Genomic DNA, 128,727 nt, shown 5'->3' with positions numbered 1-128,727 from the left:
GAGCCCTGGACACCTGTAGAGGGTGTTAAAGCAGTGCAGGATCTGTATGCAATGCCAAGGGCACCAATTTCATCTCCGTGGGCCAATGAATTATGTGGCTCTTTGCAGCAGCAAGGTCATGAAGTGCCATGGGGTTTTAACACGAACTTGTGATCTTGAGCATCTTTAGTGCTTTGGCTTGTTCCTAATGACATGAGGGGATGTTGTGAGAGGTGAGTTTGAGCTCTTCTCCTGCTTGGCTGGGCAGGAAACTGATGCTACTCACCCGGAGCCTCTCTGTGCCTGTGTAGGGGCTTGAAGGAGAGGCTGCAAATTACTCCTGCAGGATAATCTGAGCTCTGGCAGATTTTGAGAGAGGAGAAGTGGTTCCTACCATAAATAAATAACTTTGAACAGAAGTCTGAGATCTGCAATAGACCTGTCAGGGATGGCAACTGCAATTCCCCCCTGGGCACCAAAGCCACTGGCCTGACAGCATGCGTGGTGCAGCCCTGGACACCCCTGGCTGCAGCGGGATGGCTGGAGAAGCATCAGAACAGCAACTGCTGTGGCCCAGCTCCCATCACTATCACCTCTTGGCTGATATGGACTCTGGAGCTGAAGCTGAGCTGCCGCAGGAGGAGCACTGGGCACACTGCCCTCCTGTCTGAGCTGCTTTGGGGCACAGGCAGGTGGAGGCAGCCAGAACCAACCTGGTTTTAGCCAGGCTATAAAAGGGCAAATTCTTCAGATCTGTGGGTCAGCAATGAGATTTTCCCCTTCCAGACGAACCACTAATGCAGCTCTGCCTGCCTTAATGCCCATGTCTCTGTACCCCACAAATGTCTTAATGTCTGGAAAATTCAGATTGAAAGGGGCATATTCCTGTACAAAGAGGAGGTCTGGCATGTCAGCCTGTGCCCAGCATATGGATTAAATATCTTTTCCTGCACAAAGCCAGACAGCCTTTTTGAGGAACATGAGTGCCTATGTGTGTGTGCCATTTTTGGCAGCTGCCCCTAACTTGATATATACAGTTATGGATTGATTTTAGGATTATACAACACAATTCTCCCAGTCCTAAAGGAATGACAAAAGGTCTTAGCTCCTGTGTTAACTGAAGTGCTGTGGCTTGAGACTAGGGTGGCCATTCCCCTGCTTCAGCTTCCTCTGGCGGCTGTTGGAGAACCAGTGATGCTCAGTGCTGCACTTGCTGGGCAGCAGGGATAATGTCAAGTTACTGATGGTTCCCTTCATCCTATTACTCTCCTGTTGGTGCAGTGTCTGGTTCCTGTCTCTGTGAGTTACCTTGCCAGTCTCATTAGTGCTGTGTACCACTCCACTTCATCCAGCTGCAGTTGTCAGAGAGAGCATTTAACATCGCAAGGGAAAATGGGAGCATGTGGTTATGGGGTCAGGTGGGTACACACACAGATATGCAGATCCCTGTGTGTATGCATTGAAACTTCTAAAGTTCTCAGTGAAAACATCTTTGTCATTTCTATGTTCATGTAATCTTTTCCAGGACTGCTGCCTTCCTCAGCCACCTCTGCTGAGGAAAAAAGGTTTGTGCAATCATCACTTAAAAAAAACCAAAACCAAAAACATTTGAAAAGAAAGAAGAGTCCATAGGATAATTCTTCTGTTGCATAGATTTAACTTTATATGTGTATGAAAGTGCCCTGGACAACAAGGAACTGTAGTGACAAATTTCTTTACTTGGGCCTCATTCTGCAGGGCTCTTATCCATGCACTCGACTACCCACACGGCCTTAAACACCTGGGTAATGGATTTACTGGATTCCTGCTGTGACCTTCCTGCTCCTAAAGCAAAGGCAGTGGAGCTCTTGAACTCCTGACCAGATCCAGGCCTGGCACTGCCAGGACTGTGTCCCCAGGAGCCCAGGGCACAGGGTTCAGTTTCGGTGCATGCTTTGGCTCTGGGCCAAGGGCTAAGCAGCAGTGAGGGGAACAGGGACGGGCAATCCCAGCTTAAACAGTTCAGGAGGGTGCCTCTCCAAAAATATTTTGATTGAAAAAGATACTGATGCTCTGTCTCACCAGGGAGGAAAGGATAAGTCAGGTCTGAGATGATCATCAAATTCATTTGCTGGGGCTTGATGGGGTGATCTCCAATATACCACCCACCACAGCTTAAACTCTGCACAGGAGAGCATGCCGCAACCCAGGCTGGCTGCCTCTCCTGGGATTGTTTTAAAATATCACATAGGATGTGCAGAGGTGAAGGGCCTCTTGGCTGGGCGTGTAGTGAATGAGAGCTGCTCCAGTGGCCCTTCCAAACCTCTGCCCACTCCTCTCTCCAGCCCAGCGTTTGGAAAACAACACCAGGGTATGACTTGCCACTGGCCATGGCTCACCTGGACCCTCCTTGTAGACAAGAGAAAAATCATTAGAAATGAGGCTGTGCAGTAAGTGACAAACTGCTCCTGGGCAGCCTGGACAAACTGGACAGCCAACAAGCAGGAGCGAGATTTGCTGTTGCATCACCTGCTCTGAAACACGCTCAGAGCCGCTGCAGCACACGAACAGGACCTACCCCCAAACCTGCCCGCTGATGGGGGCTCCCAACTACCCCACAGGGAAACATGCACCATGGATGTTGTGCAGCCCTTTATCATTACCAACACAGATATTTTGGTGCAGTGGACCTTTGGAGGAAGCCAGGAAGCATTCCGTGCCTGCCTGAAAAGGATAGGGCTCTGCACAGGTGGTAGAGCCACATTCTGGAGAACCCCCAATTCCACAGGCTGAGTACTCAGCCAGGTCTCTCCAGCAAGCCCATCCTGCTGTGCCTGTGGCTGAGAGACACAGACTCCTCTTCCATCTCTGGGTGGGTGGTACCCCATTGTTCACAGCCGTCTTCTCGAAGTTTATAAATAAACCCCATTTCCCTGCTGTCTTTGTACTTTTCCATTTTGACGCGCCCTTGATTTCCTCCTGTTCCAGAGACCTTCAAACAAACAGCCCCTTTTTCTGCTCTTTGTTTGCTTCCTCCCAGCTTGTGTCCAAGAAGGCGGCAGTGGTGGCGCCTGTGCCTGGGCACATGTCAGGTACCAGGTGCCAGGACGTCGGGCACTGGGACAGGGTTATCTGACAGTTCCTCATAAATTATCCCACACTGTACGTGTGGGCGTTAATGTGCAACTCGGTGACGAAGCAGCTGGTTCTATTGCGTGTGTGGCATGTGCATGCTGAGCAGTCCAGGGATGGGATGAGGGAGGCTGGTGCCATCCCAAACAAGACTATCCTCTGCAGGGTGAGGCAGGGCAGTTGGGCTCCTGCTAATCCAAGCACGAAGTGGGTGATCCACAGGAATACCTGCTGCCCAGGCAGGATCACACCCCCACTGTCCTAAAAATACTGGAGTGCCCCAAAAAAAGTGATTCCCCAAGTAATTTTAATGGGGATGTTTCATTTCCAAGCATTTTAAGGCTCACTGCTTGCTGGCAATTTGCAGTCCTCTAACAGCAACTCTGACTAACAGTTTATTTTGGGTAAATATTTAAGGAACACTAATATCCACCCATGATCTATATAACTGCCCTTCTCTCTATATCAATATTGGGGGTTGCTCATTTATCTTTTTTTCTAATACATGACTGTATTAGATGTGCTCATAAACACAGGTCTGTACCCTAGGCCAGCACAAGGAAGGGCATGTTTTGCTTTTTCAGCACTTGCATTGCAAGGACAGGCTAATTTTTAACTCTCTCCTTCTCATTTATTCATAGCATCTGGGTGAAATCTCTCTCTGCTGGGGTGCGAGGGGAGCTGGGAAGGGCAAGGATGCTCTGAGCATCGTGGTGCTTCAGAGCCAGGGTAAGATGTGGGTGAGGGGTGAAGCTTTCCCTTTTTTGTTCCTTTTTTACCTACTTCTGCTGAAACCAAAGTCCTGAGAAACACTGAGAGCCACCATAGGTGTTATGGCAGCTCTTCTCCCTCCTAAGTTAAAAATCTCTTGTGTTTTTAATATCCAGCTGGGTGATTCCCACACAGGAGTGAAGTTGTCATCTCCCATATATGTGCTCACACGGCTAAGGATAAAAAATAGCACAGAGAGAAGTCTTAAAATATCTTGACACCTGAAATTCAGGAAAAAGAAAAGGAAACCCAGGAAAAGGGATGTGCTGAGCTGCAACAACATGTTGGCAGCCCCTGCGCTGGCACATGGCAGCCCAACCCTGGTGACGTTGTGGGCACTCAGAGCTTCACCCCAGCTCACCACAGCGCAAGAGGGTGTCTCCTGTTATTTGACATTTTCCTTCCTCCTCCCGAAGGCCAAGACGTCTGTTGCTTCACATCCCGCCCATGTCTGGAGCCACCAGCTCCAAAGGGGAGCAGAATCAGACAGCGGAGTTTCCCTGCTCCGCTGCCTTTGTGTGCAAACCGGGTTTATCTGTATTGTTTGACCAGCGCCGGCAAATTACACCCTGCCTAATGCGTCGTTAGGGAGAGGCAATTAAATACCAACCCAACGAGTATTGTGGCCAGCGTGACTGGGGAGAAACAGCTGCAATCTGCATGGCAGCTGGGAGTGACGGGTGGAAAACATTAACCTTTTTATTTATGTCTTTGCTCTACCCTCTGCCGTGTCTGGCTGCCTGGCTGGGTGAAACCTGTGCAGGGCAGAATTTGGCAGGGACCAGGGAGGGTTGGTGCCTGGATCCAGGGAGTTTTCACTGGTTTGATTTGAGTCCAAGTGGCTGGCAATGCCCATCCTGTATGGTGCCGGGTCAGCTCACCAGCAGTCACAGATCTCTGCTGTTGCCCTGCACAGCCTTTCTCTGGCTGCTTTCCAGATGTTCTCTTTGGCAGCAGAGTTGGGTGGTCGCATCCTGTACATCCCTTGTAGGACTTAGTGCTTCAGCTAGGATGCCCATCAAATCAACCCCAGTTTTCTATGTCATCTTCTTCAGTGCCTTTGTGCCTGAGCTCCTGGCACTGAGCTTTTGTCAGTGCCACCCCACCAGCAGCCTCCTGCACTGTCCCCAGGTGAGATTTGCTGTCATTCTGCTTCACCTGCCATGATCCACAGCACATTCACATCTCCAGCCCCCAGGCTCCAATGCTGAATCATATCAAGTGTTTTGAAGACCATGAATCCTGTTGCTAGTCCTGGGCACCCCAATAAATCACTTTTTCCCCCAGATGCTGTTAGCACTCTAAGGGATGGGGCTATCTCGCTGCAGGCTGGAGTGTTTTCTCACTGTTATACAAAAAAAAGGGAGTAGGTTTGAACAAGAGTGTCTAGGATCAGCTTCCTGCAGGTGCTGAAAGCATTTCTTGGTAGATTTAGAGGGGTACGTTTGAAAAGAGTATCTTTAAGCATCATTGAAGTGATGCTCTCATAGTGAAGCAGCTGGAGCAGGCGATTCAAAAATCAGCATTGGAGTCTCATTGCAGCCAAGGATTTAAATCGACTGTGTGGACAGTCATCTGTCATTGAGTTCAGCCGTCTGAAATGCAGAGCAGATAATTTGTGCTCCTCTCTGGCACCAGCTTTCTGAGAGTCGACACTCAAAGGACCAGAAAGAGTTTTGTGAGCCCTGAACAAAGAGTGCCCGAAGGGTTCCCAGGAAGGTGAATACCCGTGGCAGGGCAGCACATCAGTAACATGGAGCGAACATGCTCACAAAGCCATTGCCCACAATCAGCTGCTGATTTAAGCAAGTGTTCTGCCAGGTTGGCCCTATCAGGAACCCACAGTCACTCTCTCCTGCTCTGCACATTGGTTTGGGGGCATTTTATTTGGCTTTATTCTGCAAGCTGTTTGCTATTTGGGGTATCCTACAGCAAGTGGAGTCCTGAAGAAAACAACAGTCACAGTCCTGGAGAGGAAGGACACAGGGTTAAAAATGCACATTTCTCTTTACAACCAGAGATTTTTCTAGGCCAGGCAATGCAACAGGATCAAATGCCTTTTTCAGACAGGTATCTGACCACACTGTGAGAGTCATCATCAGTGGAACCAGAGCAAGCAAGGATTAATAAATTAGCTGCAAACTGAGTAATGTGCTGGCCAAGGGGAGCAAAAGGCTTGGGGGGTGTAACCCCCACTCAGCAGAGCTGAGACCTGCACAAAAGGAGAGTCAGGACAAGCATCAGTGGGTTTTGCTGTGACATACATTGGCCTACGGTTGGCATAAGACATGAGGATCTCAGTCGATTGGAAAGGAATGAAAAGCCATCCACGTGGTGTGGCTGTGGGCAGCAAACCAGGGGCAGGATGGATGCTGAGACTTGCCCATGGTGCTGGTGCAACAATCATCCATGGCTGGGATGAAGGCAGAGGATGCCGGGCAGGATCAGCCTGGGAGGGTGCATGATCCTTCTCCTTAGTTAGAATACAGGAAACAGAGGAAGATGAGGAGGAAACTGTAGGGAAATACTGGGGACAGAAAATAGCTTTTAAACCACAGATAATGTTGGCACACGAACAAATGGGTATTAACTGGTGGGGGCTGCTGGGAGACTGGGAAATTTGTGGAGGGGATTATATGACGTGGCTGCTCAGAATAGTTGGACTAAATGACCCAGCAGATCCCCTCTGGTTTCGCCCTCCCCTTATGACACCACATGCTTGGAGTAGCAGTGGCGCCGATCTTCATATTTGAATATTAGGCTGTCAAGCAAGTAGAGATGAGCAAAACTGCACCCAAACACTGCTGTGTTTTTTCTGTTCTTGGGATGTACTAGGAAACCCTCCTGTATCAGCTTCTGCAGTCGAAACCTGCCTGCCAGCGGCCCACAGAGGCGATGCGAGCTGTGCTGCAGGACACAGAGGTGTTAGAGGGAGATGCTTGTGAGAAATGAAGGAAATCATTAGGCAACTGTAATTACACTGTGAGACTTGTGAGTTACCTCTCAATGCATTGCAACCACACTGAACCAGCAGAGCTGGTGGCTCGTGGCACTGGATGCTCCCAAGGTTCCTCCTGAAGCAGAGCTACTCCCAGGAAGCACTATCCCCTTCAAGCTATGCACTCCCTTGGCCAGCTGGTGTCCATCACTGCTGGCATCACAGCTGGGGGCCACTTTCTGCTTTCCCCTGCCCACTGTGGCATGGCATTAGGGCCAAGGGCAGAGTCCTTGTGCCCCACTGGCCTCCAAATCCACCCCAGCAGCCTGTGCCCATCAGGCTCCTGCAGTCTTTCCCTGGGCACTGACCCCTTCTACTGACTGCAGGTGAGCAGTAACTCCAGGTCTGGGCATAATCCCTTTAGCACATGATATTTTTTTCAAAATTTATCAAATTTTCAAAATAAACCTTTATCCATCTTTTTATTCAGAGTAACCAGCAAGCCCCTTTGAAGGGAAGAATGTAGATCTTCACTATTATTTTGTTGCTGCCATGCTAGAATCAAGTATCAGCTGTACTCTGATGGATTTCCCACCTTAACACCAGACCCAGCTGGCCCAAGTTAGCCATGAAATCCAAGGAAACTAAATTGATTCTGCAAACACCCAGATCTCCTCTGTAGAGACTGTGTGATGAGTTCAAGCTCCGAAAGCTTTGGAAAGCAGAAATAAGGTGTTGCTGAAGGGACAGTCTGGGGAGGCCAAAACTGAGCCCCCATCCCTCCAAACCCCTGAGCATCATTCCTGTGTGCTCCATCATCTTGTAGGAGAGTGACTGGAATCCTCCCAGGACACTCGTCCTCATAAAGCTGCTGCCTTTGTTTTCCTCTAGGCTTTATTTTCTGCAGCTGGCTTGCCAAGACATCAGGCTCAGGGGGGTGAAAGGGAAAAATGAGGCACCTGAGCAGGTCCAATTTGTGCATGGCCGCAGAGATGCCCGATTTCAGCTGTCAGCACCTCAGGAAGGCCATCCTGAACTAATGTATCAAAACACAGGGGGATCGGGAGGTTGTTTGCTGTGAAAACGGTTAAAAGGCCAGCTGGATGGAGGGACACAAGGTATTCAAAAGTGAGAAGAGGCTCAAACTACCATCCACTAGGAGGTGTGGGATTCTCTTTCCCTGCTCTTCCCCCAGTGCATCCTGCTGGGCTTGTCCTAATGGCCTCTTGGCCCTGGCCCAGAAAGCACAAATCCCAGCGATGTGTTGCATGTCACAGACACCGAGTTTAACACAAAAACCAAAAGCCAGAGCATGCAAAATTGCACACTGAGAATATTACAAGATCCTTCTGCCTGGAGCAATGTCAGATGACCTTCTCTTGATCTGCCAGCCCAGCCTCAAGGATCAATCAGTGTATTCCTAGGAGTGGTGTAAAGTTTTCAGCTGAACAGATGGAGAACTAGATCCTTCACTTGGCCCTTTCCACCAGGGATGTGCACTTGAGCCTTTCACCACTTACATCTTCCCACCCACCTCATCAGGTCCCATCCACCCCTTATGAAGCCACCTAGACCCACCAGGAATATTCAGCAGTGAATCCACCCACCCGGAGATGTGCTTTTTTGTGCTGGCACAAGGCAATTTCAGACCATATGTCTGCTTTCCCTTAAGAGTGGGCAAGAAAAATTCTTTATTATTTTTATATCAGTACTGCATGGCAACTACTGTAAAAGGCCAAGCATGAACAGTGAAGAACTAGTAGGAGCTGAGAAGAGCTTGTGCAAGCTCCCAGTCTCCAACATAGAAAACCTACAATTGCAAAGATAGAAAGTGGGGAGGGCAGTTAGGAGGCTGGAGGGGGAAATAAAAAATGGTCACTGTATATGCACAGGTCATAGCTCAGCTTTGCCTAATGAATGCCAGAGGAGATCAGGGGGCACCACAGAGGGAGCTTGCAAGGAGAGATTTCAAAGGAAATGTAGTAGAAGCTTCAGAGGTAGGATGAAACAGTAAATAACAGCAGCATAAATGGATCTGAGATAAGTGGGTATGGCTGGGCAAGGCAGGAGCAGGCAAGAGGGAACATCAACACTCTTTCTAGTTTAGTTATTTCTAGCACACACCAAAAAAGAGCATCAAACGACAGATCTCAGAGGTGATGTACCCGTGGGCAGCCAGAGACATCCAGTGAAATCACAGCACTTCCCTGAGCCCCAGCAAAGAGCCATCAGGTCTACTCAAGAGCCTGAGGATCCACCCCATGTGTTTGAGAGCTGGAGCAGACACCCAAAACACTGACAAGGGCTGTTCTCTAAGTTACTCTGATCTCTTTTTTAATTTGAGGACTAACTGGGGAAGTGAAAGATCTTCCTAATTATGGCTTCGTAACAGGGCTGGATGAATCTCCCCACTCTGGGTCTGGCCAAGTGAGAGTCAGGATCTGACAGCATTCCTAAGAAGACACGACCCTTGGCTGCAAACATCTACCTGCCCTACAGAAGGACGTGTGGCTCTGCTGCAAATCATGGTTCCATGTCCCACCTCAGGACCAGGAACAAGAGGCAGCAATAGCAGGTGACAGCTGATGGCCTGGCAGGAGAGCCTGTAGCCAGTGCTGGGGAGAGCTACATGTACTAGTTATTGACTAGTGAAAGATGAAATGCAAGATTTCACTGACCTTGGTGCATCTCTCTGTGCGGGCAGATTTCTATACCCCAATCAAATCGTGCCTGGGTGAGGAGCAGGGCAATACCTGTCCTCACCAGTGGGCTGGGCCACTTGGCTGATCACAAAGAGTGATGCCAGTAACACATCTCCTGATATGGAGCTCACCTGCTAAACAAGCCCCTGCTGCCTGAGACACCACGGAGTTCCAAGTCCAAGGACTGATTTTTTTTGCAAACCATGTTGCAATGAAAAAACAAGCACCTGGATACTTGGAAGTGAAAAGGCTGATATCAGAGCAGGAAAACAATTGCTGAAGAAGAAAATGCTCTTCCTTGTAGCCATGCTTCTTAGCAGGACTGGAGGCTTTCTGCTTCTCTGCTGCAACCTACAGCGTGTCCTAGTGAACACAGTGGCACAGGAAAATCCACACACAGCAGTTGTTGGGGCACTGCTGGGTGCCCACTTGGGCACCCAAAAGGGCTGCAAGGGCTAACAGTGCCTACTAGAACCATCCTGGTTGCAGCAGCAGCTTCTTGGCTGGGGCTTGAGCTCATAAACTTCCCGGGTCCAACAGCAAAATCAAGCCTTTAGGAGTCACCCAGGATCCATCATAGATCTGCTCCCCCTCCAGGGTACAGCTGCTCCAGACCAGCTCTAGCCCATCACTACCACAACAACTGTTTCCTTAAAAAAAAAAAAAATACGTGATAGCCCTCCAAACAATTTTTTAATATCTTGATGTCACTCTTGTGCAGTGAGAAATGCCTGCCCTTGGCAGAAAGGCAGTGCAACTATTGCTTGGAAAATGGGTTCATCTTTCCAAAAGGGCAGCAGTAGCATTTAAAGGCAGATTAAATTTTATAAAAGGATTAAAATGGGAGGGAGAGCAGAGAGAGCGCAGGTGCTTCCAGGAGCCTTTGCAGACCAAAACCCAGGGTTGTCCTGGCCTCGACTTCTGTGAACCCTGCCAGGTCTGTCCAGGAGGTGATTTACACTGGTGCTGCCACTGGAACAAGCTGAACAGACAACACCTGCAATGTGGGGAAACAGCTGGTGTGTGTGATACCACCAGACCAAGGTCAAAATACAACCAACAAAGGGGACTTACAATTTGTGCTCAGAGTAGTAGTTCCGTTTCCCAACAAGGGCACGACACACACACACACACATGAGATGATTTCCACCACAGAGGAGAAGGGATGCTCACTGTCTAACCCATGGGTTTTTCATGGCAACCAGTGGGCAGCTTTGCACCTTGCCGTGTTATGGAGCACTGCAAAATGAAAGCACTCCAGCAATTTTACCTCTGACCTGGCCCAATCCCCAAATGATAGCATGGATATTTTTCCCGCTTCCATGAGTGTGAATTTGTCCCACTTCCATGAGTGTGAATTTGTCAACCTCTGCTCCTCTGGGCCACGCTACCCTCACTGTGCCATGCTGTACCAAGGGCAGCACATGGCCACAGGCTGCTGATAAAAGTTCCAGGGATCTCCCACATGGTGAGTGATTCTTTGGCCTGGAAAGTAGAGGCCATGCTGAAGATGTGGGTGGTGGGGCTGTGCCAACAGCTCACCCCCTCCCACCCCATTTCCATGGACCCCTGGAATTACACTTGGTCCCTCCACTTTTGTCCAAGAAGCAGCGCCACCATCACCTTCCAGAGAAAAAACTGACAGTGAGACTTCAGGGTAAGCTCAAAGGTTGAATGAAGTAAAAGAGAAGGCAAATAAAGAGAGCATGCCCTTAATTGGCTTGTATTTAGAAGGCTGTGGTGAATGAGAGTGCTGGACCATGGCTGCTGCACGTGTGGAGCTGCAAAACCTCCTCCCTCATCACTCCTTCTGTGTTGCCTCTCCAATCTGTGTGCTTTCCCCTGCCCACCCCTCTTTTTTTGTACTCCACAGTCCATATATCCTAAAAAAACCATTTCTCTTGAGCCAGTTCCCTTGGAATTTCTGCCCTTGGACCATTCCCTTGGAAATGCTGGTATCTCCCTACCCCATTCCCTAACAAATGTCATAACCCTCTGCGATCCCAGGAGCAGACAGCACAGGCAAGTGTTCTTGCACCTCCTGGCATCACCAATGGGTGAGAGCTGAGCTGTGCCTTGCCCCGACGTATGTCTGAGTACAAACCACACTGGACAAAGACCATACCTGGAGGTACCCAGGTGCAGCCTCCAACACTTCCCCAAGGACCCAACTACATATGGACTCCAAGGATTCAGATGGGAAATATGACTTGGGGCTGCAAAGCACAAGGACAGCCAGGACAATTCAGTGCCCTGGAGGTGGTGGCCACGGATGGACATCCAGAGAAAAAAAGGTTAAAAGAAACAGAGCATCAAGGGGTCCAGGGCACAGGTCCCCCCAGACAGGGGCTCTAGGGCTGGTAACTGGGGCTCAGAGGTGGACCAGACCCATCAAGGTTCTTGAGGCATCTGGGACATCCTGCAGCCTGGCCAGCCATGGCAGAGCTGCTCAAACCTTTTCAGGGCAAGCTGTTTGGGGAGACTCATAATTCAGAGTGCTCTTCTCTGTGGAAGTACCTTTAAAGAGAAATTATCCTGGAACTAAGCTAGAAGCGAAGGGAATAAAAATTATAATTATTCTGGCTTCAAACCTGGGATGTCACACTGGGAAAAGCAGTACCTGCTACTAATGGCTGAATCACCACCAATTCATACAAAGCATTCAAAAAATCCCTCGAGAAGTGTTGTGCAGGTGCACAAGGAGGACCAAGAAATGCAGTAGGTAAGAGAGGATGCTGCCATTAGACATGGGATCTACAGTATGGACTCTGGATGGACATACACATCCTCATTTGGGAGAGGGGCTGAGATTTTTAAATCATCTGATTTTTAGGCAATCTGATGCTGTTTGCTTCTGCTGCCTTTGGTGTGCTTTTAGACCTCTCCTACTTTAAACGAAGGTCATGGAAAGCCTTTTCCCTGATGGTGAGCAGGTAGAGAGGTGCCCTCAGTGCTATGCTGAGCTGGACAACTGCTTGTGCCCAGGTTTCCAGTGGATGCAACCAGGACTGGTTAGAGCAGAATCTCACCCCTGTCTTGGTCCCTGCACAATTAGAAAGCCAAAGACTTTCTGACTGATGGTTTAATAGGAGTGCACGCTTGTAAAGCAGGAATCGTGTCTTATCTCAGCTTGTTAGTGAAGTTAATAAAAACCAAGTACTTTTTTAATCCTTCACTTGCCTGGATGTAGCTTATGGCTCAGCCTGGCTGTCACCTTCAGCCCTGCTCTGATCAGCCTTTGCTTTTCCAGGTTAAGTCCCTCTCTTCTGGATGGCCAGTCGCCTGTGCTGAGCACACCCCAGCCCAGCAGCAGAGTGCTGTCCTGCTCCACTCCTGGCACACCAGGCTCTGCCTTCTCTCCACTCTTCTCCAGGCCACAACTAAATCCAGCTGATGTTTCCTGCCCTTCCCCAGACCCATCAGCCCATTTCAGGCTGCCAAAAGCAGTGATGGGACTTTGGCATTGTTGATGTGGCAGCAGCCATGCGGTGCTGCTGGCATGGAGGCGCCATATGGCCATGAGAGAGGCTGGGTTGAGCTGCACGGAGAGTTGGCCCAGCCCCGGCACGTGCTGTGGGAAGGGCATGTGACTGATGAAATCCTGCAGCCATGCTTCCCAAAAATAGCCTGCTGACCCCCAGCAATTGAGAGCCAGAGGGACTTCATTGCACGCGCTGCAGTCTGGGGCATCGTTCCCTCTCAGATGATTCAGTTCCCCGTGACACTGCGGGCTCCAGGTACCAATTAACACTTAGCAATACGGCATTTTTAGACGCCACCATGACCTCTCTTCTCTGCTTCCCTCCAGTGTTGATCTCTGGGAAGCCGGCGAGCCCGGCGAGGCCCATGGAACCCCACAACAGCCAGGCTTGAGCAGGTCCCCACACCCCAGCACATCTCTGGGGCAATGCTTCACCCCGGCCACTCCCACAGGGCTCCTCAATGGATCCAGACCAACCTGACCGGCCAGGCAGGAGCGGGATTTCCTGCTGCCAACATAGCTCCGTGGCTCAGGTGATGGAAGGGGAGCCAGGAGGGTGGCTTGCTGATGGCCTGGTGACAGTGCGGTCCACTCCTACTCCCTCAAAATTCATAGACCTGAGACGGCAAATGACTTGTGGAAGTGCAAATCCTTGCCCTCCTCCTTGGCCTGTGTGAGGTCCTGTGCTCTCTCCCCAGGGTGCACATGCTCTTTCTCACCTGCCTGACTGCAAAACAAGGGGAAAACAAGGATATGCCCCAAACACAGTGTGCTCGGCCCTGACTCCAGGTCTGCAAGGAGGGACATGAGGGCAAGGGCTAGGCTGGTGCATTCGTTGCCTGCTCTCTGACTTTGATTTGCTTTGGAAAAAAAAAAAAATTAGTTGCTTTTGGAGTCTGAACCCAGACAGGGCTTTCTGGGGGGCACTGCTCAATAGAGGAGGAGTAGTTTGACATTAAACCGCTTGTGCTTCATGCCGAGGAGCCCCTTTGGAGTTCGGGGCTGTGCCTGCAGTGCTGGCCCCATCTCACCCAGGGCTGGGTTCAGCATAGGCTGTCACCCTGGGTTCCCCAGCAGGGACAGACCCTCAGGCAGTGGCGGGAGGTGAGACGGGGTGACAACAGGCCTGGCTGTGCTTCTGTGTCCCGGGTGCGGGCGCAGCCGGACCCTCCCACCTCCCCGGCTACACCGACACCGCCAGTGATACCCGGGGTCGCGGGGGCACCTCCGCCGGCGCCCCTTTGCAGGGGTCACTCCGGGCTGCGGGGCTGCAGGACATCCCGGGGCTGCTGCGGGGCGACTCTCCTCTCCCCCCGCGCCGGTCCCAGCCCGGCCCGGCCCCGCGGCCGCCCCCCCGCGCCGGGCGCGGCGCAGCCGGCGGCGCTCGCACTCCGCAGGCGCGGCCGGGCCGGGCCGCCCCGCCGGGGCGCGGGGGGGGCGGGACGGCGGCGGCCCGTGGGGCGGCACAGCGGCGGCAGCGCTGGGACCGCGGCGGCCGCCGGGCTCGCCGGCACACGGGCGGGCGGACGGACGGACGGACAGACGGACGGGGAGGCGACGGGGCGATGGGCAAGCGCGGCCGGCCGCGGAGGGAGCCGCGGGGCGAGGGGGCGGCCGGCGGGGCCCGGTGCCCCCTCGGGGACATCTGCAACACGAGCCCCGCGGCAGGCATGGACACCTTCCTGTACAACGTGCAGGTGCTGCTGGAGGCCGCCAGCTACCTGGAGCGGATCGAGAAGGAGAATAAAAGTAAGTGCGGGCTGGCGGCCGTGACCGCGGCGCGGGGTGGGGGGGAGGCAATCAAGGGGAAGGAAAAATAATAACCCAAACTTTGGGCTGGCTGCAGGGGCCGGGAGCGCAGTGACAAAGGGCCGGCCTGCACCCCCCGCGGCAGAGACGTGCGTGCGACCCCCCCGTCACTGGGGACACGGGGCCCGGGGGGAAAGTTTGGGATGGAGAGCGGAGCGGAACGGCGTGGGGAGGGGGAGGTGCATCGCCGCTTCTCGGGGTGAGCGGGCTCGGCGAGGGCCCCGAGAGGGACCGGGGGGGCGACGGCCCCCGCGCGGACACGGGGCCGGTGGCGGAGCCGGAGCGGCGGGGGAGGAGGCGATGACACGTCCCCGCTCCCCCCGCCGGGGCATGGGCAGAGTCACGTAGGCAAGTGGCAGCGCTCGCCAGGTAGCCGGCGGGGAGGGGAGGGCAGGGCACAGCAGTGCAGGGCAGGGCTAGCGCCCGCTGCGGGGTGCTGGCCAGCGGCGCCGCTAGCCTCCCGCTCCGCGGGCGCGGAGCGGGGGTGCGCGTAGCCTGCGGCTTTTCCCCCGCGGAGCGGGCTCCCCGAGCGGGGCCGCGGGCTGCTGGGAGCGGCGGCACCGCGGGCAACAAGGGCATTATAAACAAAGGGGCGGCCGTGTCCCGTGGCGGAGCGGGGCGCGGGCGCGGAGCCCGGCGGAGCGCTCAGTCCGCACTCCCCGCACACCCGCGGCGCCCGCCCCGCCCCCGCGGGTGGACACATGGCTCGCACATGGAGCCAGCGCGCCGCGCTCATTGGCCGTCACCGCCCCAGGGGCGGGGCCGCGCGGCCCCCTCGGCCAATGAGCGGCGCCGGGGTCCCCCGTGTGACGTCACGCGTTGCCGAGCGGAGCGGGGCCGTGCGGGGGGGGCGCGGGGCCGGTGCGGGGGGGGCTCGGCCCGAGGGCTCCGGGGATCTGCGGGCCAGGGGGTGCTACATGCGGAACCCGCCGGGAACTCTGGGCTCCGCTCCGCCACCGCCGGCCTGCCCTTGTTTTCATCGGGATTCTCTGTTATTCTTTGTTTTAGGCTTTATTTTGATATTTTTTTAATTTTCTACTTTTTTTTTAATTCAGTTTTTTTACTCTTTGATTTTTCCTCTGTCCTCCCCGGTTTTATGTTTTTAGGTTTCTTTGGCGTTTTCCCCCCCGCGTTTTTCCTCCTCTTCGTGGAGCGTGTGCTGCGTTTTCTTTTCCGTTTAAGTTTACAAAGGGATCAGCGAGTCCCTCACCGCGTGTCTCCATCGCTCCATCACCCTCCCCTCGCCGCTCATCCCCTATGGCAGCTATAGGTCCCGTGCAGGTGACGATATAGGGTGCCCTTGTTCTGCGGGAGCAGCTGCGTGCACGCAGGCTTCCAGGGAAAGGGATTCCACTGCGGAGAAGCTGCTCTGCCGCTAAAGCTGCAGCCGAAAGCCCTTATTCTTTGCTCGCCCGGAACAAATCCAGGCTGCTTTTCTGTTTTTGAAAGTTGAATTATTATCAGGGTAGGATTTTTTTTCTCATGTGCTCATTGTTGTTTCGTAATGAATCTGCAAAGCCAAGTGTCTGAGGAGCTGAGCTGCACCGTGGCCAGCAGCTGCGAGCAAGGAAATGACAGGAGACACCAGCCAGAATTGGGTTTGCCTGTGAAAACAGCAGCACCCCTGGTTTGGAAATCGAGTGTGAGACCACTGGTTTGGGTTTGTTGTTTTTCTCTTGTTGTGACAAAATCATGGGGGTTTTTTCAGGGGAGGGGAGGATAGAATTTTCCTTGCTGTTGAGATGGGTAGTATCTGATCTTTTATATGTTCCATTTAAAAAATGCATCGTATTATGCAGTTCCTTGTTTGGAACTGGAAAATGAGCAGGACAGAAGGATACAGCATTTTTTATTGCCAGATTTTGAAAAGAGGTGTTTGCATCCAAACAAATCCATTCCTGAGCACTTGTTTTCACCATTTCATTAGTAATCATCGTGGTCATAATACTGGAAATCATCATTTTTGTTAGGCAATTCTGCAAAACCTTTCAATATTTTAATTTGCAATTAGGACATTTTAGGTTGAAAAGTCCCATTTAACCGAAGGTTCAGCTATCGAACGTGCTGTTCAGAACGTGATCATCATAAACCAGGCGGCTTTTACGTGTTGCTCCCAAACAAAGAAAAATGCTGCTGGGATTGGAAAACAATCTCTGAGCGTTACTGGCCCTGTCTAAACTAAGGAACAGCTGCAGAAGCGGGAGGGTTGTATCCTAACGTATATACATTGCCTTGCTGGGAGGAGATTTGCATGCGGAGCTCAGGTTATTGCACCACGAGAATGCTGTGCCCTTTCATCTGCCAGCGCAGCAGTGATTGCTCAGTGCAGCCCGTTCTGGCAGCCTGGCAGAGACCTTGGCAATGGCTGGTCACTCCTCACTACAGCCTCTGACCTAGCAATTAGCAATAACAGGGGAGACTGGCTCAAAAAAGTTTGGTGATGGAGACTGCCAAATTCGGTTGCAGTCAGACTTGGTGCTCACCTGCTTCCTGCAGGATGCCCAGGTCATTTGACCACGGTGTTACGCAGGGCTGTAATGAGCTATTTTGGTGTTACTCCCATCAGGAAGGTGTCTGAGTCACAGCCCTGTTGTGCCAGGTGCTGTACACACAGGGGAGTGACAGTGCCCTGCCCCAAGGAAATGCAGTCTTTAAAAAATAGAGGTGACAGGTAGATGTTTGTCTCCTCCTGGCCAGGATGGGTGACAGGAACAGAGCTGGGTAAAGCAGCAGGATGCTGGTTGGGATCAGCATCACAGATGCATGGAAGCTGAAGGGCTTCAGCAGCCAAAGGAAGAAACTTAAGGAAGGGTTGTTATGACTGGTTGAGCTCAAGTGGTTTTCCATGTAGTTTTACGGTTTCTGATAAACCACACTCCATGTCCTCATTTGTTCTTCCAGGCCTTTGCTGGCTGTGCCAGGTTATTCACCTTTTCAAGACACTGTCCCCAGCAAGAGTGGATACTCTTTCGTAGAGGGGTCCCCTGAGAGAAGGACACAACCTCATCTCTTGTGGATCCAAACTCTTGTATATCCCAGAGTGTACATGTCACACCTTCTGGTGGTAGAGGAGCTTTTCAGCCCTTTTCAGCCCCCAAAGCCACACCAGTTTCCCACCCCTGCTTGCAGGTCAGTAGTGCAAGGCGGGCAGCGGAGATTTTCATGTCTAGGGCAAGACTTTCAGATAAGGCAGGAATTCCTGCCAGCTTGATGCCCAGGGAGAAATAAGGAGATGATTATGATTTTTTTTTTACATTTATAGGTTCCATGTCCCATCATCCTGGTGGTGAATAGTAGCATAGGGGCCATAGGTTGTTTGGATGATGTGGAAACAGAACCGCCAAGCAGAGAGCCATGGAGCAGGGTGGGATGTACTGTCAGGGCTATGGCAGGGAAGGCTGTGCTTCAGGAGTGGCCTTTCAGCACCAGCAGTGAAACCACCCTTGTGGTATTTGCTTACCTTTTTAAAAAATTGGAATAAAAATTACTTGTATTACAGTATGGTGACAGGGAAGATTTAGAGTATCAGACTCCTTGGAAAAAATGGAGTATTTTAGCTACTGAAATATAACTGAATTATTTTTCCACTTGAACCTCTGGAAATAAGTAACAGTGCTGCCTGCCTGCTTGCTGCAGTTCTCATGGTGAGACCACAAAACCCAATCCCAACACACCTTGCCAGCTGACATATATGGGTTTCCAAATGACCTGTTTCTAGAAATTTAAGCTTGGTATCTAAGGAATAGAAACGTCACATGAAAAAAATTCCAGTGGCTGTTTTCAGAAATGAAAGTTGTGCTCAGGGCAGCTCTGTTGGTGTATCTGTAACCTCTGCAAATGCTACTTCATGAATAAGCATGGCTGGAAATGTAGCAGCGGAAATGCTGGAGTTTGGAAGATGTTTTTAGAGGGATCTGGAGTAAACTCAGCTGAAGTTTAGTACGTGCCAAGCCACCCCTTTGTGTGTGTAGACTCACGTTTTTGTCAATAGTAGTTGCGTAAACATGTGATGAATCCTTGGGATGTGATGACTTATCTGTAATAGACATGGTGTGTAATACATACTGATCTCACTACAGATACAGACCTGTGTTGCCATATCCTCTTCCAAAAGCATGAAGGCAATCAACTCACTGTAACAGGGGTGACAAGTTCACAAATCTAATAGAGATGTGCATGCATGGGACGGTAGACTTGAGCCCCTCGCAGGAGACAGCTAGGTCTGCTTCAAGTGCTGGCTATGTTTATTGATCTTCTGACCAGGAATAACAAATGGGTGACCTTAGATTTGTCTTTTGCTCCTGAATAATTCTCTCTAAAGGAGAGGAAAACTGAACCTCGAGGGTGAGTCAACGGTATCTTCATCATGTGGCTTCTTCCATTGTTTATGTGCTGTTTAGGGTCATTTTTTGACAAGCCAAAGAAATATCAGAAACCTCTAATTAGTGGAGGGCAGAAGAAGCTGAGACTGCCTTTGGTCTATGTGCAGCGCTCCCATTGAATTAATGAGAGCTGAACACGTGGCTCAAGGTCAGTGTAGATGGTCTTGGATCTCACAGTGATGTGATATATGGAGCAGTACAGGGCCCCTTTATTTATATATTTTTCATCCAGCTCACAATAAACCCCTTTCATTCCTCCTGGTTCATGACCTGGCCACGGTGATTCATGTTTTAGCCACTTCCAGGTTGGGTTATTTTGACTCAGGCTGTTTGGACCTCAGCTTAAAATTCAGAAGGAAGCCACAGCAGGAGAAATGATAGGGCAGAGGTAAAACCATGGGACTGTGCCAGAAGTGCTGCTGAGAACTGATCATATCCCATGTCAGCAGAGCATCCTGAGAGCCAGCAGAGAAGCACCTTCTGCCACTGGCTGAAGAACCCTACCTTCTTATTTAGCTAAAAGACTCCATCCTGTGTATGATATATTTTTTTTCTTATGGAAAGCCCCCTTAATTTTGCAGCTGGATCAGTTAAGTGACTGAATCAAGTCACAGAGTGAGTCACTGACTCAGTATAAATTGGGGCACAACACAGGTCTGAAAAGAGCCGCACATCTCCTGGAGAGAAGGAGCAAGTAGCCCAAGAGCCAGTAGACCTGTGACTTTTACTTTTTTGATTGGCAGAGCTTAATCTTTGAATCTGAGTGAGAAATACAGCGTGCGCTTTATTCCTGTCCAAACTCTTGGATATCCAGGTGGTTTGGTTCTGAGCAATGTCTATCCTCACTGGTGGATGGGTTCCAGATAACAGTGGGAGTGCTGAAAGGGATTATCTGATGCCTTGTGAAAGAAGGAAGCTCCCAGATGAGAAATGAGGCCACATCCTATAGGCAGTGTGGGGCCATTAGTGAAGGTATTGCAACCCTTGGAAGGGTGTTGAGTAGGTGGGACTTGGGATGTCTCCAGTCCACTGCTGCAAGTCCTCTGATGCTGAGCCATTATAGTCATGAGTATAAGAATAGAGACCTGGTTGTTAACACTATGTGCTGATAGATGGGATATTCAGATGTTGTTCCCCTCACTTGAGAAGCAGGAATTTTATGGATCTGCTGTCCCCAGAAATTTGAGGAATCAGTGAATCTTTGCACTGCTTTGAGAGCACCAGAAAATGGATTCTACTGGTGATTTCTGTTCATGCCTTGACTGCAGGTTTCAAGGCTTTGAAAACAATATTAAGGGCTTGCAGGGTTTTTGTGAAGGTGGGTAAAGGAAGCTTTTGTGACTGTTGCCATCTTTATGTTCTTCTCAGAGGGTGCAAAGAGATGGGGATAGGAGGGTTTTAGGAAAAGCCAACGGAGGGATGGGAAACAAGGCAGTTCAGCCAAAGGGATTGCCCTTATTGAAAATAACTTCCAAAGCAAAGCATTGTGTTATTTCTAAGGTTTGTGTTCAAAGCAGAGGGTTGGGCATCTTGATTCATGAGACGTGTTCCTGTTCTACCTCTGGCTTAGGGTGTGTCTTCATATGAGCAATTATGCTGCTTATACCTCAGTTTCCCTTCCTGCAGAGTGGAAAGAAAATAGCTAAAATCATTTCAGTTTTGAGAAGCCTAAAACGTTACTTTCTGGAAAGCTCTTAGAAAATTTCCCTGATGGAAGATGTTAGTTTAATGCAAGTGATGACGATGTTGGTAAAAAACAGATCACATCTGTTGTACTTGATGAAAATAGTACAGCAGCATTTCAGATGTAAATATTAATTGATTTCTGCACTGCAGATTTCTTCTTGGATATTTAAATTATTGCTAAGGAGGAGGGAAAGGCTATCAGGGAGATTAACAAATCCATTATTAAGGCTGGAAATGGAGGGTTGCCGAAGTGCCATTTAATAAAATGTAAAAAGCCCCTTTCTAAAGGGCGAAGCAGCAGAACACACAATGAAAGTGAATCACAGCTGCCAGAAGGGATGCCAAGCAGCAAGCACTTATAATCAGAAAACTGTACTTACAGATCATTCGGAGCCACTAAATTAAATGATCTCATTCTCCCCTAAAATACTCTTCCCTTAGCTCCTCCCCCTTGTTGCCTGTGGATTGCTCCACCACATTTAAAATCTGACTTTGGGGGCTTTTTGGTCAGCAGTTGAATAGCATTGGGCCTCTTCGTGCTATTCACTTTCCACCCACTTTTGTTTCTGTCACATACAGCTCTGGCATTTTGCAGGCTGACCTGCCCACACGAGCACTTGGGATGGCAACTGAAAGATTTTGCAGATCTGCTGTGGCTGCACGGCTGCCTTGCCTCCTCTTTGGGGCTCCTTCTTTGGGAAGATGTCTCACAGTTTATTCTCAAATTTTTCTTTGTTTCATACATTTTTTTTTTCTAATTGGACATTGTTTACTTCAGAAACAAAGACTTGGAAGCTGAGCTGAAGTGTAAATGCAAGAGCTGATCCTACATCATTTCACGCAGAACTGATCCTACCGTTGCTTCATTTCAGAGCTGTTTTAATTCGCCGTTTGTATCAGGGTCCCCCTCCTTCACACTGTTATTTTGTATATAGAACTTCATGAGGCTGACACTTGGATATGCTACTAACCTACCCCTACGTTTTCCACCCATGGCTTTCCCTATGTAATCCCTAGAGTGGCACTACATATCTCCAAATGTGCCATCAGAAAAGCTAGTGGCAGTGGATGCTGACAACAGCCTGTTTTGCAGTGATTGTGGGGCTTCATCGTGAGTTTGGGGGTTGGAGTTGTGGGGTTTGTTTTTTTTTAATGTTTAGCATTGCTAATCCTGAGAGGCAAATGGTTCTGTGGTTTTGAAAGCAGGTTAGAGGCAGCACAGCTAGAGCCCAGAAATGCTCTTGTGTTAACTTCACTGTTGCAGAGAGGTCTGTGCACCTGTGTCCTTTTCGCATATAACTGGTCCCAAAGACTGCTAAAATTTGGAATTTTCCATGTGCTTTTAACAATCTGCTCTATGGGCAGTTTCCAGTGTAGAAACGAGATGGGGAGAGAGAGTACTTCCTTCCCTGAGTTCTTCCCCAGACAAAAGCCAGTCTTTACACGTGCTGTGGTCTGGCTGGGTGTAGGTACGTGAGTGGAGGCTGGGGCTGGGAGTCCAAGTGAAGGCTGGGGCTGGCTTTCCCACAGAGCAGAAGACAGAGGTATGTCCCTGGAGGTGTCCCAGCTTCCTTTATTCCTCAACTATCCCATCTGAAGAGAAACAAAACAAACCAACCCCTAGAGATTCAGAGATGAAAAGGTCTGTGTAAGAACTGAATAGTGGTATTATTTTTACCTCCATCAGCTGCAAGCCTGCAGTTTTCTGAGGAAACCTCAGAAATGGTGAATCAGCGAAATGTGTTTAAAGAAAAGTTAGCTACCCTGAATCCACTTTTTTCAGGCCTTCTCAAGTTGAATGCTGCCAACTCCTGCAACTTCATCATGAGTCTCCTGATAGTTTGTGCTCTGCCTAAAGCCCTTGCACACATCATTAATTGACAATCTCTGCTTTTCTGGTTTTTTTTTCAAGGTACTTCTCCATCTCCCATTCTGATGAGGAATGCTTGCAAATGTAATCAGTCATGGCCTAAAGGTTCAGACCCATGAAAATAATCCCAGTTAAAACTACAAAACAGTCTTTGGAGGGTTTCTAAGTCGGGATCAGTTTGAGACTCGGATTTTTACTATGAATGTTCTGATTCTAATTTTGAATGTTCTCTGATCATGTCCTTTTTGAGTCAGTCAAATATTTTAGAGACTGGTATCATACAATTAAATGTTAACAGCTTTTTAAGCTCCATTACAGCTAATGTTGAAGTTGGTAAAATTCAGTCCCAGAATTGATCTGAGGATTTGTACCTGTATGAAAATCAGGATGTAAATATGTTATTAAAATGCTGAAAAGAGTGATCATATTGGCAGGTGTGTGACAGAATTCATTAAAATGTTGAGATGGTCACTGTTGTTACTTGTTAATGTGCTGCTTCAAGTAGAGTGAGGTTGCTGCCTGTGGTATCGCTTGTCTGTGCTCTCAAAGGGCTGTGTTCACACTTAAAAATGGGTCTTGCTCCTCAGCCTCCCATCAGAAACACTGTTTCAGCCACTCCAGGTGGGAATTCCCTGAGCCTGGCACCTTGTCTTTAGTTACATCTCCACAGGTAAGATGTGGAAAGCTCCCACCCTGTGGAACATGCAGTTTTATCTTTTGTAGCCTCTCTGCTTCATCCTTGCCATAGGCAGTTCCACGTGTGGAAAGCCTGGGTGTTTGTAGGAGAGGGATGAAGTGGCTGCTGAAGTCGTGCACTCTAGGCAACTGCTGCCTTGCCCCCAGTTTGTTGGTGGAGTGTGAAGCTCTGGCCTGCAGGTTGCTGTGGTGTGCCAGCGGCTGCTGCCCACTGATGGCCTCTCCAGGTGGTGGTGGCCCAGGAGGAAGCCACCATTTACAGCTGGGCATACAGACTGTGAACCATGTGTGGCTCTGGTACACTGGGAACTGCAAGTTGGCAGGGAGGAAGGGAGGGAGGACAGGGCAAACCACCACCTCCTCAGCGCCTGAGTGGGCATGGAGCCATCACCTGGAGTGCTGTGTCCAGTTCTGGGCTCTTCAGTACAAGAGAGACATGGAACTCCTGGAGCAGCTTCAGCAAAGGGCTGCAAAGTTGATCAAGGGCCTGGAGCATCTCTCTTATGGGGCAAGGCTAAGGGAGCCGGGTCTGTTCAGCCTCGAGAAGAGGTGATTGAAATGGGACCTCATCCATGTATTTAAGGGAGAATGTGAAGAGAATGGAGCTGGACTCTTCTCAGTGGTGCTGAGCAATAGGACAAGAGGCAATGGGCAGAAACTGACGCACAGGAAGTTCACCTGAATATGGGGAAGAACTTCTTTACTGTGCGGGTGACTGTGCACCGGAACAGGTTGCCATAGAGGTGGTGGAGTCTCCCACACTGGAGATATTTCAGAACCATCTGGACACAATCCTGTGCCACGTGCTGTAGGATAACCCTGCTTGAGCAGGGAGGTTGGACCAGATGCCCCACCAGGTTGGCCTCTTCCAACCTGACCCGTTCTGTGACTCTCTGACCTCAGACCACCACCACCACACCTCGGGGTCTGGGTGGGCGCGGAGCTCTCACCTGAGGCGTGAGGGCACACAGCCATCACCCCGGGAGGTTCACGTGCGTGTCGATGCCCCCACACGCTCCGCCGGTCCCTGGGTGCTCTCGGGAACTGCATTTCCCAGCCCGCCCCGCTCCGCCCCGCCCGCCGTGAGCGCCGGGCAGAGGTAAACAAAGTGCTGCGCGGCGGCGGGCGGGGCGGCGGCCGGAGGGGCCGGTCCCGCCGCGGGGCTGCCTGGCCAGAGCGGCCCGGGGGGTGGGATCCCGGCGGGGCCGGCGCTGGGGGTAAATCTGGGCTGGCGGCGGGGGCAGAGCCCGGGGCGGGCGGTGGGCACGGGGCAGGGTCAGGGATAGCGCTCGCCGCGCTGCCGCCCCCGGCGGGAGCATCCCGGAGCGGGTCCTTCCTCCGGCATTTCCTCGCGTGTTCCCCTTGCCACCCCTCGCCCTCCCAGGAGAGCCGCCCCCCCGGGACGGTGTGACGAGGCCCGGGCACTGGGCAGAGACGGCGATCCCCGGCGCCTCCCCGCCGCAGCCGCCCCCGTCTCCGTCGGGGGAGCCGGGAGCGTGGGGGCGGAGGGCGGCCCGGGGCGGCGGAGCCCCCCGGCCATGGAGCAGGTCCAGATGATCAACATCCAGCGGCTGCTGGAGGCGGCCGAGTATCTGGAGCGAAGGGAGAGAGGTAATGGGGGGAGGATGGGTGCTGGGTGACAGCGCTCCGTGAGGGGAATAGGGTTGGGGTCGGATCCCCACGGAGGGGGGAGAGTGACCCCGGAATAGGGATCGGAGCGAGTGTTTTGCTGGCGGAATGGTGCTAAATCCCCAGCAGGGAAGGGTTGGATGAGGGATAAGACTGACGGGTCCTCTTGGAGGTGGTGGATGAGGTGGAATGTTTTTGCAGAGTGGGGGAGATTGAGGTGGATGGGATTTCTGGAAAGAAAAGGGGAGATTGGTGTGAAAGTTTTCCACTGGGCAGGAAGAATGGTGGTGGGCGGCTCTGGCTCAGCAGAGACATTGATGGCACAGTGAAATATACCTGGTTTGCTCGGTTCAGATAGCTTGGGCAGGAGGAGGGAGATAAGGCGCTCTCTGGACTGTCATGGGTTTTTTTTTGATGTTTTCAGTGCTTGAGTGGTGGTGTCTTTTCTCCAGGTTTGGCAGAGAAAAGACACCTTCCCCCTTTTCTCCACCTCCCAGTCCACTTCCCTGTGAATATATCATCAGTCATTTCCCTGAGCTTGTTGTGGTTAAGGTCCTCCCCAGTTAGGCCAACGGGTTAGTGCTGAGTCCTGCCTGCTGACTTTTTTTTTTTCTTTTTGTTTTCTTTTTTTCTTTTTTTTTTTTTTTAAATGCCCTGCCTGTTGATTTTCTTGCAGAGTGCGAACATGGCTATGCCTCGACCTTCCCCTCAGTTCCAAGCCCTGGACTACAAGACCCAAAGCCCACGCGGAGGCTGAGCCGGGCAAGGAAACACAGTGGCAGTGGCGGCATCGCAAGTCTTGCCAACAGGTATGAGGTGGGCAGGGCAGCATGGGGGGCAGGGCTGGCAGGGAGGGGGAAGCTGGAGAAGAAAGCTGGAGGCAGTGGAGAGAAACTTACTCTCTGGGGAAAATGAGAAGAATCTGAACACAGGGGAATTCAGAGCTGGGACACACAAGTACAGCATCCATTCTGGATCCACAGTGCTGAGAGCAGAGGGGACACAGGGGAGCTGTGTCTGAAGTGACACAGCCAGCTGACGCTGTGCCAAGGCTCAGGTGCTGCAGAGGGAAGGGGGGATAAGGGGATCTGTCCATAGGGTTTAGGGAGGAGGAATGCAATAGCTATTCCTATTATATACAGCTGATATCTTTCCAACAAAGTCACTGCTTTTAAGGGATAGCGTGCAGCCTGGGTGCTTTGGGATTGTAATGACAGGCATGATTCGAAGCTAGGAAATGTTTTGAAATGGATCCCCTACAACAAATGGGAGAGAGGGAGATGACTGGCTGCTATGTACAACATGTTAAAAATTCAGTTCAGGAAAATGAAGCTGTCTTTCACTCTGCCTTACAGGGCAGTGGGATTTCCCAGTTTTTGATAGCTTGGTAATTGTAGAACTCTGTGTTTTTTAAATCTAGAAGAGGCAACAGGATTAAGATTACCACTTGGTGCTTTGGTTGGATCTGCCTCTTCCCTCTCATTCTTGTTCTTATTTTTGTTTGCTCCCTTCTCTAGAATTGTTTAGACCTTGTTGAGACCTTCTGGGATAGAGAAACTTTAGAAATATAAAGTATGGTTTTGAAAAGGCATTTGCAAGCTTGCTTTTACTGCAGCGAGGCCCGTGCAATCCATAAAATGGTGGCAGGTGGCTCAGGTGATTAAAGCTTTCTTAAGGCCATTGGGAAGGACCCGTAAAGGCCTAAGGGAAAGGTGCCTTTGCTTGCAGAGATTCTGCTTCGACAGCATTTGATAATAAAGGTTGTTTGAAGTGATGTTAGGACACCTTGCTGTGGGAAAGTTTTCTTCATCAGGATCAGCATATCTTGAGCTCTTTGTATGCTGAATGTTTGTATTTGCTTCCCTACTTCATCCAGTCTCTCCTGGTTTCAAGGTAGTTGTAGCCCTTTACTGTTTATCATGAACCAAAGTCCCCAATCTTTTGACTTTGTGTTGGAAAATGATGGCAAATGCTGAATTGAGGTCTGTATTTTTCCCTCTAGGTTTCCCACATACTATTTTTCCATCCCACACCTCTTTGTCTCAAAGGCCTTTGTCATGGCAACCTGCCCTTCTCCAGAGGAGGACTGGAAGCACATCCCCCTCAGGAACTCCTTAGCACTGAATCCAGCAGCCTGTAGGCTGGAGAGGGATGCAGAGTACTCCCTGTCCCTGGGGCCGGGGTGCTCAGCGGGCCCTGCCAGCACAGAGCCCCAGGCACAGCTCTCCTGGGGCAGCTCTGTGCTGACACCAGCCCATGGGGCCCTCGAGCCTGACAGGCTGAATGTGTTGATGTGGGGGGAAAGGCAACAGAGAAGCAGAAAAGACACTTTCTAGCCTTATTTCACACCTTCTTTATACAAGCAATACTGAGACCAAATTGAATCTTTGGAGTGAGTGCGTTATCCAGAGTGTTGCCTCCTGTGCTGGTTTCAGCCTCAGGGAGTGACCAGCGTCAGGTCTGCTCGAGGCAGAGACCAGAATGGGTCTTTTGGGGAGCTCAGACCGTACATGCACAGTTGGAAATAGAAGTTTCTTATAGCACAAGTCGTAGCAGCTTGCATGTGCTGTAGGAGATGGCAGGCCTTCCAGATGGCTGAAGTGCTGGAAAGTGACAACTGTGAAGTTTAGGGTGCCTCCAAATTCACTGCAGTGTCTTTTGTGTGATGCTGAGTATAGCATCAGCCTTGTTTAAGGAAGGCTCTGTATCATCCCTTCCTGTTAAAATCAAAGGAGCAATTCAGTAAGTTCTGCCTGGTTGAGTTGAAATGGACTTTGAATTAAATATCAAGTCCTTGATGAGGAACAAAACTTACATTTCATGCGTGGACAAGAGATTTTCTTGGATTGCTTTTGTCTCAAAATGTTTAATTAGTGTAGAGAAATTATGCATTTAGATCTCATGCAGATCTTGTCATTTAACAGCCTCCTGTAAAAATGTTTCTCAAGCAAGCTTGGCAAAGCACTGTTGGTATCTTTTTTTTTCTTTATTTATACATTTTACAAATTGACATGTGTACACTGTTGCTGGTCTTTATTGAACCGAATAATCCATGATTTTGTGGTGCAGGCTATTTACAGAGCCTAGATGCTCTTTTGATTCATAGTTTAAATCCAAGTATTTCCCTTTATCATTTGCAGCCCAGACATGACAGCCATTTCCTCCCAACAGGCTCTGTGCTGTCATGGCACAAACACCCAGAAAGTTCTGAGGAAGGGGCAGTCCAACTCTGGATGGCAATGGTGGAGCAAATCTTATTCTTACAGAACTATGATGGTCTCCCAGTCCCAGCAAAATAGTTCTTTTCTACCCCAAACAAGGGTGTGCAGATAAGAGGGAAAACATTGCTTCACGATTTCTAATTCAGATGCTGCATTTTTAAACAAGGATGTTGTGGCTCAGGTTCTCTTTTCCTTTGCTTGTCTCAGTACAACCAACAGCATGGAGATTGCTGCAAAGGAGTTCCCCTCTGCAATCCTTGTTACCTACATGTATGTGTAGTGTTTTGCATGGGCATTTGAAAGCCCTAGTGTTGCATACTGTGACTTAAAACCTGAATATATTTAAAAATACAGTTTTGCTTTGGTCAGGGAAATTTAGGTATGGAAATTACACACCTTTGGAAAATATGTGGAGAATCAAAGTCATTGTGACTTGGCATTCATAATAACAAGGGAAAGTTTTCTTTAAAAAAACCCCTGCTTAACACATAGCTAAAAGCAAAAAACCAAGCCAATCAATTAGCCAACCTGTATTAAATTAGAATTTAATTTTGCCTCTATTTTAATTTGCTCTTGACAAAAGTATCTTCTGGTTTTTGGAATGGGATGAAAAATAAGCCGAGATTTGTTACAGCATGTAGTATCGCTTATTTAATGTCAGTTTCTTCTGAAGATGTTTCTGAGACTGAAGCTGAATTCTTAAAAGTTGCTGGAGAAGTTAAGTATGCTGGGAGTACCGTTCTGTGGGTACATTAACTTGAATTCAATGTCACTGGAAACTGCTCTAATAGACCCAATTATTTGAAAAGGTCATTATAGTTAGTTAGGAGTAGCCTGGTTTGATATTTATACATTTTGGAAAATAATTGAAAGGACTTTTTAATCAGTTTAAATCATTGTATCAGCAGGATATAAAATAAACAGCAGGGATGCTAAATGATTTTTTTTTCCCCCAAAATACCATCAGTTTAATGAAGTTAAGATTTATAATGAAATCTGAAATTACGTTACAATATTAAGTCGTCATTTGTGTTTTGTTTTTGTTTAGGCTCTCAGGCATGTAGAAAAGCCTGTTATTTTTTGGGCTGATCCTGGGGAAATGCCAAGCACCCTCCCAGCAGCACTAGGAGCCCTCAGCTCTCCCAGGAGGCCCAGGTTGTTAAGGGCACTCAAAGAATCTATTGCTCAGTTCCATGGAAGAGGGTTTGATCTCTGTCCAGTTTCTTTTTCCTTTCATTTTCCTCTCTTCCCATTGTCCTCCCTTGTGTCGGAGGCCACTTCCCAAGGGCCTTTCAGACATCTACAGTCTGGTAGCAGGTTGCCTGCAGAGCTTGGAGTCAGCAGCTGTAATGAGTATGGTGAGGCATTTTGGACATGGTGTCTTGAAAATCTGGGTGCCTGGGTTGCTTTGCCTTTCTGAGTATTCTGCTGATGCAGCTCCTCATGTTCTCTGTCGTTGCACTCTCCTCTGCCCCCTTTGAAACTTTTTCCGTATGCTTCTAAATCTCATCACTTGCTTTTGTGCTGAACCTTCTGTGTTGCCCTCTACTCTCACATCCTTTGAAACTGTCTTTTGAGGGCAGATATGGGGGCTGCACCATTGAAACCCTCAGGTATTCTTGACTTTAACCTTAATTTGCTCGGAGTGTCCCTGAGCAAGGAGTGGGGGGCAGGTGGGTGGGTGTGCATTAGGTACCTCGTGTGCCTTAGGCAGTGGCTTCATGCAGCACAGGTTCACAAACTGAAGCACAGGTTCACAGAAGCTGAAAGGATGTGGCATGTGTAACTGCAAGTCAACCTTGGCTGTCTGGTGCACTAGAAAGCCTGATTTACCACAACAGCAGTGCTGTGCAGCTGTACCTCGCTGTGCAGGGGAGGAGTAGGGGGGTTGGTGAACACTGCACAGTTTTAATATATTATATTTCTTCTGTCAAAGGAGGTTCCCTCCCTCCTCCCCCCGCCCCCTCATTGTGCTGCTGACTGAGTACCTGGCAATTTTCAGTCCTTCCTACAGCCTCTGGAGTTAGGACAGTGCTGTAATTATGATTTTATTGGGGGAGAGGGTGTGCAGGTGGCTGAGTGGTTTGCCTGTCTTGTGTAAGAAATTCCAGAAAGAGCAAAATGCAGTGTCAGCTTGTCTTGGTCTACTTTCCTGCACAAAGCCTCTACCCCTTCCTTCACGTCCCAGAGAACTGGTCTCTGAGACTTTTTGTTGACAGCTGTCCTGCTTCCTAGGCTCTATCAGTTGTTACTTGTTTCTGGATGATACTTTGTTTATTTGCTTGTGAGTTGTTTGGTTTTGGGGATTTTTTTTTTAATCATCTCGCACTGGATCACACCTTACTCCACAGCTAGTGGGAGCTAAGTTTGACTGGCTGTGTGTAGGTGGGTTAGAATCTGGCCCTTGTGTAATATGGTGGGGAGAGAGGCTGCTTTCTGCCTCAAGCCTTGTAGTGCCAGGGAGCTCTATTCATGGCTCAGGACTTGGCTTTGCTTCGTAGAGTACAAATCCACACGTGTAAAACAGAGAATGGATGAGATTTGCTGTACTGTGTTTTGAGTTACGCCTCACTTTGATAATGTACAAACAATGTAATTACTATCTGGAATCTTCATGCTGCTGTTGAAATTTTCTCTAGAAATACTTGGAAACAGGGTCTTGCTTCCCTTGTAGAGAGGATACATGAACATGCTAGTTAATTTTTTAAGAAAAGAAAACTGAACAAGGCTGAGCTCTTAAGGATTGTTTCTCTGTTAGAGGTGTTGAGGGAGACTGGCCAACAATATTGATTATAGTTAGGTATGTGCATGACTTCTTTTTGGGAAAGCATAATGACAGTTTAAGTGTTAGACTGGGAAACTGGATTGCTGGTATGTACACGAGAGGCAGATCACCCCATGTTCAAATCCTACCATCTTGGCAGGTTTGTACTGGCATACAGGTGGTCGGAGCAGGCTGGCAGGTATGATTGTTCTTGGATAACTCTGTTTGGCTTCAGCACATCCAATCTGCCCATTAGTTGTAATTTGCCCCAGTGCAATCTGCAGGTGTAGACAAGCAAGTCCTGGTGATGCTGGGGTTTCTGAACCTGCTGGCACTACATTGTGCCTCTCCTCGTCTCTACTGTTCTACATCAGAAGCCGAGGTCCTGCCACGATTTGGAAAATAAAAAAAATACCCCATGGAGGTGAGCTTTTGTGTGCAGTGTCTTCTCAGTGATGCTTGGCTTTGCAGTACAACTGGCAGGTTATCAGGGAAAACACAGAAAGTGAGGGTGAACCCAGCAAATGGCATGAGAAGCATAAACCCCACTCCCTGATGAGGAATGAGGCCTCCAAAAGTGCTAGAGCTGATGTAGCAGTTTCCATGGGGGAACCCACTGTGTTCCTCTTTGTCACTCTGTTTATTTTATAGCCCTCCAAGGGAGATGATCCTGCAGAGCTGCAGTTCCTGTTTTCCTTTGTGTATTAGTAATATAGCCATGCACTGGGAGATCTGTGTGACAGGGAGTCTATGCTAAACCCATGAGTCTGAGCTGAATTTATACTTTGATATCTTTAGTAGGTGTAGAATGTAATTTTTGATCTTTTTAGACTACTCAGGTTGTGCAAAGAGGCCTTTGTGTAAACTAGAAGTAGGCCCAGCTGTTGGTGTTACCTGCAGCTCAGCTGTAATACACTGCTGCAGCAGCTGTGTGCCGTGAAGTGCCGCTGTCTGTGGCTGAACAGTCATGGTCCCTTTGTCCTCCCAGATTTGGGGGAATCCTTACAGGAGTGTGCTATTTTGCAGCAGTGGGATTAGTCAGGGCTCATGCTGTTGATGTTGCAGCACTGTGCCCAGGTGGAGCTCTGCTGCAGCTGCCGTGGGCTGATTTGCATCACTGATCACAGTGCTCTTGAGATGGTAAGAAACTTCAGGTTTCAGCTCATAAGGTCTTTTGAAATGTGAAGGTTGTTAGCCCCAGCTCCTAGAGAAATTTGGTGTCCTGGCATGGTGGGGAGGTTATTTGGGCCAAACCTCATCATCTCTTCCTCTCATTTTCTCTTCTCATTATATTCAGTGTACCAGCAATTCTCTGGTTTAAGTAGTATTCCTGTCAGATGTTTTGGGGTTTTCCCCTCTTACCGCATTTATACCCTTTTTATATCTTCTCTGTGTAATGCCTCATCCATAACACACGCAGGAGTTTATCCTTCATGGTTTTGTTTAACCTGACCTGGTCCTTTGCTTGGTAGTGAATCGGTTGTCACCTGTAGTGTTGTTTCCATCTGCTCTCCCGTTTGTAGGTAAGACTGACTTTCCTTTCTCACTGCTGATTGAGCTTTCAAATCCATTTCTCTTTCTGACCCAAACAGATCAGTCAATGTCCTGCTGCTGAGTTAATTGTCTTGCTTGTAGGAGTTCCTGCTGTTCATCATCTCCTGATCCCCCCTGACAAACTTCTGCCCAAATTCAAAGACTGGCTTCTATTTGTTCTCCTCTCGAGTGTGTTGGCTTCTATTCCCTACCTCCTTTGAACCAACAAAGATAGGATTTGTTTTTGTTGACTTATTTTGGGCTCTCTTGATCAGAGGTTGTGGTTCTCTGGGGCTGTGCACTTGGCTGGCCTTTGCCTGGATCTCTTCTCTATGAGACACTGCCTTGTTGATCAGCTCAGAGGGAACAGGCCTGCTTTTTCCATCCTGCTGGATATATTCCCATCTCTCTTTTCTATGCTCCCTACTGTACTTTCATTCTTTTCATTCTGTGATATAGAAGTGATTTCACTTCAGTTCTGTTGCTTTATGAATCCAGTTTGAAGTAGCCTAGATGATTTCCAACATTGTCTTAATTACTTGTTTATGCTTTGCTGCTTGCTCTGTGACGAGCAGGCATGTGGACTGAGAGCAGTTCTTTTGCCTCAGTTTTGATTAAAGTTCCTCTGCATAAAATAGTTGATTGTTTTCTGAAGGCTTTTCATTTATCTCCTTCCATCTGTTACACCATCAATAAGGGAGAAGTTATGGGAAGGGACAAATGACATTAGGATTGCTGTTGAGACTATTACTCCAGTGGTCATTGTCCAGGTGCTTGGGCAGCTGTAAGGAATGTGTTGGCATGGTAAGGTAACGTGGCACCAGTTCTAGTTTACCTCTAACAGGCTACAAACTGCAGCAGTTCATGAACTGCTTCAGGAGTAGTTTGGCCATCTGGGAACTGTGGGAAGTAGCCACCTCACTGCCTTCATATTAGTTGCTGCTGCTTGTGAGCCAGAACTGTAAGAGCAGGAGAAATTGGAACTCTTCCATTTTCCTCAGCCTTCCTTTTTCACGGATCTCCCAGGTGCTGGATGAACATGTCTCTGTTAACAGGACATAATCCCAGACGACAGGACATTTGGGTTCTCTTCCTGCTTTTCTTACAGTCCGTAAGACTGTAAATCTTTGTGCCTCAGTTTCCCTAGTACAATGTGTAGCTAACAGTAATGTTAATGTATTTTCCTGTTTTCCAGTGTGTTTCCCCTGCCAGACACAGTGTTGCAGCAGTATAGCTGTAACATGAGAGATAACTAATAAGTCTAAATAGAAGTGAAGAAAGTCTGGCCTGGCCCACAGCCATACAAATGCCATCAGTTCCTTTTCAAACAAAGTGTGTTTCAGTCAGGTGGCGTTTACACAAAAAGCCTCATTTTCCCCAGTGCATCTGAAGGCAGTTTCTTTAGGGCAGAAGATGTGTGTTGCAGAGAAGTACATGCTCCCCAAACAGACTGCTGCACTGCAGAGGACATTGCTAAGGCTATTTCTGGAAATGACCATCTTCCTCAAAAGGGTAATGTTATGTGTGGGAAGAAGCGTGGTACAGGGCAAAGGGCTGGCATGCTGGGTCTTTGGATCGTTTCCTGAGTCTGCTGCTGTAAGGCTGCAAGATCTGGGCACGTCAGATGACCTACATGGGTCCTACCATCTGTACATTATATGGTTCCCACCATCTGTACATTGGGGTAATGTGCACACTTTTCTAATCCTGTTTTCAGGAAGCAGAATAGATGTTTTGGAGTTTGTGACTGTTTGAAAGAAGATGAGACTTAGGATCCTAAGTTTTCCAGGTAGAGTTGAAAATTGCATCCTGTGTCTTTATTCTCTTTCTGTGAACCACTGTGATCTCTCTGCCATGCAGGTGCCAGCAGCTTTGACACTGGTTCTGGTGTGCCCATGGCAGAGACCGAGTCCCTGACCATGCAGTGAGACTCATAGAGCCTGCTGGAAGTCAGCGGGACAGGGACCACATGGAGCTTTCTGCAGTGTTAGACCTTACCCTGCTTTTTAATACACTTGAATAATGGACAGCAAAAATTTTGTTAGCAGAGATATTAAGGTGTTGGCAGAGGATGGATGAAGCAAGTGCTTCATCCTATGTCAGGAACTCATTTTGCTTTGAATGATCTGTTTATGATGATTGTATAGGGAGATTGTCCTTCCCACTTGGGAGAGACCTGGGGGACAATGCATACCTGACATTAGTGTGAAGAAGTGTCTGTATTTTGCTGCCCTCATTCTGTGTCATGCTCTTCCTTGTTCATGGGGAAGCTTGGAGGTGCCATGGTGAAGCCTCCTGATATTTCTCCTCACCAGGTCATGAAACACATGGTTTTGTCAATGTATTAAAAAAAAAAGGTCAAGAATCTGTCTACAAGAAGCTCAAACTCCCTTGCATCATGAGTTACAAGACAGGACACATGCCTTGATTAAGGCAAAGAATATACTTTCTCCTGACCTGTGAGAATCTACCTGAATTTGTCCAAGTTCTAAATTGTTGTAGAGGATGTTGTCTGCTGCATGTCCAAGGGAGGAGGACTCCTGAAGTGGTTAAGATACCTCCCCAAGTGAACGCACATCAGGCTTTGTGTCTGATCTGTGTGCACAAGCCCCTTCTGATATGGCTAAGTGTGGGCTGGAAAGGGAAGGAAGTGGTTTCTGTAGGACATTTGCTCACTTGTGGCGAAGTTAGAAGGCAGAATGGAGCAGTGAATAGCACACTGGAGAACTCACTTCACTCTTGTCTGCTCTCAGCAGCCCAGTGTAGATTCAGCAAGTCCCTTTCAGCCCAGCTTGTTACAGGAGACAGTCTATTCCTCATACAGTGATTTTTATTCCAAGGTACGAAACTGGGATGTGAGCTGTGGAAGTGCTGATGATGCATAGCCACAAGAGGCACCAGCAGAAGTTGTGCTAAGAACATCTAAAGTGGCCCAGAAAACCAGGCCCTTGGGGGTCTTCATGGAGGTACTTGGAGGGACAGGAAGTTGCAACTCTGATTTCCCTGTTTCTTAGCCTCCAGTTTGGAAAGGGAGGATGTTTGACAATAAACGTGCTTGCGAACTGCCCAGCCACTGCTCTTGGTGAGCCTGTCAAAAAGCCTGTAAGGAAACCACCAGTTCTGTATTCAGAGCAGGGCTTGGCTTGAGGCCACATGTTGAACAATGAGGAGAAAACAAAATATTGAATAGCTGCTTGTTCAGCAAACCCAGTTCCTCTTGGCTGTGCAGGGCCCTGCATGAGGGCAGTTTTCCCTTAGCACTTGGGGCTGGGACCAGCCTCTGCATGTGGGGCCTCAGGTGGTACAGGAGAAGGCCCACACCAGAACAGTTGCTCCCAGCCTGCACAGTGGGGAGGGAAGCGAGCTGGGGACTTACTTACTTGCCCCAGACTGCAGCACTGAATGCAAACAACATTCTTGCTGTTATGTGTTATGTGGAAAACCCTTCTCCTGCAGAGTGCCACCTTATGCTGCTTTGTCGGGTGTTGGTCTGGTTTGGAGCAGCTCAGCTCTGGAACTGGGATAGGCTCTGGTGTTTAGCAAGGAGGAAATGTCTTCCTGCTCTTTTCTCCCTTGTACTGGAAAAGCAGAACATGCACCAGCAGAACAGCATGCTTCCCCAGCTGAGGATTTTTGCCTGATATGTCTCTTGGTTGAGTTCTATCAGTAAACCAATACTGCTTTGCTTTTGGCTCCCATTTTAGATTTTCTCTGGCACCTTGTACAGGGGTGTCTGAGAGTAGGGTTGGCCCACTTGGCTGACAGTGGGCAAGACATGAAGGCTGGTTGGGGTTTGGGTTGTTGTTGGTTGTAGGCTTTTTTCTCACTTTCCCACTTGTACTATACAATGATTATGTTACTTTTTGGGTTTTTGACCCAAGAATCAGATGGCACAAGTGTCTTTTTTAGCTGTCTCTGGGTTGCCTGAGAACAACCACCCACCAATGCTAGCCTTATCCTGGGCTTGAGGGAACCTGAGTTAAGTACCCTGCTCTGCCACAGGCTTCTTGCGTGACCTTGTGAAAATCGTTTAGGATTTTTGTGTGTTGATGTTGTCCCCCCTGCATAGAAACTGTTAAAGAAAAATTAATTTCTGAAATGTTGCAAGCAGAAATAATGATTATGAGGACCAGGTACTAAACTGAGAGGGGCTGTGTAAAGAAATTACTTTGAAGACATTTACTTTTTGAAGGGAAGTGTGCAGTGTACTTTTTAAAGTTGTTGTGACTGAGTGTTGCAGGAAACTTTCACAATACTGTGTAGAAATCCACAGGTAGGTGACTTTCTGCAGTTGTGAACCACGTGGAAGAGCTCTTCCTCCCTCTGAGCTGAAAACAGACTGTGGGGCCATTTCTCCTTTTCCAAAGATGAACAAACATGAACAGAAGCCAGTACGGCTGCATCCCCTTCTCTTTTGGAGACGGAGAATGTGAACTTTGGAAAGGGTCTGGCTTGATCCTGGAAAAATAGCTTTGATCAGATCCTTAGGAGGAATCTGATACCATGTCCATCCAAGAGCGACAGAAAAACTAGCCAGAGTTTGGGGCCAGGTTAATCTGGTGCATTGGCATTGACGTCAGTGAGAAGGGGAAACAGTCTGTTCCGTCTCCTCACTTCAGATCCTCATGGAGAGGAATTCATTCTGGACCTCAAGGTCAAACAGTGTAGGGGATCATGAGATAGTAATGGCTTAAGATAACTTTTGTCTCTGGTATTGCTTGGAAGGAAATGTTTTGTTAGATTTGATGAGGTGATGTTCTTGTTAGACTTGAGGCTGCTACTCACAAAGGGCGTAAGGAAGGCAGCAGAAGGACTCCTGCTCCGGCTGTGCCATCTTCAGCTGCATCCTGCTCCTCATGGCAGGATTGAGTACCGTAAGTTGCTGTGTTCTCAAGGCTTCCCTGCAGCTCTCTGAAGGCCAGACTCCTGGGCCTTTCAAAGGTGAGGTGGGTTCACAGTTCCCTTAGAAACTCAGCCCTTGAGCATCTCTATCTGGGCAGGAGGATTTAACTCTTGTGCAGCCATTGTTTGTCTTGCCATTAAGCTGGAAGCCTCACATGATGCTGGTGGAGCTTCTTTGTGGACTTCCCAGGCTGACTTCTGCATTTTTTTCATAGTCTCTTTATGGTGTTGGTCCACTTGAAACCATGGCAAAACACGGGTTCTTCAAGCCAGTAAGTTCTGTTTTGTGGACACAAGTGGATTTAAAGTTTAAAAAAGCTGTTGATCACCCTTCTTTTTCATTTGTTTTGTTTTGTCATTTGGCTGTTTCCAAAAGGAGCCATTTCTGAGGAAGAACTTGCATAAAAGAGAGCAGTAATACGGTTCACTGGTTCCAGAAGGGTTGGTTGTTCTTGCCTTGGGCAACGGAAGAAGGCATTTCCTGCAGGGGAATTTAGTGGCCCAGTGAATGGGTGTCAGCAGAGCCATGAGGCGGGAAAGGTCTGTAAAATGAAGAAGAATGAAGTTGTATGTGATGTGATGATGTACAAGCAGGAGAAGCAGCTGAACCTGAGTGAAGTAAGACAGAAAGCCTGGTCTGCAGGTGGATGTTCTTGTTGTTTTTCTAAACATGATTTGGGTAACTGTGCCTTAATTTACACAAGCTGGTGGAATATTGCTTTCCTGATTAAATTCTTGATAAAGCAGAGCGGGATGAGTGAATTTGGAGGAGAAGCACTGGCGCTGTGTTGGCATTAAGGACATTTATTGGAAGAGGCCCCTTGTGGCCAGCAGCACCTCCTGAGATACCAGTGTATCTGTTGTGATGGAGATGTAGGTCTTGGAGTCCTGGACTCCTCTGGAGCCAGGAGCTGGTGCCAGATCCAGGCCAGAAGGTGACCAGGTTCAAGAGGGATGACAGGATCATTGGATCTAAATGCCATCTGTGTACCACATAGGACAAGGGCTCTCGATTGCTGTGTAGTTACCTCACTGAGAAGACAAACCAAAATGCAGGTATTCTGCAAATGCATACATTGGGATATTTATCAATAATAAATAAGTAAACCAGAAAGGTCAGCTATGTTTAATGTCATGTGGCAGCTTTGTGATTTTAATTACAGTAAAAACCTCAGTGACAAATTAATTCAGTGCTCTTTAGAGCTTGTTCCTCCCTGATGCAGTTTGTTTTTTTGGCTTACCTGTGCTCGGGGAAAGTTTGGCCTCCCCTGCCATGGTAGGAGAGATTTTACTTAAATAAAGAAAATGAGATAAAGTGGGAAATTACTCGCAATGTCTCATTCACTGGGGGACTTCACTGTAGGTTAATGTTTCAGCAACACCTTGTTACTGTGTTGGATAGCAAGGTTGCAGGCAGAATCACTGTAACTGATGCAGAAAAGTTGCTGCATCTGACCTTAAATTAGAATGACTGACAATTGCTGCTTCCCGCTTTCTTCCTATTTTGTATGCCTTTTCAGGTATCTGAGGTAAATTGGAGTAAACTTGCGTTTGTCCCCTTTTAACTTTTTGTTGTTTAAAAAAAAAAAGGGGGACTGATTTGCTGTTTTTGTTGTTGTTTGCTTGGCTCCTTTATCTTAAGCTTCTAAAACTTTTTCTTGATCTTTTCCCAAGCTGTTTTCAAAATGCAGTGAACAGGATCCTTCTCCTTATACAACATTCCTTCAGTTTTTATGAGCAGTTATCAGTTTGGCTGTTTTAAATTTATTGACTGCTATAGAAACCTGAGTTCTAAATGAGAACCCCGCAGACGTTTTGTGCTTGAGCTACTTTTAAATTGCAGCTGACGTTTTAGCAGTGCCAGTACATGTGCTTGGGCTTTTGTTTCCCCCTCTGAACATGTCTGTGCCTGCATGACTCTGATTTCAACTTTGCAGGTGGGGGCAAGGTCCTGCTTGCCGTGTCTGCCTGACAGAGGAGATGTGAGTTCCTCTGGTTTGTGGTCCATGCTCGACAGTGGTGTCCTCATGTCACTGGGTGACACAGGCTGTGGCTGACTGTCAACAGCAGCAGCACACTGAACGCACAGGTTTCTCGCTGCTGTAAACCCAGAGCGTTAAAAGTAGCACTGAAATGTTCCCTGAGCTTTGGCAACAGTTCACAGCTGTGGTGTTCATCATGTACCCATCAAGAAGCTGGCGATGGCTTACAGGGATGAGGCTTTGATTTCAGTCTGGTGATACTCACCAGGTTCTCAGTTGATGATAAGACCAGCTCAGTTAAAGAGGTCCAGTTACGTTTGTTTCTGCACCTATTTAAAAGACTTTTTTTTTTTTTCTAAATGTAGTATCAGTAGAGGTTCCTGTACTTTTTTTCCATTTCACTGACAGCACTGTCCTTGTTTAATTCCAAATAAATCTTAGTAACACGTGCAGCTCAAAGACAAGGGGAGAAAACTAGTCTTTAGATCGGGACCTATAGAAAATGAAGTGAATTATGAACAGAAGAGAGAGGGGTTTTTTTCTTTATGTGTTGTACGAGCAAAGGGAAACTCACAAAAAATATAAATTAGTGAATGTTGGTAGTGGGAAGTGGTGCTGGGCTTTTTTCCTAAATCCAGATAAAACAAAAAATTACAACTTTTCCAAATGGTCCCCAGTTACACTAAGCAAAGCATAGGCAGGTAAGAGAATCCCTGTAGGATTCATTCAACATTGCTGAGATTCTTTTATTTGCATTCAGCTTCGGTGTGAAGGTGTTGGGGGGGGTGAGGTTTGTTTTTTTTCCATGCCACAGACATGGTTAAAAGTCCCAGCATACATTTCCTGACTTGGTGAAAAGCCTGTGACCTCTCTCAGTTGTCTTGTTCATCAGAAGGCAGATAGGTAATAAAGAGTCTCCTGTGTGAGAGGAGTAAGGAGAACCTGCTGTTTTAATTTTGTTCACAGCAGTGGGCCAAACTTTGTTCTTTCAGTGCTGGCCTTGATAATTGGCTCGATATAATATAGGAATTCAAGCCATTGCATATCTCTGGCCTTATAACTGCTAATATCATAGCTAGGAAGAGTGCAAAGTCTCCTGCAGGAACATACAGTAAATAAGAACAATAAGCATGTTCCAAAGTACATACAGGCAGTGACTTTAAAGGGCCTTAGCTCAGCCCTGGTGGGTTGATTTGGATCCAAGTTGCCTGGATAAATGGATTTTGCTGGTTTAGACTCTGGGGGCGGTGTGGCTTTAATTTGGGAGATTTTCTGGACTAAACACTGTGTTCATGTTTCTGATTCCTGGGAACCAGAATTAAGGCATCCACTGTTTTGGGGAGTTTCCTGAACATGAAGAGTTTGCCTATAGTGTGCCTTGCCTTTGGGGTGTCCCATATCCTGCTGCTCTGGGTAGCTTGCACAGACATACGGTAGCGTTTTGTTTTTCCTCTGGCCACCCGCAGCTCTCAGCCATGGTCAGCTAAAACTCATTTACCTTGTTTTTTGCAGACATCTACAGTTTATTTGTCATTTTCAATGAGGTTCTAACACCTGTTAGGCGCTCCTCCTTCCTTTTTTTGGAGAAGCATTTAATTATGACAGGGTTTCCCTTGGAGCACATCCTCCATTCAGTTCCCTAATTGTAGAATTCTCTGTGGGATTCTCCAGATGGGGGATAGAGGATAATCTTCTCAGAGCTCCGGAAGAAATGTGATGCCAAATTAGAGAAAATAGATCCTTTTTATTAAGCTCTTGGGCTCTTTTTACTCTTATTTTAAGGTGACCTTCTGTTAAAGAGAAATGTTGGATAAATGGCTATCCTTTTAAATAATCCTCAACAACCTTACCTGGCTTAGATTAGAAATCCTGAATGGATTTAAGCTTTTTTTGCCACTCATGCTGTCATCACAGAGCAAGGAGAATGAACTTGCCTGTTTCCCTTTTGTTTCTAGTTGGTTTTGTTTTCAAGCTGCAAGCTCTGAATCAGGGAGTGCTGGCAGCGTGCTTGGCTTGGTGGGCAGGTATAAAGACAAAGCCCCCTCCTTTGTCAAGTGGTCACAGTGCCACTTTATGGGTCACTTCACTACATACTAGGGCTGTGGCAGTGCTGTTTCCATCCCTGAGGGGTTTTCAGTCATCCTGAAAGTGCTACTCAGTGCTGCTGATATTTGCAAACATGGCCAGTGCTGGCCATCCCATTTCGTGCCCAATTCCTGGCCATATCTGGGTCTGCTAAGTTGGCTAAATCTGGCATGTGATGGCTGAAGGGATCCAGGGGCTGTCCTTACAGAGCCAGTTCTGCTGGAAGGTTCCCGTGTATTTGATGGGCACAAATTAATGCTCTGTGAGCTCCTGTGTTAGCAGATGGTACCGGTGTTTTTACAGGGTGAATGGAGAAACTAAAGCAGAAAGAAACGTAACTACAGTCCTGTAGTGAGTTGGTTGAAGAGCCAGAAGGATTCTAGAAGTGGCAGACTCTGGCCTTCTGTTCTAATCATTGCCTCTCTTTGGGATTTTTTGTGCGTTGAAGTCTCAAGGGAACATTTTCTGTAGCACCAGTAAGAGTACCAGCTTTTGCACTGGAGGGGAGGAATTTCTTGTCAGCAGGGAGGATGAGGTTATAGCTGTAGATTTTAATGTATGTAGTTGGCTGACTTTCTGCTGCAGTGTGCCACTGGAGATGTGTACAGCTTGCTGCAGTTGAACTTTGGTGCTCAGAGGTCAAAGGTGGCTAATCCAAATTTTTGTTTATCTTCCAGGTCTACGCACAACGAACTAGAAAAGAACCGGTAAGTAGCTAATGAGCCGAATTCTAAGAAATGCAAGCCTGGTGAGTGTAATGTGCTTTAACCTTATCCATGCAGGTGCCATTTGATCAGCTTTGGCAGCTGTGAATGACCACACTGCATCACGTAGTTTTAAAAGTTGGGGGGAAGACACAAAAAGATCTGAAAAAGAAGCTTTGGTTTTGGTTGTGGGTTTGTTTTTTTTTCCTCTCTCTGAAAAGGCAAGAAGTGACCCAGTTTTGTGACTAATCTGTATGCAGAGTAAATACTGTTCTTCTCCTGACACAGTGAAATCTGATTGGGGCACTTTCCATACATGAGGTTGCTACGGGATCAGGTTTCTTGGGCCCTGGGTAATACGTTTTACCATCAACCAAAGGGCAGAGCCCTGTGCTCTGCACCCTCTCCCCCCACACCCTCACTGGGCTGTGATAGTCTCTGCAACGCAGAAGAAAATGCCATTGTCCGGAGGCTCCGAGGTCTGGCTACCAGCGCTCCTGCAGAGACTCTTCTAACCTGTTTTAGAGTTGTGCCTGTTTATCCTTGAATCTGACGTTTTAGCAAACCCTGCAGTTTTGTTACTTGGCTGGCTCTGCTATATGACTCAACCCTTTTGTAACAGGAGTTAAAGTAAGATAAATACCATTGAGGCAAGGGGAGCTAGTTCACACACAGATCAGATTATCGCCTTCCATTCAGGATGCTCTAGTTAAAGTTATGTCAGGGTTTCCATTATAAACTTATCTTGGCTCTTCTGTGGGATTTTAGGGGGGCTGAGGGTGGGTGTCTGTTTTTTGTGGCTGCTGTAACAAAGGCAGTGCTCTGGCCAGCTGCTCCTATGAAGAAACCCCCAGGGTGGGAAGGAAAGCTGAGTCTAAATAGACTGATTGCCTCCTCTTCTCTCTTAGCAGCCATCATTTAACAAGGGATGGGAGGACTATGAGGATGGCCAAAGACACACAGAGGCTTTGAGCCAAGTGTGTAATTTCATTCAGACAAGATCTTCCCATGTGGCTTCAAGGGAATTGGAGCTGAATCCCTATGAATTGTGTTGCCCTCAGTTTCCCCCACATCTGCCTCCCCTGGCAGCAGCAATGCTGGGAAGCAGCCTGGCCTTTGCGTGGTGTGAGTGTTTTCTTCCAGCCTGTGCTTCTTCCTCCTGGTAGTTTTGAGTATCTACAGAGTTGCCATGGTCCTGTCTTTCTGGGTTGATGCAGGGAGGCTTTTTGTTTGGGTTATGTTGCTCCCTGTTGCTCCTATGAGTCTCAGCCTCTCCAGTCCCGGGTTGAGCTGTGTTGAGGAGTGTTGGCTCCTGTGTTTTCCAGTGCACTATCTGGTTATATTTACCACTGAGGGAAAGAAAATGCAGTCTTTGGGTCTGACCCAGAATTGAAGGTGCTTTTTTCTCCATGACAACAGTAAACCGTCACTAATCTTCAATGTGCTTATTTGCATATCTAATTGTTATTGCAAATGCTGCTTACACTCAGAACAGCTTTAGAGCAGAACTGTCTCCATCTTTCCCTGTGCCAGCCTGGTCCTTTTACACTGGCCAAGTTTGCATGGATATGTGATCATCCATTTGTAGCCTCAGGCCTGTGGGGCAGCCAGCGAAGCTTCAGACTCTCTGTGGGTGAGATCTTAGCAACCATACTTACTGTCCAGCTAAGGACTGGCATGTATTGATGGGGTTGGGATATGGCTGCTACCAGCTATCCATGTGAGTTTCTACCTTGTTTCCCTGTCTTTAACTGAGGACAGTAATGCTACCTGAGGTGGGGATATCATGAGGATTTACTGTTGACCAGCACATCATTACAAGTGTTACTAGTGAGAGGAGTGTTATTACCTGTGCTTCCCCTTATGCCACCTTTTTCTGAATGCTGACAAGATGCTTGCTGCAGAATTTGTTCTCCCATTCTTGGTTGGTGTAATAGCTCTTTCTTCTCTCTTTTTGTCTGATTTATGCTCCCTAGTCCCCACCTGCTCCCGGCTGAAGATTTCTAACCATCAGCCTTCTTAGCAAGGTCTTTTCTTCCAGTCCCTCCCATTCTGAGGCACTGTATTCCAGGTCTGTGTCTCAGACGTGGTTTTACAAGCCTTTGGTTTTCATCCTTCTGGGAAGGGCACACATTTGATCACGTTGGGTGGTCTGTACAGGCAGACTCCTGTATCTGGGAACTTTGTTCAGGAGTCCATTGTTCCTGGTTTGGGATTATCTGTCCCTTAATGCAGATGCTATGGCTTCATCAGCTACTCACATCTGCAAACCCAGCTAGACTCTGCAGTGCCTTTGCTGTGTTTGCAGTGTTCATTACCAATGATTTGGACAGCAAGTTTCATACTGGAAGCATTTATTTTCAAACTCCACAGCAGTGTTTTCTGAGTGAGGGGGATTACTTCCTGGTTAGATTTTCATCATGTTTGATTTGCTGTGTTGTTAAGTTTGTCAGTGTCTCCAGAATTAACTGTTGCAAATATAAAAGCCCTGATACTAATGGCTTTGTGGCTGACAGGTGCTCATTTTCCTTATTATTTGAGATTATTCCTTTTGAATCTCACTGTTATCTCCATTATTGACACACACTATAATTTTCAAAATTGTCCACTATTAGGTCTCTGACTCTGGTTTTTCCCTTCTTGTCTGTGAACAGCAGCCTTCTTATGTTCAGTTAAATTTTGGTTTAACCCATTCAATGATTACAGAGAATTTCTTTCGAGCAAGAGAATAGTAGAAAAACAAAATGCTCTCCTCCTCCCTTTTGAATATGTGATTTAACTTGGACTCAGTATTGCGGATCTGATGATGTTTTAATGTGTCAGGATTAAGAATCTTGAACTCCTTTAATGTCAAAAAATAACTAGAATTGTGTTTTTAAAAATTAAAGCAGTGTTTTAAGTGCCACTCCTTTTCTTAGTCTTGAAATATTTCATGAACACTCCAGTGGTTCTGCTAAGGAGCTGTTTGATTTGGTACCAAATATTAGCTGATAATATTTAAATGACTTTTCTTCTTGCTTTCATTCGTTGTTTTTATCTGAAAAGATTGCAGTGACATTTATATAAGGGGCTTTGTTTGTTATAAGAGATTAAAGTTAATTTATAGTTATTATCTGTCATTAATCCTCACATTGGAAAATTATTTGTGCTTTTTATTTAATGGGTATGTGTTTCAGTTTATCTGTGCCCAGGATGAGTCATAGCTTGCATTTAAATAAGAAACCAGTATTCTGCTTCTCATCTGCTGCAAGACGTAACTAAAATGATACTTTTTAGCCCTTTAACACGCCTACCAAAAAACTGATGCGTAAGCAACACCCCGTCATTTTCTAAAAGAAAACATGGTCAAGCATGTGACTGAAAGATGCACTTTGCTGGTGTAATATTTTGTCAAAAAGGATAACAAATAAAATTCAGGCTAAAGCTCAATGTTGCATGTTATACAGATAGCAGTATAGCTCTTGTCTGTGGACATTTTACACATGCCAGTGTTGGGAGGATGTGGTCAGTGTGGTAGTAAGGGAAGGCACACAGCACTGAGGTGACTTCCTGCTGCTCTGTGAAGTGGCAGTTCTGGTAAACCAACATGGTGGTGGTGTCTGTTAGAAAAGTTACATCTCCTGATAGAACAAGAAAGATGTTTGAAAAGCTATTGATCAGATTAAAAAAATAAACAAACAAAAAAAATATAAGTTTTTCTGTATATCCTACATTGCTCTATTTGGTTTTGCTGATGATTTTGTTGTAATACACCAGAAGGAAGGAAAACAAAGCTGAGTTAATTGGGTAAAGGATGAGTTATGAGGGCGTATTTTTCTTATGGTAAAAAGAATTCAATTCAGACGAAAGATAGATCCAAGGAGGGAAAGAGACTTTGGGAGGATCACTGAAATTAGAATTTTCTGAAGATCTTGCAGAATTTGTAGCTTTGCAAAAGTGCATTTAAAAAGAAAAAGGACAAGGTCTAAAGGAGACAAACTTCAAGTTGCTGAAAGTTGTTTGTAGCATAAAAGCAGAGTGAAATGGTGTAAGATCCTTTCTCTCTGATATCTTTCGAGATGGTCAGAAACAAAGTGAAGAACACAAACGCAGCAATGATTGTGTATACTGTATTTTTAACCTTTCTGACTCTTACTGGAATCCCCCATCTTCAGTGGTTCCCACCCATTCTTTCTGTAACGTGAGAGACTGTTTAGGGCACAGTGGTTCTCCAGAGCGGTTTCTCACTCAGAGCTGACTGTTATGCTGGGGATGTGTATTTAAGGTACTAGATAAGATAAAGGAAAAACCCTACTGATGTAGAGGAGAAAACCATGACGTGGGTCAGCTTGCACTGAAATGTGGGGCCTTCTGGGACTCTGCAGCATTTGCACAGTTTGGTTCTGTTTCTTCAGAACAAGGGCTTTGACTGTGTCTAGTAGCAAAATGCAAGAGAAGGAGGAGGGAAAAGCATTTTAGCATAGGGCTTTTAAATAGTGCAGACATGCTGTCTAGGCTGGGAAAGATAGAGGGAAGGGAAATGAAAGTACAGGGAATCCTTGCTACTCTGAATAGACAAGGGTGATTGTGCTTGTGTAGTGCTATATATACTTGCCAAGGCAATCTGATCAGTGTTTGTCTTGAACCAACTAATCAATGTGGTGTTGAGTTCAGTGCTATTTATCAGGAAAGCTGGAACAAGAGACTAATCCAGTAAATTTCATTTGTTCTCTGGAGTGGGCTTTGTTTTCACGCTAAGTTCATGTAGCAAACCTTGACAGTACATATTGTTTTCCTCATTAATAACACTTGGAACCTGTGATGTTCCCTGCAGCAGTCAAACCGTGTCCAACACAGCTGAGCATGCATCTATCTTTGACACATCCAAAGGTCACGGCATGCACTGATCCTACTTACTCCTTGTGGGAACTGTAGCTAAAGCCTCCTGTCTCCATGGCCAGTGTGGAACAAGAGCTGGAGGTAGCTGGCTGTCTTCAGCTCTGTTGTTTGGATGACAGATGCCTCTGTTTTCAGCTGGGACTAACAGTTTTCAGCAGACCTGCAGCATGTTCCTCTAGTTTGGGAGATCTGAATAACTTATTATACTGCTGTGCCTGTTTTTGCTTAACCTGGAGAGGGGGAAGCCAGTGGTTTTTGGAGTAAGGCTGCCAGAGAGCTGCTCTTTCTGGATACATTCAGGCTCAGCTGTTGTCATTTAGTGTCAATCTGCCTTTTGCTGCTGTTTCTTTTGCTTTGCTCTGTCAGGTGCTGTAACACTGGGATCAATCTCTGGCTGACCACCACACTTGCTCATGTGAAGTGCCTCCTTGGGCAGAAGCAGTGTTTTGATTTCACTTACAATTGAAAGCCTGCAAAAGCTTTGTTTCACATTGGCTGGACTGCTGAACATTTTGAACTCTGAGTTAAGCTGCTGAAAAGGGACAGTTAGTCTCCATGCTGAGATTTGAAGGAAACAAAGTGATCCACATTTTGTTGGAAGTCCTGTAGTACTGCTCATATAGGAATTTTTAGATTTTTATTCAAAGTGATGCAGTGAAGAGTGTATGTATGCCTGCCTTCCTTTCTGCTCCCAGGTCTCTGTACCTCCCTTAGGAATGCAATAGCTGTTGAAGACAGAAGAGGAAAAAGAACAATACTACTATTTTGGATAAACTGTCACAAAGAAAAATGTTTTTGTTTCAACAACGTTGCACAATAAAATCACTGTTATAAGCCAGTTTTCAGAAACAGATATTTGTCACAAAGCCCTTCTCAACTAAGATGTGTTTTAGGGACACTTTCTGATGTATTTTTCTCCCATGATGTGGAAAGAACTGCCGGTGCAATCTGCTTGGCCTTGTCATAGTGGTCTGATGCTGAGAATCCTTTCATCATCTTGCCTTCCTGAAGGGACACTTGAGAGGAAGCCCCCATATTAGAAAGAAACATGCTCTGCAGTCAGGTCTCTGCACCAAATCGGAGGTTACCACTCTGGTTTGGAGTGCATCATTGCCAGCCTTGCTTCCTGAATCTCTCCCCAAACTTGCATCCTCAAATTTCTACTTGGGTGCATTGCCACAGTTTTCTTTCAGGCTGAACCCTCTCCAGTTCTGTATGTTTATGGCTATCCTCAAAAAACTACAAAGACTGGGCAAATGCCCTCTGTAATCAGTGAGCTTGGACCCAGGAAGAATCTGGCCGCAGTAGGAAGTGAGGCATTCAGCTTTCCTGGCTCCATTTTCAGTCATGTCAGAGCTCTGTACTTACCATTTCTCTCCAAATGCATCTCTGGAGACTTGGCAGGCTTTTTTTTGGGTCTTTATATTTTTTTCATGGGGTGCTGTTTGAAGTGCTGAGGGCCAGAAATCTTGATGCAACAACTTTTCTTGTTCAAGTGACTAATGTTGCTCATGGGCCTGAAAGCATTTCTAGCTAAAAGCCATTTGGGGAAAATCTCTGCCCTAGAGAAGATGAGGTCAGAGGAATATAATTTTGAGACAGATTACCTGTAACCACAAGTTTCAGGACTTTGTACTCTTGGGGCAGAGTTGTGTGTTGGAGTTGTGTGTGCTGATGTACATCTTTACCTGGTACATGTACTGAGGGTACTATAGCAATATAGGCCATGCAGACTTGTGATAACCAAAGGAAGGGGAATAGAAAATGTAGGCAAGAAACTCTCTTTCTGCTTTCCGTAAGTGGTCTGTTTTTACCAAAATATCACAACTTTGAGAACCTCCAACCTTATGATATTCCAAAGAGGATGGGAAGAGTGAGACACCCCCATTTAACAGGTGAGGCACAGAAACACACATGGATCCAGTGCTTGGAGATGTGGATCAATGAAACAAAGGAGCAGGGACAAGTTTGCATCATTGATCCATATCTCCAGCCAGTTGCTTGCCTTTCTCTCCTTCACACAAGTTTTCCCTGTCCTTTAAAACTTCATGCTTACTCCTTGTGTCTCCCTCAGTGTCCTGCTGTCCTGTCAGTGTTGCCCAGGGCCAGGAGGTGCTGCATAACACCTTCTCCCATGAGGAAAGAGAAGAAGGACACAAAGTGAATGCACCTTTGCTGCTAATGGGTGGCACCAATATGGTCTAACTCCTTGCTTTGGGTGCTGTGGTGGTAAATGCAAGTGTCTTATCAGCTGTTCATACCCTTGTCTGGGAAAGGAGAGTGAGGATCATCTCGCAGTTGCTGTGGTTGTTGCCTGGCTGCAAGTGGTGCTGGTCACCCCGAGCAGTTTGCATAGCTGTGGGCAAACAGACCAGGCAGCTTTCCTCCCAGACAGTGCATGAGAAAAACCATATAACAATAAAATAGGCAATGTGCAACCAAGAGTCAGGAATTCTCCCATGAAACCATCCAATAACGTGGAATGGGCTAACTCAGGGCCATGGCAGAATATAGCAGTAGTTGGTGTCATCTACCCACCACCCTTCTGTGTGCCTTGGGAGTTCGAATTTATGTAGAAATACAGATCTTCTCTGCCTAGTTCTCTTTCTGGTTGCTTCTTATGATGCCTGTGCAAAATTGGAGTATCTCCTTTTTCAGAAGTGGCACTTGAGTCTGTCAGATGCAGGCAGAATCTCATAGAGAGGTTTTGGATTTGTCTGAGTCTGGAGAAACACAGAGGAATCCCCGGATTCCAGAGCAATGGAATGAGTCAGGTTTTCTGCCCGATGCTCCATTAAGAAAACCTTAGGGCTGTCTTTTGAAGGTATACTTTATGGGTACACTGCTGCCTGAGCATCACTTCCTATTAGCCATGTAATAAGATTTTCTGTCCCTCTTGCCTGTTAATTATTTACCTTTGAGAGTGCATTCATAAAGCAACATGACTTATTTAGGGAAAAATGAAAAGCTTTTGCAAAGGATGGATGCTTTTTGCTCTTTTTTTTTTGCCTGGGAGTTGAAGTTATAAGACTCAGGATGAAGAAGGGATTGGCGTGAATGGGAGATTTTGTAAATGAGCATGTTCAGCTCACAAAAGGTGAGTCAGGAAAGGGGATGTAGCAGTTACAGAGTGATCTTGTAACTGCCTGTTCAAGGGTTTCTGCGCAGGAGGAGGGGCTGAGGGAAAGAAGGAGGCATAACAGAAATTGGTGCAAAAAAGTTTATGCTCTGTAATCTTCCAGTGGAAACAGGACATGAGTTTGAAATGCAGCGTTACTTTCACAGAAATAGACTCTGAATGGTATCAGTGGGTTCATGCATGGTCCAGGCTGATAACAGTTCCTTTGGTAAGGGTGTGGTTTTTATCACAGTAGGTTGTAAACAGCTGCACAAAATTTAGTCATGCTTGCAAAGTCAAGTGCAGGCTGCTGTCTCTGAGTTGTCTGGTTGCTGAGCCAGTGTGGAATATCTAAAAGCATCTGAATCATTTAGAAGCACAGCTCTTAATGACTCTCAAATACTTGCTCCTTCACTTGGGCAATTGTTGCTCCTCTCTAGCTGTCGCTACAGCTCTGTATGCCTAGTCATCTGGGGAGCAGTGCCAAGGGTTCCTTACTGGCCAGGACATCAAATAATACAACAACAAAAGGAGGGCATTTGATAGACACTGCTCTTCTTGTGAGTAAGTGAGTGTATTTGTAGAAAAAGGGCAAGGACCCTTGAAGGTGAAGGCTGGCAAAGCCACACAACCATCAGAGGAGATATGTGGAAAGGAAAAGGAAGCTAATCCAGACCTGATTTTGCTGCTTATTTGTGTACGGTTAAATCTCCCTGTGACCAGTCTAGGAGAGAAAAGGAATAGAACAGGAAGGGTCAGAGGTGTGATCAGCCCTGAGGAGCTCACCATGGCTGTCCCTAGTCTTGAAGAAGAGCCTGGTCAGCTGAGAACAGGCAACTGCCAGCATTTCTGTGTATGACCACAGTGTGTTCCTCTGCTTTTCCCTCTCAGAACTGGACTGTGCAGGATAGATTGCTCCAGCTCTTCCTGGAAGTTCTGGAGGATGTGTCCTTTACATTTTTCTCTCAGGAGGGACTTCACAGTGCTGCTTAAAGACACAACCTGTTGAACATTTGGGGTAATTTATTGTAATTCTACATGGCCAAAGCCCAGCCCTTAGATGAGAATTGTTCTGCTCTTTCTGGAAACTCAGTGAAATTGTTCAAATGAGTTATTCTAAAAGAAGGAGCAGTGTAGCAGGTTTACTGTAGAAATCTGAGGCTAAAAAAGGCGATGCTTTGTATCTCCCATGTCTTTTATTTCCACCTATTTGGCCTTGTTCCCCAGGGTGGGTTAAGTTGTGGGTTGCCCAGTCAGATTTTGCCCAGCTGTATGGGAATCTTCCATACAGTTTGGAAAATACCATCCATCAGCTACACTCTGGTAACGTCAAGAGGCCAAATGTGGGGTGAGTACACGCATTTGCACAGATGCACAGTTACGTGCGAGCGCACACAAAGAGCTTGCAGTTGAAATCTACGTGCCCGTCTCTTTTTAACAGGGGAAGACAGCCCCAGCTGTGTATACAGCTTGGTGTTTCCCTTTGATCTCCGTTTCCAGTGTTTCTCATAAGAGTGGATCCTGGTGCTCCTCGGAGCTGCCTGCTCTTTTTTTCCAAGTTTGCAGCTGCATAGCTGCACACAGAGAGGCTTGCTGGGTTGTAACTGGTTTCAGCAGTTTGGGGTGGGGGTTCCTCTTCCCTGCAGCTCCTCGTGTTGTTTGCTTTGCTCCTGTCCTTTCCTTGCCAACAGGCACGGCAGGGAACTGCCTCACTCTGCTAATGGAAACAGTGCCTTGCAGATGCCTCAAGATCCTCCCTTTCCCTTTGCCCACCTGCTCTCACAGGCGTGGCATTACTGCCCTTTGCCAGCTGCAACTGCCACTCTGGAGCAGATCTGCTCTGTCACCCAGGTTGAAGCTCAGAGAAGCAAAATTCCCCTTCACTTTCCAGAGACTCGGCACACAGCCCCTGCAGCTGGCTTGGGCCCTGTGCCCAAAGGAGGGCAAGAAACTCTGTTCTTCAGACTTCTATGGTCTCTGAAGTTTTCTGAAGCTGTCAGAAATGGGGCTGGGAGGGGATGGCCGCACTCATTTGGTCTGTCCCCTCACCCCATGGCAGGATAAGCTCTAAAGCTTTCCTGGCAGATGCCGATCTCGCATGGCCTTAAAAGCATTTGACAGCAGGATTGCCCAGGGAAGCAGTGCAACCTGTTGCTCTAATTAACTGTATTTAAAGCTAAAAATTTTTTTCTAATGTCTGCCTAGGAAGAAAATTATTTCAGTATTGTTTTAGGGAACAACAAAAGCTGTCCAAAGTTGAGTACCTCTGTGAGTGTATAGGGAGGAGTCCCAAATGCTGAATATAGTAGTCAACTTTCATAGCAAGAATCACTCTGTTAGACCCTAGAAGTACTCTGAGGAATTCTGGCTGAGACAGGCAAAATGGGGGGAACAGAAAACATTCATCTTTCCTTTTCCCAATGCATGTGTTTGCCACTTCACCTAACCCGAAGAGCAACGTTGATGCCAAAAGAAGTGGGAAACCGGATGGGAACACTTTGTCTCTGGTGGATATTCTACGTAATATGACCCTCTTAGGAAATGCGCAGAGTCTGTTCTCTGTGGTGTGACCTCTTTTAAACTTTTCTTGGCTTGGAAAAGCAGCTTACAGGCTTGGTGTTCACTGGAAAAAGCACATATGGAGATGCATTTCAGGGAAGGGATTGCAAACGGGGAGAAGAAGAGGAATCTTATATCTAGTGTCAAATACTTGAGGAAAACGTGTGAAGGCCCTCTGGAGTCATAAGTGTCTCTTGGAGTTTCTTTGGGCTGTGTTTTTTTTCTTAGTGATGGCTGAGAAAAATGCATAAGGTGGGAAAGAGCAGAGTGGTAAGGGGGTTGTACTGTGGGTTGGGCACTTTGTAAGTGGTTAGCAGTAGACAGTGGTTAGCAGTAGTCAGAATGGAAAACTGTGGTATGTAGGGGACTTCCATAAGCCCTCCAGGTTGACTCTCAGGTCTGTGCAGACAGTGCTGCCTCCAGGGAAAGCAAATTGCTTGAGTTTCTTAAAGGCTTTTTTTATTTTTTTGTTTTAAAGGAGCTTTTTAAAAAAAATTGTTCTGTTATTTGAAGTGAAAAATATGATTAATCTTGCCAGCTCGTGGAGTCTCCCCTGCAATCCTGGTGATATTCTGTGACTCTTGAATCCCGGCACCTAGGGTTAAGTGTTTTTTATCCCCCATATAAGACCAGTGTATGAGCCAGTGTAACCTGTGTATTTAAAAAACAGAAAGAAAAGGAAGCACCCTATGTCGGTGTTTGTTTACTTTTGTAAATTATGTGATGCCTGAGCTACTGTGGTGCATTTTTTTTTATGGGGCCTAAACCATAATCTTTTGGCCACATGGGATTCACAGTAGGACATCAGAAACTAAAGGTTTTAAAGAAACAAAAAGTTTTACGACTGCTCGATTGCAGAGTCAAAAAGCCTTCCTCTTGTCTTCCTGATTCTGACTAAACTCCTTTGAAATTCCATCTTGAGAATTTCTTGGGACAGAGGTCAGAGAAGACCTCAGATAGCTTTTGCAGCATATATGGTGAGGGGGGTTCAGTGAGGAGTTATTGATCCCTTTTGAGTAATGTGGCCATCTTGTACTCTGGGCCTTATTAACTACCAGGGAAAGCTGAATGAGTTGGCCTCCCAAGGAGTCCTCCTCTCTCGGCACTTCACATACCAGTGTCACTGCTGAGCTCCATGAGCTCCTGAAAACAAAGAGTAGGTTTAGCTGTGCTGTACTCCATGAAGGAATTAGGATTAGCTCCATTTTGTGGATGAGTGGTATGTGCTTCAGTTCCTTGAGGGATTTACCTGGGGTCGTGCAAGCTGTCTGCGGACAAGTCTCCCGACTCTCACTTAAAGGTCTTGCCTGCTGCATAACCCTTTCCTGCCGGTGAAGGGAGTCAAAATGTCGTCTCCAGTTAGTTGCTGCTTCACCCTTCCTGAAAGTGCATGCAAACCTGCTAGCTCAGCACTAGGAAAGTCAGGAAGCCTGTGCTCTAGTTTGCTGTTTGGCTCTCCTGATGAGGAAACCCACCACATCTTCTCCCTAGGTGGATAATTTCTGGAGAAAATTACCTTTTTTGTTGTTTTTTTCTTTTTTTTTTTTATTTATTATTATTCCTAACACCAGTGATTTTTGAAACCAACAAGGAGCGCTCCCAGGATGGGATACTACACAGGAAGTACCTGACCGTGAAGCAGTAGTTAATCTTGCCTACATTCATGAGGCCCTGAGAATGACATAAGCACTACAAAAAAGCAAGGAAGGAGGATGTGATTATAAAGCAGTGCCTCTGCAGGTACTTCTGTAAGTACATGTGGTTATTTTCTTAATACTGTTCTGATAGCTGAGCAAATGGAAGGCAGTTTCTACCAAACCAGAGGCTAGGCATTCCAGTTTCTCTCTCTTTTTCATTTTCTTTGTCTTTTTAAATTATTTTTCTTTCCAAAGAAAGCCATAAACCTGTCAGTGTCTGGTTTGTTCTCAGGTGGGATCCCAGCCCTTTTTCTGCTGGGCGAATACATCAGGGTCAGCAGGGTAAGGCAGTTAATCCTCCCACAATTGTTAGTTTACTCAACTACAGCTGTTCTTGCTTTGGGAGAATTAAATTTGTATCCATTTGTGACATTGAAGACCCAGATAGGGGTCATAATGGTCTTCCCCAGTTGATCAAGAGTTCACTAGGTAGAATGTCCTGTGCTAATATATAAGGACTTTTTGAGCCCTACTGGAAGCACTGGGAGCCTTGTAGTGGAGCTGAAAAAAATTGAGCAGTTCTCATGTGTTACAGATACATTTTGTCTTGCTTGCTGCAGAAGGAAATTGTTTCCAAGTGGCCAGCTTCATGCTTTTTCCTTGCGTGAGGTTTGAGCAGTCTTGCGTTTCTTGGCCTTCACACATGCCCAGAGGAGAGAAAGAAAATGTGAGGAAGGTGTCAAGGGTTGTTCAAGGGAAAGGGCAAGGCAGGGGGTTCGTGTTGTTTTCTTCCCCTGATTTTGACACTGTTTTAATTTTCTAGGTGATAAACTCTGCTCCTCTTTGGAAGAACTGTATTGAGAGTGAGTTCGTTATTAGCACATCACAACAGCTAAGCAGAGGCAAGGTGTGTTTTCACACTCTCTAGTGCCTCCTTTCCAAAACTCTTCTTTCCTGGTACCTCTGTATGACTGAGATCAGGACATGACTCACCTGCTGTCAGTGTGCTGGGAGCTGTGCTTCTCTGTTCAGGTTCCCCTGCTGAGTAACATCGAGTTTTAACATTTGAGTTAAAACCATTTGTCATTTAATGCTAGCTAACTCCTAGACTTTTGAAATACAGTATTTGTGTGCAAAAATCCATATCCAGTAGGAAAAATAGTGCTAGTTTCTCTTTAAGTTCTCCTTCCTAGTGCTTTTTTTCTGATCATACATCTGATAGTGACCTTGGCTGGTAATTCATTTTCCCTGGAAAGTTTGAGGTTAAATTTGAAATAATTTTACAAGGTGAAATTACATGCACTGCTTCCTCTGTTCCAGATGCATGCCCTCTATACCTGAAAGGTACAGTAGGTATTTGATGACTCCTTAAATATTTCTGACAGTGTGAAGAGATATTAGATGAAGAGCACATGCTTTCCTTCTGCCATAAAAGATTTTGTGTAAACAAGTATGCCAAATGGTCACATTCTAAGAATATATTTTCATTAGGAATTTTCTTCGTTGAGGTGAGGCAACTGGAATATAGCTTCAAAAAATAGATGTATGGGACGGAAAAATTCTGTCTATCTTAATGAATAGTAAAAATACCTTTTAGTAGCAATAGCTTATATGTGTCATTTAAAAAATTAATTAATGACAAAATTAATGTTATTAATTACTCATTAATTAATTAATGACAAAGTTAATGACAAAAATAACTTTTAGTACCAGGTCAGAATCTGTTCTTAATATTGGCAAATTTCCCACTCATTATTTTGAAAACAGGAAATATGTTTTCACAAATAACAACAAGTTAGTAGCATCCTTTAGTCTTTCACTGATGTACAAATGTCTACCATATAAAGCAAATGCTTGCTTCTTTCAGCTGGTTAATGGAGGAACCAATTGAAAACCTGACTATATTCAGCAGGCACCAAAGTCCAAGGTCTCTTTCAGCAGTATTTTGAAGAGGCTTTGAGGTACTGTCAGTGCTTTTGTCACTGTGACACCCTGTGGGCCATGGGTAGCTTTTCTGCTGTAGGCAGGAGACCAGTCCATGGGTACTCTCCAGCTGCCTGTTGGGAAGCTGTGTGCTGCCTTAGGTTCTGCCAGTCTCAGTGCAGGCCTGTGGCCTTCAAGGGTCTCTGCAGATCCATGCTAATTTCTATTTCATGGTGTGCACCATCTTTGATTTCTTCTGGAGAGGCTGGAAAGACTTGATGGTAGTAGATCTGGAGAGCTCTTCCCATTGCCTGGCAGTTTTAGAGGCCATTATGGATTATCGAGTGAGAGCATCCCTGCTTCTCAGTGTCTGACTGCAGAAGCCTTGCAGGAGCCCGAAATACCTCCTCATTTCAAAGACATGGTGCTTAGCCAGGAAACCTCTGAACAGAATAATCAAAAGTAGCTGGCGAGTTTGGAAAATCTTGGCTATCTTTGCCGGTGACCTAATTCTAGCAGTAAAGCTGAAAATCCATGGGTCGCAGCAAAACAGGTTACTGCCTCCTCTGCAACCAGGCAGGTTTCTGATGAATGGCACAGCTGCTTTGCAGGCATGTTGGCAGCATGGAGGAGAACGCTGCACTGACTTGGAGGCTGCGAGCACATTGTGTATCCCTAGAAGGATAATTACAATGGTATTAGTGAGAACAAGGGCACAGGACACTGTTGGCTATTTAAAGAGCAGGTCTATTTTTAATCACCTTTTAACAAAGATGGAGTTTTTATTAGATAGGGCTTTATAATTAACCAGCCTGGGTTGCATGTTGATGTTTACATCTTACTTTGCATGCTCCCTGATAGTCAAATGCAGGATTGTAACCGTATCTTACTGCCAAGGGCAGGAAACTGCAATACCTCTGTGGTCAGCAGTGACTGCAATTGAAAAGTTGGTGGCAAATGATCTTGTGCAAGAGTTGCCTGGATGTAACCAGACCGGCAGCAGCTGGGCTGTGTTTTTAACTCAGAAGGAGAATGTGATGTAGAGCATTTGTGGCCTGTGATGCCTGTAAGTTTTAGCGTGTTGTTGTAAGCCCAGCTCAGCCTAAAAGGGGTCTAGGTGGTAACATCGCGTTTTGTGCTACAGTAAAGTACAGTTCATTATATTCACCAGGGATTGAAATACTTTGTTACTAGTGGCCAAGATCAATAATAGTAGATCCTCAATATATAAATTTAGGGGGGAATCTGCTCCAGAGCATCTGTTGTTATTTGACATCTCTTAACAACTGCCCAAATTGCTTTCAAAGAACAGCATAGAGGAGCTGGGAGGAGAGAGGAGAAACTGATGAACAGGCCCAGAGGTCGGTGCTAGATCTGTATGAAAATGAAGGGGTGAGAGAAAATGCCAGGCATTGATTGACTCCATTCCTCTGCTGGGCAGATGGCCACCTATGGTGCTCTCATCACCTTTTCATTGTGAAGCCCAGGCTGGTTTTGATCTTTTTCTGCCGAGTAGAAGCAGCCTGTCTCATTGGTGCCTCTGAAGATCAAAGGGGTTACAAAAGGATGAACAGTCATATTATTGAACAGCTGTGAGTTCATTCTGCAGGAGGCACCTTCCAAAATGGTATAATTTTTATTACTGTGAGCATCAGTATTCAAAATTATTTGCCATTCCTTTAAGCATCCTAGTTTTGGAAGTCATGGGATTACAGTTGTCTCTTCTTTTTCTTTTTTTTTTTTTTTTATTATTCATTTAAATGAAGCTTCCATCTTCTAGCTCTCTAGTTCAAAGAGGAAAACATCAAGATGTGCAACAAATAGGACCCAAAGGCCCAGAACTTATTATGTGAATAAAATTAGCCCCAGATATATCACTTCAGAATCACAGTATTGCTTTAGTGTAAATGTTTGGGATCTGCTTGATTTAATGCAGTTACAAGATCCCGTTTCAATTTCTGTGCATTGGCAACTGTATTCTTGTTCCAATGAGTTTCCAATCCAGGAGACTGTCAGAGGAGAGGACAGAAACAAAAATGTGGACAGGCTGAAGGATGACAGCTGGTGTTAGCAGAGCAAACAGTGCTGGTCAGAGAAGAGAGTGAAAGGAAAGGTAATAGAAACTCAGTGTGAGATGAGAGCAATCCTACTCCCTGAAGTGGACTCTGAGATGAGAGGGGGATTCCTGAGTTTTCAGAAGTGTTCTGTTCACAGCCATGTCTACAGTGCTGTGGCCTTGAATCCTGGAAGTGGAAGCTCTCTCATGTGTCCGCATAACTCAAGGTGTTTATAGGCCAACCCCTGCACTCATTAAACAACATGATTTACACTTAATGTCTGCACAGTGTGGACAGACTTATCAGCCACTGGGAGATATAATAAAATTGTCTGTTGCCCCTCTATATTGCAGGAGACACCTGTCCTGCAGGAAATCCAAATCTTGCAGACAGATCCCCCACATTTTACCAAAGGACTGGGGGCTGTCTGATTTCCCCTCCCTCTGTCCCTCTCTTTTGCTTCTTTGATTTTGGAAAACCTTGAAGTAATTCATTTGCCTTCAGAATTGTAACAGAATTAGGAGAACCCTCTCAATAATACTCAGCTTTATACCTAGAAATATCTCAGGAAAGGGAGAGATTTTGATAGTTGTGTGATACAGGGAGAGAAGGAGAGAGCACATCTCCCTCTGGACTGCAGCAGTAGGCTAGAAAGACCCACACTGAAACAAATCAGTGGTGGCAACACACCACTTGGCACAAGGTTTGTTGGTCTTGCAGCTTCCCTTTGCCAAGTGCCTGAAGCTCTTCCAAAGTTGACATTAGTGATGAGTGTTCCCATCTAGAGGAGTTGGGGGTAGAAGTAATTTCTGCATGTCCGTGGGGTGCACTTGGCCATGTGCTCACGCTGCAGTGGAAGGCCATGCAGGGCTGGGGGACAGTCAGGGCAGGGTTTGTAGGATGGCCCCTTTCACAGTGTACAATGGAGAGTGTGGGCAGTGTATTGTAAGGTAAAACCCTTGCTTTATGCTCACCTCAAGGTTTTGCAGCATCTCTTGCAGATGTGGAGAAGTGTTTGTGTACTGCAAAACCGGCTTGAATCATGATGCTGATTTCTTATGCACTGTGCCACCCCTTATCTTAGTACATAGCTTGTCACCAGGCAAGGGTGTGTTGATTGGTGTGACTTCGAAAAACTGCATTGCCTTGGAGTTGGGTTTTTTTTATTACTATTATTGTTATTACAGTTGTTTAATCATAGATCTCTTCATTTGTGGTTTAGTTTTCACTTGCCCTTGATTTGAGAATACAGTTGAGTGCCTGTTCATCTCTAACTTTTGCAAACACATCTAGTATGGTTAAGATCAGGCTGAAAATGTTGCCCACAGAACTTTTTTGTTCCTTTAAATTCCATAAAACATTGTCTTTTTATTTTTGGTCCTAAATTTTCATTTATTTGTTTATTTTAAATGCTAGATCTTTACATTTAAAAATGTAAAACATCTAAAGTGTTTTTTTCATGTACTTTTTCATGGTAGATTTTATTAGCATTTGGAATACAAATACTCCTATATGCCAGGGACCCATTGGTAGAAATTGACTGGAAACAAAGAGTCAGCTGAACAAGTACCTTCTTCACCTGGGAGCAAACGCAGGAAAACAATCGTGAGAGGAGACCTGATTTAAAATCAGAAAGCAAGGCTCGTTCTGAATGATTTCACAGCTCAGGTGGAGAATATTAACTTTTACCTGTGCATTTCTGAGCTAGATTTCCTTCTGGCACGTGTCTGGTCTCTGGTGTGCTGTGGAACTGGGGTGAGCGGGTGTGAGTGTGTTTATTGCAGCCTGGCTGCGCGTGGCTCCAGGGCTCAGCAGTTGCGTAAGGAGCTGCAGCAGAGGCAGCGTGGGCTCTGCCCCTGTGCCCGGCTGCCTCCAGTCCTCATCCAGGTGCTTGGCAAAACCTCTTCCTTCGCTGAAGACAAGCATTTAGTAAAGCAGGGATCACATACCTCGAAGAGAGGGCTGGGCTGGGGGTCAGACAAGAGTAAGGAAAAAGCATCAAGGCTGTTGGAGATAAGCAGCCTCTGACCTGTGAATTGCTTTTAGAAGGAAACCATATTTTCCCCGTTTTCCCTGCCCTGTGGTTTTTGCATGTGTTTCTCATTACTTTTATCTCAAAATCATTCTCGTCTAGTGAATTATTGATGTGGGGTCACATGTGTTTCTCCAGGAATTGCTTTCTTTAACCAGTGATCCCTCCTGAATTTTCTAGGCAATCTGTTAGCTCTGAAATCCAAATAAAGTTGGTGGTTTCTGATTTCAGGGTTAAATTAGATTCAACTTTTAAAAGGCATAGAGGGAAGAGGAAAAGGATGATAGTGTCCTTTCCATGTTAGGATCTTCCTTCTACTCGTTCTTTTGATGCTTCTTTTTGGTTTGATTCTGGTTTTTTAACATCTCTCAGAGATCAAGTGTCTGATTTAGCCTCAGTGGAACTAGAGCATATTCCTAATGTTGAGCACATGTTTAAATCCACTGTTGAATTCAAGCCCTATAGACCTGCAGGCATAGTACAAAAATATCTGGGAAATGTTTTTCTTTTCCCTCAAATGCTCCCTTCTTTCAACATACAAAATTAGGAATTCAGGATTTTGAACGGCCGCTGGAGGCGAGTTGGTCATTTCCTGCTGGGAGGGAGGCTTGATCTTTTAAAGATGGGAAGAGAGTGTGGTGTCTGTCTGTGCGTGTGTGTGTTTTGCAGATGTTCAGGCCTTGATTCAGCAAAGTCTCTCAGCAGTGTCTGACTGGGGGATAGTGCTGAGTCTGGTAAACCTGCTGCTTCGGAGCTGAGTGTGTGCGTGTGTTTCACTGACTCCTCAGCACAGAAAGTTTCTTTTCTCAGTTTCCATCGCTTCTGCCCATGTTGGAACCTGGAAAAAAAACCTGCACAAATCCCGAACCTGTTCTAGCAAAGAAGCTGCTGTCCTTCCAGGGATGTCAGCATTCAGGGATGACTCTCTGATGGCCATGCCTGCAGCCATTTCTGCAACATTCCCCAGCGGAGGATGGACAGGGTGGTGAGAGGTCACCTACTTGTCAGGGGGTGCACAGAGGTTTGGCTGAGCCCACCAGGGCCCAGGGAGGGAAACTGCCAGTGACCTTACAGCCCTGGGCTAGCCCTTGCAGGGAGCCCCTTGGGCATTGAAAGTGGGTAGGTTTCTAGCCCCTGTGTAGCCACTCTGTGACCAGCAGACACAAGGCTTGTAGCTGCCACCACAGGCTCCTCGGCTCTCTGGGGACTTACCAGCAGGGAAGAAACTGGTGGCTTTGTGCCCAGCTTGCTGTGGTGCAGAGTGCTGGGATAGGTCGATTCTTGCCCAAACTCCTCAAAAATGTACTCAGAGGTGTGGGGGAAGGAAATGGGGAAATTTTTTTTGCACCCACATCTTTTTCTGCACTGCAGTTTTGATTCAGGCAAGAGAGAGCCCAGTTCCTGCAGTGGGATTTGCGTGTGTGTTGTACAGTGAGACAGCTGAAGCTATGAGCAAAAAGCACGCATAAATAAAGGCTTCCTCCCTGTGCTTTATATAATCAGAGTGGGTGATGTCATTGGGAGCTGGAGAGGAGAGCAGGCTGTGAAATTACAGCCCTCTGCAGCCAGGCAGAGCCAAGTGCAAGGGAGGGCTGCACAGAGCAGGAGCCAGGCTCCTCTCTGATGGAGGCTCAGGATGGAGGGCCTGGGTGCTCAGGCTTGGAGGGCATCTGGGGGGTAGAAGTAGATAATCCAAATACAGTCAAAAGCTGTTGAACAGGCACAAAGGAAAAGTGGGGAGAACAGCAGGTGCCCAGTGGGCAGCAGTGGGGCTGCTATTTCAGGGTCCAGAACCCCCTTCCTTGACATGCAGCCATCTATAGCTTGTGGATCCACTGACAGGGTTGTGGGGCTGCTGAGCTTGCTCATCCCTCTTCTGCTTCAGTCTCCTGGCCCCTTGCAGCTCCTGGCAGAGAAGAGAAGGCATCCTCACTCTGTTTGCCCTCCACATCCCAGAGGAACTTGCTTCTAGGCTCCTCCTAGCCCTGCACAGGGGAGGAAGCAGAAGCAGCAGACGGGACTCTGTCCCAGCCAGAGTGGCCAGGTGGAATAGGATAAAAGTTGATCCTCAATTCTTTGGGACAGGGCTTGTGTTAGGCTCTGGTTATTCTGAAGCCTCTCAGGTGCTTTGCTCCTTTTCTGGCCATCCTGATTCCCCACATGGGAATCTATAATGGGAATCTTCCCCCTCATCAAGATGAGCAGAAAGGGGGCACTAAGCTGATCCCTTGGGAAAATGGAGGGCCCCCTCCTTTCAAATCCTTCATGGATTTCTTCTTAAGCACATCCAGCACCTGCAATGTGCTTAGGATGCTGCTCTGAGAGCCTATTTTTTTCCAAGGCCACTTAGGCAGCAGAAAGGGCTCCAGCTTCTCCTATCTCCCTGCAGCTACCATGCAAGGGCTTCAGCCTCCACTGAAACTGGAATTCTCCTTCTGTCATCCTCTGTCTTCCTCAGGATCAAGGCAGCAAGAGGCAGCAGCCCTTTGCACCAAACCCACGTTGTTTCTCTGTTATATAACAATATGGGCATTTAGACTTGTTTTTCCAGATATTGGCAGATGCGTCAAATATTGGCATAATCCAGTGGTTTACATGGAAGGCCGTCTGGCTCTGTCTGGAGCCTGCACAATGCTGGTATTTTCTTTGAATACAAGAGTCTGCAGCGTTGTCAAAGCAATGTTGCAACAGAGTCCAGGTAAACAAGGGGAAAAGACCCTCGTATCGTGGCCTGACCAGTAGAATTGTAACTGCCCAGGTACAACTCCAGGACTTGATAAGAAAGCTGATGGATTTGCGGTTGCTTTCTCTCTGAAATGGTCTTGTAGCTAAGTCTTCTGTGATGGTTTTCACAGAATCACAAAGTCATTTAGGTTGGAAAAGACCTTCAAGATCATTGAGTTCAGCCTTTGACCAATCAGCACCTTGTCAACCAGACCATATCCCTCAGTGCCATGTCCAGTTGTTTCTTGAATACCTGCAGGGACAGTGACTCCATCACCTCCCTGGGCTCTGGAGTTTTATTTCTGATGCACCCATCAGTGCATCAGGCCTGCCAGTGTGTGCTCTGTGGTTTAAGAACCCATCCTGGTCCACTGGGGCTTTTGGAAGTTGAGAGAGGCCAGGGACTGTGATGAGGTTAGATTTTAAAAATAAAAGGGTAAGGAAGGTATTGAACAGTTTGGGAGGGGAGAGAGCTGGGGAAGCTGTTCAGTTTGGTCTCTAAAGGAAAGCAACACGCTCATGTGCCAGGACAGTTTGCAGGCTTGGTTGCTCTTCCCTATCCCAGCTACACCAGGCCAGGCAGCTCCTGAGTAGCTCTGCCAGTGTCATTCCCAGCAGTGAGAGATGGCTGTTGGGGCTGCAGGGCCTGGCAGTCCCTGCCTGGCCTGCTGCTCTCTGGCAGTAGAAAGGCCTGCACATTGCCCTCTGTTAGGCTGGGGTTAGAGACATGAATGCACTCACATTTGCAGTGGTGTCACAACTCAGTGTGGCTCAGCTCTGAGTGCACAACGGGGAAAATCCAGCACAGAAGTAATTGCTTTGGTCAAACCTCTTACAAAACTTCCTCAACTCAGCCAGCACCACCTGCCCCTGCAGTGTGCTTGCAGCCCAAGCCGTGCTGTGTGCCATCGTGAGCTTATCAGCTCACACCACTCCCAGTGTTGCAGGCAGGTGTCCCCTCCCGATGCCTGGTGTGCCGGCAGAGGCCATCACCACTGCTGCAGGCCACACAGCCTTTGACAACTGGCCAGCAGAGCCACTGTCAGGATGGCTTCTCTGAAAACCATCTATGTGAGCCTGGGCCAATCTTCTGGGCGCCGCAGAAGGGTCCAGGACTTGAGGAATGTCCCCTTTGGGGCCACAAGTGCTGGGGAAGTAACCCTGCCAGCTTTTCCAGTGTCCTCGTGAGAAAGACCCTCTTACTGCTTTGCCTTCTCTCTGCCCTTATCAGGGCCTTGTCAGAGAGCAGTAACTGTCTTCAATCCACCATGGTCCTGGGGCACAATGGGAAATGTTTCAAGTGTCCAGGGTTTTATTACGTGGCTGGACCTTTGCATATAACTTTCATGTGCTTAACATGGTTGATCTCGTTGAGTCTGCACGTAACCCAGCTTTGACGTGGCAGATCAGTGCCATACTTTTAATCGCTCTCTCAGCAATCCAGCCAGTGCTTGCTCCTGCCCAAAGCTGATCACTAGTTCCAGGAATTGCAGTTCCTGGTGCAGCACCTTCCTCATTCCTGGTAAAACCTCCAATGCTGAGACTCTGCCCAAAGCTCATGCTATGGATGTGTTGTCCATTTCTCTCTGAATTCAGGAGTGGACTGTGATACCTTTGCCACTGGTTAGATTTTGATTCCCCAAGCTGTTAGTTTTCTGTTACACAAATAATTCGCTTTTCACCATGGGCTGGGAGCTGCCCTTGCCCAGTAGGGCAGGAGATGTCTGTGGTCCCTACCTGTAGCAAGCGCTGTGTAGCAGTCCCTTCTTAGGTGGAGCCCCCAAATCTGTGCACACATTTTGAGTTCTATTTGAGCTGTGGTTTTGACTTGGGCTGATCCAGAGGTGGAGTGCGTGGCTGGAGCTCATACTTGTGCAGTGAAGAGACATGTGCTGCTCTGTGCTCAAGCTTGGTGGCTGTGGTCTGACAGCTCTGACTCCGTGACTGGCCTCTGTGGACATTCAGGAAGTCTGTGTCATATCCAAAAATGGGTTCAAAACCCGGAATGTCTTTGACCACAAGATCCTGCTCCTCTTCCTTTCTCTAGTTGCAAGAAGTCAGTGTCCAGGGGTGACATGAACTATAGTGCCAGTGTGAACCAGCAATGCTTTTTCATTGGTCATCATGGGACACAGGGCAAACACCTGTAGTGGGTGCACACAACTCCTTATCAAGCTCTACCTTGAAAATCATCTTCCAGGTAGAAAAAATCCCCCCATGTCAGTCATATGGGTTTAATGACAGTGGGGTTTGCCCTAGAGCAAGCTGAGAAGTAAAAGATGAGATTGATGTGATTACTGGTTTTTCAGTTTGATTTTTTGGATTATGATTTCCCTTTCCCCACCCCTCCATTTGTTAATGTTTAATGGAAAACACGTGTTCTTCAAGGCCCTTGCTGGTCATATGCAGTCCTGTGACTGTTATTGAGACAGAATGATGGACCCTTCCTAAAGAGATTTATAGTAGAAACCGTGAGGAACTCACAGCTACAGCACGGCCAGTGAACACTCCCCTGCACTGACAGTTCATCAGTAAAACCTCTGACCCTTCCACCCTTAATCATCCTTGCTTGTCACTGACATAATTGCCTGATTACGGACTCCTCTCCCCCACCCCTTTCAAACTGGGCGCAATCGTGCATTTGAAAAACAAATGGAAATGAACTGTCCATGCTCTTTTTCTTCTTTCTTTTTTTTTTCCCTTCCCCTGCATTGAGATGGATCAGGCTAAGATTTGGTTTCTTTGTGCATGAGCAGGCCCTGGGATAGGCTTTCAGGACTCTTTTGCACTGGTGTTTCTTGCATGTAAATGGTAAAGCTGATGTCATTGTGTTATTGATTGGGATGACAACTTTGGACATAAATCATTAACGTCTGGGAAAGAGAGAGAGAGGGGAAAAAGGCAACACACACTCGATAGTTTTCCATAAATCTGCTGTTCATTCCTGCATACGTTATACAGAAGAGGAGACAGCAGGAAGAGTTTTCCTGTGCAGCCCATGGATGATGTGCTTTGCCACTGCTTCCTGAACCGTTTTCCCTAGAACGTGTTGCCGTATTCTTCAGGAAATGGCTCATATCACCAGTGACACTGTCATGCTGGAACCTGTCTTTGTAGATGTGAGTCAAGGTCAGAAGACTGCCCAGGGCAAGGTCTTGGGTTCTCTCATTCCCACCAGCATTGCACCCCTAGCAGCATTTCAGTTCTGGGCCAGGAAGGAGTAAGAGTGCAGTTCTTGGGAAGTACCATCTCTCTAGGTCCTTTAAATGCCAGCAGGGATTGTTTCAGTGTTTTGAACTGACCATTTTTCTCACTGATGATCTTAATTTTATGCAAAAAAACAGTGTTTAGATGAGTTTGGATCAGTGTTGAGATTAGCATATGTCCCCAAGCCAGCAATGAACAAGTGTGCAGGGGGTAGCAGTCATTCAAAACCACTTTCGCAAAAGTCCTTCTCAGCAAAACTGACAGCAGATTGCTCAGAGAGAGGAAACCCATGAGGTACTTGCACTGGTTGCCTGTGTGCCTTTGCCCCTGCACAAAGTTCATCCAGATGAGTCAGATTATCAGTCCAGACAGCAAGAAAATAAACAGTGTCTGTCAGAGGTGAGCAATAATGCAAGTAATGATGAGCAGCTGGTGTTTGAAGTGTAAATAGTTTAGTGGCAGTCTGTCCTGGTGGCTGTGGGGTGGGGAATCTTGTGATGTGTGGAAAGCGGAAAACATGAAAACTGTCTTGCAGTGGGGCAGTAGAGAAGGAGATGGCATTCCCTTGCTGGAAGCATGGCTCTGACCCTGCTCTTGTCCCCTTGCAGCCGAGCTCACCTCCGCCTGTGTCTAGAACGCTTGAAAGTTCTGATACCGCTCGGACCAGACTGCACCAGGCACACCACGCTTGGGCTGCTCAACAAAGCCAAAGCACATATCAAGGTAAGAGCTGCTTTTCCCAACTGCTTTCAGCGTGGGCTCTTGGGAAGTGCAATTCAATCGCTCACCCTTGCTGCCTCTGTTGAAGGAGACTAACACCTTTTAAAAATAAATTAAAAAAAAAAGAGCAAACAAGCCTTACCCTCTTGGTTAATTGCTTATCATAGCTACAATTCCACATTGTTGAAAGAGTCCATAACTACGTTATGGAGTTAAAGAGTCCGTTAACTACGGAAATTATGGATTTGAAGAGCAGGAGTGTTGTTCTGTATTGTAATCATTTGTTGACAGCTTCATCTCTTTAAAGAAAAAGATACCTACTGTTAAATGACTGCATGTTTAATGGGAAATGGAGCTTTTTTCCTGGTGTGCTACTGAGTTTCCACTGCCAAAGCATTAGCACAAACCACAAGAGTGTGAGACAGGGTTGGCTTGCTGGAGCTTCTTGTGTGAACCTGACAGCCAGCCCAGTGCTCTTCTGGCTTCACTTTTGGCAAAGTGAAACGTGAAAATAAAATGCAGCATTGTCAGTATCTGGGAGAGGCTGAAATACTTGGTTGCAGGTCAGGATACTGGGAGGGAAGATGGGTGATGAAGGAGAAAAAGCTCTGCCAAAGGGACAGAGTTAGCCTGAAATGACTCCTTATGCAATGTGCTTGTCGTAGGAAACAAAGAACAGTGCCCTGGTAGATTTCCCAGCTGTGATCAAAGAAATCTGTAGTAGGTTATGTAAATCACTTACTGAATAGAAAACTGTCTCTGAGAAATCCTACTAAACCATGCAGTAAGGAACACAGAGCTCCCAGGGCACGTTTTTATGTTGAAGCAGATCATAACAAACCCTGGAGTCCTTTGGTTCAGGGAGTTGAGGCCCCTTTGTGGGCAGATGCGGTAATGCAGGTGTCTGATCTCGTGTAGAATGACCCACTAACTGCTGCAATTCACATCGTTTCCCCTGGAGAGGCTCAGTCCTCAGAGTCTCTTTGTACTAATGGCTATGATTTATCAGGACTTGAGAGGTGGGAAGATGTGGGGAGATGGCATTGTGCTTGGAGACTGCGAGGCAGTTTGGTTCAAGGGTCTTGCAGCTTAAATCCTTCTGGGACCTGGGAAGGTCTAAGCAAGGCAGGTGGGAGGGCAGTGGTGGTGAGAGGGAGGGGGAAGAGGATGAAACTATTTATTCAGTCATATTTGATCATGTCAGAAACTTGAAGAGGCTGAGAGGAGAAGCCAACACCAGCTTGAGAACCTGGAACGAGAACAAAGATTCCTAAAGAGAAGACTGGAACAACTACAGGGTCCTCAGGAGATAGAGCGAATACGAATGGACAGCATTGGATCTACCATTTCCTCGGATCACTCGGACTCGGAGCGAGGTGGGTGTTGGCTGAACTGCCATGGAATCCCCAGGACTCTATGGAGTGAGAGCATGAGATTCATCCATTTCTGGTCTCTCAGCTACCCCCTTCTTATGGTGTTTGATATTTAGGTTGCTCACACACATGCACACGTACACACACACACGTATATGGAGAGTTTAGTATTTTTGCATGAGTTCTAAGTCTGGAGGAATTGTTGCTGTCAACTTGAGCTGATTTCTGTGGCATTGAAAATGATGGTTAAGTTGAAACACCCATTGTGCTTTTTGGTCTACTGAATCTCTTGGCAACACAAAGAGGAAAATGTAAGAAGATATTAATGGCACTGGACTGGATGCTTTACACACCTTCCCGCTTACCTTTTTTCCCCCAAGCTTCTCATAGAGTTCATCTCCTCAGATAAAACTGGCTAGAGATGATCTGAATGGCTAAATGAATTGAGATAACTGTCTTTTTTAAAATATATCTTCTGTGGAGAGAACATTAGGGACAGTAGATGGTTTGATATTTACTGACAGACCCAAAGATGCTGTATAGTTTGGGTGTGAGTCTGTAGTTTAAAAAAAAATGCTTTGGAAAATTCCAAAACAATATGGGAACCAAGATACCTGGTTAACTAGATCTTTGTTTTTCAAGTCTTTATTAGAAACAAGGTGTCTGTTCCAAAGTCCGCTCAGCATTTATGAGAGTAACCCAGATTCCCGTGGTAATGCATTGCAGTACCCTGTAGGAGTGGTCCTGGCTTTGGCAATATAATGTCAAGCAAGTAGCATGTTTGGGGGTGACTTCATGCTTCATTTTCTCTGTTGCCTTAGATTTTATCTATTTCTTCTTGTTTCCAACACTGGGGTCATAGAGGTACAAAGAAAGAGGTAGTGGAACAAGTTCAGTGTGGGGAGTGGCTCACATACGCCCATAGTGTGGCCTGCATGTGGAGGAGTCAAACCCCTTTGCCAAATCCCTGTGAAAACTCCAATCTTGGTATCAAGCCTTTTTATAAATCACGTCCACAGCCTATTTCATTCCAGGAAGAACACTGAAAGTCTTTTTGCCAGATGGCTGCTTCATTCCGTGTGCTGGGGGAGTCCCAGCAGCTCTCTGGCTGGAAGGGAGCAGTGGGGTGTGTGGTGCTCACCTGTGTGTATTTCTCTCATTTTCCTTTCCAGAAGAGATTGAAGTGGACGTTGAAAGCACAGAGTTCTCCCATGGAGAAGTGGACAATATCAGCACAACCAGCATCAGTGACATTGATGATCACAGCAGCTTGCAGAGTATTGGGAGTGACGAGGGTTACTCCAGCGCCAGTGTCAAGCTCTCGTTTGCTTCCTAGAACCAAGTGAGACAACAGTGCAGGGCAAATGATTTCACTGGGGTGATCTAACTGGGTCCGAGATGCCAGTATCCTCTTTCAGAAATGACATATTGACAGCTAGTCCTGGAGAGACCCGTATATAAAGCTTTTTTGGTAAAGGAAGCCTCCCCAGAAACCCATATTTGTTCATTTGGTCATGTTACCAATCCCAATTTGTGCTGGCAAAAAGTTAGACCAAACACTAGTCCCTTTGAAGTCAATGAAATCCATTTGTTTCTGTGGGACCTGGATCTAGACCTTAGTGATGAAACACTTTGCTTTGAATTTATTTGTTTGAAAGAGGATACTAGAGACTCATCCCTCTCTTTCTGTCATGAGATCTGAGAAATGTCAAAATTTCTTACATTGCATTCAGGTTGAACAACCTAATTTAGGCCCTTCTGAGGAGCTTTTGTGGTCCTAAAAGGACTGTATCCTACAGTTTATCACAATCTAATGCTGTCATAATGTACTAGGAAATCTAAGAAGGCTTAGCCTAGGAATAACAGTGAAGATGATGATTAAGGTCTCATTCTGTGCCCAGGGGGAGAGGGGCAGCAAAGAGAGATGTTCAGGGGAGAACACCATTCAACTCAGCTTTCTGTTGGACATCATTTAAAAAGTGAGTACCTCTGATGCGTGGCTAAAGCAGGAGGTGCACACTTGTAATCTACCAGCACATGGTGGGCTGTCGTGCCTCGGGCTGTGACACTGACAGCAGGTCTCCCGGTAGATGTGTGTTCATACACAGCCAGCTGAGGGCAGAGCGAAACCAGCACACACGAGAGGTGACACACCAGAAAGTCATGCCCAGATACTGAGCCACTATGACCTTTTTATTTGAAGCGATTTTTTGATAAACATTTGTAAATGTGTTGGGAGGGAAAACACCCCAAGTCTGATGCGTCTTTTTAGAGCTTGTCCATATGAAACCTTAGATGTCTTTTATATGAATTTATGCCATGAAAAGATCTCTGTTTTGATGAAGCACTTGACCCAATGAAATGCAAAGATGCTTTTTTTGCCATGCACACAATGGATGAAGGCTGTGCTAGCTGGAAGAGGCCAGGTTTGGTGGGGGTTTCTTCAGTTTTCTTTTTAGAATCATTCCCTTTGCTGACTTTTGAAGTTCCAGTCCAGTAGTTAACCTAGTTAAGCTCAGCACGTCTCTCATGTTAATGTAACGTTTTGACTGCACGTCCTGTTCCCAAGGGCCTTGCCATCCTATCTGTGCAGGTGCTGTTAAGAGCTGTTATAGCGAATGTTTTCTAATTTTCTCCGAGACAAGCATTCTAACCTGCACTTTGAGGGCTTTGCTTTTTTATTTTTTGTCTTTTTAATGGCCAGGATTATTTTGTTTTCCAAGTTTTAAAAACCTTAATAGAGTCTTCACCTATGGCATTGTTTGAAACTTTGTATATCCTTAAGTAATTTAACTACCCCTCATTACTAAGAAAAAAAAAGAGGAAAAAATGCTTTATAAAATTCATAACTTATTGCTGATTTGAATGGGTTGTTAATTTCAGTCCTTTAGATTTTATTTTATTGTTTTAGGTAGGGTTGGGCAAAAAGAAGTAAAATAAAATAAAAAATAAAGACAACCATATTTAGCAGTGCAGTGGAATTGTGTTTAAATGTTAGCATATGGTCCCCATTAAAGTAGCACTTTAACGCCATTAAACATTTCTGTATCTGAAATGAGTTGTGTTCTTCCATCTTGGTCATTCGTATCCCTTTAGCCGAGTGTTTGTTCTTCTTGTGCCCTTCAATCCTGCAGTGAGAAGATCCTGAGTGAGTCTGCTGTAGACTTTTGCACTGTGATAAGTTGCCTGTGTTTAAATATTCTGATGTTTCCCCCACTCTCCTCCAAAATTTGTCATCCCCCGTAAGAGGTACAACACACGTGCTTGAGTAGAGAAATAATCTTTCCATGAATGTAGTGAATGATTTCTGTTCTGTTTGGGGTTTTTTGATTTAATTTGCTTACCAAGTCTGTGTCAGGTTGCAGTTGTTAAATGTGTTTTCACTTGTGTGTAGGTAATCCAGTGGCTCGGTCCGTATGTTGTTCTTTTGGGAGATTACCTGTCAGGAGCAGGAGTCTGCCACAGAGAGAATTGAGCTCTGGGTCAACAAATGGATCCCGAGGGCTTTCAAAGAAGAAATGCTGCTTGGATTTATGTTTGGGGTTCATGTAATCTCTGGATGACACAAGATTTGGGACAGTCTGAAGAGTGATGAAAAGTGGGAAACTTTAGCTCTAGCAAGGCTTATTGATTTATTCATTATTATTCTCCTTGGTGGTGTTGCCCACTGGCAGCCCTGGTTCTGAGCAGTTGAATACCAGTGGGATTTATTTATTGACGAACCTTCTTCTGTAGTTGTCCCAGCACCTCCTCCTTCCTGCTACTCCTGTTTGTTTTAAATGCCCCTTTGGGAAATAGGCTGAGAAATACTGAAGTTCAAGGGGTGGAGAATGGGCATGTTCTCCTTGTTGGTATAAAACAGTGACGTGTCTGTGGTTGGAATAAATGTGTTTGAAATGTTTGCTTGAATGCTTCAGGGCCAGCTTGGTATCTCCTACCTTTTCTAATGTCATGGGCTTAAAAGGGTCTTGATAGCAAGTGCAAATACAGTGGGGAAAATGTCACAGGAGATGAGCTTCCATCACCAGCCAGTGGCAGTGATCCAGGCAGGAGGCTTAAAAATGCTCCGGAGTCATCCCTGATGTGGCAAGTCAAAGTAGTCTTGTGTGCCAGATCTGGTTTAAGAACCCATCACTTTTCAAAGTGCCATCAAAGTTTCTACCACTCACCCTGAAATCTTGGAAAACAGAGTATCGAGAAGTGCAGATCCAAACCCTTGAGGGTCAAGTCTGTCTTACCCTTTGGAAGTGAGACGGTCTCTCACATTACTGACCTCGTGAGAGGGATTCAGTAGAGCAAGTCTTTCCCCAGAAAAGTGCTCTCAGCAGCTTACTGCTTTGTCCAAACTCTGTCCTTGAGTTTTTTTCATTCACCCCAAAAGACAGACACTGAAAGCTTGTTGCCATTTGGGTTCCCAGCTCTAGTACTGTTTAGTGCAGAGCTCTGTGGGATTTGTGCTGCTTCCGAGGCCTCATTTTACTCCTTTACAAAGAAGTAAGGAGAAGGCAAACCCTTCACTCCCAGTCTTCTGAGTGGCCCTAGGTTCTGCCCACCACATTAACTCTAGTTTCATCCAGAATAACACTCATTCACCCCATCATATTTGGACATGGAATCACATTTTCCTTTTATCTTTGCAAAATTCTGTGAGAGCCTTTTATGGTTTGCTTTGTGGCTGCTGTTGTTTTTCTGATTTAGTTTTGTGTTTGTATGATAACAGAAACCCTAAATCTATTCTTTGTTTAATTTTGCAATAATATGGGGATTTTTCCTGTAAAAACCAGAATTGGATGCCCTTTCCTGAGGCAACTTCCCCACGCAGCAGGCACACATGCAGGCGCACGCACAGCTCCCTCGCAAGCTCATTCTGTCAAGTCTTCCCTCTGTAAATTAGATCCCCGGTGGGTCCCTTTGCTACAGACAAACCCATTAATAAGACCATCCAGCATTTTCCTTCTTTTGACACGAGTGTATTACGGAATGTCATCTCGTGTCTGCAGACAAGGTGGAGATGACTATCTGGCTGCATTTGTCACGGTTATCCTGTGGTGAGTTGTCACTTGAAGGTCATTTTAATGTCCATTCCATTAGTGGCATGTCAGTGACGAAGGTGGTCTCAGATCTGGCTGTCTCAAGAAATCTGTAGGTCAATAGAAAGGGGGTTAACTACACAGACTTATCATTTTCCAGGTTTTGTGATTGTGTTTTCCTTTTGTCCGTTTGTTTGCTACCATCTGGTTTTGGCCTGTGAGCTCCAGCCTCCTGCTTTTCTGCTCTTTGTTCTCTTGTGCTTGCTGTTCCCTGTTCGTTGTCTGTGTTGCCCTGTTGAAGTGGATGAAACATTTGGCTTCAGTGGAAGTGGGATCTGTTGTGTGTACTAAATGGAGATAGTAGTTCTTTTTTTTCCCCCCAGTATCATAAGCTTTTCTTGTGGCATATTTTCTGACACCAACCATGCATCACTGGAAAGAGAAATTGGGGTGACTTCCTGGAAGAGAATGTTAAAAACCAGGACTTCATTCTGAGGTTAGGGAGGTGATAATAATGAAAAAGCCTGCAATATCAGAATAAAGACTGATTTTTTTTTTTGCTGGAACTTTGTCCCTTGGACAGATTCTCTAGTGAATGATAAATTCTGTGACCTGATAGTGACTGAAACTCCTCTGCATCAGCAATGCAATCTCTGAATTGTCCTGTGGGACCCTCAGGGAAGAGGAGCATGTCCTTCTACCACTCTGTTCCCCAGTCTGCACAAAATACCTCGAAAATACTGACACGCTGTCAAATTTGCTTGAAATGTACCAGCAGATCTGAGTGATGTTGGGGAGGATGAACACGGGAGAGGAGAGCAGTGTTTGCACACAATGTTTTCCTTTGTGGTGGTTTGTTATAGAAAGGCGGGTTACTCAGTTGGGGATCAGCACTGGCCCCTGCTTCTCTGCTTGTTTCCTCCTGCAAACAGGACTGATCCCTTTAGTGGTTAGGCACAGAAAGGAATAGGGAGTCTATGGGTGTTGCTACTATGGCTGTGCTACTAAACGTGTACCATAGAGGGGTTCTTTTTTGGGTTGTTGCTAAAACTAAAGTTGTCTCACAAGGAGAGATGCCTGTGTTGAGGTCCCTTCAAAAATGGCATAGACTGGGAATCGCTGAGCAGCACAGAGGGAGGATGGATGTGTCTTACAAGGTGTGACACAAGTAGAATCACGCTGTGCCACTGGCCTGGCTGGTGTAGGTCAAGGGTGTGAAATGCCACATCTAGAAAGATCTTCGACATTAACCATGCTGTAAGAGCTGTGGGTAATAATTTTTTTTTTTTATCACACTGGAAAAAAACAGCCCCTTAGTTTGTACTATCCCAGTGAGGCCCAGAGCAAGCTGGTGGGGTGAGCTGGGTAGTTTGGCCTTTAACAGGTCATTCGTCATCTTGGCTTGCAGTCTGCTGTGCTGCAGGCACGTGATGAAGCTTTATTTTAATACAGCAAGGATACAGCTTCAGCAAGGATTAATTTTGATCTTGAGGGATGCTGCAGCAAAGTAAAATAAGCCATGAAGGAATTTAAAGCACTTTATGGTGGTTTTAACATGGTGGTTGCTGGTCAGAATGTCATACTAGTCCCTGACTTGGACTGCCAGTACACTCGCTTGTGCTCAGTTCAGCTAAGGGCAGGAAATTCTTTCCAGTTAATCCCCTTTCAAAAACACATCTCAGTTAATTGGTTTGGATCTCCTGGAAGGCTTGATGGGGAAATACAAAAACTCTTTCCTATCCCGGAGTGGTGGACAACTGTACAAAATAGCATTCAAGGCCCAGGAAATACCAGGTTCAGCAGGTCAGTCAGACAGGTAAGGTGTAAAATGTAGCATTGCTCATATTCCTCATGGAGAATGTCTCTTGGGGAAGGAAGACCTTGGTCTCAAGACCTTTCAGTCTGAGACCAAGACACTTTCAGTCAGCACCGACTGTGGCAGTCACTGCGAGGTGAGTTTGGGTAGAAAGGTAATTGCTTTCCAAAAGGAAACAATGTGAGTGCTTTTGTGTAGCAGAGCGTTCAGCTCAAGACCAGAGCTTTGAAAGTTGCTGACTCAGGTTGCACATTAACAGGTGCTGGCTCAGGTACGTGGTGTGGATGTTCACCATCATCCCGATGTAAATGTCCCTCCTTATTTTGCCGTCTAAGTGAAGCTTTTCAGAGCACAGATAAAGATTAGACAAATTGCAGTGCAAAGAGCAGCACCAGCTGCCAGGCAGTGATCCTTCTCCTGGGCCTGGCCCAGGAATGTGTTCTATAACCTCACACATCGTGTAACTGTTGCAATGCAGTGGTTGTGGTGGTGGTTTCCCAAGACCCTGCCCCGGAGCTGATGCAGGCGAGTGGAAAGGGGAAACAGAGAAGTCTGTATTGGTTTCGCCTTGTGAACATCTCCAGTACTGAATTGCAGTGTTCTCAATTAAAGTGCTCTTCTGAATTTACAAACCTCCGAGACCAAGCATCCACATAAATAAGTGACACAATGCTCACTTGTGTCAGGAAAGGCAAAAGATAAGTGGATTGCCATGACCACGAGAATTTCAAGTTGCTATTCTTAAGACTTCTAAATACCAAAACTGACTGGAGCCATCCCAGATTAGTGAATCAGGTTTATACTGGTTTCATTTCCTGGTTTCAATTTGCACAGGATTGAGGGTGTACTAGTTAAACCACTTCCTGTAGGAATTTAGAGAGGAAACATGTAGCCCAGATTGTCATTTTGCACAGTACCCTTATCTGAAAGGCACATTCTGTGTTCTCTGACAAGGATGTCTATGGACATGGAAAAGCTTGGGGTTTTGCACTCTTTACACTCGCTTTCCCTCTGTCATTTCAGTGTTTCCAAGTACTGTCTGCTTGTAGGATTTGCTGGCACTGGGGTAGGTACTTCATGTGCAGAGGCCCAGAAATCAACGAAGAGCATGAGTTCTGAAAAGTCAGGCTTCTTACTGAGTAGACCAGTTAATAAAACTGGGAAATAAATTGTAAAAAAACCCCAGTCAACCAGAACACTAGAAGCCACACATTCTGGGTCACTTCAGCATTCGTAATATAAGCAACTCTGTGTTTTGGCAATTACCAGCATTGCTTAATTCAGTTTTTTCTACATGAATTTCTCAAGCCACTTTACTAAAACTGTTCCAAAGCCAGACTTCACACGAACTGGCCCCATCCTACAGATGAGGCAAGAGCATCAAAAAAACTGAAGTGGTATAAGGAGCGGCTTTGTGACCAATACAGCAGTTTTGGTGGGGCTTTTTTGTTTGTACAAGTTGTTTTCAAGCTGTTCTCTCTTCATATAGACCACAGCAGCCACAGTGCTGGTCTCCCTGTGTCCCTTATTCCAGGTAAGGTGGTCCAGTAAAAAGTATCAAAACCTTTCTTTCAGCACTTCTTTGCAGTGCCCAACAGAAGGGTTACAGCAAAGTTCAGGAGGCAAAGCAGTTTGTAAGAGAGGTGACAGTTACTCAAAGTAAAGTAAAGGTATAAGTTGCACTAAATTTTTTGAAAGGTTCAGTTAAAACCAAGTCCATGAGAGCAGCTAGTCCTAACTAAGGCTGGACTGTTCCTTACCATAAGGGAGGTTCACACACCTATTGCATTCTGTTGACTCACTGTATTTCGCTTCAAGACTAGTGAGGGAAATAAGTAGTCCTGGGATGGTCTATTTATTGTATCTATTACATTAGAAGATAAGCAGATGTAGTACATGTCAGGTATGGATTAAGCCTGTTTTTCCAAAGACTACTTTCTATTAAAAGAACAGGTGGAGTTAAGGCTCAAGATTGCTTCCTGAAAGCTCCAGTTGTGCCTACTTTGGCACGTTTCAGTTCTAACTCCAAGATGCTCCTGTTGGACAAGTGAAAGGGATGCTGTATCTGCTACCAGTGAAGATGAGGAATTAAGCAATATCTGCTTAGTCTTGCAGTGAGTGTGCACTACTTGTGACCCACTTCTGAGTATTACGTTCTGTCCAGCAGATTCTACCCCATCCTGATGATTTGTTGTCATCATCCCCCCCCATGTATACTTCCACTACATCAAATATATCCAGCAGATTTTAAACACTTTATTTAATAAAAGTTAAACATACAAAACTGAAATTAACACACTTTGTATTCATAAAAATCACCCTCTCCCATTATAGGGAGAGCCTTTTTCTATGTATGGATTCTAAACTACCAGTTGTAGAGTTTAGCTTGAGTTGTGACTCAGGTAACTGATGGACATTTCCACCAATCAGTGCATCAACAATTGCTGACGTGACCTGATCTAGTTAACAAATTACAAAATGAGCTACATTAACATAATATACAGGGAAATAATGGTCCGAATCAATGGACAAGACACACCTTGTATTTAATGGGGGAAATAGCTGATGTACTCTTGTCCATTAACTCAGCCCTAGATTTTACAAAAATAATATCTACATTGTATACAGGGCTACCCATTAAGTTCTTTAAACACATTACGGGTTCAGAGGTGGCACCACTACCGTAAGTGCAAGACAAGTAACAGAGGAAAGCAAATCACAGAGAGAATACAAGAAAAGAGCTTTTACACGTGGATTCCCGGATAAGATTGAAGGGGCTCAGCAGCACTGTAATACAGCTGAAGTTACAATGGACACTAGGGCCAGTCAGTTATTTAAGGACAGAAACTCCAGACTAACCTTTACTCACTCACAACTAATTAAGTGGGATCCAGGCATTCCTATCTGCTGTGCCACAGGTCTCCTCGACTGCATGGAAGAGGCCCAGGCCCAGGCTGTCACTGTTATGTCCCAGGTCTGTGACTGTACCATCAAACCTACAAGATCTACAGGAGGGGAGAGGACAGCTCCTTTCCAAGCACAGCTGGTTCCACTCTCCAACTCTGATCCTTGGAGAGGGGGAGGATTTTTAAGTACAGTTCCTTGTCCTATGGTTTTCTGGTTACATTTCACTAACTTCCTATTAAAATTTGATGAGTATTTAAAAAATTAACAAAGAAAACCCCAACCAACAAGAAACAGCATCTCCTCTGCTTTACTTTAAGCACAGGAAATTCAGACTGGAATTAAATTGTTTCTAGCACGTAAGTCATCATTAGTAATAAAGATCCTATGAGCCCTGTTCTGCCCTCATTTACAGCGGTACAAATCGATCTTCAGTGGATTTGTAAGGGAGGTATTTGAACTTCCTTAGCAATTCCATGTGACATACAAGCTCTCTCCCAGAGCTGCAGCAGCTCTGTAATGCTGAGCGTGTCACAGACAGCACCATGACTACAGAGACCAGGGAGGCTGTTAAGGTGCCATTGTTATACCACCACTTTTCTTAAAGGGGAAAAAAAAAATCCTTCACTACTGGTATGAATGAAAGAATCCAGAGATCAAAGCTGCAGACAAATACTGCTTTGAGAGTAACAGGCAAGAGCAGTTAATGAAAGTGTTTACCTGCTACAAAAGGTTTAATGGTTGGGGGGGTCAAATCAATAGCTGGAGATTTAAGGCTCATAAGCTGAAGCCAAAGTGATGGTGACAGAAATGTCTACTCACTATGTGCCAACAAATAATTTACTTTTAGAAAAATATAATGATAAAAAGATAAGTGTAAAGCCCTGCAGAGATGAAGTTCCACCTTTTTCACCTGTTACTGAGGCATCAAATGCCTGACATTATATTTAGAGGTATCTTGATACTGTGTCATGGGTTTGTCTGCAATTCCACATGTTCCAACTCCAACTTTGCCAGTTACGCTCTCAGGGGAAGCAAAAATACTCCTCTTTACCTGCAAATAAAACAGAAAACACCATTTTTGAATAACAACTAGGAGGATTTTACAAGAAACAGGCAATCATTACCATTGGAAGTGCTTCTACATTCTCAAGTTCCTCCCCTACAGACAGGCACAGTTTCTAAAGGCTGGCTCATCCCTGACACACCAGCACGTGAGGCAACAGAGCTGGGAATCTCCTGGCACCTAAATACTGGATGTGATTGCAGTACTCAGGACCTTGGGCCAATAAATAAAATGAATAAAACTGACATCTCAATAGAGTGATTTCTAATAATGGTTCATAAAGAAGACTGAAGTTTTACCACTGTGTCTGGTAGCTCTTGGTCAAGCCATGAGAGAAATAGAATAAGACCTGAAAACGTCCTCACTGCCTTTTCTGCACCTGCTGTACCAGGGCAGTTCCTTAGCACTGCGTCTGCTGGGTCAAACAGAGCAAGAAGCCAGGCTTGGAGGTGAAGGGGGGCCCTCAGGTTCTAAGCTCCAACAAACACCACCTGGCAGCTGACAGCGAGCCCAGCTCTCCCAGTTAAGTGCAAGCTCAGTCTCTTAGGCACAGCACTCCTCCAAAATCATCCAGTAAAAAGCCAGGCCTTTTAAGTGCACAAAATACCAAACTGCACACCTCAGAATCCCAAAGACAAACCCCACTTTACATCCCTTTATAAACCATTTCCTCCTTTCTCCCGAAGTACTGCACAGAAGTCTATGCCCTGTTTTTATTCACATACCGACAAAGCAAACCAACCTGGCCTTTTTTGTTTTTAGAATAGGCTCTGTTGTTAAACTGTTGCCACTTGACTTTCTGGTCCTCCCGTTCCTGTTCAAGTTCTTTAATTCTCTGAGCTTTTTTCAAAGCTTTCTTCTTTTTATACTCTCGTTGCTGGGCTATCATCTCTTTTCTGGAGAAAAGGAAAAAAAAAAGCAAACCCACATTTCAAGTGTGTTCCTTTTCCTGTAATAAACTAGACCCCCTGTAAAACAGACATACACAATAGTTTTTCAGAAGTAAATTACATAAAACAAAGGTTGTAAATATTCTCCACTTCTGGAAGAAAAAAAAAAAAAAACCCAAACCAAAAACCCAAATCAAATTTTCCCATGGATAAGCATTACTTTGCTTATTTATATATTTGGCATAAGAACCACCACCACCACCTGATAAGCCCATGTCAAATGCAGCAGCCAATAGGATCGGGTGCAATTGATTTCTGAAACTGAAAAGGGACCTGTCAGCACTCCTTCATTTCAGAAGAATTTTGGGTTTGGAAAAATTAAATAGCCCACTGGAGTGGAAAGCCCAAAATTTTCTGGAGATCTGCAAGACTCCCCTGCTACTAAGTATTGGATGGGGATGGAAGGGAAAGAACAAAGATTAGGTTACTTCGGTGAAGATAAGGAAGTTTAAGGAGTCAATCTGTGCCACAGTGCAGTGTCCCTCTGAACAACCTTTTAGGGAAGGGATCATTGGCTATAACAAACTCTGAAATCGTACCATCTTTTCTTGTCCAACATAAAAATACTAAAAAATGTTTTCAGCCCTTAAAATCACCTTTCTGTGTAAAACACAGCAGGATACCAAGTAACATCCCCAGTGATGGGGAGAACACAGCTATCCTAACACAGGGATGGGGCAGAAGTCCTTCCTACTGCTAAGCTTATTTGTTAGTCAAACCATAGCTCTGGGAACAGCCTGCACTGGATCTGGGCTGAAATCCTCCATTTTCAATTAAAAAGTACTAACTTTTTTTTTTTTTAAATCTACAACTCACATACCCGGTAACTTCAGATATCATTATCTGAGTACAAACAAAGTCTGTCATGTTATCTTGCCAGGACAGATAACACCTGATACCAGCCACATTAACCTACCAAACATTATATTCTAGATTGATTTAAGCTCCTTTTTCAAGCAAAAGGTATTCAAGAGATGTAAATTAAAAAAGAAAAAAAACCCTTCTATTTCATTAACCAATTTTTATAGCTGAGGAGGAAAAATACCCAAAACCCAACAAAAATGACGCAAAAAGCAACATTCAGACTTCTATTTGTGTATTACTTACTTGGACATGGGTTTATTGCCACTGTCCTCTTTTGCTTTTCTTCCCTCTTCCACAGGCTTGAGGTTGAACAGAGGTGTAACTTCAGCATTGCCATATCCAGCAAATGTGACTGCAGCTGTTCCATTCTCCTCATCTATTTCTTCAATCTCAGCTTCATAACACCTGTAAAGATATCATGGCTGTAAGCATGTGAGTAAAGCTTTAATACTCAGCCCTTCAACACCTACATTGTCAGCCAGCTAAGGCCCCTAAACTGAAAAACTTGCAGATATCAGCCTTGATTTTCAGGGACATTACACAAATCAAACCAAGAGTTGTTTCCTTAAGGACAAAGGGGCAGAAGAGCAAAGACTGGAATCTGCTGTATTTGACCTTTAGCTTTAAGGAGCAATGGCCTCACTCTTATCAAGACCAATGATTAATGCTGGGCCAATCTAATCAGATATCCTGACTTGGGTTTAGTTCTGGCAGGTCATGGGATAGGAAAAAAAAAAAAAAAAGAAGTGCATTCACAGTTTTCATGGAATTCACTGAGGAGTTTTAGAAAATGTCAGCTCACAAGCACAAAGCTTTGGTTCCATTTTTCTCCATATGAAAAAGAATTAAGAAAAACTGAAGCTTTCAAAACATTCAACACTTCAAACCCCAACCTTTTTTTTATTGATTTAAAATAGCAATTCTGAAATTTTTACAGAAATTAGTCCATGTCGTATTTGTGTATGAAAGATTTTGCTCAAACTGACCTCAAAATGGGAAAAGATGAAAAAAAAGTGACGTTTCCAAAAATATATGTCTAAATTTAGAGGAAAAAGGATGCATCAAGAGCAAACAGAGGAATAAAATGAAATATTTCATAAACATGATTCCAATTAACATTTACTAATTTCTTGGGCCTTTTCAGTGGGACAATGTCTTGAGTTGAGCCAGGTGAAAATACATGAAAACCCAAAGTCTGGTTAGCTCTTCATGAAACACTGCTCCCTTAAGAAATGCTGCAACAGAAGCAGCACTTTTTTAAAAAGGCAATACAATTAAGTCCAATAAGATTCACTTCAGTGGACACTGGCACATTCTTCCCCAACCTCTGATTGTCTAACCTGGTGATGAGAGCAAGAAGAATAACCCAATGGTGACCTAAGACTACAAGATTCAATTTTTAAGTCCTAACACAAAAACATTTTACTCAATAATCTGTGACAGAAGAACTGTTCACTTTTAGGTTAGTTTCCTACCTAAGATTTCAACAGCTATACCAAAATGTCTGTGTGGTTACTACATTGTTAATAGAACCACATTTGCTGAACAATAGAGCTTCTCTCTAAGTGGTAATGATTGGAATGTTGCTCCTGCATAAATAGTAATTTAAAAAAAGCTGCAACAGTTACACATTTTGCAGTATGGAAAGTAATTTCAGACTGTTTATTTCAAAAATTATGGAGTCAGAATGGCCTGCTTGGGTTCCCAGAACTTCACAGGCTAATATAATGGGAGACCAAATCCAAAAGGTTGATTAATGCTACAGTTACATTACACAGCTAGTAATTTCATAATCAAACCCAGCATTTACAATTAAAAATTCATTTCCAGTTAGAGGCACAAACTGAGATATAGCAAGGATTTTTCTTCATAGCCATCAGTGACATACACGTGAATGCAATGATGAATTATGAACTATATGTCCCGAAACATTTACAAAAGACTGCCCTGACAGATAAATTCATTAAATTTGTCATTTATTACATTAGCAATTGGTAATTTACCAAAGCTACCCTACTTTTATAAGGTTAGTGACAAACAGGGCATTTCTAGATGCATTCACCACATCTCTTTGCTATCTATCTAAAACACTGACCTTTCATAAAGGCAGTACAAGAATATCTAATGCCATATTTATTTCTTTCTTTTTGCTTTTAGTCACCCTAGGGTCAGTTCAAACTGAATGAAAATCTCTTACCATTGAACTATTTCATGTAACTGTTAGAGAAGTTTCTACACTTACTGTCCATCCTCACTCCATATGGCCATACACCTGTCCCCAACCTTCCATGAGTGGCTGGGCAGGGCAGAAGCAGAACTGTCAGAACTTGCAAGAGTTTCCGAAGGTTGTGTTGAAAGGAGATCTTTGGTTAACTCTATGACTTCCTAGAAAAGACAAAAAAACCCCCACAAAGAATAATTTTTCCAACTCCTTTTACCACACTTATTTTTACCCCAAGTTTACTGGTTTAGGATTGGGATTTTTTTACATTACTGTACTAAATTCATAGCTTATGTAAAGTGGACTAGTTTTGTTTTTTAATAGTTTAATTAAAATCATTCATTGCAAGTGTAGATAAAAAGATTATGGCCCTCACTGTATTGCAGTAAAGCTGCCTAGGCCCTCCTCAAATTTTCAAAAGGTAGCCTATTATTTTTATAGCATTTCTTTCCTCGGCTGAACTGCAGCACCAGGAGCCAGGGTGGCAGAGCACCTTCCAAGACTGCCACACCGTATAGCCTCTCATTCAGAGAAAGCATTCAAATTACTCATTCAAAGGCAGGAGCATTCAAAAGCCCCTCCCAACTTCCTGCCAATATTACATTCAGGAGCAAGTAATCACGACCTCTCTCACTACTGTTAAAAGTCAAAGGAGCCAGCATCTAAAAGGCCATTTAAACTTCAAGTGTAATGCAAAGAAACTCTGCAGGCCTTAAATAAGAAAACTTTAGTTCTTTGAGTACCTCAGCATGAACCATTGCCACTCTCTTAACAAACAATAAATACTTTAATCGGGGGAGGGTTACAAATAAACAGTGCTCAAACTGAAAGCCTGAACTTTCCTCTCAGTTTCACACCTTAGTTCAGCTATGCCGTACAAAGACTAGCTAAGGAAAATGCAGTAAAGCTGTTTTTCATTCCTTCAGAACCTAAAGAATTGCAAGCACGTCCCAAATAAGTAAATACAATGCAAACTTACATGCATTTTTATCTGATAAACCATACGAGTAGCATGAATGGTCTATCAGTTTGTTTCTGTGGCAGCTGTTAATGTCCTGATTCCAACAACTTTCTAACAAAAATTTTGCTCTTTGCTTTAGAGGAGCTGCTAATTCATAACTGCACCAGTGAGCACAATCAGTAGCAACTGAGAGCACAGAATCACACAATTACTTCTACTACTGTGGTCTCAATTTTCCATAACACTACAGCTGAAGAGCAATAGATTCTGATTACCAAGTTACCCAATTTGAGAACATAAAGCATTAGAGTAATTTTTCTTCCCAGGTGCAAATTCCCAAACTATCCTCAACATGACAGCTGTATTCTGCAAATCCAAGAGGTACTATGCTTTGAGACAGGAATCTATCTCAGCAGGTCAAATACATCACATCAGGCACAAGCTACACCTGAAAGCTACTGCAACTACCAGTTAACACCAAACTGTTGACTTATTCTTGCCACACTCAGAGATGGCTTATTGCAGAACTTGGATATGAATAGTTTCAGACAAGTCTACCAAGGATCCTTTGAATTCAATAAAGTCACTTGCACACCAGCCTATAAAATACCAAACTTTAGGTAAAAATCTTCATCCCATACCCATGTATCATAATGCTCAGCTCACAAGACACAGACTAATTTTATTGCAAGCCATGAGACATTTCATTCCAAGAAAATTTCTGAGCAGGACTTGGACTACCACAGCAGCTCAGTACAGCCAAACGGGTTGAACAACCTGGCTTGGTGCCACGTCCCCGTGACATGAAGGTCTGACCCACAGAAAACACCAGGTACAGTCTGCCAAGATTCTTCATGACCAACTGGTCTTTACAAAGCCAGAGAAAGCTCTACACTCCAGCACACAACACCCACAGATCTCATCTTCAGTTACAGAAGAGGACAGCTGCCATCAACCCTACTTGATACAAAAGGTAAGTTTGGTTCTTGGGTGCATAGACAGTGTCCTAGAAACACTTCAACAAAACAAAACGTGAAAACCTAGGTACTTATAACAACTTCTTCTAATATTTAATCTTGTTACTCAATAATAAGCTAAGTATACAAGATGCATTACTATTTGTAATGGAAAAAAAGTTTCAATTACATAGTAACCATCTTTTCAAACAGACAAAAAGCTGTTTAGTTGGGACACTGAAGCACTGAATCATTCTTACAGTTGTTTGTTTAGTTGGCACATATCAAGTCTGCAAAACATTATGTCATTTTCAAGGTGGAACATATGGATAGCAAACCTTTTGGGGACGAAAGTGTAAAGATCTTCCCCATTCTGTGCAGAAAGCTTTTATTAAAAAGTTTGCAAGTTGTCCTTTCACATCAATGATCTCTGCATATCAAAGCCGAGGTCGTGTTGGTATCGGAAATATCATCCCATATGGGTTTTGCTGTGCATTTTAAAAATATAAAAATATACACATGCTTTTAACAGTGTACAACAGAGCACATTCAGATGATCTATCAAGTGCCTTGTGAGCACAAAGCCTTTGCAATTTAAAAGGAATTCTAAAGATCACTGATTTGAGGCACTACTTGTGTTTTTGGCTGAAGCACCATTTTTACTGCTGTTATTTCCATACAGAGCAGTGGTCACTGGATCTTGCACTGAGTAGTTTTATATATTTTTACACCTAATGGCTAAAGCAATCCACAACAGAAATGAAGCAGCATCTTGCACTCTCAGGACGAATTTTAACAGCACTGCTAGGATTCTTCATATGTCAATGTGTCTTTATATGCACAAGCATCTAAAAGACCACGTGAAATTAGGCTGGTGGCCGTCGTGTCACCAAACAATACCCCAGGTCCTGAAATGGTTTTTAGCTGTTAAGAACATGCTATGGTCTCATGGCAAATGACAAACACAACTCTTTTCCTTCCTTATATAAAAACCTTTACACAATCGAGGCTCAGATGCACAAGAAATACAGAACTACTCTCCAAAGCTTTTAACGTTGCAAATGCATTTAACGAGTAAGCAGGTTCTGGATCAAGTTTTTTGAGAAGTCAAAAATAAACAGAAAGGCATCATGTGAAGCCCAACCATCAGCCTTCAGCATTAGCAAAAGCAACAAAAAATAATGACTTTGACAAAAGCTTCAGGAAAAAAAAATTTAAAACCAAGACACAATAAAGACAGCACTGGCATATCTTTCACCACTCTGGCTAAAGTTTTTAGTAGAAGAGTTTGCTGTACAAATGAGTACATTGTTTTTACTCATCCAAAAGGACAAGTTTAAAATAGGCCACGCTTTAGGGTTTTTCAAACCAACCTACCATTACTGTATCAAATTATGTGAAGATAAAGTAACAAACCCATCGAGTATATATTTTTGTAACAGTACAAATACTTAGGAAAGATGAAACAACTGCTAAAGACCCTCAAATTTCACCTACCCTCAGGTTCTCACCTGTAAGTCCTTCTTCAGTTTCAGCAAATCCTCATTGTCGGCATTCCCAGATAAGGCAGCCTCGACTTGCTGGAGCTGAGCTTTGTAGCTGGCCAACTGCTTGGCAAGGTCTTCCGACATCTGCAAGGAACACACAAACACACACACACACACACACACAGAAAACCCTCATCAGAACAATATCCGTACTGCTTTTTAGACACGGCGTGTGCGGTGAGCGAGGCGAAAAGAACAAACACCGTGAAAAGGTGCTACTAAATTTTAAATAAGAAAATAAACGGCTGTTCCTGAGCGACTTCTGATAAAGCCAACGCTCCAACACGTGCGTGTGCGGGGCACACGCGAAGGTTACAGCAGGTGAGCTGCGGGGGCTTCACCAATCCTCAACCCCCCGGGCCCTTGGAACACGAATGCAGGTCTCCGGCAAAGCCCCGCGCATGGCCCGTGTCCCCTCGGCTGCCGCACGATGAGGGCTTCAGCATCGAAACCCTCTGCGCCAGCAAGGAATGGCCCCTCCCGGCCCCTCGCGGGACGGAGCGGCCGCTCGGGGCGGAAGCGGAGCCGGGCCTAGGGAGGCCCCGCGCCGGCGGGCAGGCCCAGGACAGGCGCAGGCCGGGCTCGGCCGGGCCCAGCCTCGCTCAGAGCGGGCAGAGCCGCGCTGGGCGGTGCCGGCGGTCTCAGCCGGGCGGTCTCACCTCGGCGGTGCGAGGGTTCCCGGGCCGGGGGCGCCGCTCCGGGTCCCGTCGGGCCGTGGCCGCTTCGCTGCGGCTCCTTCCGCCGGGGACGGAGGGGGGGGCGGGGCCTCGCGCCGGCGCGCGCCGGCGCTCGCGAGAGCGGCCCCGCAGGTCACGTGGGGCCGCCGGCCGCGCCAGAGCGTCACGCGGCGCGCGGAGTCACGCGGTGAGGCGGCCCCGCCCACCACCGCGCGACGGGGGGGGAGCCGCGCCTGAAGGGGCGGGGCTGGGAGCAGGGTCTGGATCGGGTCTGGAGCCACACGGATACTCGGCCCGGCCAGCCCCGTGTGAGGACGGGGCAGTGGCGGCGGCACCAGTAGCAGCTCCTGGTCCTCCTCAGGCAAATGGCGCCGCTGCGGCTCCGCGGGACGGGGCCAGAGCTCCACTGAGGCGGCTGTGCCCTGGCAGGACTGACGGCAGCAGCGTCACGGACTCACGGAATCGGGTTGGAAAAGACTTCTGAGGTTATCGAGTCCAGTCTGTGACCGAATACCACCTTGGCACCAAGTGCCGCGTCCAGTCTTTCCTTAAACACCTCCAGGGATGGTGACTCCACCGCCTCCCTGGGCAGCCCATTCCAATGCCTAGTCACCCTTTCTGTGAAGAAATTCCTCTTAATGTCCAATCTAGACCTCCCCTGGCACAGCTTGAAACTTCTCTGGGGCAAGGCACGGTTCTCTTCCAGTGTCCAAGGCCAGGCTGGTCGGGGCTCTGACCAACCTGGTCTAATGGCAGGTGTGTCTGTCCATGGCAGGGAGTTGGAATAAGAAGATTTTTAAAGTTCCCATCCAAACTGTTCCATGACTCCATGCTCACAGAGGAACCATGTTAGATTTGTTCTGTCTGAGCACATGCTGCTGGAGGGGACCATGGGTCCCTGAGCCTGCCTGCACCCCATGGGTTCACTTGCTCACGTCTTCATTTGTGTCAGTATCAAACACAGCAACATTCTCTGTCTGCTTACACGATAGTTAGAACCATGCAAAGCTTCATACCAAACCGTTTAGGAGAGAGTAAGTCTCGGTATTTGGTCCTACAACAGGAGAGGAAAGGGGGAAGAACAGGGGAGGAAAAGCTCAGTGGCTTCTTCAAGCCTGTCACAGGAAGAAAAGTATATTTCTGGTGGAAATCCAGTAATCAACTTGGCTGTGAGCCCATGAGCCAGAGAAATTAGGCAGGTACCCAGAAAGTGTCTTAGTATTATTAGCAAGAGGATCTGTGTCTCCTGCAAACATCCCATCTCTCATGGTCACAGTGCTGCACAGGAAGGTGACTACACTTGGACTCATTGGGTTTGTTTACATACTAAGGGGGAAATACATCTACTGTGTCCTCAGAGGATATCCTGACCTGGAATAAAACAAACTTGTGTATCTTGGTATATGATTTGGTAATTAAAATACAGAAATTACTGGACACTGTTCAAAGACTGATTGATGAGATCAAGTGTAACAATGAAAATAGCAACAACATCTTTTTAGTATTTTCATTACATTTTCATTTATCATTATCATAATAAACTAGAAATAGGTAAGAAAACATTTTCTGATAAGACTTTGTGGACAGATCAGCGACTGTAGAAATACATACAAATTTATCGATACAGAGCAATCCTAAACACTTTGTGAGCTTACCTGTGAGTTAGTAGAGCCAATTTCAACTTCACATTTCAGAACATGAAATCCAGGCTATATCTGCAGGATTGAAGTGACAGAGAGGGACTGAGGAGGCATATAATGTCCAGGTATCTCCAAAGGGAGATACTTACCTGGAGCAAAAGGGAGAACACTTCTGTGGTTGTACCAACAGGAGCATAATGCAATATTTTACTTCAATAAAAGCTTTGGCGACAGTTAATATTGAAACAATATATGTGGGTCTGGAGTCTGGAGTTTCATGGGGTCTGGAGACTTCTAAAAAGAGCCACCAACATTATTTGATGGTTGGAGAGAACGTTCCTCACTTAATAGCTGAGATGCTCAATCTGTTTAGCTCATGAAGGAAGACCAGGAGCTGATTTGACTTCATCATATATCTAATTGGAAAGAAAAACAGTATGAAGTACTCGGAAAAAATAAAAAATATTGCAACATCCAGTTGACTAAAAGCTGCAGATATAATTACCTTTAAGACTTTTTTTTTTTTTTAATTATTCTCTTGGTTTCTACAGCTCAGGATAGTGTCTCTTTGGACACTGTTTCAACACATGCTGTAATGCAAACTCATGCTGCTATGTATAGGAAGACAAGCCAGATCCTGAAACCACTGATCTTTAACTCTTATAAACTGAAAATTCTCATTAGTTGCATCCTTAAAACTGTATTTATCTTCACCCAAACATAGAGGTTTTTTTTCCTAGGTTTGACTGGACAAGTCAAACTTTTACACTATATTGAGGGAAAACAGTGTAGTCAGGATGTCTTCCTGCTATCTTACAGATTAGACTTTCTAAAAAATAAGTTTTACAGTTCATTAAATGGTTGGTGCTTGGAGGGATACATTCATAGTAGCACATTGGCACTATTTAAAAAAATACATGTTCAGTTGTTGTCAAGATTTTGTTCTTTCTGTGTTTGTTATGTGATCAAAAAAGTCCAGGTATGTTTGTGTCATATCTGAATGTTTCTAACTGCATCCAGTACTTTCATCTTATCCAGGAGCAGCAGAGTAGCCACCAGAACTGCATCTCTTCAAAAATCATTACTTTTTATGAGATGTTTATACGTTGTAGTGTGGTATTACAGAGTATTCATTGAATTGAGCCACATTATTTACAGGCTATAAAGTCATAATGCAGTAATATAATTATTAAAAGTGATTGATACCATGTTACTGGAATGTTTATCTCACATTTTGTCATACATGATACAGAGACCATTGGTGTAGTTTATTGCCAAATGAAGGCATGTCAATTTAAGACAGTAATTCATCACAAATGCTGCAGAATTTGTTTCCCTAATTTAGCAACAGAAAGAAAAGGCAACTGAATTGGTTTTTACCATTAACATTGAGGCTTTCAGCTGTGATTCCTAGTGGGAAGCTGTCCAGTTGACGTCACTGTACTTGAGGAACAACCGGAGGAACTGGTGTAACCGGAGAATTTCTGGCCGTGCTGGTGCTGTAGGGTAGCAGATAGCGTGATCTGCGATAGTAGTGAATGGACAGCTGGTTGGGAAGGGGAGGTTTCCAGTAACTGGGGTAGCTGGGCAAGCCTTGGCTTTAAGGAAGGGGTTGCCTGGGTTTAAGGTAAACTTCCACAGCTGGATGAGACCCTGGCGTATCCTGCAGCCGCGCTTGGCTTGACCAGGAGGTGGCAGTGGTGCTGCACAAGACGTCTGCATCGCCAGCCGTATTTAACTCGCGACTCGGGACACTGAACTCTGTAGGTCCACAATTATGTCTCTTTTTTTACGGTCTGCTGCGTGATTTTTATAGCTAGAGCTAATGGAAACATTTATAGGAAGTTATTCTTGAAGATAGCTGGGACTACACAGTCTTTTGAAACAAGTGTGTGCTATGGTGAATAAGTACACTTAAACCCGCAATATTCTGCATTCCTTAATGTCAAATCCTGAAGCAGCTCAGGGTCAGAGATTGGAGTGCTCAGCAGCAACAAACGCTGTGAAGACGTTATTATATCCAAATGGTTTTTAAAGTCCTACTTTTCAACCTTGTATTTATGGATTGTTGTGCTCAGCACAGGGACCTAGTAACTAGGAAAAAAATGGGCTTCTGCAAACAAACCAGTCTGTCCTCAGGACAGAAATTGCAATCCAAGTCTAGTCCAGAAAGGAGACACTGGATCTATCTAGGCATTTCTGGTAGGCTGCCTGCCCAGCAGGCACTGCCCTGTCAGTGGGGCAGTATCTCAGGCTTGATAGATATTGGTGTATTAATTTGGATCAAACCATCAAGAAAACAGTGCATTAATATTTCAGTTTGTAGGGTTGTTTTCCTGAAAATGTGGTGGGTTGTTTTTTTTTTTTCAGTTGTCCTGTGCCTCTAAGGAAAATTTGCTTTATTTTAATTAATCTTTCTTTTTTTACCATTTGTCATTATGAGCAGAGCAGTCAACTTTGTCCATAGGTTACATAGATACTCCACTTGTTGCACAGATACTGGAATTGTGCAGTATTTCCCATTATGAGGCATTGTGTTACTGTTGTCCCTGCAAAATTTATTTTTTATAGGCTGACCTTTTTTTTTTCTGCACTGGCTGTTTGGCTTCAGCTGAATTTAGGAAAGGTTCAGCAGTTTGGCACTTATAAAATCAAGTTATAGAAAGAAATGTTGCTTGGCAAGGCCCTTGATGACAGTATACAGCTATGCTGTTGAGAGTTTCAAGTGCCATTTGTTTTAAAGCACGGGCTCAAAACTTCTTAGGGAAGTTCTGCGTGTTTCAAGACTTCACTTTTTGCTGTTCTACTCCCCTGAAGTTGGGCCTAATTGTAAGGTTTTGCAATACCTGCTTACACAGAAGTTTCTGTGAAAGTGAAGTCACTTAGGTGAGCATGTGTGCGTTCCTGAACATAATTTGACCCTCTACAGCCCTGGAATTCATCACAGATTGTGGTGCTGAGCAAAGAAAGCAACAGCTCAAACATCTTCTGTGCTTCGAGTGACTGCAGGAATTACGGCCCATCGGTGAAAAAGGCATGGTGACTAAAACTGAGGAGGAAAAGTGAATCAGGACTGATGAGGAATAAGAGCCAGGGTGGGGCAGCATGGGGATAAGGAGAAAATGTCAGGAGTAGGAAGAATGGACTGAAAGCCTGTGTCCTTTAGGACATCATCCACTTCAGAAGTGTCTGAGACTCTCGGATTTCCATTCCCCTACAACTGACAGCTTGTGAGAATGCCAGTTTTTGTGAGAAGTGACAACCTGCCAGTGTGATCCTTTACTGGCACAAGCAGCAGGTCTGTGTGATGTGTCTTGATTAGACCTACACAACACACAGCCTGTCAGATGGTGTTTTCAGCTTAACGTGAGCCTCTGGTTGGAGCAATGTTCCAAGTCAAGGTGTGACTTCTTCCTCCAAGGTGTTCTGCCATTGGCATCAGGGAGCGTGTCAGCACTGGGGCCTGGGGACTGCACAAGAAGGCAGCTGGAGATGCTGGTCCTTCTTGGGGTGCCAGGAATTGTGCTGCTGAGACTTCTTATGTCCAGAAGGGATTTGAATGACAGGAAAGCTGAGAAGATGAGGGAAGTTTGGAAAGCAGGGAGCAAGGGCCATTGCAGTGGGTGAGGAGCCTGGGAGGATTAGGAGAGGAGCTGAAGCAGCAAGCCAGCAGTGTGGGAAGCAGAGACCTGAGGTTAATATGGAAACAATGTGGGGGTATTTTGTGTTTGTGTATGGGAAGGAACATGGGAAGTAAGGAAAAAGGCTGTGATGGATAGTGGGGTTGCTGTGGGGCTGAGGAGACCTAAGTCCTGTGTAGTGATAGTAGACAGAAGGAAAAGTATGGTATGAGCATGGAGAGCGAAGCTCAGAATGAGCACATGAAAGGAGAGGGAAGGGGATATTAGGTGCAGGCAGCAGTGATGACTGTGTATGTTTTCCCCAGTACAGGGTTTCTGCCAGCCCTGTGCCACACACTGGCTGGGGTTGTGGCAGCTGCTCAGCCACCCACAAAGAGCTGGGTGGCCACTCTATGCTGTGGAGGTGCTCTGCTGTGTCCCACAGCTGCAGCTCAGTGCTGGCAGTCAGTCTTTGGTGGTCCACCCCCACGGGAGCTGCACACTCCTGGTCTAAGCACTGTTCGGAACAGGGGATTTACAGTAACCAAGGATGGGTAGCTAAAAATAGGCTGTTGTTTGTGGGTCCTGTGTCACTGTTTGCTGAATTTTAAGGGAAAGTGAGCTGAAAGGAGAAGAGAGCTTTGCAAGAGGGGTACTGAATAGCCCTGTAAAGATCTGGGTTTATTTTTCTGTGTAGAAGCATCTACGTATTGTGAGTGATGTAGATCTGTGTATGGAAAAAAAGAAAGCTCAGAGTGTAAACTCAGAGCTAATTGCCCCATGGGACTTCTAGCTGAAAACTGACCACAAAAAGCTCTGATTCAGCTGGAGGTAATTTTGCAGCCACAGGGGCATGGTTAGATTGCCTTTAGGAACTGTCATACATTCCTAGGTTTTGAAAGTTCAGGGCATCTTGGCTTGAGACAGCTACCACTCCTCACCAGTGTTACTTAGGCCATACGAGTAATTTTTAGGGTGGTCAAAAATAGGAAGAAAATATTTCAGACAATGTTACTTATTTATAAAGTGGGTTTGATTATTTGCTGCCTCTTCTGAATTTAACATCATCAGAGCTTTAATTGGTTACTTGGACCTTAAGTATCTCTGTTTCTTTGCCCTCCCACAGAGTAAGGGATAATAAAGCTACCTTATGTTGTAGAAATAAATACTTAAAAAATACTGCCACATAGTACTGATGAAGATCAAATGAAAACCAGTAAGAAAATGAAGAATCCTCTCTCTAAAATAGAATTTTAGGAATCCATGGCAAATAGTGAGTTCTGCTGACATAGAGGGAGATTGTGAACAACTGGCGTCAGAGCAATATCAAGGACTATTGAAGTCTGACTTTGTCATGCCATGTTCCACTTCCATCTTGTGAATATAGAAGTGGCTCACAGTTACCATTTTTATTTCTGAACTATGATAAGTTTATTTTTGCTAACTATGTGTACCTTTTGAAAGGTTAACTATGCTATAGTAGCTGCAGAGTTCATATACATCAATGTGCTCACTTTACCAATAGAAACAATGCGTATAATTTGCATAAAATGCAAAATATGCACATCACTGTTCCAAACCTTTCCATCCTTCCTTCTACTGACAGACTTCAGACACATTTTCCTGAAGTGAGAGAATTTCTGGAGTATGCATGTAGCAGTGAGAGATGGCATTCACCCCTCCTGTTGCATGAACAGACTTGTTAAACATTCCTTCTACATCATGTTAGTCACTACTTGAGCAGTGAGACTGCTTTCATGTGGTTTTGCATCCTGTTCCTGGCAATCAGAGTGTTTTGTAATCACAGAATGTTGTCTTACGTCCTACAGCTGATCCAATGCTTAGGGAAACTAGAAGTCCTTCTACAGATGTTTCCTCTGAAAATGAAACTGAAATGTCTCTTACAGAAATTGTCTTGCATGTCATTGCAGCCATCTCCAGATGAAGTCAGATTGGATCCTTGGCCAGCAAATGGCACTTTGCAGAGGCTACTAATGAAAGAAGAGTATATCAGATAGGCACTTAAAACTATCTTTATCAATGTTTCTATTTCTATGTCACTTGAAGGAAAGAACTGTGGAGCTATATTTCTTTAAATGCTAAGTTTCATGAAAAAATGTTGAGGTATCCATCTTAACAGGAAACCAGGATAATGGGTTGCCAAGGGCACAGTAAGATATTAAAGAATTGAAGAAATAAAAAGATTTGGATTCTTGATCACACAGAGATATCAACACCATGTTCGGGCTCTGGCATAATTTTTACTCAGTGTGTATCACCTAAAAACCTATGAGAGGTTTTTGGTTGGGTTTTGGTTTTTTTTTTATTTTTTAATTTAATTTTTTTTATTTTTTAAATTTTTTAGCAGTTTTGTCTTGCACTGCCTAAGTGCAGTGCTATCAACACCCTTTGCTTACAAAGGAGAAAAGGTGTAATTAATATGTTATGCTGTTTCAGATGCTGGATTTTTTTCCCACAAGGATTTTGATTACCTGTGCTATGCTTCCTATGTAAGAAGGTTTCAGTTCTTCAGTGTAGTTATAGATCCAAAGTTTTAGATCTGCAGGAGCATTTAGCACTTACCTTAGTACTCTGTTGACTCAGGGATAGGTGATGGAGTCTGATTAGGTCCCCTGCAATTATGGGGATGTTTGTCCTCATCTCGGTCAATCCTATTCACGTAATTTGGTGAGAGAGTGAAATAGGCTGTTCAATGATATTCAAGCTTGTACTGTTACCAGCAGAGAAAGCTTAAAACAAAAAGCAACCAATGTCAGTGGGAACAAGGTGATATTTTTTGTCAGTGACCATTATAATGGGTATTATTTATACTATTGCAGTATCTTGTGAACGAGGCAACAAGCCTGTAATAACACAAATTATTGAGATGCAGGGTGCTTTTCTCTGAGATTTTAGTTTCATGACAAGTCAGTAATGTACTGAACTTTCCCAGGAGAGGTGCAGGCAACACCATGTGTAGACAAACACCCGTTCTTTCTGTGTTCAGCAAGAGGATTTGATTTAGTGCAGTTTTTAATTGAATGTGGGAAGGTACAATGTTTTGCTGCATACATAAGGGTGGACAGCTACCCAGCTAAAGTGCAGTTGAGAGCTGAGCCTTCAGTTTGAAGGCTTGGTGGGTTTTCATGTTTGCTTTTTGTTTTTACCATTGGTTGCAAAATTCTCTTGGGATTTATCAGTCAAGCAAATAAACATGAAAGCCTAAATGTGGATCCAAGCTACTGCAAGGACTGTTGATCAGTGGATTTTTTCTAGACCCAGATGTCTTATGTATCTGACCTTTTTTCCTTTTTCTATCTTTCCTCCCACACCTGATGAAACTATTTAGCTTTGAAATGCTGGAAGGCCACATACCTGAAGTGGCAGTGGGCTTGTCTAAACATCATTTTCCGGTATTAGTTTTATAGATCCAGATATGACTAATAAGGAAGTTTCTTCATTCAGTGTTCATGGATGACCAGTTTTTGCTAGTGTGAGGAACAAAGCTGGTATGAGGTCATGTTGCCCAGGGAGCAATTCAAATCTCCGGAGTGAGTCATGACACTGATGTCTTCAGCCACAGAAAGAAAACATGGTAGCAGAACTCAAACATAGGGTTTTTTTCTTCTGCCTTTTTTCTGAGATATTTCCAAGCAGGCTTATTTCACCAACATTCATGATGTTACTATATCCAGATTTAGGGCATTCATTTGGGCTCTCCACCTCCCTTTTATTGTAATAGAATGAAGATGATTACTGCTTGGTAAATCAGAATAGTGAGCATAGGAAATACCCTTTGCATATCTCCAGAGGAGTTTTTGTAGTACATTTCTCCTTTTTTTACTTGCTTTGGGGATTTGAATATACATTGCAGCAGCAGAGAAAATAGAGGGTTTTGTGGAGTTGAATTATGTTTTTCTTCCAATCATTGTGTTTCCTTTGGATGTAGAGAGGAGGGACAACATAGCACAATTACCATATCAAATTATTGCACATCCTAAAATCATATTGATAACATTAATGGGTCTAAAGGCAGTAAATGCACCCCAAGATGTGATGTACATCAGCAGGCCTGTTCTGTATCGGAAAATTCTCTGCAGCAGAGTTGCTATGTACGTGGAGCGCTCCACACTCTCCTTCCCAGGATCACTGCTGAAATTGGAAGGGCAGGATATTTGCAGTTGACAAAGCTTTTAGTGGCATCTTCAATTAAGTCAGTAGATCTCTCCTAATTCCATTTCCTGCTGCACTAAAAACTCCCTAACAGTAGACGATGATGCTTTTCAAACCATGAAACCATATTAAAAATTTAATCTGGATAATATGTAAAACCAATAACAGAATCAAAGTTCAATAAAATCTAGACATGGTTTCAGACTAATGTAAGACAAGGCAAAATTAGGCTGTGATGTAATTTTAAGGCTTACCTTGAGGGAGCTCTTGTCAGGAACTGTGGTGCAGAGTGGTTGAAATATTAGATCAGCTATGTTAATCTTTTTTTTTTTTTCAGTGAAACCAATTGGGAAATAATCTTTCTTTTCTTTGGGGCATTTGTATAGACTTGAGCAGGGAAACACTACTGGTTTTGAGACTCTAAATCACTGTGGACTACTACTGTCATTGGTTGTATTATTGACACAAGTGATTTTAGTACAGAGTGTTTGGTAGGTATTGATTCACTTCTTTTTTGGAACTAGTCGAGCTTTCAGATAATGTATTTACATTTACATGGTATTAAAGAACTCTGTATTAAAGACCACTTAAGAAGATTCTACAACAATTTGTTGATTAGAGAAATTGTTGAAAGTGAGGAGGAAAATTTTGCCATAAGTAGATGTCAGTATCCTTAGCACAGAAACAGGAAGAGAGGAAGGAGAATACAGAATAGAAGGAAGGAAACTAGGCATAGTTTAACCTACAGGTGAGAGTTAACAGTTCGTGTTCTGCTGCAGGAAGAAATGCAAAACTGAGTCAATGTATAGCACATACCACATGGACATGCTAAACTAAATAAAATATATATTCACCTCAAGAAACAGAATACTCTTGGGAAGCTGGTTATTTTCATTAGACAAATTGACATCTGTATTTGTCTTCAAAGCTGTAAACAATGTAAGCCAGCATAGAGCAGCTTCACTATGATTTGCTTTGGTGTAAAAATGTATTTAACAGTGATTGTAAGTCTGTTTAGGGGCTGTTCCTGTAATAACATAGCTTTTAAGTGCAGTTTTAATAATTTTTACTTTATAATTTTCTCTTTTTCATTAAGATAGACTTTCTTAATAAACCAAAGAGGAAACTTCAAGTGTGTCTGTAGTTCACTTGGCTGGGGACAGGTCTTTGAGATGTAACAAGGTGTAGACATCCCTTGGAGAGAATGTGAATGGCCTGTTGAGAAAGCAGCGTTGTTCACACAGGTAGCATGAGGATGTGGGCACCAGTGGAAGGGCTCTCCATGTCCAAATAGTGCCATGTTTAACACGTATAAAAGCTGGATGTAAGGTGTGGAAATGCTGGGTGCCTTAAGGTTTCAAAGGCTGGCTATGCTTTTAAGCCATTTAGGAATCCTACGTTTCTTGTTTCACACAGTTGCTCAAGTGAGCAGGTTTGATCTTCCTTTTGCTTCATGTGAGCCTCTCAAAACAGAGGACATGCAGCTAACTCATGCACGCACCCATGTTCAGACTTTGCTCAAGCTTGGGAGGAAAGGCAACTGAGATAAGATACCTCGTGTTTGTCTGGTGATCCAGTGTGGGCAGTTATTTACAACTCTCATGGAAGAGCCATGCTTTGCTAGATCAGATATTTCAGGCAGAGGATTTTTAGGGATTACATGGAGAGGGTGACTTAAAACCTGTAGGCCTGTGGTATCAATGGGGGTTTTATTCTGCCAGGGATTTGCAGTTTAACCCTGGGCAATGTTATTTACCTCTTGTCCTTGCTCCCCATCTGCAGAGTGGGAATACCACGGGTAGAAGTGAACACACACAGAAGTACTGCCAGTCGCTCATGCTGCTCTGCTGGAGCATGTGATGAAAGGAGGGTGTTTGGTCGCTCATCTAAGTCACTGAGTTTACCCATTGTCACTTAAAATAGCGTCAAGCCAGCGTGACGCATGCTGCGCTCTGGTGAGGCCCACATAACATATGTTGGTGCACAGGCTGTGAGCCCTCCGTTCCTCCTCCCGAGCACGGCCGGCACACATCGCCTTCCTTCTTGCGTGCTCTCAGTCTGACCCTCGTGTTCGAGGGTGTGGTGACGTGGAGGAGATGACGGAGCCAAGAGCTTCCGAAGCGCACAACTTCAGAGAGCTTCGGCTCACAGGAGAAATGAATATACATCAGGTATATCTGCAGCTGCGAATGAAACCTTGGGACACTTCCTCAGCCGTGACTAATCCTGCGCGCACTGTGACTCAGCTACTGAAGCATTTATCAGGAGAGCTCCCAGAGCACTCAGTTATAAACCAATAAATAAAAATATCTTGTTTTCTCTAACAAACACAGTCACTGAGTCTAATTGCATTGCCTCTTCCTTACCTCTTCAAAAATAAGGCACCCAAATGTTTACAGCCATGCGAGAGATGAAACATCATTTATAGTAAACACACCATTTGTGTTAAAATCATGTTTATCTCTTGATTTCCAAGTTCAAAATCTTAAAACTCTGAAACCTTATTGACTCAAAATTACTTTGTAAAAACGTGCTTTTGGTCTGCTTTGTGGTTATGAGCTGCATGGTGACGAAAGCAGATGTAATTCACCAGGTTTGCATCACTGGTAAGCTGTGTATATTGGCTGAGGATAGTTAAAAGAAACTGAACTTAAAATAGGTACATTATTCATAGTTTGGTTACCCCACAGTAAAAAACGTGAAACATTCTAGGCTGAATCCAAACTTGACATCTTATTTATTCTAAAACAGGAACCAAGGCATGCAGAGCCTATCACAAATTTCTGCAAAGCTGTTAGACTTACTTTGCTTTTCCATATTTCATTGTGGTTTTGTTGGCTTTTTGGCTGAGTCAACACCTCAAATAACAAGTGCAAATTTTATTTCTCCCTCCTTTCAACTCAGGTTGTGGCATTCACTGCAAATTAGTATTTAAGGCTGCATCTTGTACTTTGGGATTGTTTTGTGTCTATAAACTTCAGCAGTCCCAAGATCTTTGTGAACAAAATGTAGCAACCTCTGCTCCAGATGGACATACAGGGTATATTGCTATTGGTGCAGGGGCTCTGATCTAAAAGAGGATGGTTTTTTACAACTCTTAAACTACTAAGATGTGGCATTGTCACCTCTCTTGTCAACTGATGTTGCCAAACAGGTTTTCTATATAACTTTGTATCCCGCTTGAGTCCAGAATAATTTCTTCATATTCATTCTTTCATGAGAAACTTTTCTTCTTTAAAAACAATCAATGTCTTCAGAAATTGAGCATTTCCAATAATTTACTTATATGGTTTGTTCACTATCCTATGGCTGGCTTTGAAGAGTCTGTTTAAGAGAACCTTAAAAGTAAATATGCCCCAAATATCCCATTTTGTTGCTATTTGAAATCAGGAATAGACAAACGTCAGCTGAGTACAAAGGTTATGTTTGACCTTTGATCAGTGCTCTAAAAACAGTATTTCTGTACATATTCTGTATTTTTCTTGGTTCTTTAGTTATGAGTAGTGTGAGTGGATAGAAACAACTTCATTTTATACAGGAATAAAATTGGTTACTGTGAAAATATAATTACTTATAAAAGTCTCAGTTGTGCTTCTCAGTTGTGCTTCTCACTTTTGTTGGAGACACTGAATCAAGCTATTGGGCACAGTGAGATTAGCTGATCCTGGAAAACAAAACACCTCAGGGTGTCTGTTCATCATTTAGAATACATAACTTTAGGTCACATGGATGATTCCAGCTGGAATATGCAGTAAGTAAGATTTTACAGTGAGAGCCTTTTGCTAAGTGTGAAATGGGCAAATCCCAGCCTGCATCTCAGTGGGCAGGAATGTGTGTGCAAAAACTGCATCAGTTTTGACAGTTATGGACAACACGTTATGGACAACAATAGTTCAGGAACCAAAGCACTGGCAGATTGAGTTACACCAAGGCTGTTCCTGTGGCATAATAGGTGCATAGGTATAATAAACCTCTCTGTGTTTCCTTAAATCAGCCTAATTCTGTCTAGCAAAAGTACTCAGTTTCTCAGCTGAGATGATGCAGACTTGTTCTTTGTGTCATCAGTTAAGTACCTACATGCTTGGCATGAGAATGCCCTGACAAATTAGAAATATACCTGCCAATGCATTTTAAAGGCATTGAAACATCTCACTGTACAAAGCTGACACTCATTCAGTCAATTTAGTGTGTTTCAAAGCCAACAAAATGCAATTGCAGGTTCTTTCTTCTTTTCCTGCCAAGGAACCCAGCTGGGTGGGTTTTGGAAGATGGTACTTTGGCGCCTCGGGGTCCTATCTAGAGTCTGCCAATCATGCAGACACCTTACTTGTCAATTCTTGTATCCCCATCCCTCGACAGCAGTTGCAGTATTCACAGCTCCCCACTTTTCAGCTGTAGTTTGTTACAGGACAGATAAGGTGGCAGATTTAGCTCACAGTAAAATTCCTTTGTATAGTGAAGAGATTAGCAGACACTTGAAAATTAACACTTTTATTAGCATGAGAGAACATCATGCTATTCTTGCTGTTTGCTTTTTGAATAGTGTATCATACACTAATGACACCTGCCAAATACTAAGCAGGCATTTGAGTTATTTGTGTTGTCATTCCCAATGGAATAAATGGAAGAGGCTTGGGTGAGAGCATACAAGGCAATCTTCATAGAGCAGCCTGTCGCTTTGCAAAGCAGCTGTGAGTTTAATGGGAATATAAATGAAAAGCGGCTGATAATTAGGCTGCTGGATGTTTTAGCATTATTATTGTTAATTTCTAAAAATCAATTAGGTAATCAAGAGACTTCTATGGAGAAGCATGTATTTTTGGGTTTTAATATCTTAAGCAGGGTTCCAGCTGGGTGACATGATAAGTTACAGCCTCTGGTAGGAACTGGGTATCAGAAGTGCTTTAAGGGTTCCCAGAGAGCTGAAAGGAAAGAAACCGTGATGGGCAAGATGAATTTTCCCTTTGCTCCTTCCACTCCCCGAATCCAATCACGCAATACTTACACGATTTATTATGGATGTGATTTATATACTTTTTATAGTGGGCATGAGAGTAGGTATGAAACTTGATTTCTGTGCTGATTCAGTCTTATTTGTGCTTGGAGACAGGCTGTGGCACAGTGCTAGTTTCTCTTGGCCTTCCCCATTTATCCAGGCAGCCTGTGCTGTCTTTCCCTGACTGCTCTCCAGACTGCAGAACAGCATTCCAGATCATGCTTTGCTTCCCATAACCTCCCTCCAAATCCCTTAGCCTTTTCTAGTGTTTGCAATTAAACCCTAACAAAGAGTTGCCTGGGAAAACAGTTGTGTGTTACAGCTGAGTGCTGTGCCAGGTCAGCAAGTTTGTGCGTGGCTGCCTGCGTCTCCTTCCTGTGCCAGCACAACAGGCGTTCTTTTTTCCTCGACTGTGAAATACAGAGGTGGCCGAGTGCGCTTAGCACTGTGGGGTTTCGATTAGGGCAGGGAGATGGCATTTTGCTGCAGCAAAATTGAGGGTGTTTGAGGGCAACAGAAAGGATCTGCCTCTCACGGTGTGCTTGGGAGGAGCAGTACCTCGGTACCTTTGGTGGTTTTTTTTGCTCTTTGGGATGCAGCAATAGCATCTTGGAGTGCTAGATCAGGGAAACTGCTTCTGCAGCATTGCCTGAGATGAAGGACAGTGTGTAAAACCAGACTGATTCTTTGAGATTTGCCCTGCTTCAGCTGTGAATGTGGCTCATGCGCACAGGAATCTCCCTAATGATAGATCTGACTTGGCATGTGAATTTGGCACTGAGTGACAGCTCTATACCAAGCACTTCCCAGATGGTGAGCTCTTGTAAAGCTTTGCTCTTGTTCCTCTCAAACCTAGTTATTAGGATCTTTTGTATCCTCACAGGATCAGGCATGAGAGCAAGTGCTGACTGACAGCAAGGTGAAGGGCAGAAGAAGCAGGATGGCTTCACAAGTGGAGGAAAAGCAGGCTGATTCTTACTGTCTTTCTCAGATATGTGCCAGTACTTGCCATCAAAAGCAGGATTCTGGTGTGGTTGGTCACAGTTTGTTGTGGCTGAAGCAGAGATGCTGACACGAAGAGAGTCATCCTCATGAGTGGGAGAGAGGGAAAGAGTGATGTGGTGGCAGAGTAGATCATGATGAAAAGTGGAAGAAAGAGAAGCTGGGGGAGTCATTAGTGGAGTAACAGAGAGGTTAGGAAAAGAATAAAGGAACACCAAGGCCAAAGATGTGACAAATACCTAAAGCTTGATCGGTCAGCAGCCTGTTATGGTCAGATAGTAGCAGCACATCCATTTGAAGCTGAATATTGCCTCAGTCACTGTTTTCATAACCCTCTTTCTACTCTAATACTGCAAATTATGCAAATATGCCAGGTGCATGCCGGGTGCAGGATACTGCTCAGAATCCCTTATGAGCATGCAAGGCTAATAGGCAGCTTTTGTCCGAAGCACAGCTCTTCTGTGTGACTCAGAGTGCTGGCTGCTGTTGGAAAATCCAGCAGAGTCTGGGACCTGCCAAGCTGTTTTGTTTCTCTGACACACTACCTAATAGCTAATGTAATGTAGTGGGTTCTTCACACTCTGGAACTGATATGGAAATGTTCCCAGGTGAATAGCTAATCACCTCCTATATCTCATGCTGCCTGCCTTGATGTGGCAGGGAAGAGTGTTAGTGCTGGTGCAAGGATGGTGATCCAGGAGATAACACCTTAGCTCTGCCACAGATTCTCTTTGGCAAGCCATGACAACTTGTTCAACCAGTTGTACAGTGGGATCATTCTTTACTGCAGTGGTTTTCTCTCCATCGATGGTTAATTATTATCCCTAAGAGCATAACAAAACCATAACACCTCAGATGTTACTTGCTGGTGGTGGCAGATGCTGTTACTGACGTGGTAATTGGCATGACATGTCAGGGTGGTGCTAGGTCACTAAAATTAGAAAGAACTGACGGCTCAGCCTAAAGTACAAACATTGCTATTATGTGACTTGCTTGATTTTAGCTTTTAACTAACAGTTGTCCCATCAGAGTAAGTGAGGATAATGCACAGCAGATGAAGAGCAGTGATTTTAGTGAACTCTCAGCACAGGTGACTCATGTGTTGGTTTATTTGCTTTTTTCTCAGTTTATTGTAGAAGACCAGCTGCTATCTGAAAACATATGCCAGGGAAAGGAACATGAAAGTGCAATGGTACAAAAGTCTTCCTTTTGGATTGTTTCGAAAAGTTTGCCCACAGACAGGAATTCCTGCTGCTTTAGTTTAAAGAGTTGACTTTTCCTCTACCTTCAAACTGATTCACTCTCACTGCTGATGAGAGGCATTCAATATTCAGCTCCTCCATTTTTCTGTTTCTCTGTTCTCAGTGAGTAACTCCAGTGTTTCTTTGGTTAATTAAAGTTTACTGCAGGAGGAGCAGGAGTGGGTTGAGAACACTGATGAAGAGATGACTAACAAAGTAATCGGCATGTGATTAAAGTGTGGGCTGACAGGCATAGATTAGCCCTCCCTGGACTCTGCTTTTATCTTAGCTCCATGTTTTGAAATAATTCTGTGTAATAATATATAGAATTTCTATCCCATCTAGCTTATCGCATTAGAGCAAACTAGACAAAATGACTCAATTTCAAAAGGCTCTGATTCAGCTTGGGCTGCAGCCACTCATTGCAAATGTGAAGTTAAGGTGACTGACTCCTCTTTTATTTCTTTCAAATTCTTTCCCTGTAGGAAGTATAAGGAGGAGAGAGTTGGTCAGAGCGGAAAGTTGAGGTGGCATTATAAAGCCTCATGAGATGCATTGGTGACAATCATCTCAAAGCACTTCATGAAAATCATGTCACAAAACACTTTGTGAAAATCACATCACAAAACACCTTGTGAACTGGCAGCAGCTGAAGATTGGGGTGGATGTTGAGGTTTGAGGTTTGAGTTGTGGATAAATCACAAAGAGAAAAGTGAAACTTCTCCCAGAGAGAGACATGTCACATGCATTTGCAGAGAAATTTGTTTGTTCCCTGTGGTGACTTTTACAGTTTTTTTAGCAAAAAACCCCCATGGTTTTAACTTTTTTTTCTTTTTTAAATGAGAAGTCTTGTTGGGTTACTGACAGCTACCTGATGCAAGAGGACAGAAAAACTCGCTTTAAACACACTTCCTCTTGCTACTCATGTCCTTTTCAGCCTCTTTAATTCTAGTATCCTGTGAGTCTGCCACTGAGGCATTACCTTTGCTGCTGTGCAGGTAACCAAATAGTTATTTGAGAGAGGCACTGACATGCAGAGAGAATAGTTCCTCCTCCCCGAATTCCTCCATCTGCTCTTCTGGCCACAGTGAGGGCTCTTTAGACACCAGAAGAGCCAGCATACGAGCTGAAGGTAGTAGAGGACATGGCAGGGAAAGGAAAGAGAAATCCTGTGAAGAGGTGATGTCCATGGCACACCAGTGACACAGAGGCTTCTTCAGCAGTGGCTGCCATGAAATGCAGGGCTGAGGGACTCATCCCATTGGAGAGCACAAACAGCAACATCTAAGTCACCTGAGCAGCTGCTGCTGGCAGCACTCTCCAGGAAGTATAGAAGTCATGTCCAAGAAAAGGAATTTATATCACTGAATAAGTTATTAATGGATGATTTGTGGTATCTTAGACTAAGGAAACAGAAAGAAGGTGAAAAAAAAAAACAAAAAAGAAAAACGAGGAAAACCCAGGTTCCTGGAGAGTTCGCTAAAGTTTTAGTGTGTCGTTTTACTCTGCACATAGTTCACAGTAGCCCAGCACTGCCCGTGCCCAGGAGCTTTCTTTGAGAAGGTTCAAAGTTGCCACTTACAGCTGCTGGGGATGTCAGGGAACCAGCAGGAGACTGTCAGTGCACTGCCATCATATTCAAAGGTAGTAACATAACTTGCATAGCTCTTGTCAAGGAATGAATAGTACATCTGAATAACTCATTCCTGATCATTGCTTAAGACAGCTGTGACAATCTGCATTTATTTGCCCTATTGAGTGTGTATCAAATTAGTCTTAACAAATTGGTAATTTTTTCTTCTTGCGGGGTAGAATTGGTTTACCTCTGATTTTAAAATGTTCTTTTGAAGGCGTTCATTTGTTGTCTACTTAAAGCTGTCAAATGAATGTTTGTTTTAGAAGAACTTGCAAGTTAAAATAGTGTCTTAATCAGATTTCTTGGCACAGCATTTAAGGATACTCTCTTTAAAGGCAAAACAAAAAACCCAGGGATGCATTCTTTACACTATAAACTGAAAAAATTAGATGCTTCATGCCATAATGAAGAATGGGTAAGCTTGCACATTACCTGAACAATATCTACAATTTCCTAAGTTAGCTGTTGCCTCTATACAGAAAAACAAAGTCCCAAAATCACAAGGTCTACAAGTCATTCTTGAGATAGAAATGATTCTTCAGGTTCACAAGGCAGCTAACAACAATTTTATGAGTGTTGTGTTCAAATCAGTGTGAAGCCCTTGAAAGTGGTGCAACTGCAACCCCAGCTTCCCACTTCTTATGTTTCAATTCTTGTTCATTTAAAGATGAGACTTAAGGGAAACAACTAGAAAAACCAGTTGTTAAACACTATGTTGCTCTTCTCTTAGAACACTTCAGGTTGAAAGGGACCTTTCAAGGCCATCTAGTCCAACCCCCATATCTTCTTTATCTTGATAGAAATTGGAGCCTGAATGTGAAAAACAGACTAGTGTGGGAGGGTGTTTGGACTGGCTCCGTTCACCCTTGTCCTTGACCAGGCATGGGGAGTGAGCAAGTTTTAAAGGTTTAAAGCAAGGAGGTGTTGTGTGCTGTTGATTGTAAGTCTGAATGAATCTCTCTAAATGACTGTGGAATTGGTTAGACTGTCTGAATTGATTTGTTGGTGGAGGGTCTTTTCCCCTAAGCTGATTTCAAGACCATTAGTGGCACTCTTATTTTGATCTGGAAGCCAGATGAGTGTTTAAAAAAACAGAAGATGGTGAGATAGGAAACACTTCCTAAAGCAGAGTTTGAATTACAGCTTTAAATATTTTGAAAATTACCTTTAAAAAAATAAAATAATCAAACAACTTCCTAGACAAAACAGATCATTTGGTTGTGGTTTTGCTTTTTACAGCAATGTTGCTGAAGTCATGTTGACCAGCTTTCATGCCAGGTTCCCCATGATGCTAGCACAGCAAAAAATACCTTTTTTTTTTTTTTTTTTGTCTGGATGTAAAAAACATCCAGTACATCCAGTCTGCTTGACAGTGTGGGTGTCCAAACAGCTATGCCAGCTCTAGTGGGAATGATGTAGGATCTGGACTGCTACTAAGGAAATTCTTGGGGAACCACATTCACATTTTGAACCAGTAACTCTCCACTGTAATGGTCCTGGGTCTGGCCATCCTGATGATTGACTAATTGGCCTTCTTGGAACAAGGAAGAGAAGCAGTTCCTGGCATGTGGTTACCAACTGGCAACTTGAGATAGACAAGTAATGTGAGTTCCTTCTTTGTCTAGGTTTTTGTATGGCATCAGAGCACCAAACCACCAAGTAAAGGTGTCTAACCTGCCAGGAGATTTCTGTGACCTCTGGAAATTGCAAGATGACTGGGGGCTTAGCAAGTAGCTAGATTGAGTTTTATTTGTTGGTCTAGCAGCTTAAAGCTCAATTGTAATATCTTGTATTTCTTCAGTCCTGGCTCTATGGTCAATGTTGCTTTGCTTAATGGCAGTAAACACAAAACAACTGCATACTTGTCTACAACTTCCCTCAAAGGTGTCAGTTTTGGTTGACATTTTGACTGCTGCTGTAAGTACAGCTTGGAAACCTGTTGGTCTCTGCGTGTTACACTACGCTGTGGTCAAATCCGTTGAGACAGAACTGTGGCTATCACCAATGATATCACCAAGGGAGACTATGAAACTGCTCATAAGGAGAAATAAAGAGCTGAAACTTGTTTTCAAACTTCCCCTTTACTTGTCCTGAGTGAGGGGATGGGGGAGGAAGGACCTGCTTTTTGCAGATGGTAGAATGATTCACCAGTTAATGGGATCTTAGTGCCTGGCAAGAAAAGATGTCATTAGCTGTGCTGGATGTCTGTGTGATACGCACATTTGGTCCAACGTATAGCACTTCTGTGAGCTCGCTCAGCCTGCTGCTCTCCCGGCGAGTTCCTCTCCTACTCCTCTGCTTACGCATGTCAAACGTTGCTTTTGATAAACTCTGATTTATGGGAAATTAACTTTTTAATGGAATAGTGCTCTCATCTGCTAGGATGACAAAATGCTACTCTTTGCTTATTAATAGTGGCTGAAGAAAAAAAGTGCTGGTTAGTCAGTGATGAGATACACAATTGGATTGCATTTTTTTCGTTTAAATCCTCTTCATTTTAAATACATGATAATGTGAGACATTATTATGGCAACTATTATGGTCAGAATTTCTTGAAGTGAGCTAGAAAATGCTGGTTTTGTTAGTAGCTTCGATATTTATTAGCCTTTCACAACTAACTAACTTCCAGGCTTCAAGAGTTCCAGGAATACTTGCGCAATGGGGATTATTTCTAAATCTTTCACACTAAAACCAATGTGCAGTTGTCAGACATTATAGTATTCAGCAGTGGCTTTTCCCATGACCACAGTTCATGGGATAGGCTTCCACCTTACTCATGGGAAGTTACACAAAGGGGTAAAATAGGTTTTAACCTTTGAATGAACCAGGCTGTCACAGAAGGTAGGTTTTGTTTTCAGGTTACAGCTTGGTTACTGCCCAAGAAGATAATTTAGTTTTTCTATTACAACACCTAGACTACACCATTTTAAAATTCTTGATATTTTTAAGAGGAGCAATATGGTTAAAAAAAAAAAAAAGAAGGAAAAAAAGACAGGCTGTTTCTGTTTTTAATAGGGAAAGGCTTAAGTTCTTCAGCTGGAGAGCTTGGTTTGTCTGCGTCAGTGAGCTGATGACTCTGTGTTGTGATACTAATGTAGGTCTGACTCTGGATTGGAAGCCTAAATTTATATAACTGAAAAACTGGGTATAGTTATGTTGAGAGAAGTGAGTAATTTTTGTTTTCTTATGCATAGCCAAATTTAAAAGCTTTTCTCCTTCTGCATTATATTTCCTTCCTCTTCTGCTCTTGCATATTTGTTTTGACATGCTACCTCAGAAATAACTGATCCTCTCTTTTTCATAGTAAAGAGCTGTGTTTTTTTCTGAAAATCTGAGGATTTATCTGCACAATATTCTGTGATAATTTGATGTTTTAATATTTAATATTAATTTATTATTTTAGATAAATAGTACCTCCTTCAGTTTAACTTCTTTTACTTGAGAGGCAAATGTTTGAAAAAAGTAAATCACAGCAGTCCTGCCTTTGTTCTTAGTTAATAACATCAAATTGTTCAAAGATTACTATTGTCTTTAAAACTTGTCTATCTTAATCTAAATAAACTTTCAGTGGCATGTAGATCCTTCCTTCAGAATTGTTTTAAATGATAAGAGCAAGGATATGACTAATTACCTTCATAGTGGAATTATACAGAGCTAAGATTTGCTTTCTGTGGCCAGCTACCTTACCTGCTTTGGGTGTGCATTATTCCAGGGAAAGCAGTGTGATTCATAAAGGAGGAGAAAACAAAGTGGTGGAAATTATAACAGGTGTTGAACAATAGCCGTTTGTAAGGTGCCACTGTCATATCTCAAAGGGTTTTATAGCTGGTGTTTGACTTCCAGCTGTCTGCTACCAGTGATAACGTATTTGAAGATCATATTATGTATCCCATAGGGAAAAATTTGCTGAGCAGGTTTCCCTGTAGTGAGTGCTGAGACTTGGATGTGCCACTCTACTTTATGTGCTCTTTTGCAGTTGGTGTACAGCAGGCAACACTGTGCTGGCAAGGGACATGCTTTCTTGCAAAAGAGGTATTCTGTACTAAAAAACCAACCCTGCTTCATTCCAGACTCTCATGCTGCAGTGTACAGCCAGTACAGCCTCTGAAAACCTCTCCACCTGATGCCAAAGACATCCACGGTTGCCAGCTGTCTGGCACAGATAAAGCTAGACAGAGATTTCACTGACACTGTCATTCAATGGTCTGGGGTAAATATTTATTTAATTCTGTTCTGTAGAATGTGTGCACAGAAGTGGAAGGAAGGTAAGCCTTTGGGTTAAACAAAAATGGGTCTAGTAAATTATCTTCCAAGAAAGCACCTCTATGCTGTCTAGGCTATGAGGCTGACAGTGATACCATGGCATAACTGATAAGATGGCATAATAAATAACTTTGCCTCATAGGAGAGTGCCTTATTAGGGAATAACATTGTATTTCTTTACCTGAATTGTACTGGCAAGATTACAAAAAGAATGTATCAACAAATAAGTGACTTTGTAAAAAGCTTTTTTTTGCTATAAAGTACTAAAGAGTAGTGTACAAACACCATCAAATTCTTGCAGGACTATAGAGATACAATATCACTTTACACACAGTTTAATGGACTGAAGCAGGGAGTAATGGGTTTGAGGTAGATGGAAGTGGAAAGGGGGGCTCTAGATCTTGGCTGTCTTTTGGTATTAGCTGCCTCTACCAGCAGTGTGCCTGGAATGTGCCTGGGACTGTCCTGGCTTGCCTGCACAGGTTTTTTTTTGACTCACTTTATCCTCTGACAGCAAGTGAAAGGGACCAGAAATACAAATGCTAGCTTAGCAAAGTGGGGAGCAGTTAGCACATGGCCAGAGGATCCATCAGCCCAGGATGTCAGCTTGGAGGCTCTGGTCAGAGATGAGAGAAATGTCCACCAGAATTCAGACTTCAGTTCTTTTCCCACCCTGGTTTTGCCTGAGATAACTGGTCACCATAAGTGGTACCTTCTGAGACCAGCTATACAAAGCTTGGCACAAACTGTGGCCAGATCCTCCTGAAGCACAGCATCCTGTTATTTCTTTGCTCCTGACTTTCTCAGTTACCTTTCTACATTGGGTGTTTTGTGGGGTGGGGGAAAAATTGTGAATTTGCTGCAGTGCTGTGTAATATATGTTGTATATTTGTTATACACAATACAAAAAAAAAAAAAAAAAGAAAAACAAGAAAAGAAAAGAAAAGGAAAAAAAGAAAATCAACTCACCCAACATTGGAATGTGAACAATTCTCTCCTATTACACAGAAGCAGTCACCTCAGGAGCTGGTTATGTGTAATGCACCAGTCATAAAGCAGTGGGAGTATGTTAAAAATCAAGAAATGGAGAGGAAGGGGGGCTGGGAGGTAGTCTTGGAAATGAGTAGTTCTCTCCCACTCAGCAAGACAGTTCCATTATCTGAATCAGTATAAAAATACCCACCCACCCCAAGGAATGCACTAAGTCACTCCCTCTATGCCAGATATCTCTGATTGAGAGTAACCACTTGCTTTTGAGAGCCTGGAGTGGATCTCTGTGGAGTGCTTGAGTAGGAGGTGAAAAATCAGTAGCTAATGTGATGGCTTATGGTTTTGTTTTATTTATTCTGAAACTGTTTTTCAAGCCCAAACAGCAGCGTGCCAGGGAAGGTGTCTCTGCTTGGAATTCATTATAGTTATTATCAGTAGCAACATGCCTTTGGCTCATTACACTTGGTTTGTGAGTGACAGCCTTTGATTGGACAGTACTGCTCTCCCCTCCTGGGGAGGGAGATACTTTTCAGGTCATAGATTAAGTCATTGCTAGATGAAAATTTCATGGTATGTTATGGCAGTACATGCTTGAACTAAAGACTGCCACTGCTTAACTTTCTCAAGCTGATTTTTTCACAAGTCTGTTGGAAATGGGAGACAGGGCACAGATACTGCATCTCAATTATTGCCAGTTTATAGCAGCATAAATTTGCCACTTCAAGCTCTCATAGGACTTGGATATAGAGTTGAATGACTAGAGTTCAGTGACTTCTCTGGACAATCTGTGGGCATTTGGGTACAATTTCAAGACATTTATGAGCTCTTAAGAAAAGAGTGGCTGTCGATATTAATTAAAACATCCCCTTTTGTCATGCAGTCTGCTGGACAATGTTTCTGACAAGTGTTGCTGCAGACCCTACCCACCTTTGACACTGAGTGTGAAGCGTCATTCAAAGACCCAGCTGCTCATTCATTAGCAGCTTTTGGTCCCCTGGTCTTTGCTGAGGCAAGTGCTTTGGAAACGACTTGAGGAATGTGCAATTCCCGTAGTGTTTTGTGTTTGCTATTTGAACTGAGGTGCTTAACGAATGCATGCAGCATTTTGCTGACGGGTTTTAAATACCATCTGCAGCCCTTAATGAACACAATGTCCCTCTGCTTGCCCTGACGTTTTTTGTATCTCTCAGTTTGCATTACTGCTGATGTGGAACAATGATGCAGATAGCCTGCTATCAGTATCACTCTCTGTATTAACTATGAAGCTCACCCTTGGCTCTGCAGAATGGCAAGACTCTCCCCACTCATTGCAACACTTGACATGAAAGCATTTTTTATCAATCTGGTTTGAAATGCAGCAGTTCTTGTTCTGATCTGAAATTATTGTTTCCCTTTGCGAAGGGGAAACCTAGTGCTGCTTAAATAACTAAAAAACGACACATTTCTAATGAAGTAAGAAGATACTGCTTGTTTAGAAACAACTCTAAAATCTCTACCTAAAATCTCTCTACCTCTAAAATCTCAATCTCTAAAATCATAGCCCCCTGTGTGTAAGGATCACAGGAGTTGTCAGTGGTGTAATGATCAAAACAGCAGTGACTGGATTGTCCCTGCATTCCTCAAATGAAACAGAGAGTGGGATCTGAGCAATGATGAGAAGTATTAGCAATAGACATCCCACAAACAGAGATTTCCCTGAATTGCTGTGGGGAAATGTCTCAACTCTGGCATTTAGGAAGGGCTGGGTTTCTCCAATAGAGGGGAGGTGATGCCCTGAGGTCAGCTGTGTCTCTTCAGCAGCTCAATCACTCTTAAACTTCCTCTTCTGGACATCTCATTTGTTAGAGACAAACCGGCTGCTCTGAAAAGTCAAAGGAGAGTCAAATCTTTCTTCCTGGAGGGTATATGAGTTACAGGGAGGCGAGAGAGGAAGGAAGGCTAGGGAAACAACTGGTCTCTTCATTGCTTTTCTTTATTTCTGTTTTCAATAGGGTTATAAATGTCACTTCTCTCCTAATGTATCTGGAGTGCTTCTGCTAATGGAAAGGTTCACGTGGTTCTAGCAACACTGTAGGTTTTCTTTGTGCAGTTTTCCATCTCCCTTCTTGAAGGAATCATCTAAGGGCAGGATAGGTAGGTGTGTGTATCCTTTCCTTATTAGAATGCTTGGTTTTGAATGCCTCCTGGTTTGGTTTTTTGTTGTTGTTTGTTTGTTTGTTTTGGTTCTTATAAAGATAATTTAAAATAATCCAGTGACCTTTATCATGCCTGTAACAAGCAGGGGTCTGCTTCATATAGAGTTTTTATTTTCCTTCTCCCTCCCTAATTATATCTCACTAGCTGGTAGTTCTAGGACAAAAAATTAATGAATGGATGCATTCTTTCCTGCCTTTCCTAGAAGGTTCCTCGAGTTGACGTGTACTGCGTAGGAGTAAATTGGCTTTGTGTTTGCCCTTGGACTGTTTTGTAAGTAAACCAGGGAATTCAGCTCATAGAGATGTCAGTCAGTTTTTGGTTCCTTTTGCTTGCACAGAATTCACTTAACTTACTTTACAGAAATATTTATGAAGCTTTAATTACTATTTTCTTGTGTAGCTTGAAGTATTCCAGTGAGCAGAGCCCTGTATACAAAGGTTTAAACAGCTGAGGCAAATGATACTACACGTGCTTAGAAAAGCATTTGCAAAATGCTTTGTGAAACTATGAACTTTGCTTCCTACACACACCTACATGTGATGCATCATGCACTGTCTGCCTAACGAACTCTGAGGTGGACTGGAGCAGAGCTGTCTCTTTAGAGATGTGCTACAGAAATAGGGGCAGTAAAAGTGGAGTTTTCTGTCTCTGTCAGGTGCTGGCTCACATGAATGCTTTGTCTACCTCATGGTATTTGCTGTAGAAGAATCTTTTGTTTAGTTTCAACTTCAGCATGGTAGACAGCAGAGTTTGCCACCAGCTCAGGTACACGATATAAGAAGGTAAATAGATGAGGGAGAGGAAACTGAAATGTCTGTAGGCAATACAGGTAAAAATACATCTGAAGCAACATCAGCCTCACAGCCTCTCACCTCCTGTGTTTTCAGTGTACATTGCTGGCCACAGATAATCATGCCTTGTCCGCTAGGCTGGTATCTCCATTTGAGTAACGCTTTTATTAAAAAGCGAAGTCCTGTATGAGGGCCACACTAAGCCTTTGGGACTGGCTAAGGCAGAACAGTACAGTCCATGTTGTGTCCCCTTTTATGCATTGACCCTGCCTTTGCAGCAACACACCTGAATATGGAGAGTGGCTGACACTGAGCATAGATTTCACAGCTTGAACCCAAATTCAGTGGTAGTTATACTTCCAAAACGTGCAGACAGTTTGCACATGGAGACTTTGTCACATGCTAATGCTCTTGTATCCGGGCATGCTTGCACGTGCTGATGAATGAAATTCCTCTACAGTCTCTCTTTTATCAGAGGCATGATTTATAGTTTCTAGCCACCCACGGTCATAGAGGAAGCTGGGAACAGTCTGACTCTCAGTTGACTTAACCACAGAACCATCCGTCCATGTTTTGAGTGGGTTTGGAAAAGCGCAGAAGGGTTGACCTGCTGTTTCTCCTGAAGATCAGTATTTTTTTTCTCACCCAAAAGTCAGAGGTGGGGAAAAGAATTCAAAAATATAACTGAAATCTACCAATCCAAAAATTATGAAGTCAGTTTTCCAAAGCTGCTTTACTCTCTTGATACTCATCTGCTTTACAAATGAGACAGCTCCAGGCTTTTGGTAGAATTTTTCCTGTTTATCTCATCTGCATATAATCTGTTGTTTCTTGCAGAGGAAATACACAAAGTTATATCGTTCTGATATGGGTCAGATTTTTCTGTCCTGTCAGACTGCGGTTTCTTTTACACTGAAACTTTTTGTGGTTCATTATCCCTGCAAAATTACTAATTTATATGTACATTTAGTGTCTTAAATTCATTGATAATTATGCTCGTGTTCAGTGTCAACCATGTTTTCCAGCTGTCTCTGCTAGATCAACAGCTTTGAAAAAACAACTGGGCTACTTCAACGGGGTCAGAGTAGTTGAGTAATACTTGCTATATCCTATTAATCCCCATCGTTTCATCAATGCTTTATAATCTCCCTCGTGATGAAATGAAAGAATTTTGCTAACAGCACTAATCAGTTATTAGGACTTGGACTATGGCCCATTTTTAAGAACTTTAACCAATCATTTGGTGAAATTAAGGTAGGAGCTGGGTTACAGAATGACTTTTAATGTGCTCAGCTGTGATTTCTGATTTTAAAAATGGTTCTTGTGCAAATAATTGTTTCTTTTAATTTCTTTGAAAACTGGGAATAAACTGATTAATATTCTGAAAGCATAGGAGAAAAAAGAAGAAGAGAGTTCAGCTGAACCATTTGGAAGGTGGCGTGGCTCTCTACCTTGGTTTACCAGACACGAGTTGTTTTGGGTCTTTGGGCAAATTATCTAATCCCTCAGCTGAACCCCATGGTTCAGTCTGCTCTGTGGTGGGTATGATGTGATGGCTTCTTACCTCAACAGTTTTGTGGTAATAAATACCTTAAGGATTGTGAGGTGGCAGAGCTGGGTTAGCGTGTCCTGAGTGCTCTTAAAAGTAGAAATGAGGGCACAGTGGTAGCGTTGAGTTTTTAGCAGGAGGATTTTTTTCTCTCTTTGCCACTGTTCTAACTTCACCTCAGCACAAACAGAGGTGGAAAAACTTAAGTGCTAGCTGAGAGTCAGGAACTGAGCAGCAGGCAGGCTAGTGGGATATCAGTCACATCAACCTCTCTAGGTAAATTATATAAGTGATATTATTAAGGACAGGTTTTTTTCCTTTGTTCCCCTCCTCTCCTCCCCCTTTGCCCCCCTCAGTGTTGTCTCAGTTTTCAATTGTGACCTGCAGTGCAAATTAAAAGTAAGCCTATTCCTTTTCCCTTTATTCTTTCCCACTTGTGCAGGAAAATCCTGGAAATATTGAATCTGATAGAGCTTTTCTGTCTAGTGAATATTTATTTACAGGGAGATCAGAGACCTGGTTCTACACTGATCACTGGTCTCTTGAATATCTGTGCCAGTGCTTGGTGTAATGGGCAAGCTGTTTCTGCAGAGAGCCTTTGGTTCCAGCCCTGGTGGAATAATTCCCTTTTTTCTCTGTCCTTCTTTCTAGATCTTTACCAACACGATGCCAGTTGTCATTACCAGAGACCAGTGAAAAGGACTCTTGTGTTTCTGCAGAAGAGCCCTGGGCACCCCATGTCACCAAATTTTAATAGATGCAGACCAGAGGCCACAATCAGTAGTAGAAACTCTCATGAGATGAATCAAGCAGCAATTTGAACTTGTGTTGTTGCATGGCTCCTGCAGCTACCTGGAAGCTGGATGTACTCTGTAGCCTGTAAAATGGCTAAAGGACAAACAGGGATGCCAAGGAAAGGGAGTAGAGGAGTCTCTGCTAGAGGTGTTTTGAAGAAGGATCACGTCTAGAAGGGTCTTGCCCAGCACAGCCCACACCAGCTACAGACATGTGGTGTCACACAGTACAGTGCTGCAATCACTTTGCTGTAATTTCCTCATCTGGAGTTCCAGGAGGGGGGAAAAAAAGATTCTCTGCAGTATAGATTTTCTTATATGTATGTATTTTTTTATCTAGCAAAGAATACTGTAGTGTTCCTTCACCCAGTGCAGGTTTTCTGACCATCTCACCATCACGTTCTGTTTTAACTTCATATAAAAAAGTCATATTTGGAGTGAAATTGTCACTAAAGCCTCACTGAAATTACTCTAATTTGTTTGTGTAAACAGATGGTCTGTGTGTCTTTAATTACATTTCAGGCAATCAGTCTCTGAAAATAAAAATATGTGGTTTGCTGCAGCACGGGCTGCAAGGAGGAGGAACAGATGTGTAGAAAGGCTTTTTACTACGGCTTCATTTCATGCTGCTGGTGGGAATTATCAGAGGAAAGTGTAGTTTTATTAATGCATAGGTTGTAACAAAAAGTATTATCTAGGACTGGTGGCTGGCTGAAGAGAGGTTTACAAAATACAAAATCTTTCACTGCACAGCTCTCTGGTTCAAATCTAGCCCAGGGTGTTTGCTGAATACTGTTGGATGTTGGATTTTACATTGCAGTAGCAATGAGTGACCCTATCCAGGACAAGGACACAACGTATTAAGCACAACAAGAGTGTAGTAAACAGTACTCTCCTGTTTTTAAAAAGACTAGAACCTTAACACTTAGTGTGAAGCAAAACAAAAAAAAAAAACCCAATCAAAATAACAACTAACCAACCAAACCCAAAAAAACCCTGAAGAACTGGTTCAGGGACCCAAATGCTGGGTTTGGACTCATGAAGATGGTCTCCTTTAGACTTCCCTTATTCTTGCAGCTCCTCTGTGCAGCTCAGAGGATGCTTCTTGTGATTCTCCTATTCCCCATGGCCAATGGTCCATGTAATTAATTGATATCCTTACAGCGTGCTGGGTCTGCAAAGTGAGCCATCCTCTTCTCTTGGCAGTGGTTCTCATGGCTGAAGACTTGCACCCACCCTCTGACTTTCCTGCTCTTTCTCAGCAGCTCCATTCAGGCATTAGCTGGGCTGACCTGAAAGGCCATGCTGGTTTTCCTCACCTTAGGGAGTCCCCTGGCTTCAATGCCAAGTGCAGTGATCAAGTCAGCAGTTTAGCTGTATGGTGTTTAATTAACTGACAATCTTGCCTTTGGCAGCTGTAATCAGTGGTCTGGAGGGGCAAAAGCTGTGGACTTTTCCAAGCACAGATGACACAATTTCAGCAGAGGTATATATTTGCAAGTAGGGAAACTAGAAAGTGGTTGCAGCTCCCAGGTCTCTGGGACTTCCAGTTCTACAATTGCCTGTGTGTTACAGTCCCTTCAGCCTCTATGCTTTCATCCATTCTAAATTTTTATTCCAGATTATTTTCTGCTAGGGATCTTCTGAGAGTGTAGAAGGTGGGAGCTGTTGCCCTTTATTTCTTATTATACTGGTAAATGTAAAGACTATCTTTAGATTGTTCCCCTCCTTTACACCACTAGTTCAGCAAATCCCTAAAACAGGGAAGCAGTCCAATATAATGGGACAAACAGATGAAGAAACAGTATCCGTGATATCTACAGTAGTATAGTATTTCTTTCCTCTTCCTCTTGTCTGGAATCTACCATGTCTGGTAGATGCTGTTAAAGACAGGTTGCTAAAGTCAATGAATTTCAGATCTAATTCAAAATACAGGGGTTTCCCTGTTCATTTCTTTTGTTGTTTTTCATTTTTGCTTATTTATTTTATGGGTTTGTTTCATCCATTGTATATCAAAAGAAAAGAACATACAATTCAAGGCAGGTTCAATAATGAAAATACATCAATATCAAATCCAAACAATATTGTAAAGCTCAAACCGAGGCTTCTCCATATGGTATGTTGATATTGCCAGCCAAAAACACAACATGCAACTTCCAGAGCTGGGTTCGGTGAACTTTGAAATCTGTACAAAAATAACTGGCGACAGCTTTTCTCAATGCAAAATCCTTTCTACTCTCTCCCAGAAAGAGCTGTTCCCCTGCCGGTTTTCAGCACCTCCTCCTCCCCGTCTGCTTGTTCCTTCCTCCCTCTGTTCTGCTTTTTCTCATGTTTGTGTGAATATCCTCCATCCCCAATTCTTGTGACGGAGAGAGGATGCATCGGAGCTCTCTGCCCATCTTGCTTTGCAGAGACGTTACATCATCTGCTGCTGAGCAAAGCTGATTCCCTGCAGCTTTCCCTTTTCCAAACATGGTCCTTCTTGGATCTGTCCAGTTATCTGGATGTATGAATCAGTAGTGTTGACCGGTTTGCAGAGACTGAGGGTTTCCTTGCCCTCAGATTTCCAAAACAGCAAGCAGCTCCCCAGACCTGGAGCAAAACACAAATGTGTAGCTGAAACCTCTGCCCAGCTCAAGCTGAGGAGAGTGTGGCTGTGGGGTGATGCTCACCAACCATGAGCTGTGTGAGGCAGGAGGTCAAAAGATTCCCCCTGTCACAGATCTGTTCTTGTGGGGCTCTGTATCCTGTATGAGAGTGGATTAGATTGCTGGTCTTTCTCTCTGCTGTTGTCCCTAGCTTTGGGAGCCTTCCACTGCCGTAGTTCACAGGAAGAGCCAAATGTGATGTTAGTGTGCAATAATTTACCTTCTTAGTGTTGTAGACCACTGAGAAGTGGGGCTGATGACTTCCAGCCTTCTTTGTAGGTCACCATGATTTTACTTGATTTTTATCAGGAATTCTTCTAATATTACAACTGGATATTAGAGATGTTAATATTACATTCGGGGTATCTTTCACAGATACAATTTCCAGGAGAACTGTGAAAGACCTCTCCATCAGATATGGTGGTGGGAGCACCACAGGAGTGGTGATCAGAGCCTGAAGTACTTGTTGCAGTGAAGTGAGAAATCAGGGAGCAGAGTGCTGAGCTGGGAGCAGTGCTAATAATTGCACAGGCCACTGCTGATGGCAGTGAGATGAGGCCGTAAGGTGATTGCAGGACAACAGTAGGTGACAACATAAAATGTTGTTTTCCTGTTGCTATTTCCTGGGCAGGCTCCCTGTATTCAGACTGCTGTTGCCGAGGATTTGATTTATCTCTTTTCTGTTTCCCTAAGTAATGCCTTTTTATCACATCCGCCTCTCTCACTACTCTGTTAAGTACCACCTGTTATCCACTCCCCTGTCTCACATGAAGAAACTTTCTGTGACAGTGCATTCCTGTTCCTTAAGGCAGAACATATTGGGTTAGACTGGTTTCTGGTAATGCCACACAAGTAGGGGTGTTCAGGTGATTTCTGCCAAAACCCGTGAAAATACCAAGGGCAATGACTGGCACAATAGGTTCAGCCAAACATCTCAGTGTAGCTATTTGTTGTGTTCTTTTGCTTAGGTCAATTGCCCTTAAATCCTCCAGCTCTGAGGGGGTTAAACTATCCTTGGTGATTACCACAGGAGGGCTCAAGGGCCAGAGGTGGTGTGTGTCATACATTTGTGCCTGGTCTGTGCTGGTGGGACTGTACCCTGGACATGTGTGGTACGAGCCTTTTGCCAACAGGCACAGTTAAACGGTAGTAGAGGTCCCTACAACAGTAGGACTTATTCCTGACATATAAGTACCTTTTTAAAGTTTATGTTTTATAGACATTTCATAGAGAAATGGCTCAGCTTTAACCTCTAGTTACACAAGTGCAGAAATGTGTGTGGAACGGCACCGAGTGGGAATGTAGCAAATTATCAAATGGTGATTAAGGACATCCAGTTAAAGAAAGGTTGTTATCTTGAGGGAGCAGAGGTTTCTTCCTGTGTTGGTGGGAATTCTGATGAAAAATGTGTCATCGTGGAGTAACCAGCTGATGTGAGATCAGGAGGAAAGTCCTTTATTTTCTACCACTTCTCTCTTTTAAACCGTATCTGTCCATCAGTGTAGAAGGGAAAATGCGTCATAACGCTGTAAGGCATGAATTAAAAATGGTAGGAGAGATAATAATGGACATCACAGAGATGAGTCAACACTAAAAAAGGTGAATGAACAATATGAACACCAGAAGATGTTCTGAATGGCCAAAAAAAAGATGTATTTTTACACTAGGGAAAGAGTCTAAAGTATCAGGGATGGAAAAGTAGGTTGAAATGAAAGTTCAAACAAGACATATTCACTCAAGTAGTTAGATACTTTAATCAACTACAAAGTAAGAAGTAGAAAAATGTTGTTAAGCTAGCTTAAGTTAGAAAATCATTTCATAAAGAGACAAAAAGGAGAAGGTTTTCTTGTTTCCAAATACGATATTTTTGATGTCTCAACAGACATTGTAGACCTCATTTCTATGAAAGCAAAAGAGTAGCAGTGTCACATTGTGTTAATTATTTATAATTTTATGGACACTTCATAAGAGTATTTCTGTGGGAAAAACAGTTTTAAATAGATGCCTAAGTTTCTTTATTAAGTTACTAGTGCACTGGAGCTGCAGTACTGTATAATCTGTTGAAACTTGAATGTAATTTTACCCATTATTGTCATTAATAATGCTACAGAAGAGCTTTGTTTTGGCTAATCATAGCCAGGTGTTGGTGCAGGAGTTTGTGAGCAGTTCTGTAGTTTTGAAGTACGTCTTGATGGTACTGCTAAGCAAGTTGTTTGTATTCTATTTCTTTCTTTCTGTCCTTTTTGTTTTTCATTTGTTTCTTTCTTTCAGGAGGACAGTATCATTGTGATACTAAGGTTGAAGGAACTAGGAGTTTCTCAGCAAAAGGCCTAATAAGAAAGCTGAAGTACCTTAAACGAGAATTATATCATGACCTATGTTATGGGGGGGGGTGTGTGTGTGTGTGTATATAACCTTGGTTGCACCACAGGGTATAAAGCACCCAAGGATGCTGAGGAGCCAAGAAAGAAATGGAGAGTCATGGCACTAGATGAGTCAGTCAAGGGAAGGGGTTAAAAGCTGTGAATAATAGCATTGTTTTCATTTTGATACCTCAAAATATGGATAGCTTTATGGGTACAAATTAAGAGAACTTTTTAGGCCATCATAACTTAATAGCACTATTCAAAATAAGAGTCGGGGAGGAACTGAAAGGAAGGGAAGAGTCCAGCTCTGACCTTGTTCAGGGGGGAGAGTGGATTCAGGATTAGCATAAAGGGGAGAAAATGAAAGTTGTAACTAGTAAGTGTTGCTTATCTCCTTGACTGGTCTGGGAGGATTCTGCACTGAACTGTGGCAGTGCCTCTACTGTCAACACAGGAAATGCTCTGGTTAGGACTAAGGTCCTCTCTTCTCCCTGCTTACTGACACTGGTGAAACTTTCCCAAATAAAGGCAAGACTTCAAGTTTTTGGGCTGAAGGGTTCTTATGATTTGCTTTTAAAACCCTTTCTGGTTTTGAGTATTACAGTTGTCCCCACCTGCACTCTTCTCAAGAAAAAGAAGAGGGTGGGAAAGCAGTTAGAATGATGCAAACTTGATTGGAATGTATTTGGTTTAATATCTCTCAAGCTCTTCAATCATCTTACCTTGCTTCATGCTATGTTAGTCTCTGTCAGGGTAGTTACTGATGTGACAGAAAAGAAACTGTGAAAGGATGCTCAGTGGAGCTGACGTGATGGAAATGTGAATCTGTTGCTGCATTACCCACTGCTCACAGGCGTTATGGCAGAATCTGAAAATGCATCCATCCACAGAGCTTTATGTGTCCATTTTTAAGAGTAGAGCATCGAATTATCTTCTTGAGACGCAAAAGGAGCTTGGACGAGAGTGGACTTGGGGATGATTGGACTCCAAGACTGCCATCCTAAGATGTACAAGCCTTCAGCCTTAGCTGTAGAGAGGCTATTCTTGCCCAGAAATTTTTCATAGCAGGTGTAGGCCAAGGACAGCTAATAGTTGGTCACAGGCTGAATTAATTGAATCCACTTGGCACTTGCATGATTTTAAGAAATGCATGTGTTTAAATTCATATCATTAAAAAGGATTCTCCTGACTGACTGCTGTCCAACCAGAAAGACCTGCATTTTGTCTAAGGTGGCTGCTTAAAGCCACTTTGTGGGTACTGGCTGTTCAGAGAACAAGGCTATCTCTGCAAGCAGATGGGGAAACCTAAATAAGACAAAGTACCCAAGGAATTTCTCCACTTATACTGCTGGTCTTTTATTGCCCCATTGTGTCTGCAGCAACAAGTTTTATTCATGTATTTCATTTTTTTATGGGATGCTCTGGGTCTTACTTGTTACCGTGGACATCTACGGAAAATACCCTCTTTGTTGGCACTTGCTGTGATTCCCTCATAAAAGAATAAGTGATAAGTAGCAGTGGTGAAATAAGCCATAAAAACTGAAACTCTGCTCTTAGTCTGGAAGCAGCATCTCTGTTCAGATATACAAGCATGGCAGCACACGAAGCTGTTACTTGAAGGTTTTTCTGTTAAATGCATGTGTGGTTTGTTAAAGATTTAGGTATATAATTATTGTTATGCTGAGTGTCTGTTGTAGATGCAAATCTTTTATGGACCACTAAGAAAACAGTTTTGTCTGTTGCATGCAAATTCCACTCTGTCATCTAGGAATGTCTATAGGGAACATATTTCGTGTGCAGTGTCTTGGCCCTTGAGGAGCGTGCTGGGCTCTTCTGATGCCAAGCTGGAAACTTAAATATTTCTCTTCTATCCTGAGCAAAAAAGATTAAAAAATACTTAGAAGCTGATAAAGGCAAGATATGAGAGGTTTCATGACAACCAATGTTGACAAAAGACAATACAAGTTGATTTCAGAGGATTAAAAACCTGGGCGGAACCAACACGGAGTTTGGCTTTGATAGGCTTTTAACTCTAAGAAGAAAATAATCCAAAATTCATATTGGAAAAAGATAAATCTGAAAAAATGTTAATTGCTAAAGAAAGCCAGAAGGGACGGGGATATTTAGTTGGCAGTGGTAAGCAAAAGCAGAAAAATAGTGTCAAATTAGAAAGCGTTTGGAAGAGTGGTAGGTCTTGGTCTTGATGGAGGGAAAGAGTTGAGCCTAAAGCCAACAAACACATGGTCACTACTTTCCTTAGCCAGTACCTGAGACAACTCAGACAGATTTACATGGGCCAAAATTAATGACAGGTCAATACAAAACATTACATTGCTTTAATTATCCACAGTAAATAGAATGTTAGCAGAGTAAACCAGCCCATAGAGACTTTCCTGGAGTGCAGGGAGATTATCTGTGCCCAGACTAGTTCCTTTATAGCTAACTAAGCAAAATAAAAGAAATAAGCATGAAGGGTTTGTTCTTATTTATTTGAAACTTACTTATTTAAGAAAGGATGATGACAACATATCTTAACATCACCTGTAATTATTTTTGAATACACTGAGCAGTCATTTTTTTGGTTTTGTCAAAAGCAAGGTTTTCCTTCAGATTCTTTAGGTTTGAGGGGGGTCTGAAGGGAGGAACATAGGTCTTCATATTTCCTTCCCCTTTCCAATCCTTCAGTGACATTATGGGCCTGTGCGTGGGAAGCAGTTTCCAATTTTGTTCCTGCATCAGCTGTGGTTGCAGTGAAAGCCCTCAGGAGATCTGGCTACCTGCTGCCATTAGGCAGATAATTAACAATTATTATTTGTGACTCTAGTAATTTATATATGCAGAAGAACATAGTTGCAAGTGAGGGTTTCTGGGACCCTTGGAAAAATGTGACCCCAAAATTGTTAGCATTTATAATTTTCATTCATAAAAGGTATTTGAAGTGAATCTGAAGTCAGGAATGAAGATCTAAAATTAGTTCATTGGGCCAATTAAATTTGTTGGTCCCTTGCAGGATGATTAAATGTACTCTCCAGGAGGAGAAAGGAAATTGCATCTTACTGAGGACAGGAAAGAAGTGGCCCTGAAGTTTTTTTGAGAGGCTCAATCAAGAACACAGCTTCAGTCAAGGGTAATGAATAAAAAGCACTTCACACAATTACAGCTACCCCTGCATCACGCTGGGGACATTGTGATCACTGTAGTGGCATCCTTTTGTTCAGGAGAGGCTCCTTCCACCACTATGCACAGCCTCAGTCACCTTCTGATGCCTTGATTTCAGCCGGGTGGGTGGATGAGTAGCACATGGAGTCGTTCCACCTCAAGCTGTGTGGTGGAAAAAGCCTCCTCTTGCATGTGTTTCTTTTGTGTTTGGTGCTACTTTGTAGGTTTATCCTGCAAATTGACCCTAGCTCCTGGTGCTACAACCACTTAGACCAGGAGCCCTCGTGCCAATGCACACACACTTTTAAGCGTGTGTGTTCTTGTCCATCTGGTGAGGCAGATTAGAGCCCAAACTGCATTTTAAACTGAGCTCTGACCTTTCCAATCTGCAGGAAGTCTGTAGATTAAGTCAGGGGGAAAGAGCTCAGTTGTGGTAATGTTCCAGCATGGTCGTACCAGTTACTGGGCATGGGTTTTCCTCAAGCAGTTCTCTTCTGTTTAAGTGAGCATTTTATCCGGGAGGATTTTGAGAACTTTGCATATTGGTTTGGGATTTTGGAATATCTCACAGTCCAGCTGCAAGTGTGGAGCACGAGAAGGTCCTGGGCTCTGACTGAACTGTAAATTACAGTGTACGTAAAATAGAGTTGGCACCATCATGGACATATCAAATTACTCCCTGTGTTATCCATTAGATACACACCTCTGAGGTGCTCTGGGCAGAGGTAGATGTTCTTGGGCCTATAAGGGGCTCTCTCCATGTGCCTGTGAGGACCAAACCCTTCAGTGGTTCCTGGATTAGCTTCTTCAAGAAAGAGTGTGGTGCCTCAAGTCTGTGTTCTTATGGTTGTAAGGCTGGAGACACCAGGACTGCCTGGACAACCTCTGTCCAGACACACTGTCCCAGGAAAAAAGCTTCCATAGTAAAGCCTCCTGTATTTCTGTAGCTTCTTGAGCACCTTTCAGGACACCAGGAGAAGCTTTCATGGGACCATTTGTTATCACATAACTGATGTGACATCCAGAACTACATGTCGTGTCCAGGCCTCCTGCCTTAATTTAAAGCAACTGTCCAAGCTGCCCCTCAGTCCTCCAAAAGTTTTGTGGCAGCACCATACCCAGTCTCACAGAACAGATGTTTTGGGAACAACTGTAGCAAAAAGGTTGGGAAACAAAGAATGAGGCTCTTGGAATCTTCTCCAGAGAATGTGAAGAAAATCTTTATCTTCAACAATTCACATGCCTGCTTTTTCCTCATTCTTTGTTTTACAAATTGTTTTCTATTTACAGCCAGCACATTTTAATGCCTTCTCCCTCCCCCCAGCCTACTGGGCTCCTATTTTCTCCTCCTGACAATGTTACCATATGGTTCTATTATTCAGAGATTCCTCAATATGTATTGCAACAGTCCTGAAAAATAATTAGGTGCTGCTGTGGTGTAAAAGCACAAGTGTGATCAATGGCTTCCTCTGGAAATTATGGGATGAAATGTCCCAAGACACTTTTCTGTCTTTCTGCTTTCTTCCGGCCCTTTTCTATCCCTCTCTGCCCCTCAAAATCTATTATAATAAAGGGGGAAAAGTCTGTGTGAACAGCTATTTTCATTTTCTTTCTTAAAAACACTGCACAGTGTGATTGGTGGGTTTTTTTGAGCCGTGACTAGGGGAAGAAATCTCTGGGGAGAAAAAGGTATATATTTAGACTCTGTACATTTAGAATAGAACTTAATTCTATGGTGATAACCAATGATTTACACCCTTTAATCCGAAAGTCCTCCTGTGCCCTGTGGGGAATATAACATATGTCCAGCAAATTGGTAACCATATGCTCCAGTGAACACGTGCTCCCTCAGCCCTTCTCCTGCTTCATTCCATTGATGGTTCCCTGCTAAAGAACTCTGGTCTCACAATTTATTTTGCCTTCATTGAAGTGTTGGTCAAGGGAAGGGTTATTTCCAGATTCCTTCTAGTATTGCACATTCTGTGTTTTTTGAAAGGTTTTGGGCAGTGGTTTTTGCTGGAGAATTTCACAAGCGAATCGATGAGTCAAAGTTTTCTTAGCTCCTGACGAGGGAGTCAGGCATATCTCCTACACAACTTTTCTCCCAAGTGTATATTGGAAAAACAAATTAAAATCAAGGTTATCAAAAACAAGTTTCACAGTAGGTTTTCAAAACTGATTTGTTCCTAAACCCTCTGTTTCACCCCATCATTATATCAGCCCTCTTGTGCTGCTGCTGAAACTGCAAAGATTTACTATTTGTAATGAAATAATCCTTCTTTGTCTACTTGGCAGGTGATAAAAGAGAAAGAAAAAGGACATCAATACATATTTTTCCCTCTTTGTGGTCACTTCTAAACAGAAATGCTTTCGAAGAGCAGGAGCTGTGGCTGGAAGATAAAACTAGTTCATGCAAAGGGGGACCAAGTACGTTAGCCTACAGCTACCCTCCTCCAGCAGGAAAGATTATCCCAGATAAGCAACAGCAGGGTAATGTTCAACAAATTAGCTTGACTGATGAACCCTGAACTCTTCAGTATTAATGCCTGCTAAGTTAAGCAGGCCCAGACTTTATTATGAGGACTTATCCTCAGAGGCCAATACAATATAACCTATTTTTTCTTACAGATGTCATGTAGGAGGGGCTCTGGGTATTGTCCAAAGATCCCAACAGACTTTTACAGATGGATTTTTTTTTTTTCTAACCTGAACAAGCCAATGTACTGACAACAACTGGAGGTGAGGGGCTGTGGTGATGCTGTGTGTTGGTGTATCCTCTGCTAAGCTCTTTGCACAGACAGACTTTGTTCTGTGTTTGCACCGTGTTGAGGAGCCTGGCACGGCTCAGCCCACGACCAGTCTCTAGGCAGCAACCAGGTGCTATTTGGTCATTTTGTGGAAGTTTTCTCAGAGGGAGGTAAAAAAATGTAAATCTTCCAGACCATCCTAGCAGTGGAATCAGCCTCCTGCCACACAAGGGCCCCACTGCAAAGTACAATTTGTGGACTGTGATGGATGGCTGGGTTGTCACAGAAGTGCAGAAGTAGGTGTGCTGTGGTGACAGCAAGCTTTCTGGGGTGTGAAAGGTGAGAAGCCCCTCTTCTGCTTGTCTATCCTTTCTCAAGGAGGCAGCCTTGTCTTTAGCACCAGCCTGTATCACAGCAGGGGGCAGCAGTGAAGGGAAGTAGTATGGGCAGTCAGTGCGATGCCACCAGCCAGAGGTTGTGGGAGAACCTGGATTGATGGGTACCAGTTGCTGGGGTTGGTGGGCTGAGACATCCAAGGGGACGCTACTAGGCATTTAAAGTCTGGAGCAGAGCTTTGCTTTAATGCCTTTTAATGTGCTGAAGAATTGTTTCACAGTTAAAGTGTTTAAGTGATTTGGGAGGTGAGGTGTGGGAGAAAATTACTCACTTCTCTGACTCTTTGTTTCCTCTCTTATCCTTTCGTTCGTGGGCATTTCTTTAATCCATAGAGAAAAGCCATGGCTAAAAAGGAAAAACACACCTTAAATATTTGCTGATACATATTTGAAAACCATCTGGAGTGAGTGGAGTAACTGGTGTCAGATGTGAACACTCCTGAGATGTCAGCAAAGGGATGGGAAAAGTTGGTGCTCTGGTTTTACGGCTTGTCTCTGGGCTCCCAGTCCTTCTGAGGTAGAAGAACAAAGATCAGCTTTTTCTTTCCAGCGTCTGCTGGAAGGGGCCTTAGAGATACTGTTCCCATGACAGAGAGAATATTTGTCCTGTCACAATGTCAAATTCTTTCCCCCTCCTCTTCCCAATTTGGTGTGTTGCTTGCATATCTCCTTCCCCAGGGTACTTGCTTGGTTTCAGTTGCCTGAGGGGCAGATTGGGAGACAAGAAATCAAGATTTGTATTCTTGCCTCTGCCAGAATATTCTTGTGACCTTGGGCAAACTTATTTCTGTGCAAGACTGAAATAATCTTTTATATAATGAAAGCAGTCATTCCCTATTTCAGAGCAGTATTAGGAAGTTGGTTCCCATTTCTAGGATTGAGACCTGAACTGAATTTGCTTAGACTGTTTAGGGGAATCTGAGGTTGAGACTTGGGTTCAATCTGTTCAGTTCATTTTTGAGATTCTTCTGGGGAAGCTGCTCAAGCTGAATAATCTTCCCAGCAGATAGGCTAAAATATCTATGTTTATTCTGGAGGAGTAACACCAGTAGTGTA

The 128,727-nt window shown here is 44.5% G+C and overlaps 2 protein-coding genes across 3 annotated transcripts; one reads left to right on the top strand and one right to left on the bottom strand.

Annotated features, from left to right (window-relative positions):
* The first annotated feature begins 14,445 nt into the window (after nt 1–14,445).
* On the top strand, nt 14,446–71,528 carry MXI1 (MAX interactor 1, dimerization protein). 2 transcript variants are annotated; one of them, XM_017803966.1, is made up of 6 exons: nt 14,446–14,731; nt 25,731–25,863; nt 42,219–42,248; nt 66,989–67,103; nt 68,305–68,476; nt 69,646–71,528. In XM_017803966.1, exons 1-6 carry the CDS (start codon nt 14,548–14,550, stop codon nt 69,807–69,809), a joined length of 798 nt encoding a protein of 265 aa, XP_017659455.1. In that variant the 5' UTR covers nt 14,446–14,547; the 3' UTR covers nt 69,810–71,528. The 2 variants fall into 2 exon arrangements, with proteins under 2 accessions (XP_017659455.1, XP_017659456.1); XM_017803967.1 differs by lacking the exon at nt 14,446–14,731 and adding an exon at nt 24,915–25,036.
* Nucleotides 71,529–77,555: 6,027 nt separating this feature from the next.
* SMNDC1 (survival motor neuron domain containing 1) lies at nt 77,556–87,544 on the bottom strand. Its single transcript, XM_017803969.1, has 6 exons — nt 87,448–87,544; nt 86,753–86,872; nt 83,346–83,488; nt 81,347–81,508; nt 80,032–80,185; nt 77,556–79,277 (listed from the first exon to the last, which is right to left on the bottom strand). The coding sequence occupies exons 2-6, from the start codon at nt 86,870–86,872 to the stop codon at nt 79,140–79,142; spliced, it is 717 nt and encodes a 238-aa protein (XP_017659458.1). The 5' UTR covers nt 87,448–87,544; the 3' UTR covers nt 77,556–79,139.
* Between the last annotated feature and the right edge of the window lie 41,183 nt (nt 87,545–128,727).

The sequence above is a fragment of the Lepidothrix coronata genome, unplaced genomic scaffold (genome assembly GCF_001604755.1).
Source record: "Lepidothrix coronata isolate B3197 unplaced genomic scaffold, Lepidothrix_coronata-1.0 Scaffold8, whole genome shotgun sequence".
NCBI classification, from domain to species: domain Eukaryota; kingdom Metazoa; phylum Chordata; class Aves; order Passeriformes; family Pipridae; genus Lepidothrix; species Lepidothrix coronata.
This window is presented reverse-complemented; position numbering and strand designations above follow the sequence as displayed.

Excerpts from the sequence above, each read along its gene's own strand:
- MXI1 (XM_017803966.1), top strand. The coding sequence starts at position 14,548 with ATGGGCAAGCGCGGCCGGCCGCGGAGGGAGCCGCGGGGCGAGGGGGCG. Across the intron at positions 42,249-66,988 it reads AACGAACTAGAAAAGAACCG|CCGAGCTCACCTCCGCCTGT; the intron begins GTAAGTAGCTAA and ends GTCCCCTTGCAG. Across the intron at positions 67,104-68,304 it reads AAGCCAAAGCACATATCAAG|AAACTTGAAGAGGCTGAGAG; the intron begins GTAAGAGCTGCT and ends TGATCATGTCAG.
- SMNDC1 (XM_017803969.1), bottom strand. The coding sequence starts at position 86,872 with ATGTCGGAAGACCTTGCCAAGCAGTTGGCCAGCTACAAAGCTCAGCTC. Across the intron at positions 83,489-86,752 it reads AACTGAAGAAGGACTTACAG|GAAGTCATAGAGTTAACCAA; the intron begins GTGAGAACCTGA and ends TGTCTTTTCTAG. Across the intron at positions 79,278-80,031 it reads CTAAAAACAAAAAAGGCCAG|GTAAAGAGGAGTATTTTTGC; the intron begins GTTGGTTTGCTT and ends TTTTATTTGCAG.